The sequence below is a fragment of the Pempheris klunzingeri genome, chromosome 15 (genome assembly GCF_042242105.1).
Source record: "Pempheris klunzingeri isolate RE-2024b chromosome 15, fPemKlu1.hap1, whole genome shotgun sequence".
Taxonomy (NCBI): domain Eukaryota; kingdom Metazoa; phylum Chordata; class Actinopteri; order Acropomatiformes; family Pempheridae; genus Pempheris; species Pempheris klunzingeri.
In genome coordinates this window covers 23,649,073-23,789,730 of record NC_092026.1, presented here as the reverse complement: position 1 = coordinate 23,789,730, position 140,658 = coordinate 23,649,073, and the positions used below count along the sequence as shown (strand labels likewise).

At 41.3% G+C, this 140,658-nt stretch overlaps 2 protein-coding genes across 2 annotated transcripts; both read right to left on the bottom strand.

The window, feature by feature from the left end:
- Positions 1 to 67,606: 67,606 nt before the first annotated feature.
- Positions 67,607 to 68,642, bottom strand: ptf1a (pancreas associated transcription factor 1a). The gene is made up of 2 exons (XM_070845676.1): positions 67,979 to 68,642; positions 67,607 to 67,810 (listed from the first exon to the last, which is right to left on the bottom strand). The coding sequence occupies exons 1-2, from the start codon at positions 68,589 to 68,591 to the stop codon at positions 67,608 to 67,610; spliced, it is 816 nt and encodes a 271-aa protein (XP_070701777.1). The 5' UTR covers positions 68,592 to 68,642; the 3' UTR covers position 67,607.
- An 18,294-nt stretch (positions 68,643 to 86,936) lies between these two features.
- On the bottom strand, positions 86,937 to 131,054 carry LOC139213977 (disks large-associated protein 1-like). Its single transcript, XM_070844701.1, has 14 exons — positions 129,645 to 131,054; positions 121,608 to 121,822; positions 119,300 to 119,495; positions 111,463 to 111,745; positions 103,402 to 103,526; positions 102,754 to 102,879; positions 102,467 to 102,625; positions 102,078 to 102,160; positions 96,503 to 96,548; positions 95,771 to 96,052; positions 93,827 to 93,959; positions 93,075 to 93,166; positions 91,651 to 91,803; positions 86,937 to 87,161 (listed from the first exon to the last, which is right to left on the bottom strand). The coding sequence occupies exons 1-14, from the start codon at positions 131,052 to 131,054 to the stop codon at positions 86,937 to 86,939; spliced, it is 3,528 nt and encodes a 1,175-aa protein (XP_070700802.1).
- Between the last annotated feature and the right edge of the window lie 9,604 nt (positions 131,055 to 140,658).

The window sequence follows — 140,658 nt, the reverse complement described above, 5'->3', positions numbered from 1 at the left end:
AGCAGGGAAGATAATATCTAGGACATTTCTGCATTTGAATCTTTTGGTATCATCACCTGCCGTGTATCTAAATAACAAACCAAACCTTCACCTGTGTTCAGAGTGGTCTGGTTCTCTGTTTGTATCTTTTAAGTGGTTTCTAATGTTTGGACTGTTGTGCTGATGGGTTGTCCCCCATCACGACATAATAGGTTTCCACAGCAGTAAACAGGTGAAGGAAAAGGCAGACAGTGGTGTGCAGACTGCAGTGGCAGCTCAGATAATAGATAAAATCCTGTTTTTGAGACTGGCAGTAGTATTTCAAAGTCGCAGTTTCACATCAGTGTGCGATACTTTTAACGCTTCTCCTTTTGTGGTACCGACAAAAAATTAAGAAAATCTGTGTCTTGTATACTAACTACCAAAATACAGTCAACATCAGTGCATAGTTTTTATGATCTAATATTATGAGTTTACTGTGTGGACCTGGGCCACTGAGGCCATTTGACACAATAAGGGGCTCACACTCACTGTGGTTAAATCTAATCTTAAGACCCCCACGCTCCTCTGTCCTCCCCTAGGGTGTGGGGTGTGTTTTCTTTTTAAACTTGTACCTGTAATTTTACCCACCTTATTTGAACCTTTACTCTGGTTACTGCCTTTTTGTTTTTTCTGTGTTGATCCGTTTGAGCACTGATTGTTCTACCCTTTATGAAGCACCTTGAACATTTCACTGTATTTTAAAAAGTGCTGTATAAATGAAATTCATTATCATTATGATTGAGTAGTGGTTCATTGTTCAGGTGTGATGTTCAGTGTAAGAGTAACTTAACACCCCCTAAAAACCTTGTTTTCGCTCACTCACAGTGGTTTGATTTCTCACCTTGCGGCAGTGATGTGTAAGTGTACTCCAGGGTGCTGTGACATCACTGTTGGGTGATGTCACAGCACCCAACCAGAGAGTACATTTCTGACCCCACCCATCAGTGATGCCGACACTTGAAGCCAGAGATGGCGGTGAAACGCCGCTTTTAAGGAGCACCTTAAAGTAACTGATGAATGAAAACACTGGGCATGTTGCCATGGTGACAGTATAGATATGCACTCACTGTACAATGTGACTAATCTCTCTCTACAGCTCTCATCCAATTTAGACCTAAAACTACTACTTGATTAGATAATTGGAAAACCACAATAGCAGAGTATATCATTTATGTACATTTTATCTATGAGACACGGTCCACTTATACATGCGCCAGCACGAAGCTCAAATCAAAACAGGGGAGATTATTTTCATGGTGGTCAGACAGAATGGAAAGCTTAACGAAGACACTGAGAGGACACGGGAGTGTGTTGGCCACTGATATTATGGTTAGATAACGGAAATCGACCTTACGGTTGATTGACAAGCATCATCTGGGGTAAAAACACTAGGGAATATTTTTTTAGGCAAGTACACCCTCAAAGAAAGTTCATTCACATACAGCTTGTATAGATCAAAGCCACGAGCCAATCAGATTTCCTCAATGGTAATCATTACATCTTGTGGAGTAAGCTGGTCCCTTGGTACCTGCTAGTTTTACATCTTCTCATCTTTCCATTCTGACTTCAATCTTTTCCTTTGAAACCTCCAAACATAGAAAGGCCTGAAACTAGAATTATTGCCATAAATAACAAGAGAATGATCTCTCTCTCCTGTCTATTCCATTAGCCCTCCTTCATCCCATCCCATCCCATCCCATCCCCATTTCATCGACTGTCCTCTTACTTCTCTCCTCATCCTCATCATCTCTTGTGTTGCCATTGTCATGGGAACCCTGCTGACATGGTAACCCCCCACATGAGTATTGGCTGATGAGAGATCACTTCAGGTCAATGCCCTGAGTCTGGGACTGAGCCTTCTCTTTGGCCTATAACACACATGAAAGACAGCATGGTGAGAAATGTCATTTAAAAGCTATTAGAAATAACAAATATGAACTCATGCTATGAAAAATACATCTGTTAAGCTGTCTGCTGTTATATAGAAGTGTCTACACAAATGGATCTCTGTATGAACAACACAGCTGCAAAAAACACTGCCTGTTATGAAGGTCGATGAGGTCATACCCAAGTACACCTTTACATTACATTATATTCATTTAACTGGGATTATTTTCATTATACAGGATTTATATATGATCAGCAGCATTTTTACAGGCAAAATGCATCATATGCAAAATGGTATAGTAGAACATACATCACTTAGAAGGTGTGGTGACAATAATGATCTTTTCTAGTCATTATTCATAACTTAGCAACAGCCAGGCCAATCACAGTGATGTAGGACAAAACTGGCTTCTTCTATTTTTGAAAGGGATATAAACGTCAGTCTGCTCAGTGGTATTGTGCTTAAGGACAGCTGTGATAGGTTTAGCAGACACCATTACACTATTTTAAAATTACATTAGACTGTTTTTTCATCATTGTCATGGCAACTTAAGTCTATACATCAAGGGATAGAAGTTTAAAACATTCTATATGACTCTATTATGTTTTTCAACATAACATCAAGACACATTTTCATAGAGGTCTCTTCAATCTGATTACTAAAGAACTGTGATATATTTAGGACACAAGTAAAGTTTCTGCTGTGTTGGACAGACTAAGTAATTGAATTGGTTGAAAAATGCTTCATAATGTTTATGTGCTGTAAAACTAAGGACTGCAAAGGGTGTGGAAGAAGTGACAAGGATGAACCAACTCCTACACAACAATGACATTGTGCTGCCCAGTCATCTGTATATCATTATAACGCTCACATGTGAATGAAATTAATTCAGCATGATAAATCAACTGACTACAACTCCCATCGTGTTTTTAATTTAGGTTCGAGGTTAAAAAAATAAACAGATCAGGATCTTTATCAAATCGGACACACAGTCAGATGTAATCCAAATAGACTAAAGCATGATTTGAGTGAATGTAATGTTGACGTGGACCAACTACAGGGTCCAGAGTCATGGCTTGGATAGTGAGACCATAAACACCTGTACTCAGAGAATTACCATATGTGAGTTGCATATGTGTGGTTTCCAACTTACCCTGAGTGAGGGACGAGGAGGTCTAACTGGTCTGACTGGTCGTACTGGCTCAGCTACTGGGTTTTCCTGCCTTTTGTCCAGAGGTTCTAGGTCATCAGCTACGTCAGGACAACCGATGTATCCTCCAGCACCGAACACTGAACCCAGATCACCTTCTAACAAGTTGTGACTGGTGGGAGCAGTGGATGTAGCGATGGCCTGGTTGGCAGACATGCTGTTGAAAGCCGTGTTGAGGGCGTCAGCCGTGTTGGTGTTGGTTTTGTTGGTGTTACTGAGTTCCAGTCTCAGCAGGTCTTCTGATGCCCCATCACTGTCTGAGCTGTTACTGGTGGGAGTGACGTTGCGCTCTGGTTCCATAGTGCATTGGTTATTGTTCGCTTCAGAGAAAACTTCCTTACTCAACAAGTTCAGCACCTCCTGGTTGTCATGGCAACTTAAGTCTAGCAATTCCTGATTTTCATTGCTACCGAGGTCCAGGAGTTCCTGGTTGCTGTGGCTACCTGAAACTAGAACTTCCTGATTTTCTTTGTCACTTAGATCCAGTAGTTCTTGGTTGCCATGGTTACCTAAATCTAGCACTTCCTGATTTTCAGGACAAGAGAAATCCAGCACTTCCTGATTGCCATGGCTACACGGTTCCAGCACTTCTTGGTTATCATGGTTACAAGGTTCAAGGAGTTCCTCAACTGTGATATTGCAATAGGGTTCCACCAACTCCTGGTTGTCCTGACTACAGAGATCCAGGACTTCCTGGTTTTCATTGCTAACTAACTCCCTGTTGTCGAGGCTAGAAGGTTCCAGCACTTCTTGGTTTCCATTGTTGCACAAATCCAGCAGTTCCTGGTTACTGTGGCTACAATGTGTAAGCACTTCTTGGTTTTCATGGGTATGAGGTTCCAGTACTTCCTGGTTGCTATAGTTAAAGGGTTCCACTTGCTCGCTGTTGTCATTGGTGCAAAGATCCATTGCCTCCTGGTAATCGTGGCCACAAATGTCCAGTACCTCCTGGTTTTCTTCCTCAGGGCTTAGCTTAAAGCCATAAGGGTCAGAGCCCTGTGCCATCTGGGAGGAAGTTATGTCAAACCCATAGGGATCAAATTTCTGTTGTGTTGGTTGAGAAGAAGATGGCTCAGGGTCAAAGGTAAGGTTTTCAGTGGGCTCAGGGCTCAGTTCAGCTTCATCAGGGTCTAAGAGGGTGTGACTAGAATGTTCTGGACTGAGTTTAAACCCATATGGGTCAAAGGAAGACTGACTGGTTGGTTCACAGCTCAACTCAAAGCTCAGCTCTCTTTTCTGATCTGAGTCAGGTTGGATGATGAGGTCCTGGGAGTCTAGGGAGTTCCTCAGAGTTGCAGGCTCTGAGCCCTGACTGGAGGTAGCAGGCATAGCTTTCTCTTTGTCTCCTGTCCAATCCAGTTCAAACTGGACTTCTTCACCAAGCTCAGGGTCAGCCTGCACTGAACCAGAACTCAGACCTAGGAGAAGAAAACAAAAAGGGGTCAAGGCTTAAAGTACACACCATCTGGAGCAAGACTTTTAGGGAGCCTGCAAAGAAACAAAATACTGTTGATTAAAACTAACAATTAACTAAACAATTTGAAACACCATAGAAGTCTACAAAGCTGATCAAAACAGCTCAAAGCAGCTAGTAGATGTTTTTGTTACTAAGGCTTTTACACTGGAATCAACATGTCAGCCTAACACAATGGAGGCTTTAGTATTCAGAGTATTCATTCAATGCACAACTCTGGCATTAACATTTTACATTTTAATAAATAAAAACACAAAAACTCCACTGGAATAAACTGAGGCGTAGACGAGTTGGAAATGTTTCAACTTGACTGGATAATTTGCACTTATCCTGACTTCACTTCATGAATACACAGAGACAAAAGGAGAAGAAAACAAAAGGGACTGGATTTTCAATTAAACTGACTGTCTGGTGAGAATGGACATGTGAATGATGCATGGGTATGTTTGTATTATTATTTTTTGGTAACACACACAAGTTTTTAACCACTTGTGGGAAAATGGTATGGATCTTCAAAGAACAACTTTTTTTATGGTTCAGCTTTTCCTTGGCCCGTGGCCAACTTTGTGACCAATTTGGTAATTTTAGAGATTAGCATGCATTCTCATAATAATAGAGATGACCCTAATTATTTCTAACTGAAAGAAAACTGGCGCAGTGACAGCTGCAGGGACATATTCCTTCTGGATAAAATCCCCTCAGATCCAACATGCTTAATATTTACGATGTATCTCAGATCCTGTAATTGAGGACAATGGTATTTCAGTAACCATGAGTGTAACTCAGATTTTTATTATCTGTATTTGTTTCATTTTGAGTAACCACAATAACATACACACTAAGTAAAGTTATTCATGTTTCTCTTTAGTTTTGCTTGTAAGCTTGCCCCACTGTTTCTTTTGTTCTATCTTTTCTCTCCCTCTCCCTTCTCTTACTTATTTTCAGATTAGGTAGAGAGGCTTTTATTTGTGTGATTTCAGTTTGCCCTTAGCTATACAAGGCAATCGACAATGAGGAAAGCATGAAATATGAGTTGCAGCACCAACCCAAACACTGAAAAGAACTGTAAAAATTAAAAATTAGTCTAAAATTTGTATAAATTAGTTTATTATATAAATGAATGTTGCATATAAATTACCTTCCAGTCCTTCTGTTGGCTCCATGTGAGCGTGTCCACCTAGAGATCCCAGACTGAGTTCTTCTACGTCAGAGGGAGGGGAGACAGCGCCAAGGTCCAGCTCATACCCATTAGGGTCTGATTCTAGGGAATACTGACCCTGAGACCTCCAGCCCTGGATGAGCTCTGGACCCAGCTCTTCTGACGAGCTCTGAATGGGTTTAAATCCACAAGAATTATCGCCCACAGCGATGGCATCCAGGTCCTCTCGGCTGTAGCTGATCTCAATGTCACTGTCTTCATCTGGGAATTCAGACTCGAAACACTGAGTTCCTGTTGAGGCTTTGTTTTCAGCACAGGACAGACTGGTGTCTGCCTCATCAGCAACATTCCCTGCCCGTTCATCAGTGGCACCATTCACCTCTGGAAACAAAATATCTGATGCAAATGGGTCGCTGCCTTTGAAAGGGTCTGAGGCGAATCCATCTGTTAAAAAGGTTATATGAGTAAAGTTAAATGCCAGTTTAAATGACATACATCACAATTTATCCTGATGATCATTTGGATCACATTTCCCAGATGTTGACTTCTAATGTGAAGATAAAAACCACACTATCATCACTATCCTGTTGTTGCTGCTTACATCCATAAATGTTCAATACGTATGTGGGACCACAGCGTTCATTTCATTGTTCAACTGTGGACAAAAAATTACGAGTAAATGATCCTTGAACCTTGAATGAGACGAGGCAATGGCCATACAGCTTTGAGGACATAGCAAGTCACTACTACTAGGGGGCAGGAGGAGGAGGTGAAATGCTGTCCCCCATTTTGGAGTCACCCTTTTTTGGAGCAGTTGCCCAATTTCTGCATGTTGCACCTTTCAGGTGTTGGAATGGAATAATGCCTTTATTTGAATGAATTATTAAGTGCCTGCGGTCATGACACAGCAGCAGGAACAAAACTTGCAACTCCAAATTCAGAAAGGGCACTTTTACACATGGCGGCACACCAGTGGTAATTTGACCAATTATTGACTATTAATTATCCTGTCAGGGCAACAGGGTCAGTCAGGAGCTAATGGTGAATGACATTCTGTACTTTTCTACACATCAGATTAAAGCAGTAAAGTTTAATGCAGAGATCTGAGGTTTATCCGATCAAATCTTTTAGAATACAGCAACAGAGCCCTGGGCTTCATTTCAACTTTTGGTACTTTAAGTATATTCTGATGCTACTTGACAATTTTCCTCAACATTTTTAATACAGGAAGTACTTGTAACAAATAATTTCCAGAGAGTGGTTTTACTATTTATACATAAGTGTGTGTGGGCCATTGTGGTTGAAAGTGGTGCTTTTTCTTCTTCACTGGATAAGTTTGTCTCTGCTGCTCTGTCATCAGTGGTGCCCGAGTTGGAACGTCTTGCTTCCTCATTTCTTTTTAAAATAATCAGCTATAGACCACTTCATTTTTGGAACACAGTGAGAGCTAAATGGATTTCTTGTAAAGTTCTACACTACTATGTACACAAACATCACGTGCTGATAACTAATATCTTGACTTACATACTTGATCCTCACCAACAACATGTCCAGGACAAGACCTGTGACTCCTCTTAAAGTTTCTCTCAAAGTATAGTTTGGGCACTCTTACTCACCAGATGTGTCAGTTTTAGGGAACAGGTCTTCATTGAAGAGGTCATCTACAAATCAAGTGAGAAAGAAATTATAAAATTGCTCTAAACTTCATTTTGTTATCAGGTCATTCAGTGGTAGGTATTCTCAGCCTGACTGACTTCGGCTCCGTGTCTGATACATACGGTCACCATGACAGTGCACAAAGGGGTCTGCCTGGTAGAAGTCCAGTTGGTTGAGGTCACCAGTGGACTCTTCCTTCTCTTTTTCTCTTTCCCCTTCATTCTTAATGTCTGTCTCCTCTGGCTCATCCTCCGTGTCAGACCTGTCCATCTGTGAAACACGACAGCACAGTGTTTGCTTTCCACCCCTTGTTTGATTAAAAAATTCTAAATCATGTCATTAGCTGACAGTATTGATATTTCAGTATGCAAACTATCCAAAAATGTTTTGTCATGCACTTTGTTCCCTCAGTTAACTAGTGACTCACACAAATCTAATGGGGCTTTACAATCTGTACAGCATACAACACCCTCTATCCTTTGACTCTAGATTGTGAGGAAATCCTTTAACATATTGGCACATGATGAGAGGTGTTCTGTGGTTGATGAAGCTACCTTTGGTGAGCTGGTCCCACTGTCATCTACTTCTCTTGTATCTGGTAGATTATTGCAGAAAGACGAGTCACTGTCCCTCTGCTAGTCACCAACACAGACACAGAGAGACAAAGACAATGAGACAGAAAATGTTTTTTGACAATGTTCATTCACAGAAAAGCACAATGCTACTGGATAAAGGTAATAAATGACAGCTAAAATTTCAACTACAAATTTCTGCAAATAATCAGTTGCTGCTACACCTACTGAAACCTGGCTATTTGTTGGTGCAGGTAAACTAGTTTGGAAATTAACATGTTCTCAACATAGGTTAGGTTTTGGGGGGGGTATGTATGGTTAAACAGTGCAGTATGGACACAAGACTTTGATAATCCTGCTGCTCAGACTGTTGTCATGTTGGTGTTGATTATTGCATTGGAGTAATACTTCCACTTTAAGAGGTCACTTTGGTGTAGACCGGTCAGGCGTCTCAAGGATGTTACAGAGTAAGCCCATAATTTACAAGCAACACAGCAAACCAAAAATGAAAAGACATTCACAACTGATGCTGTGAATTAGTGTGGGATCGTGACAGCTGTCTCACTTTGCATTTTTTAAATAAATAAAGATAAACAATTAAATTTGATATTTTTGAAAGCATTTTTACTTTACAGCATTTCTTCACACCTGCCTAAGACCACACATATACACACACCCTGCTTTTACCAAGAATAAAATCAGAAGAAGACACGTCATGACAAGTACACGTGTGGATCCTCAGTTGGCCATGAAATTTTGAAATTCTGATTTTGTCTGGAGAGGTAACTGCATGGAACCAATCTACAGTCTTGTTTACTATCTTTTCCTCTCTGTCAGTAGTGATCAGAGTGATTACTGTGATTTACCATGATCAGGTCAGCATACGCGGGCAGTGACTGGCTCCTTCCCCATGGCCTCATAGGAAGAGGATCTTCTTCAGTGGTGTCTGCAGGAGATATTGACTCCTCCAGCTGGCTTTCTGGAGTGACTGCTCCACCTGACAGAGAACACAGAGTATGCTCCTCCTACAAGGAGGGGAGGAGTAAGGAGTCAGAGGAGACTGTGACAGTTAACAAAGACAACACTTCTAATGAAAAGTGGGAGAGAAGATGAGCGTCACTAACAAATTAATCTAACTTTTCACAGACAAGGATTTTGGTAATATTACTACACTGACTATGTTAGGTAATGCTGACTACAGCTCAACAGTTGGATCCTCCTGGCAGACTGACCCTACCTGTTTACTTCTCAATGATTTCGAGACCCTCTTGAACTCTCTCTTTCCAACTTTCTCTTAAGGTAGCTCTACTTGTTGATGAATGGTTTCGTGCCAGTATTTACGGTTTGGCTACATTGAACACGGAGCACCTGTACATACGGCATGGATCACAGGATAAAGAAACAGGAAACAATAAATAAAACTAGAAACTCTTGAAAACAAACAGCAACAAGCTCGCCGGTAGCCATGTTTATGTATATACCTGTATTTCATTGGCTTAGTTAAAAAGTGTACAAACATTTGAATAGAAGCCTGGCCTGTTTTTAATTTGTAGAGTGGATCTCTGTAGCATAGTGTTGGAACAGAGTTTCAAAGCATTACAGATGTTCAACAAATTCAAAATTATGCAAAAAAAAATGCCTTTGCACAAACGTAAAAAGTGGAAGTAGTTTAATCTTCTTGTCTGTATTTTAAAGTGAACTGTTGTGATTGTGCACTTTTTGGAATGTAAAAACCTCTCTATACTGTGCTTTTGGCAAAAGAAATGAAGAAAAAAACCTGCTCTCTGATGAGTCATGATCTGGAGCTATGAAACGGGGCGTGGCTAAAGTGTAAGGACAGAGGAAAAACCAGTGGTCATGTTCTGTGTCTGTTTAGAACTTATGCATCAGCGCCTCTTAGTGCCGCATCCTCTTGTCAGGGGACCTAAACACTTAATCAGCTGTGAATCCATTTGTTAAGTATGAGCCTTTTTGTGACAAGACACAAACACAAACCTTCTAACACACACTCAGCCTCCTTGGACGAATAACTGTGGCCGTCAAAGGATGGGAACATTTTTGTGGAGCGACCGACCAACCAGCCAGAGTAAGCAGTAGAGTTGCTGGTGGCAGCTAAAATGTATCACACCTGGGGATATTAATGTATCCTATGGTTTTCTCCCTGAACCTAACCTACTCGCTGGAGAAAGCTGAACCTGTCGGAAAGGTAGAAACACAGAACAGACTAAAGTGGAAGTTATCTTAAATGAGCAAACTCAAAATTGAGTATGAATATTCAGAAGTATGTTCAGTGTGTTTACATGACACAGTTTATTCTGTTCAATTAAGTATTTCAAACCATTCAAATGCAAAGAATTTCTGTCAGGTAAAGGTGTTGGCTGGGCTCTTATTTCAATGCCCTCAAGGATTCACACACACACACACACGTAACCATGCAAGTCCTATTGTACCTGCAGGATCTCTTCGTAGGACTGCCTGATGGAGTCTTGCAGAGGAGTGTTCCTCTCCCCAGCCTCCTCCACCTTCCTCTTGGCCTGCTTCACCTCCTCTCTGAGTTTCCTCAGCCTCCACCTGGCTCTGGCAAGTTCCCGCTCATACTCCTCCACCTGGCTCTCCTTCAGCACCTCCTCTGACTGCAGAGACAGGATCTGACAGGACACAGAGGCAGTCCAGGGTTATTCATTCTTTCTTTTCATTAAGCAATTTGTAAAATAACTGAAGAAAAAATGAAGAAACGAAAACAAAAAAAGTGATACTGACCATATGATTTCCTGAATCACATCATAACAAAACAGATCTCTAGCTAATCAAGCCACTTTTTAAGATTCTTTAATATGGAATTCTAGTCATGTTTTCACACACAGATGATGTTTTGTGTTTTACACTCCTTCTGACAGCTGGTGGCTAATGTGATATTATCAGTTAGATGGTTTCTGTCTGTCGCAGTATGCAGGAGGGAAATGTCATTTTATCAATTCATCATTCCAAAATCTTTTAATTGTGTAGACGGTTATTTTCTAGACTCAGTTATAATGGGGACACATTACTTTTAAGCCTATTTTAGCTACAGTGCAGCACTACGACTGATCTCATAGGTTGCAGTTTATAAATTCATAGCTCCAAACAGGGGATCATCTGTTAGATGGAATTAGATGGTGTTGGAAGTAGAACCTAATCGATACATTAGCGAGCTGACTTCATCGGTAGTAAACTGGTATCAGTGTTTATGAGTGTTTAACAAGTAACAAGAAATGTTGGCTGACAGGTTTTATTACCAGTGTTACTATTATGTAGTCTGTGACGGTCACAGCCACCTCTGATGCACTCAGCAGCACAACAGCAGCTCATCTGTTGCTAAATTAGTTCCTTAACTTGCATAAATCAAGCCCATGTCATGGCTTGTAGTCTGACAGAAAGCTAAGGAGTATCTCTGTGAGTATCTCTGTCCTCTTCCTGGTCTCCATGATGGGGAGGTCACATGACTCTAAACTAAATTTGCTCAAGGTCCTCTCCTAGATCCATTCTTCATATGTGTTCACAATCCATAACTTTGTCATCCCCACAGTGTAACTTTACCATGTTGGTCTGTTCTGTACACACACCATCTATTTCCTGTCTGTCCAAAGGATAGAGGGTGTTGTATGCTGTACAGATTGTAAAGCCCCATTAGATTTGTGATAATGAGTTATATACATAAAATTGATTTAACACATTATAAAAACAGCTGGTAACAATTATTAATATTACAGGGATAATTAGGACAGAAGAAAAACACTAGCAATAGATGTGTGCACACTGAGTCATGCTAATGAGATTGAAAGCTGTTTTAAACCCTCGCTTACTTGCCAATTGTAACAATGATAAAAATAACATCAATAGTTCAAGTGACATTTACTGTTGCTGTTAGGGTTAACGTTTAGACAACATAAAAATAAAATACACAGCATAATGACAGCATAATATCCAGATGAGTACATATCTTGGTCAAAAGTAATTGATAAAAAAATATAAGGGACCCTGCTGTTTGTAATTGTGAATTTACGTACTTATTTCACATATTTGTCAATTGTGTCTAAACAGAGAGTGAGAGAGATGTGCAGACACACAAACAAGAGACAGACAGACTTCACTGTGGGCTGGGCTGGTGGTTTGGCCACAGGGCCAGTGACAAGCTTGGTAAACATAATAATATAAAAAGATCAATTATGCTGTCATGTTCGGCTGCAGTGAGCCCAGAGCCCTGAATATATCTGAATTATCTCAAAACAGAAAGAAAGATTCTCTCACTCGTCTCACAAAAGCTCTGTGATGCATGTCAGGTGGCATAATATGTTGTAGAGTCTTAGTGTTGTTCACCCCCTGAAATCAGAATATTACTTTTTCGATGCCCAAAATAAGGGGCCAAGATTTTTTAAAGTTTCATACAAAGCTATTTCTAACATCGAGTTCACCTGTTTGACCAAACTCCTTTTTGTCATGTCACATGTTCTTGTGCACCACACACTGATTCAGCATAGTGGCCGGTGTGATCCATCACAAGATGGTCTTTAGTTTAGCAATATATCCATACTGTATTTAATCAACCTGACCCAGACGGTTTTTACACTCTTCCATTTTGGAAACTGTCAAGGGGCAGGACTGCTAACAAAATGGACGAACCATCTGTCTATCACCAACTAACACAGGCAACAAAGCCAGATGGGAGAAGTGCTCAGAGGTAGCATGGGTTGTCCATCGATTGGAAGGTCAGCACGTCGAAGTGTCCTTGGGCAAGAAATTGAACCCCAACTTGCTCCTGAAGCAGCTTCAGTGTGTGAATGAGTGTGAAAGAATAGTCTCCTCCAACTGAAGACTGCCCCTGAATGAATGATGTGTGAATGAGGACGTGATGTGGTTGCTTTGAGTGGTCGAAATGACAGAAGTGATGCTTTGGTAGCATCTGCAATAACCTCTTTGTTTTGAAAGGAACAAACCTAAACCCCGCCTGTAGCTTATGCTGATTGGTCTGAGCCACTGTGGTTCTGCCACAAGCACAAGTCTGGCATGGATTTTTGTGTGAAGGGGATCTTGCAAAACTAGCTGCTTGGCAAGGTAAATATTTCATCAATATCAGTAGTTGTTCATTTAACTTTTAAATACTTAAAATGAGACAGAACTAGCTGTCCGGCAGCAGTTCATCGTTACCTGTTGACTCTCTTCATAGCAGAGCTGTCTGGTTGACTTTATTTGCTGTATCAGCACCTCTTTGTGTTTTTCTAATTTAACCAGAGTCTCCTCTAGCTCCTTGCGATCTGACTGCTGCTCCTGAAGCTCCAAGTTCTCCACTGCCACTGCATTCTCCAGCTCCTACAATCACACACACACACACACACACACACACAGACACTCTGTTTAGAATTTAAGAATGATTCAGACTAATGTGTAGGTTGATAAAACATGCATGTAGAGGTAGACACACACACCCAGGCACAGGTGAGAATTGTGAAGTGAAAGGATTTGCCTCTTTTCTTCCAAATGATCCTATAATAATGATTTACCTAATGTTAGAACAGTGAACAGAGATATCACCCCCACCCCCCCCCCTTGATTGCTGATCACTGGTACCATGTTTGGCTCAACATGGGATCAACTGCAGCTTGAAATAAAATATGCAGCTTGTTGTTTCACCCAGAGTCTCTGTTGGGCCTGTGACCATATCACCTCAGCTCAAAGAGTAGAGGCAGTGAGACTCTTCTAGCTTGGCAAGGTTCAGCAACTACACTCCTGTCTTCTATCTTGTCAGTTAGCAAGCTAGTCACCAATCCATTCCACTCAGACATATTATGAAAGGACACATCAACGGTTCTATTCTGCTACAGTGGAACTTCATACAGAGCCAGGGCTACGATGAGCTGCTAGTGGCCCCCAGGTAACTGAGCTGTGGGCCCCCATTGATCCCCGATCCTCCCAATCTCTGTGCACTGGATATGTGTCCTGCTGTCTTGAGTGAGCGTCACCGCACACTGCAGACTACAAATGGCAGCTTTATTGTATTCTGAACCAACCAGTACCCTGTATGCTGGGATGCTGGCCCAGGCTTACTGTGGGTCAGACTAATAGCTCAGCCAAATAGGACCGCACAAACATTGTCCTAGTATCATGTATAGCATGTCCATCTAGGGTAGATAGATGTTGGTTAGTTTGCCAACAGAATTAACAAATTGTTCAACATATTTTAAGCAAAATGCCAAAAATGAACAGGTTCTGGCTTTTAGGTAAAATACAGAAGCTGCTTTTAGTCAGCTGCTCAGATTCAGTGATGGAGGAATCCCAAACTGGACACACAACACATATGATTTATGTCCTATCCACATTATCTAAATGAACATAGTCAATTAAATGTGATACCAACAAAAAACATGCTCACACAACATATTAAAATCCAACAAACACACACAAACACACCAGCGCGAGGTGCTGCGGTCTTCTTACTCTGATCTCAGTTGTCTTTGCCAGGACTCTCTCATCCGTTTCCACGACGTCGGTGTCCCTAGGAGATGACCAACAGAGAAGACAGGAGTGTTTAAGGAGGGAGGAGAGGGAACACTCATTCTTCCAGTCTGCCTTCCCTCCATCATGTCCTCCTTCCCATGATCCCTCTATTTTTTCCTGCTGCACTGCTGGCTCCTCCATTGCTGCCCTCGCTAGCTGTCGTTACACTGCAGAGGAGGCGGAGCTGCCTCCGTGAGTGTATGTGTGTGTGTGTGTGTGTGTGTGTGTGTGGTGATCAATGCACACAGGCAGAATGCACCACTGTGGGAATGGAAAGATAGAGGGGAATGAGTCAGAGCGAAAGCAGTAGAGTAGGCTTGTCCATTCATATTAGAATGTATTTCATCTCCTCCAGCCTCCTCCCTTCATGCCCTCCCCCCCTTCCTTTCTTCATTTCCACCACCATGATGCCTCTCTAGTGCTCACACATCTCGCACTTCCTCCTCCCCCTTCCTCACCATCCATGGCCACTGCAGTATGCATCAGTCCCAACACACACACACACAGAAAGATGCGACCACACCATTCATAAAAATCCCAGACAGCACAGAAGCAGCAGTCTGCACAGATAATAATCACAAATGCATTTTAAATAAACATGTTAAACATGTCTATCTCTTTCATGTTTCCATCATCAGCCACAGCCAGTAATTTATCAGTCACACTCTCCACACAACCCTTAATGTCATGAAGGCTGACAGACCTTCTTATTTCTCTTATCTAATACAGGTTTTCTACATGTATAAGGAAGACTTTTTAATACTGCCATTTGACTAAATTTAACACAATCTTGCAATAAAAAAATCTATTAAATGAAACAAAAACCGGTGTACTCTTCTAAATAAATATACATATTGTCAGTTCAAAATTAATAAAAAAATATAAAGGCAAAATTAGTTGAGTTAAAGAGCATTCCTCCAAACATTTTTACACTATTAGTGTAAAAATATATATGTGTGTGTGTATCGCCTCTTTTTTGGAGCTGGTGTACACGTTGTACCTTTAAGGTCTCCAGTGATTTTTATTGGCTGCAGGTGCTGGATATTGGTTTTATTTAATATTAGCACTGTTCACATTCTGATCCACAGGATACATCACTTGGTGGGCATTTCTGGGACTGCAGAGGAGCAGTTCTTTTCATATCTCACAGATAGGACATTAGCAACATCTCCCATCAACTGAATGTTGTTGTTGACACTGTTATGCAGATGATACCCAATTATACTTATCAATAAAGCCAGATGAACCTAATCAGTTGACTAAACTTCAAATCTGCCTTAAGGACATAAAGTCCTGGATGAGCAGCAACTTTCTGCTGCTAAACTGAAGTTATTCTGCTTGGCCCTAAACACCTTAGACACCTTTTCTAACAGCATAACTACTCTGGACGGCATTACTCTGACCTCCAGCTCCACTGTGAGGAATCTGGGAGTTATCTTTGATCAGGATTTGTCCTTTAACTCCCACATAAAATATATTTCCAGGACTGCCTTTTTCCATCTACGTAATATTGCTAAAGTCTTTGGACTCTGGACTCTTTTAAAAAGCAGCTCAGAGCCTGTTTGGGTCTGTTCGGGCAGGCATTTAGGTAGTAGTATTTTATGCTTTAACTAGTGTCTTATGTATGATTTCTCCTTGTATATTTTACCCAATGTTTGATCTTTGTTTTTATTTCAACTTGATTCAAACTGATTTATTAGTTTTTTAACTGGGAAGCACTTTGTGACATGTGTCTGTGAAAGGTGCTATATAAATAAACTTTGCTTTCTTGCCAACAGCTGGGTAGGCTGCACTATTTAGCTAAGCTAGTCTCAATATTCATACCGATACTCTTTGCAGAATTGACAGAGGACAGGGTAACCTACCTTTGCTGAATCGTGGCGTGCAAGTTAAACAGCAGACTCCAAATACTTTCCAAACAGCGCCTCAGATGTTGAGTAGCTCTAGCAGTAAGCACATAGCTAGCAACACTATCTATCAGAGGGGGTGTGCACCATAGTTGCAGACTGATGTTTGTGATACTGAATGAGAGGGGCCAGGGGTGCGTTCAAGTGAAGCAGTGTTTAAACGAGGAGTCGGTTAATCCCGCACATCCTTATAAAACACAGGTGATCTGCCTATTATGCTGTTCAAATTTCTTTTTCAGGTTAAATAAAAATTTGAATTTTGTATTATTATACAGTATGTGTTTGATTCAAATTCAGTTTCTAGTCTGTAGTCTGCCCAACTGGGTATTAGCTGACGCCCAATATTTAAGAAAAACTTGACTGGGACATGCCCAGTTATTTTCTTTTCTAAAGAATGTCAGATAACAGTGAAATATACTTGTTTACAGATCCCAGGTGATGTATCTATATTGCTTGCTGTCTGAATAATGGTGCTGATGTTAATCCACTTTCTGGGACCAAGGGGGTCTTCGTGTACACCAATACAACTATTCTGAGCAGTTAAAAGCAATAAATGGAGCTGAATCACTTCAGCCATAATTGATTTCAAAGGCTTTTATTTGAAATATGCATGACTATTTAAATCAGACATCAGGCTTTCATAATTAGTGAGTCTGGTTATCAGTTAACTCTGCAGACAGGACTGCTGCTACTGCCACTAGCACTGCTGCCTCTCAGGCCAAGTCGTTTTGGATAATACCATGTGATTATTGTCAGTAATCACATGGTATTACACTTGCTCACTGACACAATTTTAGGATCTTGATTCTCAGCCAAAATCAATCTGTTGAAAAAGGATGAGTTACCATCATATCATGAATTCATGTTTCTTTAAAAGTGCAATAATCAATATTGTTACATTAAAGTCCAACTGAAAGTCAAAGTGATGTCAGCATGCTTTTATAAAAGCATTTTTGGTATTTTTTTTTTTAAATTTGGGTTAGGGCCTTAGAGAGAAATGTATGTGCTGTGCAAGCCATGTTTAATCTTCATCATTTATATGTTTTGAATCTAAATTTGATCTGCAAAGTAACTTGTAAAATGTAGTAAATGTGGTGGAAGAAGTACTCAGTTCCTTTAAAGTAAAACTTGATATACTGCAGTCAGAATATACTCAGTTCCAGGTAGTAGTCCTCAATTCTAAATGCTGCTTAACATGAGTAAACTACAAAAGTGTCACTTGTGGTCATGATAGCGTACGGCTCATTTTAGTTTTGTATTGTTTAAGTACAGGATATTATTCTGTTTGTATCTAACTCATACATGAGAGTGGAGCCTGGTCCACAGCCCCTGTGCACTAATGGGTGGGTTAGTAGTTTAGTACTGCCTCATACAAGAAAACCATTTCTAGTTATTAGTAACTATGAATGTTGAATCAGTGCAGTAAAGAGTCCAGTGTTCCCCTCTGAGCAGTGACAGGAGGAAAGAACAGGCTAAAATGGAAACACTCAAGTGGAGAACAAGAACCTCAGGACTTGACTACAGTTTGAACTGAGTGAGCTAAGAGTGCTAAGTGTTCCGGACATACTACAGACCGTGTGGTCCAGTCCGCCCGTCGGGCCAGACCGTGCCAGACCGTGCCAGACTACTTTTACTTCAAGTCTAAATCTGAATAATGTCTGCTCTCAGTCTAGAGGGTAAACTCCAGTTAGTTCAAAGTTTTAAACCGCCTTAAAACGATGAAACAATTGGATTTGCTTCATCATTTGTGTCGGAGCAGTAGCGGTGCTGTTACCCATCATCCCTCTGGTCTCTGGCTCTCGCGGTCCTCAGACAGTCCAGTAGGAAACGCATCATTACTGCACTGCCCGCGCGCTCATTCTCCGCCGGTCGCCTCCGTCACCGACAGGACTCTCCTCGGTGCTACCGACCGTCTGTGAGCTCCCGGCCTCAGGGCTGAGCACGGACTGTAACAGGGGCTGTGGAGGGAGGACTCCCGGTTAGCACTGACAGACAGACAGACAGAGCGCAGAGAGAGAGACCGGCTTCTGTCGAGCAGTATATTATGAGAGCACAAAAGACTTCCGGTTCCACCTTTCAACATAAGAGCAGGTCGTATGACGAGGTCGTATTGAAAGAAATCACAAGTGACAGAAAGAAAATACCATACACCAATTGGTGAATTTTTTTCATCCGCTTAACATGAACCCTTGGAGGTCTGTCCATGTCCCCATTCCACCATGTCAATGGTGCTTTTATGCTTTTACGTTGAAGGAAAGTCCCAACAGTTTCCGGTATTCTATCGCTCTGCTTTTAGCTTGACGCACGTCTCTGCACTAACCTACGTAATCAGTTTTAAAAGGAGGGGAAGCTGCGTTCGCACCTTCAAGCAGCAATAAAAGTGGTGCATTCAAAACATCTTACGTCAGTAAAAGTACAGAAGTATCAGCACCAGAATATACTCAAAGAAACTAAAGTCACAGAACTCATGATGCACAATGGCCCGTTTCAGAGGCATAGGACTACACATGTTGTCTTATCATTATTGATGCATTCATGTTTTCATCAATTTAACGTTGCAGTTGGTAAAAGTGGATCTTATTTTAGTTAGCTCATTTTAGAGCTTAACCCATACGTCATTATTTATTGGCTGATTTATAAAAAAAGAGTAAAAGAGGTAAATATCTGTTTTTCATGTTGTTGATGCTCATCTTAGTGTGTTCAAGCAGTCCTGATAAACCATCCAACCATGTGTCAGTCATAAATCATCACACTAGCAGCCATATAGTAAATCCCTTTTTCATTCAATTACTGTCATCTATTTACCGGAAGCCTTCATCTCAGGATCAGAATCCTAAACAGACATCAATACGGCACGCCATTTGGCCCAAATTACAGCCATCTGTCACTCTATCGGATATTCTCCTCTGTCCACAGGCCATAAAAAATCTATGCTTATATTTTTATTTTATTTGAGACACAGTGTGGGAATAAAGAAACAAAATAACTTTCTATTCCTGCTCCTCTCACTCATGCACACGAAGGACCACACTGTGCATGAAACAAGGTGAGATATTACCTTCTTCCGTTAGCTGGCAAAATACTCAATTGTTCTGTACAGCCTATCTTGTGTCATGCAATGTAATGATGTTAAATACTACACACCAGCCCTGTACTCATCACAGAAGTGGTGGACAGTGAAAAGGGATTGAGTGCACTTTCCTGACTGATGACAGAAAAGCAAGGAATACAATGAATTTAAAACAAGGACAAAAGAACAAGACAAAAGCAGGAGAGAGAGGGTGGGAGGAGAAGATATTAGACCATTAAAACATGCAAATATAAATACACACAAGTAAAAAATATGAGCAATAACAAAAACAATAGAAAATAAAATAATGAAATAGATGAATTAATAAAAGAGACCAGCACAGAGTAAAAAGACATAAAGAGACATGAAAAAGTCAACATCTCAAAAATGCAAGTCTGTAAAAAATAAGTTTTAAGAAGTGATTTAAAAGAAGTCACTCACTCTGAGAGCGTCGTCTCCTCAGGCAGCTCGTCTCAGAGTCGAAGGGCCCTGATGGCAAAAGCACAGTCACCAAAAACATCGCTTCTGCTTTAGCCAGAAGATCCCCAGACAGGAAGGTGGGATCTCTACACTTCACCAGATACTAGAGGACAAGCAACTCTTTGACTCTTTGTTGGAGAGGCAGTGACATTGTCTGCAGCCGCAACTCCACCCGTTAATGACTGTGTTTCACCTGTTTGGTAGAACAAAAAACAAAATCCCTGACTTTGTGCAGGTGCACCTAGAAGAATTTATGCTGTTTTGAAGGGAAAGGATGGTCACACCTGATATTGATTTGATTTGATTTGTGTGTGTGTGTGTGTGTGTGTGTGTGTGTATGTGTGTGTTCAACTCTAACTTTGCCAGCAGAGGGCGCTCAAAGTGCAGGAAAGTGAATCAGCTTGTTCTTCAGCATGTCACTACTGGAGGAGTACTTCTCTGTAGTGAGACAGCAGAAACGGTGAACATCATATGACCATAACTGGACACTACTGTAAAATAAGGCCACAGACACTTAGAGGTGCAGTTCATCATTCAGATGTGAGAAAACTAAAAAGACTGGACTAGAACCTGTTGTCAGTCTCACATTGATTCAGTTAATCAATGTATTAATCAATTAACACTTGACTACAGGACAAAAGTAATTTGCACAGTTGGAAAAATTAATTGGCAACATTTTTGATAATCACTACGCCATCTTTTTTCTATTTTACATGACAACATTTAATAATTTAAAGATTAATTGACAATGACAATAATCATGAGTGCAGCCTTCTTTATTTTTTTATCTTCCAGTCTGAACTAACTACACTAACTAACTCACACACACACACACACACACACACACACACACACACACCACCCCCCCTCACAGCTCGGGGTAGTCTGTTGATATGTGTCATTGATCCTCCATTCATTCCTCAACCGGCCCAGCTGTCAGTCACTTCCACATCAGTGCATCTCCAACGGCTGCTCTGCTCTGCTCTGCTCTGCTCTGCTGTGTCTCAGCTCCAGACGCCTATCTGGGGCCAGTTATGCAATTTGCCTGCTCACTGCTACAAGCTATCACTTGACAAAAAAGACAGACCCTGAATCAGTTCCTGATGTGACACAGCGGGTGGGGGGGGGGCAAAGACATGGGAAAGAGGGAACAATGTATGGGTGGATGGAGGTGAAGGAGGAGAGGAGGGAAGAGAAAAATGAAGGGGAAATGGTCGCCAATCAACAGCGAAAAGCCCTCAGATCAACATCATCAGTCAGACAGAGCAAATTTGCTCTCTCAGACCCAGATTTAGGTTTTGATTAATTAAAAAAAATAGGAGCATATTGTTTAGCCCCCAGGGCAGACTCATACAGTAGAGAAGCTACGCCAGAGGAGATGGGGGTGGGGTCGCATCTCCAGCCACCAACAGAGATATCCAATAGAGACTGGAGGGGCGGGGGCTTTACATTTCCCCATCCAGGGATTATGCAGCTCAATCAGACTCTGGCAGATTATGTCTGACCAAAACAGACTCCATTGGGGAAGGAGATTAACAACTATTTCCAAATAGTTTTGTTTGGTGAAAACAATCAGCTTTGTGATTAAGGGGACAGTTACAGCCATCAAATGGCCCACAGATGTAAAAGCGATGGTTTTAGGAGACAAATCTTTCCTGCAAATCCCCTCAGCTCCACTGGTTTCAATATGTTTTCGAGGTAATTTGTAATTGGCTTGATTTTACTAATCCAAACACTATTGCTAGAAGGCTCCCAAGCCCATTTAGAAGCATTGAAAATATGTCTCTCTGGGTGTAATTAGAAATCCTCATAGTATCATGAACACTAATCCGGGTTAAATGGATGGAATACACATTTTAATTATCAATACCTCGCTCAAATATTGTATGGAATTAGTAATAAATTGGCTGGACTGTTGCAGCTGCCACTAACTCTGTAGCACAGCACTGAATGCCAGTTTTCTACTTCCTCTTTTTCTTCCAATCAGGTTTTAAACATTTTAATAACACAATATAATAATAATATAAATATAATAATAACACATCTGCTAATAATAATTCTATATAATAATTTTACATAATAATAATTACTTCTTTTTTATTAACTTAATGAGGAAATGTGGTCAATGAAAGTATCTGGCAAGTCACAAATACACTGCTGCCCATAAAGTTGGAATAATTGTTCAATATGTCGTTAAAGCCTGAATCCACAGTTTGCAAAGGTTCATTGTGGTTTAAGTTTCACTGTGACATGTTTGGAAGAGTTTGATCAATAAAGTTGAGAAGATATAAACTTTATTTATCAAGAATAAATCACATTGTCACAATCATTTCATGAGAAGAGGTAAGAAACATTTGATTCCAGCTTTATGGGCAGCAGTGTATATTGATATGGAATGTATCAGTCAAATGTTAACGTTTCTAATTTGTTTTCTGCCAAAATATCTGATCGTGCAATACAACATCCACTTCTGCTGACTACAGCATTATTAAACTTTCTGTGGTTATGTTTAGGCACCACCAAAAACAACCTTTTGTTATCCAGTTGCTGGAGATACTCAAGATTCACTTACATTAAAGGATCTTTCAAATGATTTAAAGTTGCAAAAGGAAAAAGGATTGTCAAAACTGATGCAGCAGAGGTCGGATCCTGACTTTCAGTCAAACGGCACTTCCCATTATATAACTCAGTGGTGCCTTTTACTAGAGGCTCTTTGGCTGGTGAATACCCACATCTTTTACCCCTGAGTGATTTAGTCTGTGATATGCATGCAGCGCTCCACTGTTCTATATAGCACTTCTATGTCTTCCTGTAAAACGTCAGTAGAAACTCCTGCACTGACTGAAAAAATTCAGTCTTCTAAAATGCAATTATTAAAATGGTTGTTAAAAACACAAAACGGTAAAATAAAGAGAACATTTAGTTTCATGCTGTAAAACATTCTGAAGGTTTTTAATGTTATAGACCACGCACACCTCTCTTACAAAAACTGGTCAGCAATGACCTTATCATTAGACTTTAATTCTAGTTAATATGCTGAAATGAAATTAACCCCCATGTTACTGAAAGTGTTCAGTGTTCGTCCTGTCAGCAGTGCAGTGTGGCTGTGGGGAGTGTGGAATGGAGGTACACGCTTGATGATGAGTGACACCCTGAATGTGCATTCCACTTGATTTGCTCAGTGCTCAATTCACTGATGGTAGTCCTTTCATCCTATTAGCTCCAAATTCCTATAACTGGGTCTCTAAATGCATGGGCCCCCATATCAGGGCCGGCCCCTGCTGGGAGGGCATATGGGCTCCTTTGTTGGCAGGAAGGGAGTGTGTGTGCAGGGTCCACCAATCACTGCCCTCGCCTGGGGAGTTAAACAAATTGATTGGCAGGCTAGTGGCGGCCAGTTCCAGACTCTGTGGTCCCTATTCATCTCAATACAGAGCACAGAAAGCTCTGCAGGGACACAGCTGAAAGGCCAGGCCTGAGGCAGTGGAAGAGAAGTCGTAAAAGGATTAGCTTATTCTTCAAACATACACTTCAACATTTTGTTACAATACACAACAGAGCCTCAAATCCTTGAATTTACTCAAAGCGGATGCTTGGAATTCAACTGTAAAGGTGACTTGAAGATGAGGCGGTACTGTGGGGTTTCTTCTTCTTAGCTTTGAAATGTTTTAGTTTTTGTTTCAGCCTTTATTTAGCCAGAGAACACTGACAGTGGCCCAACTTCCATCAGAAGAACACCTTTAGGTACACCTTCACATCTACTGGATTGTTTCACGCTACAACTTCTCTTTTTTGCTTGTATTTGTTTGTTTCCATCCAAATGTTGCAATGTTTTAAAGCATATTAAAAAAGTCATTAAAACATGCGAGTGAAGATGATGACATGATTGTTGTTAATGGTTGTTAAATAGTCCCTTGAAATGTTGCTCAAGCTTTGTCTTTTACTTTCACTTAACCTCACAGGGCGCTTCACATTAACAGCCAAATTAAAGAAGAAATCAAATGTTTGTAGATACACAACAGGTTTGTGTTTTGGAATGTTCTTAGCCACTGATGAATAAAAGAAGTGAACATGTTTGGTTTGGTTTTTTCTCTTGTGACCAAAGCTATAATTGTGGTTTTTAAAAATGAAAGTTTCTGGGCTGCAAATGCTTTTAGTTTTTTGTATCATTTAAACAAATGGTCTTGTTTACCACTAATCACCACTTTATTGAGGTCTCCGTACACTCCAGGCTGTCCCTAGGTAAACACATCTATCAGGAGCACCAGCTTCTAGCTTCTCCATAGTTTTGGCACCAATAATGGCACTATGACAATTTCAATCAGTAACATATTTTTATTGGCAACAATAAACTATGTACCACACACACAATTTGAAGGTTTCTCCTCCGAGAGAAAACTCATCCAAAAGTCTCAGTCAGTCTAATAGCTTTAGTTGTTGAAAGAAACATTTGTACTTTAGTTATTGCTAGGACACAGTATTTAGTAGTGTTACCCCTTGAAGTCAACTAACCATTGGTCAATGAAAAGAGTCTGAGTCAATCATGTTTTCATGGTTGGATGCAGGAAAAATAAACTCAAACTCCATTCGAGAGCTGCGTCTTGTCAAAATTAAGCCAAACTTATATGGCTGGACTGGACTGGAATGCTAGAGGACATTTGATTTGAAATGACGGACGACACACAGTTATATGTTGGGCAGGGGTTATATGCCGGAAGACCTGGAGAACGTGTCAGTCTCCTTGTTGGTATTTCCGACACATTCAGAATCATTTCTGCTTTTGCCTGTAAAATGTATATTTCAGAGGCTCAGAAGTTACTGTGTTGGTCACAAGTTCATAAGTTGTGTGATGTTCAGTCTCTTTGCTGCATTAACAGGCAGTTCACGTCATGCATTTGCTTGTAAAACCTATACTTTATCATAATTCATAATCCTCTTTTGGATGCTATAAAGGCAGATTTGGATCACTGGGTCCCCCATCTCTTTCCTGGATGGGTAGGATTGCTTTCATTTAAATGATATAATGGTGTGTGACACAATGCCCACTATTTTTTTTGGTTCTTATTTTTACCTACTCGTTGTATTTGTCATGGCATGTCTGTGTTTTTTATCTAATTGTTTTTTGCATTTGAAATGAAAAACATACTAGTCAAGTAAAATGTACCAGTCGACTAATGGTTTGAACTAACAGCTACTACTCTACTAGAAAAACCTTGGTGGTGTTTTGAATTGATCTATTATTTAATTAAAGCTATTACTAAGCCAACAGTAAAGGGTTCTTAATGTCTGCAGTTCTTAATGTCTGCAGTTGTAGTCTCACATCAGTTGGAGAGCTAAATAGACAAAGCAAGTATAAGGTGGAGAAGAATCAACAGCAGTCAAAGATATGCATCCCAGTAATCGTTAACACCCGTCGAAGATCTAAATAGCACTGATATTCCTCTGATGGCACTACAGTCATACCAGCTCCACTGTGGCTGAAGCCCAAACAGGCCTGATGAAAACACAGTCAGATAGGAGCGGTCATCTGGTGATGCCAAGGTGAATGGCTCAGTGCCCACACAGATTAAGCAGGCCAGCAATTAGCCAGGGCCAGTCAGCCAGCAAGACACCAACACATGGACAACAACTACAACTGGCCAACCAAGCAAAGCATACTGGACAATGCAACAACAACAACACACACATACACACACATACACACACTGAAGCCCAGATGCTAGGCACTAATCCTGGAGTTATTGTTGGGTTATTTCTTTTGTTGGGGCTGTTTATGACGCTCTGTCATGCTTCTGACTGCATGCAGTTACCATTCACACACTCAGCCTCATGAACCACGACTTCTGACACTCACTCAGTTGATTTTCCTTCACCTTTTAATTTCTTTTCTTTGCACTTCACTGTGCCATTTTGCCAACCTGAATAAAAGCTGCTGTTATGTGGGCCTTTGTTGCCTCTGCTGTATAGAAAATGTTCTGGACTCCTTCCAGTGAAGGGAGGAAAAAGCTCCCTTTCAGTTTATGAAAAAAAGTGAAGATTTCCTTCACTCAAATATGATCTGTGCTCACAAAACAGTTCTGACGTCTTTCAGACTGAATGCAGCAGGAACAGGGAGAATAGAAGGATGGATGGGAGAGAGAGAGAGAGAGAGAGAGTGCAGGAGGAGGCACATACACACACACCTACACACAAACACACAGACACACAATAATGCCTGCAATAATCCTTCCTCCTGTTCATACTGGTCATTAAGAGATCCCTCCTCACTTCCTCTGGGAGTGATGGGGGACAAATTCCGCATTCGTCATTCAATGTAAAAATACATTCCAAAGTTCATTGGAAGCTAGTGTGAGGCTTCAGCAGGCTGAGGTAGTCAAATCAAGTTACAGTCCCTTTAGTAAAAAGTTCTCTCTTTGTGTTACCGTCCATCCACAGAGTAACACATAAAGAGGGAGTCCCGTACTGAACAAACTTGATAGCTGCCTATTGCTTCACAATAGCTTCAACTACACAAACATTTTGAAATTTCCTTTTTGGTCTTGCAAGCACACTGGCACTTTTGCTCTTCAGAAATGGACTCCAGACTGGATAAATCTGGAAACAGCAGCTTTACATTTGCTGTATGATATTTGGAAAATAACGATCTAAAGCCTGGTTGGGGATATATAAGTATACACAATATGTTCTGGTCTTACTAGTGAAAAGCTGTGGACCAACTGAAGTGTTTGGTAAACAGATCTCACGTTAATATTACCTCCTCCAATAAACAGCAGTGTTAAGCTGCTCCTCCAATTTCAAAAAGTGGCACACAGTTAACATCCTCTCAGTCTCATGTGACATTTACTCTTCACTGCACACCACAGTGAGGTTAATGTTCCTGCTAGTTAGTGTCTGGTAGTGTTTCGCTCAGTATTATCAAACTGTTTTCATTGCAACTTTCCACCCAGCTGTTCAAATTCAATACACTATAATATCCAAATAAATAGAGCAAATGGAAACTCAGCTATTGCAACCACACTTTGCAGTAGTCTTCTTATCTGTCTCACACACATGCACACACACACACACAGAATCATACTGTGTGTGTGTGTGTGTGTGTGTGTGTGTGTGTGTGTGTGTGTGTGTGTGTGTGTGTGTGTGTGTGTGTGTGTGTGTGTGTGTGTGTGAGTGTGTGTGTGTGTGTGTGTGTGTGTGTGTGTGTGTGTGTGTGTGTGTGTGGTGGGTGGGTGGACAAGCCCAGCTGGCAATGTTGGCCCTCTACAAAGCACTGACCTGAGTGACATTGAGCACCAGTATGAGGCACATTATCCACCTCAACAAACAGACCCCCTGAATTATACTCTTTGTATCTAATGTACTGTGCTCATTTCAAAGGGAGAGAGAGGGAGAGATGGAGGGAGAGAGAAACAGCCTTTTATTATTCATTGGATGGAGTAGAAGGCAGAAAGTTGGTTTGTTGCTTTGTCCCAGAATGGAACTCATATTTGCTGCACAGCTGGAGCACTGTGCCTTTTGTGTTGCATATTAAAAGAAAAGCTGAAAAGACAGAGCGTGTGTCTTTGTGAGCGTATGAAGCGTATGTCAGCATGCAGCTCACAGCTCCAATCTTGAGTATGTGTTAACATGTGTATGGCACCAGATTTAGAAATGTGTCTACAAGTAGTTTGTAACAGGAAAAAGGAACAGCACTTACTATATGGTCAAATAGCAGCACTTGCAATTCTAGCCTCATTAATAGTGGTAGTACTAAACCCACTGTGTGCATCTGAATATCTTCTAAAATGTTCTGGACAACTTTCTGTCCGTCCATCCATCGAAGATATCCTGATGATCCGTAGCTCTCATGGGTATTTGAGGTCCACAGGGGATGAGCTGATGACTTTTTCTCTAGAAACATAATTATGTCAAATTCACTACGCATACACAAAAGCACACTCATGCTCCTCAGAGGATGAAATAGGGTCTGCATGCCAGCCTGCGGCCCAAATTTTCTGACCCTGCTGGCTACACATTTGTGAACATGTCCATAAACAGTATCCATACATCCAGTACAGTATAACCAGAGCTGTTCACATCCACATCTGTAAGAAACATCGCAGCATTCAGGAGTCAAATGACCCACTTTTATGTTTTAAAACCACGCTGACCCAAATTCATCTCACACAATTTGTTTTTTGTTTGATCTTGTTCTAGGTCTTCATCTGTGAAGAACTCTTTATTGTTGCCCTGTACTGACTTGTACTCCATAGCCCAAAGGATGAAGCTAAATCACATACACCCCCACCTTACCCTAAATTTACATCCTCCATGCCACTCACTGACATCCCTGCTCTGCCACTCTGCATTGTTTCTGCTTCGTCTGCTAAATTGTCGCTAAACTAGCATGTCAAACCAACACACAAACCAATAATATAATACTCTGAACCTTGTCTAATCTTGTCTTGTCCATCATCAAAGTTGTGTGGTGTGAATGTCAGATTGTGGTTTTTTGGAAATTTACTGACATTAGATTTACTTACAAAGTTGCAAACATTGGATTTGCAAAGCTGTTCGACACCAGGTTCTGACAGCGTTCCTGAAGAATCTGAGCCCATTCCTCAATGTTCTGGAGTTTGCGTGCTGCAACCACATTCTTCAAATCCCACCATAGATTTTCCATGGGATTCATTTCAGGTAACTGTGACAGCTGCTCTAGTATCTTCCAGGACTTTTTCTAAAGCCAAGCCTTGGTGGACTTTGAGTTGTGTTTGGAATCATTGTCCTGTTGGAAGGTCCAGTGACACCAAAGCTTCAGCTTCCTCACAGACAGCCTGACGTTTTCTCCTAGGATTTCCTGATACTTGATTGAATCCATCCTGCCCTCCAAACGCTGCAGGTTTTCCAGTGCCAGAAGAAGCAAAGCAGCCCCAGAGCATCACTGAGCCACCGCCATGCTTCACTGTAGGCAGTGTTCTTTTCATCGTGTGCCTCATTCTCTGATCCATAGACCAAAAGTTACAGTTTTGTTTCATCGTTCCACAAACAAGAATCCCAAAACTTCTGGAGCTCATTTATATGGTTTCAAATATATTGGAGTATATACTGTCTTGTGCTTTTGGCTCAGTAGTGGTGTAGGTCTTGGAGTTCAGGCATGGAGGACTTTTGTTTAGTATGTGTCTTACTGTAGAAACTGAAACCTCAGTGCCTGCTGCCACCAAGTCCTGCTGCAGGTCTTTTGCAGTCACTCAAGGGTTTTTGGCTTCCTGCCCCCTCAGAAATCTGCTGGCAGCTGTTGATAAAAGCTATCAACAGCTCTCTCTGCCACGTCCAGGTAGTGTAGCCAGTGTTCCTGTAGCTTTGAACTTCGAACCATGCTTCAAACAGTATCTCTAGGAACATTCAGCACCTTTGCTATCGTTTTGTATCCTTTTCCTTGTGCAAGGCAATGATCTCCTCTCTTGCAGTAGTCATTAAAAGTGGCATTTTGTGTTGCATTTGGAAAAACTACCTGTAATAGTAGTTGTGTCGAGTTATTTAAATTTGAGGGTTGAATAATTTTTGAGTGCAACTGTTAGCAGACAGGCCCCTGAATGTCACATCACACCCAACTGGAGCCACTGACTGCTTGTCTGCTTGTACACATACATTCACGTGTAAATACATAAAGAGAGAGGCTGTGCACTCTCCACAGTGCAGATTGCAAACACCCTGCAGTGTTTGACAACACTTGTATGTTTGACCACTGTCGGACAATGTGTGGGAGCTCCCTGAGAGAAGACAAACAGCATGCAGGTGGATTCACAGCTTTCAAGGGCTTCTTTATCTAGCACAAATGTTTGACTGCCGTTCAGTATGCTTATGTAACTTGGCCGGCTACCTCAAGGGTCCTGGTAGAAATGCTAACAAGACTAATATGCATCATATCTGTCAGTGATTGATGAGTTGTTCACACCAGGGACAGCCATCCCGCCTCCTGATGTTTGTCCATGCTGTAATCACACTGGACACTTTCGAGTTTGTCTTCAACCAATTTCAGTCATTTTGCAGTTTCGAAACTGAAAGGGAGACTTAAGTTAAATGAGTAACATTGCTATCTTAACCCAAAACATCACCTGTTCCTAAACACAACCAAATAATTTTAAACCTTAACAAAGTGGGATAGTTTCAGAATGTGTTGTTACCATGACAATGGAGGTCCATTATACAATTTTAGATGGTCACAGGAGTCAGTATTTGACTAATTGGGAATGAAAACTGATTTGGAATGAATGTCTCCACCAAAGGCAAATATTTGCGTTACTCACTTGAATTATCATTTGTGTTTTTTTCATGTTATACAAAAAGTAAAGACAATGACAGGAGAGCTGGGGATCATACTTGTGCTGCTTATCTTGACTGGGGCTGGTGCTTGTGCTAACTTGCCTCATAGTAAAATACAAACGGCAAGCTAGAATCAAGTATAACACACACATTTTCAGAATTTAACAAACAATCAATCTTTCTCACTGACTTCTTTTTAAGCCTTCTTCTATTTCTCTGTAGGGTCTCTGCAGCATGTAGAGTGGTATCATATTGATCCGGGTAACGGCAGACATCAGCTCAGCTTCTCCATGTGTGAGTCAGGATGTCAAAAAAGTCTATCAGTGTCGAATAACAGGGTTCAATAGGGTTCTGCCCCTGCAGAAGTTTGAACCCTAATCACATAACAACAACATTTGGAAAAAAATTCACATTTGCTGCACAAAGCTTCATGCCAGGTGTGTTTTACTTAATTTCAGATAGTTCCCAGTGACAGTTGAGGTTTTGACTCCTACAGTGCTTTTAAGATTCAAATATATTCATGTCATTCACTTGAAAAATGTATTATGCATTACATATGTATTATGTAAATGGACTAATAGCAGTAGTGATTCATAGTTCTGTGCGGTTCACTGGGTAATGGGTGGGTTTCCTGAGACCTAACATGGTCAGGGTAATTTTCATTCAATTTGCTGCTTATCGGCAGATTAGACTGCACAAAACCTTGTCACTGCCTCTGTTAGTATGTTTTCCCAGTGATCATCAATGGTCCAGAGCAGTATTAACCTCATATTACCAGCTCAGTGTGCTCTGTGTTAACCTAAGAAAATGTAGAGTGAAAAGGAAAGAAAACAGCCACCGTCTATAGGCTGCTCTCTACAGCAGTGTGACTAACTTAGGGAGCTGAAAGCAAACACGCACTAGAACTTTGAACTCAGTGGTTTGGAGGTCAGAACCTGGTCAGGGTGCTGTCAGGACGAAGTGCCCTCTGGGTTCGAGTGGATCAAAAACCAAATGACCAGGGACAATGGGGCTTGGACACACACACACACACACACAATTCAAATATTTCCACTGAGCTCTGACGTACCTCTTTTCTGTCTCAAAGCTGAGGATGGAGTGCCATTGCAGAGATTTAGTGTCTTGTCCAGCGACTCATGACAAGATCAAGGCAGGGAGTGAACCATTAATGCTCAGTCGTGTCCAGTCTTAGCTGTGTAAAAAATACATACAGTAAAAGAGCTGCTGCAAGTGGCCTAGAAGGTGGGATGAAAATACTGCTGTCATAGAGAGGAACACAAGCTTTTTCTGGTCTGCCAGTTAAGGAGAGATCTTGGACTAATAGAAACGACTAATGTTGACTTTTGGTAGAAGTGGCATGTGAATTCCTTCTAGCCGTTTTTTCAGGTTAAGCACTTCAAACATCGAAGCATTCATCTTGACCTCTTACAGCAGGCATTCAGACTTTAAACAGCTTTGCATTAAAATGATGCTGGGAAGGTGTGCTGGTGGAAGTGTTGTGGAATAGGGTGATAAAAACTAACCCTAACCTTGGACACTGCAGAGGAGAGGAATTTAAGAGGTTTTTGTTCGAAATTGTCTGTATAAAGTAAAGCAGCTGATAAAACCTGATGAATCCTGAACTCCAGGAGAGCTTTAGAAGCTTAAAGTATAATTCTGTTTCCCCTGGAGAATTTCCTCTTTACTGTCAAGCTGATAACTACAGTTTTTAGTTTTGCTGCTTAAATGTCCCGCGATGTTTGCTGAAGTGGCATTATTATTATTGCTATCTACCAAATCATGCAACAACTTTGCATCCTTTTTTACAGAGAAAATAGTTAAGATCAGACAGATAATCTGTAGCTGGATCTGCACAACGCCTAGCTGTTGGTGCACATTTGGGAGGGAGATGAGTGGAAGATGGCCTTCAACACCCCCACCAGACAGTATGACTATCTGGTCATGCCCTTCGGTCTCACCAGTGCCCCTGTCCTGCAGGCCCTCGTCAACAATGTGCTCTGGGACATGCTAAAAAAGCATGTGTTCATATACCTGGACAACATCCTGATCTTCGCGAAGACCAAAGCAGAAGACGTTCATCATGTCGAGGCAGTTCTGCAGTGGCTCCTGGAGAACTTTCTCTTCGTCAAAGTCCACAAGTGAAGTGTGAGTTCCACACCGCCTCAGTCTTCTTCTTGGGCTTCCTTGTCAGACAAGAGACGTGAAGTCAACAACGTGAAGTCCGATGCCCTGTACCGCCAGTTCCTGTGAGAGAAAGATTGATTCAGCCATCCTTCCCTCCTCTAACCTCATCACACTACTTACCTGGGACATTGAGGAGAGGGTCAAGGCTATGACTGAAGACCAGCCGGAGCCCAGCTCTTGTCCTCAGAATCTCCTGTTCGTTGCGCCACCTCTAAGGTCTGACGTCCTCCAATGGGCCCACAGTTCCCAACTCGCCTGCAACCCATCCAGCGGACCAGGGAGGTGGTACAGCAGAGATTCTGGTGGGGGACCATAGCTGAGGACACCTGAGAGTTTGTGAAAGCCTGCCCCATCTGCAATCAACGCAAGCCATCTCACCAAGCTCCTGCTTGGCTCCTGCACCCCTTGACTGGACATTGTCACTTAAATTTGTGACGTTGAGAGGGGGAAATATGTGCTCAATGTAAGATTTTAAGTTGTAAAGCTTTGGGATCATTTGAATTGGGTATAGCAGTCTGGGCAGGACATTCATCTTCAAGAGTGAAACACGGCCCAACCAGGAGAGAGGCAAAGTCTTCCACCTCTCCAAGTCCAATTTTATACGGTCAAAAAGTGGAATAAAATTACACTTGTACATCTTATCAAAATTAGGTATTACTTTTATTCCTAAATATATAAATCCCTCTGGTGACCCAGTGAAAGGGAATGGAGAGGGGGCTTCTGGTTTTTCTTTTAAAGTGCCCAAAGGCATCACCTCTGATTTGTTGAAATTGAGGTTAGGGTTCATATTAAGTAATGTATGATTTCAAACCTAAGTTCAAATGGAAATATTGTACATGTCTGTGAAAGTTGTGTCCATGTGAATACAAAAAATGCTTTTAGCAGCTATTGGATTTGGCTGAAAAAGAAAAAAAAAACCCCAGCAAAGTTGAGTACTGAAGCGGTGTCTGTTGATGCAGGCAATTGCACTTGATATGACTGTCTGTCAGTTATGTCATTTACAGTACATGCTGTGTTGGTTTAAGTGTCCTGCATGCTATATAATGAAAAACAAACAGTTTCAGAGCCCATGTTAGCAATTTAGAACAGTAACTAAACTTCATATCAGGGAAAGTTGCCTCACCTCATGTCCCACTCTGTATTTGTACAACCATTCATCAAATACAACAGATGCCATTAGATTTGGGTCTGTGTATCACTGTAACAACAGGCTAGGGATGGAGACACACTAAATGGCTTTATTGGATGTTATCAGCCTTTTCCAGGGCTACACAGAGCCAGTTAATGATTGACATGCTTGCACACCGTTATGACTGAAACACATGGTGAATGGGTGAAGGTGAATTGTAGCTTTGAACTTATATGATATGGTCTCGTAGGTTCCTGGCAAGCCAACATCAAATACTGATAAAGAGTTAGAAGTATACTGGCATTCTGCCACAGCTATTGTTTTTGTTGTGGATTTTCTTTTCTTTCGTTTTACAAAGAATAACTCATAGCAACAGGATAAAGAGAGCATTTGACTAGTCTGTGTTATAGTCAGGGTCTTTCAGCCATTTCTGGTCTGTCATCCTGCCCTTAGGACCAAATGTTCTAATGGTGGCAGCAATTAGGGAGCTGTTAAGTTGTGATCTGGCTATGACTGTGCTGTACCGTGGTACAGTTAGGACAAGTTCACCACAATTTTGTCATATGCCCTTAAACAGTTTTTGGTTATGTTCACACAGGTCATTAAAAGATCCCCTCGTAATGACTTTTTAATGTAAGTGGTGGAGTTATGCAATGATGAAAAATGAAAAAGACTGTGTTTCCCTCGAATGCATTAAAACTAGTGACAAACCTGTTTTGAAAATGTAAGGAGTGGAAAGTGCAGATATTAGTGTTAAAATGTAAGTAGTAAAAATAATAAAATGGTCAGAAAAATAATTACGCAAGTACGGATACCTGAAAAATTACAATAACCAAGTACCTGTACTTACTTTCCACCTCTGCCTTTTAGCTACAGCTCAAGGACATCTCCACCACCAGAGTTCAAACTTGTCATTACATTCCCCATTTGAAAGCACACAAAGGTTGTTAAAGGACTAAAAGAGGCCACTTCACCACACAAGTGTCCTGTCCTGACCCCTGTCTCTTGGGAGGAGACGATATAGCTCTATGGATGGATATCCCTTGCACCTTAGCCTTGTTTCACCATCGATTCTACTGGTTACAAAAAAGAAACACATTAATTTAGTATTTATTTTATTCAGAAATAAACTATCAATTTTGCATTGAATGTTAAAATTATGTGTGGTTCAATGCAACATTGGAAAAAATCTATATCAGTTTAATATCCAGTGCACAGGTCCAGGATGTGTAACCCTCCCAACAACTCTAAAGCTTTATCATGTACATCTTTGATCAGCGATTAGATGATGACTAAGAACTGTGACAAAGCTGTAACCCCACTCTATCAAGCTGTTGTTGGTCTAAACAGTATTCAGTGCTAACATCTTTCAAAAGCCACAATATCTAGTCTTCTCTTTCTGTTTATTATGGTAAACATATAAGGTGATACAAGGGGGAGTTTCCTTTTCTTTTTTGGGGGGGCTAGGCTAACAAGCCTCCAGTGTTTGTGCTACACAATGAGACCTCCTGTACCTACCTATTGAAATCAAAGAAATTTAAGTGCTTACTCAAGATAAGATCTTGAACAATTTCTCAAAATGATCTAATAATTGAAAACAAATTTAAGTATAAATCTGCACCAGTACGGTGATTTCTCCAAATTTAGATGCACTGTTGGACATTAGGGCAAAGTCAGACAGTGATCTTCAAAGCAAAAGTTCAACATTCAACACAAACACACTTATTCTCTGTCTGGCAGAGAGTTTGATACCAAAGTCACATCTGTCTGTTAATACAAAGCTACCGGTAGCTGGTTTGCTTATCTTAGCACAGATTGGAAAAAAAACCCAGCATACCAGCACCTCCACAGCTGACTAATTAAAGCATCATATCTCAATACCCTCTCTCTCCTACAGCATCTCACCGTACTTCACCACCTATTAGGCCAGTGGTCAATAGCCAGTGAAATGCGAGACATCAAAAATTAGACCACAAAGCCCAATGAAGTGAGATTTACTGCCACATAAGTAGATGGATTAATGATGCTGTTGATTTGTATTGAACTTTTAGATTAACCAGATCATGTCAGAAGTAGAACTTACACCTTTTCAGAGGCATCTGTCAGAAAACACAATCAAGGCAAAACCATTTGAGTGGTTAGTTTCAGGGACAATAATAGACCATCAAGGGAGATAGTCTGGTGACTGAGCAAAGAGACAGAGAGCACTTAATCATGATGGACAGAAGCTGTATTCAGCTAGTATGCGTTCAATCTACATGCTGTGGTGATGTGGGAGTTTTTCAGGGAGGAAGACACAGGGAGAAGTTCTCTCTCAAACACACTGGTGATGTGTTTGGTTTCACTCACTTAGCTCAACCCGACTCATGTCATGCACTCAGGGGGATATGATGAAATCGGTTGGCTGCCTCACCCATGGTGCTAAACGGTCCCACCACTACAAATAACTAGAACCATTATAAGTCTCTGCCCACTCATTCCCCAACACACCACAGTACTATCAATAGTCAATATAAAATAGGTAAGCAGTGAACATAAGACAAAATAAAATTTGAGATGAATTGTTCTTTTCTCACTCATAGAACTTCTCTACTTGTGACAAAGTGGTGGATGTATGGACAGTCACACAAATGGGTGGAAGGAGGGGTGGATGCATGAACGAATGAATAAATGGGAGGATGAATGTTGATGGAGTTAATGGTATAAAAGCAGATGCTGGCCAGCGCCTCTGTTGGTGGAGGCCCCCTCGCTGTTGACATTTTGCTGATAAAGACCTACTCCCTTCAGGTCACTTCAATTGCCTGCCATGTTTTGTCTCACAACCCACCCCCAATTCAACCATTCCAATTATAGTACTTCCACTTTTCACTTTTGTGTGTGTGCATTTCTGTGTGTGTGTTTAATCCTTTGACTGGAAAGCCAAAGGTCAGTGTCCAGGTCCCACTCTGCAGCACGGTGGCATGGCCCAGAGTGTGAAAGGTGGTTGTAAAGTGTGTTTTTGTCGTTATTTTAGTGACTTTGATCGGTGGTGTAAAAACCAGCTGGCTTGTAGAGTCTTGGGAGAAGAGAGGCCCCACAGTGTGAAGCCGAAGCCACAGCCACAGTCTCCCCTCATCTCTTAATCAATCTTTATAATATAGTGATAATTCATAATAAACTTTATCTCAACACTTCACATATAGAACAGGTCAAGACCAAACTCAAGACTGTTAACAGTCCCTTACATTTACTAAACTATTGTATCAAACACATCAATGAGTGGATGTTCCAGAATTTCCTACAACTAAACAAAGATACAACTGAAATTGTTTTTTTTCTGCCAATCAGGATATAGATACATTTGCCTTGCCTGGCCTTAAGTGGCCTGTTTAAGCAGCCGTGCCGATTAAGACATTCTTTTCTACTATTTCTTTTCTTTTAAACCTTCCGAGTTTCGAGATCAAATATGTTATTCCTCACAGTCTACAGTTGCATCTATTTTTGAAAATGAGTTAGCTTTGCAAATAATGTTGATAATCAAAAACCTGACAGTTGATGCCTCTCAGGGAAATTTAAATTCCTTTTGTAAAATGAGTGAAGGGGAACTCTGTAAAATGATTCTGCAGTTGAAGAAACACTGACTGTTGCTGTGATTGTTGTACTTTCATCATCCTACATGTTGTAATCATGTTGTTAGCTGTGCAGCCACTCTTCTGTTAATGTAGCATTAAGTTAGCCACCTAACTAATGTTGCTACGGAGCTAATGTTCACCCATACAAAGTCTGAGGGCTCATGAGCGCTCATGGTGAAAAAACAGTGTCAGACAAATAGATTGAGAAGGATTATAAAAACCAAAGGGGTGAGTCTATCACACAATGGTGGTCAAAGTGGTGGTCAACGTGCGGTGTGTTTTTATCCCAGCATCCTGGCAATGCTTTTCTGCCACAAAAACATGCTATATGGACCTGGCCCTTAACATTCAAACCCTCCATGAAGCAACAGCAGACCGTGACCTTTACTGTAACTCTTCAGCCTTTCACAGGCCAATCAGTTGACTGCTATAATATCTATAACATCAGTAATGTCAGTGTTTCTCCAACCAAACATAAAGAGGCCATAAAGGATTGTCGTGTTGTAGATAAATGCAGAAAATAAACATGACCTGTGAAGGAAAGATGATTGCATTGCACTTTTTGTAACAAAGATAAGATATTCATTATTATACATTATTATATATGATATTAAAAAAGTCACTAAGACATGATGAAAAAACACATAGTTGACTTGCTAATAACACTTTTCTTCATGAAAGGTTTCTGTTCTGCAAGGTGCAGAGATAGGCAGGTGCAATCTTTTAGCTCTGGTCTATCTATGGGCTATGTTTCCACACAATATTGTGGTGGACCTTTGTGTCCAGCCTTAATGATGGGCCTCTCAGCCCCTATGCACAAACAGATACATACGTCTTACTTTTACAACAATGGCATGACCTGTTCGATAATCACTGGCCTCTCTCCCTTGAGTTTAAATAGAAACCTGCTTTTTGAGGTGGCTCAAGTGGCTCTTTCTTAAGTGTTAAGAGTAAACATGCACATCCATCAAGGTCTCTATAATCACTAATCATTCTCTGGAGGACAATATAGGCTTTAGTAATAGGTGCTGTATTGAAAGTGGTCTTTCTCTGCTGGGCCTCAGCACAAGGCTTTGAGGCAACTAGAGCCTGTCACTGGATGTGAATACTTCCTTTATCATAACACAATTGCACTGGCTAAAGCTAAAACAGGTAATGATACATTGTAGCTCTTTATATATATATATATATCAGAGAATTTGCTCTGATAAAGCCATTGCATGTTACCTGCTCTGCACCAAACAACAGACAGACAAAAGTTGAGCTTTCATCCAGCTGTTTCTATGAGTATTTTCATTTTTCACTTAAAAACAGCAGAAATGGAAATGCTGAAAATGTTGAACCAATTTCAAAATATCTGAAAAAAGGTTCTTAGCTTCAGCTGAACGTGAAAAGTTGGTAAAAGCAAAGTACGACAAAGTATAATGGAAACAGACTTTGTGAATAAATGTTGATTCACATGAAATATCAAACAAACACAAATTACACAATGTATGATATCCCCACTGTGTTTTCTACTGTTTCATGTTTAACTGGTGCTCTTTTGTCAACATTATGTCATCTTGTTGTGCCTCTTTCTTTTACAATGGTATTTTGGCACCTGACCTGGTGCCACCAAAGAATGAACGGGGACAAAAATGAACATGAGGCAAGGCGAGGCAAGGAAAGTCAGTTCAAAGTGCTTTAAAGGGACTTAAAACACAATAAAAACAAGACATAGAAAAATTCAGTTGCATGTAAAAGATTCAATGATCTGAGCAAGGGGAAGTATATTAACCTTAAAAAGAAGTGGTCCGAGAATGGACCCTTGAGGTACCCCCCACCAATTGACGCAAAGCAGTCCCCATTTGGTAAGTAAGATCTGAACCAGCTTAACACGGTGCCAGACATCCCACCCACTTTTATAAATTGGCCAACAGTATTTCATGGTCAGCAGTATTAATTCCGCAGCACTGAGATCCAATAAAATTATAACTGAGATTTTCGATGTGTCACCACTCAGATGGATGTCATTTAAAAACTTGACATGTGCAGCCTAAAACTGAAAGAGAGTGAGATATTTTTTTGTTAGTCTGTCAACAACAGTAAAGAAAGTGGGTGCAATACTGTTATTTTTGTTAATGATCTCAGAGAATTCTTATTCAAAGTTGTAAATGTGAAGTCTCTCTTTAAAGATATCATAGAGCACCTGGAGTTTGGTTTTATCCCACCTGTGTTCTGCCTTTCTACACTCTCTTTGATGTGTTTTCACCAGTGTGGCATTCCTCCATGGTGCTTTCCTCTAACCAGAGACCACTTTAGTGTTCAGGGGGCAATGGCATCTAAACATTAGTGACATTAAAACTGAAACTGTCAACAAAGTGACTGACAGAAAATGAAGGTAGAGCATGTGTGGGTGTAAAGGCCTGGGTGAATCTCATACAGGTATTTTTGTCAATATAACGCTTTCTGATCATTTCAGCTGAACTTCTGCTGATGTCATCAGGAGTGGTCATTTTAAAGAAAACACAGTAGTGATCAGAGAGCGCACAGTTCAGTCACTACAACCTCTGTGATGAGTAGACCTTTGGACATGATTAGGTCTAAAGTATACCTAAATACTCCTCCTTCTTTCTTAAATATTCCAGCCTCACTGATAAAATGGAAGTTTTGAGGAGCTGATTCAATAAGACCTGCTGCACTGTTATTTTCATTTAGCTAAGAACATAAAATCAAGGATTTCCTTCATAACAAAATCATTGATGATCAGGGATTTGCCAGACAGAGACCTGATGTTTAGTAACTGTAACTTTAAAGTAGTAAAGTCATTGTCAGAGGCAGACTGTGGCTGGCATGTATCAGGAATCAGGTTGGAGATAGTAGCTGTGTGCTTTGGGTAAACTTTCCTTCTGACACTGATCAACACAAGAAAGGCAAACATTGTAGTTAGCACTCCTGACCACAATGGGGAGCTAGGGTGGTTTATGGGGGAGGTAGAGTTTTGCTGGTGATGGACGGTGGCAACCAGGTGTGGATGAGGAGTAGCGGTGGAGGTTAGTCAGCGTGAGCGAGAGTGCCAGATGGAGTAAAATAAGTTGTGTGCCAAGGCCATTTGGGTGGATGCTATTCTGACAGAAAAAGGCTGGACGTTTCCAGAAGAGGTTAAAATTGTCAATAAACGCTACGTTTCATGCAATACAGGTGGACTACAGCCATGTATGGAGGAGGAGCAGACTCAACCACAGGACAGAGATCACTGGCAGCAGTCTCTTGAGCGCTGGATAAATCAGTTGCCCTGCGATCAGTGAACGACCCGCTCTTCATTTGCATTTTCTAATGCCTATTCTCTCAGAATTCAGCAAAGATTTGCAATACATTTGGATGTAAAGCCTCCTTAAGTTGGAGACTTGCTGGTGAACATCATTTGGCAGTGAATATTTTTCTTAGGAGTTGGTGGAGGCCAAACCAGAGCTGAAAGGAGAGTGATTATTGGACATAAATATTCATCAGCTGCACATGGACACCATGATAACACTGCTCCACAACTGCTCGACACGCCCCTTTTTAATACAATCTACAAGGCTTTGATCGAACAGAAGACCACATCCATCTGAATCACTGAACTAGTCAGAGGTGGTTCTGTGATTTTTTCATGTAAACAATGACTGTCATGTATAGTTACTAACCACTGAGTGGTTTGCGTAACCTTATCCATACCTTCCTCATACTGTGGTTAAAGGCACTAAAGTAGTTTAAAGTAGTTCATGGAGCTAACAAGAATGCCACATATGTGTGTTTTACTTTTCATCTTACATAGATTATATACATTAAATCTTATACATTTCAATACACATACTATATATTCAATACATTTATTCTACCAAGCAGGTGTGATGATCAGATATGCATTCGGTTGGGGGACATTGCATTCATTTGAAATGTGTCTAAAGATTATACCTGACCAGTTCACTGGACAGCTGAGTTCAGGCTGAAGCAGAGGAACGTGCCAGAGTCCATTGTTAACATGCAATCTATGGCACCAGTGACAGGAGGGTCTGTCTGTCTCTTAATCAACACCTTACAGCCTCTGATCACTACATTAGTGCTATCAGACAAAGAGAAAACAGACATGGGCTGCACACACACAGGAGTCCCGCCACTATCGACTTTTAGTTAATTTACAACTGCTGGTTCAGGACAGAGTCAACAAAGAAGTGTATTCATCAGTGTCCAAAGCAACAATTATTACCAACATTAGGAATGTGGATGCACACTGGAGGATCTTAGGACATCAACACAAGGCTGTAGAGTGTCAGCAATGCAAAGTACATGGCAAAGTACATGGCATGTCATATTTAGCCTTCAATATGATACTCAAACCTTTTTAGAGTGCAGCTTCCTTTATTTTCTAGAGAGTAGTGTCATTATGTTGAAGCAGGAAAACAGTATCTTGACACTGGACAGGAAAAGGAAGTAAAAGCTGTCACCTAATTAGGGACTTTGGAAAACTGCACCTGGGAAGACTTTAAATCTGTCACAGGACACTTGTTAAATATGCTGCAGCTGTTCATCATGTTGGTCATGCATGATCATATGTTCCACAGAAATCAGGTGCTGAGCAGCTTCATGAGTCTGATCTCTTACTAAGAACTAGTTTAACCAGTTTATGTTTAGTCATCTGGCTAAAAAAGACTCATCTCACACCCTCACTTTTCACCTCGCTACTTAAAGAACATGCTATCTCCTGCACTTTCACTGACTGTTTGCACTAAATGTATATTTGTGACCTGCAAAATCAACCGATGTTTATGTCCTTGGGATACTAAGCTGAGGGTTGGTAAAAGGAGGAAAAATCAAAAAGTCAGCTGATGGATGGAAATGCTATTAATTACCCCTTTTAATTTCCTCTGTACAATTTGGATTGTTCAACTAATTTGCAAAACTTGTAAAACAGTTTTTCATTGATTCACATATATGAATTCAATCAACCAGACTCAATGTGTGCGGCTTCTGTAGGGGTCTGTGTTGGGTGAAGGTTGGACAGAGAGAGACTAAAAGATTAGCAGTATGATATTATTGGGGTCTTTAATGTTGTAAGTCATTATTTGTGCATCACTTTAATAACGTGATGGATTAATGATACATTTCAATAACCTCTGTTTCTGTTTCTATCAAATAAGTAACATTTTTGTGACCAATTATTAATCAATTTAGTACTTGTTCCAGTTTGTACAAATTAGTATTAAGTACTTCAATAAAAGAAAATCTGTTTCAATAACAAGAGAAATAAGTCATCGTAAAAAACCTGATAAAACTAAAAACATATGAATCAGTAAATACATTGGGTTACAAACAGCAGCCAAACACTGGTCAGTTAAAAATCTCATCTCGAAAAGAATTCTCTTCTTTGAACTGTTTTTCTGTGCCTGTGAAATACGTCCATTCTACCAGCCTGAAAGCTTCGTACAATGTGGAGGGCGAACATGAGTGAGCTGTACTTGAGATTCACTTGTCCTTTAAGTGATCAATCACTTGTATTGAGAGTAATTGCACACATCAGACATCTTTGTAGTGAGAATGGTAACCAACAGAAAAAGAGGATTCTAAGCATTCAGCACTTCTGCAACACACTGCACTTTAATAGCTGAGCGTCAGGCTTCAGGCCATCATTGGAACATAATGAACTTTATAACAAGCACACAGCAAGAAAAGCCAGTGATCCCCCACAGATCAGGACACGAAGATCATTAGTCCAGCCAATCAACCACAGCGTCTTACATATAACATATATATGAAATGAGTGACCAATCACAACACCGTCCATTAAGTTATCCAACTGAAAAAAACACCAGCGTAAGAAAAACTTCAGCAGTCTGGTTAAAGGAGCGTTAGCTAGCAACTATCCACAACAGAAACACAAGAATGAATTGTTTTTAATGAACAAACAGCAAGACAAAATGTCATCATCCTCACGGCTCTAACTCACCTCGCTCTCATTTACACAAGTAGTTCAGTGTTTGAACTGATCAGCTCTTCCTCGTTTACACTTAACTTTAAAATCAGATGTCTGATCTTGATGCATGAAGTGAACAAGAGTAAATGGGGTCACACACCTGCGAGCCGCTGGAAGATGGTGGAGATGATGATGTGGGATGTTTGTTTGACCATATAAATGATAAAGCCTGTTTGGGAGGAGCTGTGGCATGAAGCCAACTGGGACCACCAGTGTTCCCATACTACTAAAGGCTGCCTGCCTGAATAGCTGTGTATCAGTCACATCACCCTGCACCACCCGCCAGTTACTCTTTGCACTGCTGTCTTTTGTTTTTATACTAACAACATCACCACATCCACCTCTGCATTCACACACCCATACGCCACTGATACCGACTTACACGCCTCCTTGTACTTTTGGATTGTAGTTTACTTGAAGAAATGTACGATTATTATTGTCACATTTGCGTGCATCTCCCCCCTTTTGTTGTGGGTGCAGCCAGTCGTAACACAAGAAGTGTCAGTTGGCCAAAGCCAGGAGAGGCTTTTGTCAAAAGTCACTGTAAAGGATTAACTAATGCTTCAGAGAAAGATGTTGTCCAGCTTGACTCGCACCAAACTATCTGAAGACTGCTAACATTGGTTTGGGACTGATGTACCTGGTTCCTAGTCATTTTTGTCTGATGCTACCATCTCGACCCTCATGGCAGTTTTCTCATCTTGCCCTGCTGCCGTATTGTTGTGTGGCAAGTTGGCATGTTACCGATCAATGGAATAGTCTTTTATCATGAGCAGGAAGAATGTGTCACTCATATGTCCATGAACATGTGTGTGGTTTTATAACATGAGAGTGGGTGTAACACAGTGTACTTAGATGGACTTGGTCCTCGTGTTTACTACTAGTACTAAATGCTACGCAAACTGTTTTATTAATGTAGACGTCACTCTGTATTTAATGATAGATAGCATAGCACTTTCATTTACTGTCCCTCTGTTGGACTGACACTTGATTCATGCATGTTTTTAGTGGAATATAAACTGTAAACCAAAATATATGTGAAGAGATCCATGCTGCTTGCAGTGGCTAAAAACTGTTCTGTCTGACGATGCTGTCATTTACTGTTTGGACCACTAGTGTTTGTGTGGGGCACACTGGCTCGTTCCACATATACCAATAAGTCCTGGGAGTGAGTGATCAAGTATTCTTCTAATTCTTTCATAGAAGATACCTCAGAAAGTCCCAGACCCTCTGTCCAGCTCTTTGGGTGGAATGGTGGTTGTGCTTTTAATCTTTAGCAGTAAGATGCTCTTTCACCCAAACAGAGACAGTCAGTTAATGAAGGGCTCAGTGGCTGGTGTCAGCTAATGATTTGAATGTGAGGCAGCTGTAAGTTTGTAACTAAGCAGGCAGATGATGCTGTTTGCAGTCTATTGTCAGTGACAAACACCTACACATTTACTGTCTTGTCTGAATGCACAAAGCACATCAGGGACGGGATGAGCAGGAGGCCTGTCTCTTTTTCTTCCTCCATTTAGACTCCTCTCTTTCTTTTCTGTCCTAAAACTGAGAAAGAGAACTAAGGGTTTCACTCTGACAGGCTTGTCTCAGCCAGACCAAAACACACAGTGACAGAAAACGCCCACTAACACTCGCAACCATGGCTAATGTGACAGCCCAGGCTGCTATTCATTCACTCACTAACACGCACACACACACACACACACACACACACACACACATAAGCATACATAAATGGAGCCACACTCACACACTCATCACCGCGGTGGCACTCAAAGCCTTTTTAACACATGCTTTCACTCCAGTTGATAATGTGACATGAGAGGGTGATGGGAATCCCTCCCACACCACGGCCTTTTCCTGGGATTATTCTCATTGTTCACTGGATGTTTGAAAGCAAGTTAGCCTACAATACAAATATACTAGCTGTTTGTAGCTGTGATTCTTTGTCCAAAACATCTTAGATGTGAGCTTTATGTTGCTTGAAACAAACATATTTAGAGTTGCAGTCTATAAAATATAACTCAAAGATCAGATCACAAAGGCTCATTTCATAGAATTCATCTAATGTATTAGTTGAATTTACTAATATGCTCAGCCCTGCTAGCACATGCACAGCTGGGCTGGTCGTTCTGCCCCACTTGAATCCCCAGTAACAGCATCCCATACACATACATACATATTATTTTATATCCACTACTGGCACTACTAGATGTAACATCTTTCTTCCGTTTGGAGGGAGGTGCTCTGCCATCTTAAAACTTTAAGAATGAGTACATTCACTCAGTTGTCAGAACATAGAAATAAACATTAATCTTAAAACATATTGTCTCATATTTAGCCTTAATGACTCCTGTTGACTACATGGTGACTGATGTTGCACCACTTAGCAGGTGGTGCACCAGAAAGAGTGTCAGTGTTTTAAAAGGAAGCAACAACATGGAAAATAATAGTGTCCGCTTTCATTTTAAAAACTTCACAGATAGTCTGTAGTGATGTTTTTCCTGGGGGTCATTTCTTCGGTAGAAAGTAGCACACTTCTTCTTCTTCTTCTTCTTCTCCACTACTTCATTGTACAAAATTGCATGGTCTCTGAAAGCCCTACATTATGTCTGTGTGACAGTGCGCTGGCTGCCCTCGCAGACTGCTTCAGTACTAATGGTCATTACAGCTCAATCTATGTGACTGCAGGCATATTGAACTAAATCACATGTTCTGGGGTTGACCTCTGCTGCCCTGACCTTCACCTGCTTCTCTGACCACAAGCTTTAAATCAGCCACTGCACCCCATTCACAATAGTGGCTGTAGGTCCTGAAGAAAGGCCACCACACCCATTCACAAAGCAGGACCGTGGGCCATGAGAAAGGACAGCGCTAGCCAGGTCAACCCAGGCTCTTTGTAGAAGCTGGAGCTAATGGCACAGCAAGCACTAAAAGATCAAATACTGCCATTCACTGTTTGGAGCCTGAGAATGGCAGAAAAACACACAATGAATTTAAAGAAACCCACAAAGCAACGCCTCCTTGATCAGGATATAGACTTAACATGATGTGAATGACGTCTTCACTCACATGTGATCTACACAGGGATCACTGGGTTTGCCTTACATCAAATTTGTGCCCTGGGTTTTGGGTGAAAAACATAAAACCCAGTAATCTAAAAGGCCTGAAATGCAGCAGTGTTAGCTGACTGCATGTAAATTAAAAAGTTTAGAACACACTGGATAATGGCTGGTCAGGACTGCAAGTTAATGAAAAGGGAAAAAAAGGGAAAAACATTGTGCTGCCCTTAAAGTAAAGGAAACATTAACAGTGCAACTGACTATACAATTCTGAGTTGAAGCCAACCGCTCTGAAAAGCTAGCTGAATGGGGCAGGTCACAGCCGGAGAGCGATATGCTAACCACTGCTGTGATCATTGTTCCACAGTCATTTGTGTTTTGAACAAATTCTGTTTTGATGCTCTGTTCAATCTTAAGCAAACGAACACAAAGATCGGACATGCCATCACTGATTTCAAGTCAAGTCAGATTTCATTATACAGCCCAAAGAGCTTCACAGTCCGTACCTGGTGTACAGTACTGTGCAGACGTTTAGGCAGGTGTGAAGAAATGCTGTAAAGTAAGAATATAACATTTAATTGTTTCTCAATCAATTTACAAAATAAGTCAACAGTAGAAAAGTCTAAATCAAATCAATATTTGGTGTGACCAAATATGGAGTGAACATGTTGGAGAACTAACCACAGATCTTCTGTGGATGTCGGCAGCATCAGATCCTTCTGTCTCTTCATGTGATCCCAGACGGACTGGATGATGGTGAGATCAGGGATCTGTGGGGGGGTTCTTCTTTATGCTGAAGATAGCTCCTAATGACACTGGCTGTATGTTTGGGCTCGTTGTCCTGCTGCAGAATAAATTTGGGGCCAATCAGACGCCTCCCTGATGGTATTATGGTATGGCAATTCTTCCATTAAGACCACTTCCACAAAAAAAAACTTTTAATGAGGATAAAGGACGAAGAGCAACAGAGGAGGGGTTCCTCTCACAGGACAGACAGACAGCAAACAGATGCCACCCTGTGATGGACTAGAAACCTTTACGGGATGTACCCTGCCTCCCACTCATGGTGGGATAGATACCAGTTCCCACAATCCTACACAGGATGGAACATAATGAGAGCAGGTATGAGGGGACGAGTCAGTTTACAGTTTTGTAAGTGACCAGAGGCACCCTTAAAGTCTGATCTGCTATGGAAGCTAAGAATGACCAAACTTCCAGTCAAGTCAATCAAGTCTGGATAAAACAAAGGAAAGTATATTCTGTGCATCAGCCATGCACAGAATATACCTAATTTTAGCTATGTTGTTTTATTGTCAAAAAAGTATTTGAATAAAGTGATTCATTGGATTAAATGAGTGTATTTTTATTGAGTCAATTGTCTTTAGTAAATCTAACATTCAAGGCTGTCTTTAAACAATAGTCATGTACCCATATGTAGATGTATGACTTACTCACCCAGCAAATAAACAGAATATGTGGATACACCAGGAAAAGTGGAGTTTCAGCCAGAGGACATTATATCTAGGAACAGCCAAAGATCATTGACTTTGTCCAAAATCAGAACATTTCAAATGAAGTCTCAATAGTCTGATGTCCAGACACTCACTGTACACAGGACGGATAGAATAACACAGTAATATTAGTGTAGCCTAATCTTCATCTGCACATCTACAGTAAACATCATTGGTTTAAACAGAATAACTGATTGTGAAAAAAAGCTGTGCACAGTATTTGAATGTCAACGTTATGAATGAAACTTCCGACCTCAAAGGCATGAGCTATAAAAGATGTGAATGTCATGAGAAGTTAATAAAAGACAGACAGTGTCCAAACGTAGACTTTAATAAGATATCTTAAATAACATGATCTAAAATCAAATGAAACTGTACATACACACCAACACTCGTCTCCATGTAGAGCTCTTTGTGAACGCACAGCAAAATGAAACATTAATATTCATTAATCTCTTCATTGACCACGTGTTCATTCTACTTCACTACGCACACATACACACACACACACACATCATTGTGAATCGGTTTCTTCCACTTGTTTTTCACTGCAGGACATTTTGATACAGATCAAGGTTCACCAGGTGCAGGTCCCGTTAAGCCCTACTCGTCCCATCCAGCTTTTCAGTCAGCCAATGAATATTCATACTGCTGAGTCCACGTTGATTCACTGAGACTTTAATTTGTCTTCTCGGCCACAGGGAGAACAAATGCATGCGCTGCACCACACACATGCAGCCACATTAACACGCCAATACTGTTAGCAGGAGCTGCTGCAAACCATTTAGGTAGATAAAGCAGAGAAACTCACTCAATTTAAACTCACTCAATCCAGGTCTTACTGGCCTCCATCCATGCAGATATATGTACGCTGAAGTTTTGATATACCTGCTACTGTGTGTTCTGAAAGAATCCTCTTCACAGCTGACACCTTGTTACATAAACGTGGTGGTAACTTGACTCATGTCTGTATGAGGTCTTTGTGCCGCCTGCATGAATAACAATACCAATATCCAGTATGTACAAAGGCTTAATATGCATGTGGGCAAATAGAAAATAGAAATGAAAGAGAACGAGCAAATAGAAATTAAGAAGAGACCTAACTTGGACTATATAAAATGGGCAGCAGAGTTCTCCAATGCAGATATTATCCAGGTTTTGTAGCATTCCTTGGAGCTGTTCCTGTGCATTTAGCATGTGCATCTTAAGTGGGGTTTTCACCGCAGTTTGCAGGAAAAGTGCTCTTGCCTGTTCATGGTCAGCTCTGTGTGTTGTAAAAATGACCTGTGGCAGATGCATGTCTCAGAAGCAGAGGGGGAAATTATACAGCACACCTACTTTTAGGATGTCATGTTTACATGCCTTATTCCATAAGACGCACGCCATGGGGGCATTTTACATTTTACATTAGTCAGAGGCTGCATGGCTGCATGTAATTGGGAATATTAGTGGAGTATTAATTTTTAATCAGTCATGTAAACAGCTTTGTTGGAGCATTGTCTATTTTGGAATAGGGACAAAAGCCAGAAGATTTTGTCCATGAAATCGAAGTCATTGAGAAGCACGGCAAAAAACTAACTGCGTGTCTGCATGGCTGGTGCTATTTATACTATCTATACTACTATCTATACACAACTAATTAATGACATGTATTTGTAAAGGTCTGAAAGGTTTTCTGTGGAAAAAAGATTTTAGTCCCAGTCTAAATCTTAGCCTGGACTATTAAAGCTAAATAACTTGTACTGAGTGTTGTCCAAACACATCCAAAGACAAAATTACAACAGCTGTTCTGGGCACTTTACAGTAGGATGAAAAGTCTGCAGTCACAAAGGCAGAAATATAGGTTCACATGGTTTGTCTTACTCCTTACAAGCCCATATGAACGCTGGAACAATTTTAGCTTGCTGTAATAATTCCTCCTGTCAATGCCAGCCATTTAAAGATCCCTTCCTAACAAGCTTGGTGGGGGACAAAACCCACAGTCCTCATTGTCTGCAAATATCACAGTCAAGCCAAAGTTATCATGAGCGGTCTGAGTGATTGCCTCATGAATTTTCTATTAGGTAGGCCGTAACTTTGGAAGATACCCACTTGATTTGTCTACCACAGACTGCTGACACCTCAGTTTAGCTTCAGAGGAACTGAATTTTAGATTATGCCCCCCATTACTTATTTTGGAACTCATCTGTGAAGGAATTGCTTATTGGCCAGAAAAAACAGAAAGATTACAGCAAGCAAAAACTGTTTTGATCCACAAATGCAACCCTGTCTCCTAAAAATGACATTTAAATACACGACAATCAGAAAAACACTTACGCTCACTAAGATACTTAAAGTGAATGTAACATCATCTGTGTTATTATTTACATCTGTGCTTTCCTTTTAATAACAGGTCAGAAAGTCTATAGGCTTAGTCAGAACACCCTATATGCTTCTCCTATCCAAGCTGAGCACATCATGTTACAGTTCTAATTGAGCTTTTAGAGCTTGGTTTTAAGAAGCCAACTCTTAGTTTGCAGCCCATAATAAATCAATACTGACAGTCATGGAAAAAAAATCCATTTTCAAAAGTCAGTTGTGCTGCTGGTGGTTTCTGATGCTTCAGTGTAAAATACATCTCAGACTATATGTGTGTCCACTGCATGTCACCTCTGACACCTGGCTCTGCTTTCCTTGGGGGTTGTGATGAAGTGAGAAAAGAGCAAAGATCACGGCTGTGTTTCCTCCTGAAGCTCCTGATGAGGAAGCTGAGACTCTGGGCAGCTGAGTTAACTGCAATAATCTACAGGCCTGATATTGACTTAGTGATAATTGGTCTGTGGGCTTAATGAGCTTAGCTTACATGACTAGCACAGATAAATCTGAGGGGGGTGTTTAAGCCCCCCCCCCCCACTCTTGTCAATATGCTCACACCACTGACTGAGCTATCAGATGCACAGAAGCCAGTCTATTAATCTAAGAAGATTATGGACATATGAGTATTTTGTAACAAGAGCATCCGATGTGGTGATTAGGCCTCAGAGGAAGCTTAAGGGGAAAGCTTTAGTGAATCATAGGACAGGCTGTGAAGAGATTACACAGCAGCGGATGAAACTTGCAGTGTTAAATTGCTGAATAGTTTATGCAGCAGTGCAGAACTGCAAAAATGAGCATTTGTTTCTGATATATTTCATTATTAAAAATGTCTGTAGCGCTGCATCTTGTTGAAAGAAGAACTTCTTGTTTAAATTGTAATAAAACGTTGCCAATGCTCTGAACCAGCCGCTGCATGGCTTTTATCTTGGCTAATGTATGACTGCTGTGCATCCCTGTGAACCGTACTTCTGTCTTAGTGAGGAGGACATTACAGTGGCTCAGGTTATAGAAGAAGCCAGAAGGTGCCTATCATTAAGTAGTATTAAACACAAAACAACAGACATCTGACTGATGGAGAGTATCAGCTTCAGGTGTTCAGCCAGGTGTGATTAGGTTTAGGAAAAGGCTTCTGCAACTAATGCACTTCTATTAACCCAAACCATCTCTCTAAACCTAACCATGTATGGAAAAATGAACTCAACCTTTAATTTTGGTTTCACACAGGACTCAGACCACAGCCTCAGCATGAAAGTCCTGTTTGACCTAATCAGACCACCCTGGCCTCCTCCTTATGCATCTCATTGTTTCTACTGACTTCAGATTTGAGTGATGACAACCCCCTGAACCTACTAGCTAGTTTAGTAGGTCCCTACTAACCCATATAGTTCAGACAGATGTGTCTTGCTAATACCTATTCACAGTCTGACACTTTACTGCTGATGGAAACTCATTATTTCCTTATTTATGCAATATGATGAAATATTGTAGTTTTTTTTCCTCATTCTTATTCTTATTATTGTGTTCATCATGTTTACTTGTGTTGCAGTCAGGCAAACTTTTACGTATGAGTATGCACTGATTTCCTAGCCAGTGACCTCTGGGTCTTCTATTGGGTATCAAAGAGCACCTCATGCATAGGCATTGAAAAACTATCAATAACTCAGCATATGTCAAACCATCTATCACTGTGTCCATCTTGCCAGTGGACAGCGCTCTGTGTGCTTGGCCCACTCTGTGCTGAGTGCTGCCATCAAGTAGAAGTCAACAGGGCTGACAGGGAGTGTGCTGGAGGGCAAGCGCCCTTGAAAAAAAAAAAAAAAACCCTGAAAGATACAATTTGACCCAATGGGTCGGGCGGCCCACAACTTTACCCTCCTCCTCCCTCCTATACACACCACCAACACCACGCACAATCACACACTCACCCACCATGACCTGACCATGTGGTCCCAGGTCACCTCCAGCCAGGTCCTAACCTTTTCCTCCCCACCCCCACCCCTCTCAGCTCATAGATCACTGCTGACACATCAGTAATTGAGCTGGTATAGATAAGGGCCAATGGACGAGGCCCCGGGGCCCTGACACCACTGAAAAGCTGAGAACAAACATTGCTTGTCACCACGTAAGACCTGTGTGGCTCTGCTGCTGCTCGTTTCCCCTTTTTGTCACTCCATCAGTCTATCTGTCTAAAATCTGATAGGATTTGGTCTGAGCTGCAGTCAAGATCAGCTTTTCATTCCTGCAGTTGTGGTTTTCCAATGACACTTCACATCTGCAGTGAAGCACACGAGTGGAACAAGTAGGACAAAATACTTTAAACCTGATTAGACACTTCACCAGTCTCACCCCTAGAATATCTCTAGGCACTGGTGTGATGTCATTGTGTCTGTTTATCTCTACGCTACACGTTCCCACAGTTAAACTCCTCATTTGTGTGTAATTCTTTATGTTTATATGCTGAAGGAAATGTTACTTGTATTATTGGTTGAGTAGAATCAGTAAATCAATTGCAGTGTTTTAATATTGACTGTGATTTTGATTTTGTTCTGGTCTTAGTCACTTTAAAAAATGAACAGTAATTTCAGTGACATTTTTGCTATTTGATCATTGTTTGTTTTAGCAAATAAAAAGTAAAGACAGTCTACTTTTTGATACTAAAGTCGAACGGCATGCATTTTAAATGGTTATGTCTTCTTCTTTCATTGGTGTTGCATCAGAACAACAGGTGTTATTCTCATCCGCCACAAGATTAGTGGAAAAGACACAGTTAAACCCAGAATCTACTCAGTAAATCCAGTTATCGTTCCCCAAACTCTGGCTGTTTGAACAGAGCTGATCACTCACTGTCATTCATGCTCACTTGTCATTAGTGCAGCTTCTTGGATTCCCCACAGCAGAACAGAAGCTGGATTCAATCCACTGGTTTTCTCTAAAAACCGCTCACTGTCTGTGGAGACATATTAAAACATAAAATAGATCAAGACTGGGACAAATCACAAAAGCATTCACAAAGGGATACCAGTGTTAACCCTTAGGGAAGGACTCGGGTACGTTCACTGGGTATATTACCGTTGATACACTATAAACACAAAAGTTATCCAACTGAAACCTTGGTTAGCTCACTTTTTAACAAAAGCTGACATGTTGGCCTTTTCTCTATTTCAGAATCAGAATTCCTTTAATAATCCCCAGGGGGAAATTGCTTTTTGTTACTCACAGCTCCAAAAGAATAAGAATAAGAATAAACTTCAAACACAAAGTAAAATATAAATATATAAAAGTATGAATTAAAAAAAAAGATGTATTAAAAATTATTATTACAAATTATTACACAGAGGTAAATTACTGCACCAGGTGAGTCCAGAGTCTTATAATAATAATAATAATAATAACAATAATACCACTACTAATAAAAATATATAACAACATGCACAATCATAGTAAGGCGCTGTACTATATAATACCAATAATAATACTACCACTACTACTACTACCAACAATAATATATAACAACATGTACACTCAGAGTGAGGAGATGTATTATATAAATTATAATAATAATAATGATAATAATAATGATGATAATAATAATAATAATATAATATATACAACAACACTCAGAGTGAGGAGTTGTATAGATTAATGGCCACAGGCAGGAATGATTTCCTTTTGAACTTTAAACACTGATGAGAAAACACGCTAATACAGTGGCGATGTGTTGGTGAAAAGTAATGATTATTTTTCGTCCTATTTCACGACGATATACCATCAAAATGGTTCTGAAGCTGTCAAATGAAAATAGTTGCATTATCTTTCTTTATTCTATACATATATTATTATTTTACTGTGAAGAAGCAGTTACATTAGCAAACATTACAAGCAGAGTCATTACTGAATGCAACATAATGGTGCAATGCTTTTTTAATAGTTCACAAACATTTTAATACATGCTGTCATAGCTCCCATCTTCAAAGGTTACTTTTATCATTTAGTGTTTGCGGAAGAAAAAAATGTTGTCATCATTTTTGATCATATTTTTTAATGATGAAATGAACAGTGATCAGTTAACAGAAACTTCATGACTTAATTCTGATAATGTTGTAATAGCTCAAATATATGAAGTAAACACTCATATTTGCTGCTTCCGCCTTCTCAGATGTCTTTCTGTTTCACATAATTGTAAAATGGATATGTTTAGGATTTTGGATTATTCATCTGACCAGATAAGAAGGGTCAGACATTATGTTGTGACATTTTTCAGACTGAACAATTCATTGAAATATGAATCGATAGATCAGACAAGTATGATAATAATCATTACTTTTCACCAACACATCCCCACTGTATTAGCGTGTTTTCCCATCAGTGTTTAAAGTTCAAAAGCTAGTAACGCTCAAAGAGAATTTGTGTTCAAGCCTTCTTAATAAGAAGCAAGAGAACACGTTGTTAGCAGGACATACAAGCGTGATAAATTTCCGTTCGTCTTTTGTCAGTGAATACGTCTGGGCCCATATGCTGGACTACAAAGCTACGTGAAAGCAGCGTTTAAAAAGCCAGGCCTACCACATTAAAGCCTATAACAATCTCTGTTCATGGTAAGTTATCACTCTCAATTAATCACCTCCCACAATGGGATTTCTGATGTGTTCAAGCCCCCTGAAAGCTGCAGGTCAGGCCGAGGGCAGACTGACTCTCAGTTCCCCATTCTCCATCCCCTCACTCCCCTTTCACTTTATCACATCTCTCAGCTGCTGCCAACTGAAGCAGCTTTACATTTTTCTTAGTCCTCAAGCTCTCGGAGAGAATGAGTGAGTCAAGCATCACACACTCCAAAACAAACACAGAGAGATAGATGTAGGTGTGGAAATGTGGGGCTTTATGTGAAGCAAGCGCCTCTGTAGTCTGACTGACTGACTGACTGGCTGGCTGGCTGAGAGCCTTTCTGCTTGATTAAAACCCCTCCCTGGTCATTCCACTGGGGCTGTTAGCCTATGAATGGTATTGCATTGTTAGGGCTCTCCCCATTCCTGCACTGCTGAATGGGTTTAACCACTGGTTTAGATTCAGTTACACGGTTTTGGTTGAAAGTGTCCCCCTCCCACCGCTTTGGACTCCATGGTTCCCTTGGCTGACCTGTTTAGAAGATGCCGTGGAAATGTCATGTTGCCCCTCCCATGGGCCGGACCTGACATTCACTTTGATAGGTAACAAAAAAATGACTTGGGATGGGATTAAACCAATGGCTCTTTCTTCACCACAATGACTTGCCAGTCTATGGTGGAATGCTACACATGTGGTGATGGACGACTTTGAAGTGGAGGATGCGATGATTCACTTCTTCACCGTATGTGGGATGAGCATTGATGGAGATTGGTGGAAAGTTAAACATTCCCTTAACAAAAGAAAAGCTTTGCAGCACAAATAGAACATTCTGGAAATGTTTATAGAGACATATAGGAAGTTCACATTATACATATAGAGAGGGGGTATGATCTACAGCACACATAATACACACTGCCAGTCATTAAAGGGTCAAGCTAAAAAGTTCTTAAGCCAATTCATCTTTTTTTCTTAAAACAAGTGGAAAATGACATGCTGACTTTTGCAGTGTCAGTTAAAACAGTCTATAAATGGCTGCTGTGGCTCAGCGGTAGAGCGGCTCGTCCCACCACTCGATCCGACTCCTCTAGTCTGCATATTAGATACTGAACCCAAAATCGTCTCTTTGTAATTGCACGGTAGGCCCCCTGTGTGAATGGGTGAATGTAGAGTAAAAGCACTTTGGGTGGCACAGAACACAGTCCATTTACCACCCAGGGTCATGGATGATATGATTATCAAGAAGAAAGAAGAAATACATGGATAGAAAGCATGAAAATGTGTCATAGTAATTAAACAGTCAATAAAAAAATAATAATAGTAATATAAGATAAAATAAAGAAACAAAAGGATGTTTGGAAACATTTTTATTGGAGGTTAGGAGATGTGTGCTATTTGATAGGAGTACAGCAGAATGTAGTTTAACGTAGTCACTGTTTTAGATGGTTTTAGATGTGGAAAGATTAGATAAGATCAACTTTATTGATCCCGAAGGAAATTACTTTGTATTTTGTATTTCGTATTCAACTTTTGTATTGTTGCTTCAACTTTTGTATTCTGGCAAAGTACAAAGTGTAAAGTGTCTCTAAGTGTGTAAAGTGTCTTCAGTGAAAAAGCAGAGGAATAACAAATTAAATACATAAGTACAGAATGTAAACAAGAAGCGGATAAATAACAAAGTGAAATTGAGGGTAAACAGTAAACCTTTGACAACTATTGCACTTGATGATGTTGCACATGACTGATTGGGTCCTTTAAGCAGAAGGAGGAGGTGTTCTCCACTATAATGCTGATCAACCAGGAGCTCAGAGACCACAGTGGGCATGAGCCGCTGATCAGCATCACAGTGTAATGAACACTTGTACCACTCGCTGACAGTGAATTCATTTTGCTTTACTCTTACTTTCAGATGTCAAGCTCTTTGAAGATGTATGTGATGATGATGATGAAGATGATGATGCTGCCTGGATTGCCTGGATATAGACCAAAGTGTTTCCGAAAAACAGAAATCCAAGTGTACTCACACAGAGTCAGACACAAACGTTCCCTGTGTTCATTTCCCATCAGTCCCCCGGTGCGCTGCAGTAGGACAAGCCTATAATCAATTAACTGCTCTCTCTTCATGTGGCTGTCAATTACGCTGGCCTGTGATTGGGGATATGACTGCGTTATTAGCTGAGCTAGCTGCCCTCCTCCTCTGCTTACTACATCAGTTACAACTAATAACTTAATAACAACACTTTTACTTGACATTTATTAGACAGATGCCTCCTGTCTAACTCTCAGCACAACATGACGGTGCCTCAGTAAAACCACCACTGATTCCACTCTGGACGTACGGGTTCTAACGTGGAGAAGCACCGTCCATAAGCCTTTGACTTGTCAGTACTCACTACTACTACTACTACTACTACTTTGTCAGCTATCTACAAGTCTGTATTTGATCTCTTCCAGTGTGGAGCCTTCTGTAGCAGTAAAGGAAAGTGCTGCTGGAAAGTGTAGACTTCCTTTATTATAATATTCCTGTCCCATACACACTGCTGCCCATAAAGTTGGAATAATTGTTCAATACCCCCAATTTAGTTAAAGCCTGAATCCACAGTTTGCAAAGGTTCATTGTGGTTTAAGTTACACTGTGATCTGTTTGGAAGAGTTTGATCAGTGAAGTTGAGAAGATATAAACTTTATTTATCAAGAATAAATCACATTGTCACAATCATTTCATGAGAAGAGGTAAAAAAAACATTTGATTCCAGCTTTATGGGCTGCAGTGTTTATCAGTCGCTGCCTGAGATGTTTATCAGCCTCTAACTGTATAAGAGACTGATATGAGAGAAACATTCATGAGTCATGTGTACTTGGTTTAATGGGGCAGTCCCCCAGCTTTACACATAAGGTAAGTGTAGTTGTGTGATGAAGTACTGGATACCTCAGGCTCTGCTGCTTTATATTGTCATCATTCTTTTTTCTTTAAATATTCATGAAAGGTTTAACTTGCAGAGGAAATACACGAAGCAGAATGAAAGTTCTACATGAGGCGTTTGATCGTACCATCCCAGTGTTGATACAAACACCACTTATCATATGGCTTAACATTCTGAGGTACTGCATGTGTTTTAGTGCATGCAGACATCTGTTTCAATGTAGTTCTAGAACATGAAAATCAGCTTGCACAGCTGTTCAGTGTGCATGCAGGTAGGTTGGGGTGATGTATGGGAACATAATGCATCCTGCCTCTATGCAGAAAAGTCCATTCTGTTATAGAACAGCAGTTAACTACAGTTAGCTGCCAAGCACAGATATGATCATATTCCAAAAGAACTTACAATGAGGGTTTTTTTAACATCATCAGTGTTCTTGTAAGGTCTTACTGGCTTTCAGCCTTTCAGCTGTCAGAGCCACAGCATTATTACAATGTACAGATTTCTGTTTTCATTAAATGGATGGAGACCAAGTGATGCCTGGGAGATGGGAAACACATGAAAGTGTGAGTTACAGCATGCTTTGGAAAATGTTCAGGAATTTATGACTTGGATTAAATGAATTGAAATATGCAATAACACTGTTGAGGTGTATTAACTGAGTAAAAACATTCAAGGAGCCAAGATTCAGTAGACATGAGCTGTTTTAATGCTCTTCAGTCACAAACAAGCAGCACAATGGATTGTGTGACACAGTGGATTTACATTTACATTTAGTCCTGAGAAAAGTCAGTGACTTGCTTTGGTTGCAGTGATAACAAATAGTGGTAGTAAAGATATACTTCAGTTTTACAAAAGGCTTTGTGTGTCCTTCTGACTTCTCTGACACATCAGTGAGTCTCCATGGATACTGACTTTAGGTATATTTTACAGCCTGTTGAAGCAGCCCGGGAGGGTTTCCTACTTTACGTCTGCCTCTCCTTTCACAGCCATACTCCATTGGTCTGCAACAACAGCACATATAGTGTCGGCACCAAGGCTCGCTCTAAAGGTAATTGGTTTCATTGGAGAGTGGATAAATAGCAGTGGCTGGTTGTGGAGGGCTTCCTGCCGAGTTTGACCGCTCCTGGGTTAATCACGGTCCCTCTGAGGCTGGAAGCTTTCCCAGTCAGCACTGGCCACCAGCCACTGAAAGCTTTGACTTACAGCACAGCCGGCTGGCCCTCAGCTGCAGGGAGAGAAGAAGGAACTGTTAGATGGGTATTTTTTAAACTGACGATGAACTAATGACACAATATGTTACTCCTCCTATTGTGCCTACACAAACACCATCACCTCTCTACACATGTGGGAGGTATACGACAGGTATACTGTGTTCAAGTACACAAAATGTTTCACAAGAAAACGTTAGACTTTTTCATTTTCACTGGAAAACCATCAACAATGGCGTTCATGTCCATGTCTAAAATGATGTATTCATTAATATAGTTTGACCAAAAAAGTGAAGAATGAAATCTTCTTTAACGTCATCGGGATCAACCTTTTATCAGTTTGATGAATCTAAATTGTAGCATCACAAAATAGTCATGCAGGGAACCGTCAGTGTCTGTGTTCCAGTGTTTACAGTCATCTCTCTGTTCCCACACTGTGGACAGTCACTTATTGGCAACCAACACTGTAAGACTACAAGTGATGCTGGCTGCAAAACCGCCTGGGTTCTTCCCACTCTGAGTGCTGTTAGTGGTGTGGCCCAGGACTGTCTGCTATCCTAAGGGTCTCCCAGTCCACTGAGACTGCCTGTGAAGTTCAAGGTCCACAAGCTCCTCCGGTCAGCAGGGTCCTTAGGCAAGATGGTGAACCTCATATTGCAAGTGAAGCTGTGCAGCAGTGTGTGAGTGTGAGACAGGATGTCCATTTTCCATTTAAGAGTGAAATATAATTTACAGGAGGACCTGTTTCAGACGTGCTGCACTCCAACTTGATGACAAAAAAAGTGGTTTCAATTAACAAATGAATCAATCAGTGACTGTCTCACTCAGTCAGACATGACTCTGCCCTCTAGATACTAGAATTCAGTGACTGTTTCTAATTACTGTGCAGATTAATGATAAACATTACTGCTGATGTGACACTAATCATTTAATGCTCATCTCAGCATTGCTGCAGCTTTCAGTAAAAATGTCATTACAGGACATTTCTTTTCCCAACATGTTCATACTTCAACATCAAAATGACACTTTGACAGATTTAGGTGGAATCCAAACAACTGGTCTTCTCTGTTTTCTTGTTCTTTAGAAAACACACACACACACACACACACACACACACTGACTTGACACTGAGCATTACTTGTTCCATGACTTTTTCTTTTGCTACGATGTCAACATCAGCAGTACGTTTGCTTTGCAGTTCTTCCCAATTTGACCAAAAATTAGCTGCCATTCCAACACCATAAACTCAGTATTTCCAGCATGCAGGCTTTTGTTTTTGATTGATTTGACGTCCGCATAATGCTGACTTTCTCCATCCCATCGGCTGACTGAAACGGCCTTTTTGTGCCACTGACTCTCTCTCACACACACAGCTGCATTTGTCTTGCAAATCCATCCCCGCTGCGCCGCGTTCAGACGAGGAAAAGAGAGCAGTCGGACATCAGTGAAGTTCAAGCCAGCGAACAAGCGGAGAGGCTGTTCCATAGCAGCCGCTTTGTCGATATCAAAACGGAGAGCTGGTGAAAAATGATGCATGCTTTTACACCTCCGAAACCTGGCAACTGACAGAGCAAGGGGAGGGCTTGGGGGGGTGGGGGTACAAAAAGTAAAAAAAAAAAAAAAAAACAACTTTCCCTTCTCTGGAGGCTAAAGTCAGGGGAGGAGAACAAAAGAGCCCCGGTCCAAACGGGCTGAGTGTCCTCTCGCGCACGACGGGGATCAGGAGCGCAGAATGTAGGAGATGGATGGAGACGCACACGTACAAACGGCCGTGACTGAAATTAGCATATTTGTAATTTATCACGTTTGTTGAGTTATTCAGAGATTTTTTAAAGAGCTAAAAAAAGAAAAGAAAATGGATCATTTGTCAACAAGTGCTGGTTGTGCGCTGAGGTGGAGCTTTTATATTCTGACCATCCCACATGTGTCACAAGTCTAGTATCACTTCTGTTCCCCAGGAAACTGCATCAAGTGCTTATCTGCTTATTTATTATATGTATTTATTGCTTTTTGTCTTCGACCCCAAGTCTGCTTCATTTCCATATCGTCTCAAAGGAGCTCCTCGGGTGAATAGACTGTAATATTTCATGATGGGGCACGCAAAAGCTGTGCACAATGCCTCTCATATCCACCCTGCTTTCAGCCGCAACAAAGATCATAGCAAGACGTCTTTATGGCTAATTCAGTCAAAAGCGCATCTCCCGTCCTCTGGCGCGGAGGTCAGCCCGCCGTGTTCCCTCCACCAGGGGGGTTTTCAGAGGCCAGAAGCGGCCAACTGGCTCCGTCACACCACAGCACAGACACACGCAAACACACACACACACACACACATTTTACCGGTATGAGCATTCAAGCATTCAGTGATTAAGGTCAGAAAACTCTCAGTACGGTTTGTGCTGCGACTCTGTTTTGGGGTGAAGTTGAAAACAGCCAGGGTATTGATTTCACTTCAGATATGTCTACAGCTCATAAACCTCCCGTATCTCTAAGCAGACTAAATACAAGAATTCGCAAAATTATATCAAAAGATATGAAATTCATTTAGGCCTTTGGTTTCTGGGTGATATTTTCCGCAGAAGCAGCAGGCAGTGGCGTCATCAGCATAAAAACAAGCCTGGTTTTAACACATCGACGCAGATCCAGATGATTTAACTTCCAAAGCAACACACTCTAATAACACCCTGCAGCATTGTTCTATTTTAACATGTTGTGTTGAAGAAATAAAGAGCCTGGTGTCCCAGATTAGACACACAAGTGCTGAAAGTCACATCCCATTTTTTTTTCTCTCTCTGATGTTACTGTTGCTAAAATGATTGTGCTGGATTTACAAAGTCAATCTGTCAGAGGATGTGGGGCATCAGAACAACACCTGAAATCCCTTTCAGAGAAAACGTCTAGTCTGACTCACCACGGCCTCCTATTGAAGTCGTGCATGGGGCAAATAACTGGCCCTATCTGTTGATACTGCACGTCACATGTCTCTGGTGCCCCAGTGAGGCAGTGAGGTGCAAACAATCGCAGCGCATCACCGCAGCGCGCAGCAGAAGCCTGGTTAGGAGGAGGGCGAAACTGGAAACAGGCCTTCAGCTTTTACGCATGAACGCAGTGCACTCGAAATCAGTATTAATATGTTTCATGTCATCTTCATGTTACATTTTTAATATTAGACAAAAAAAATAATCATTGTTATTGTCATCATCATTTACTGAAGTCCACATATTATTTGTACACCACAGCACCAACTGACACATTTGATTAAACACAATTTATCCCGAGGGGAGCATCACAACCAGTATATCTGAGAGGCTGAGCTTGTTTTATGTGGGCTCTCTCGGAGAGGTTCAACTGGCTCCATGCGCACTCACTTCAGTCCCAGTCCAGTCCTTTGGAACAAATCCAAGGAAACGCATCTCCCTCCACGGTTAAAAATAGAAAGTAGTGCCCCTAAAGTGTACGACAGTGCACGTCATAAAGAAATACAATTCTCCTCTAATTATTTAGCCTCTAATTCTTCTGTCTTAGCCACCCTGATTTTCTCAATGGAGAAACCTGCTCGTGCGCCCCGGAGCCACTTGTTGCCGGCGCATAAAGTTGGAGCTTTTGAGAAGTTAAATATCCCGGAAAGAACACAAGTTAGTATCTCAAGGGTTTCACTGGGACAAAGGACCAGCGCCTTAGCACCATATGCTTAATGGCTACAGCAGTCCAGCCTTTATTAAAGGCAAAAAGTGGCTCTTTAAAAGTTGGAAAGGCTCCTTTATTTGAGTTAGATGGAGCACTTGCGCACAAAACCAGAAGCGCGCATTGCCATTGACTCGCCCCCTTTCTCTTTCTTTCAGGAGTCTGAAGCGGCCACCGTCATCGCCCGTTTCACTCCAACATAAGCTTTTCATCACCCGGCTTTGTTCTCGGTGAAAGTAATGCTGCGAATCAAAGAGATGACAATATTTTCCATCAGCTTGGAGACCCTGGACAAGAGCCCTCGAGCTTTGGCAAAAATCGGGGCCGGTTATTCATTCTGTCACTCCGCACCTGTGGTCCCGCATTCAAAGTATACAAACCTGTCCCTATTAACATTAATTATTCACAAACAACACAAAGGCTGAAATAGAGCAGGTTGAAGTCTGTTTATAGCTCCTAAATGTTTTATTCCTCTGAAGATGTGCCCAAAGCTTTTTTCTCTCCCTCGCTCGCAACCGAGTGCCCGTCTCTCTTTCAGCCTTGAGTAGCCCTACAGTTCGGATTTTACAATCGCAGCATCTGCTTAATCTTGCGGATGAAAATATGACACAAAACATAGCTAATAGAGGATTTGTTAAATCCCGATAATGAGTGATCAACGCGGGAAACAATGGTGCAGTATGGTGAGAGCCGTATGGTTCCGGGGGCACCGGGGACAGTTTGCTCTCTTGTGGGGAAAGCGCCAGGTGATGGCAAGAAAATCGCCGTTCCGAGGAGGAGAGCACATCAAATCCACCTCCTTTCTCTCTTATAAAAAAAACAGAAGACATAAATTTAATTGGCTTATCAAGGCGCGGCGAAAAGCCCTCGCTGTTAATTGGCTGGGGGCGCACAAAACAAACGCAGGGACGTGTTTGGCCTGTCTGGCCCGCGCGGTGCTTTCAGCCCGGTGTCACATCAATGAAAATGTGTTTTATTATTGCAAAACGTCATGCTTTACAGTTGCTATATTGTGTCCTGGACAAAGGCTGATGGAACATTAAAGACGTGGCGAACGGTGCCAACTCGTCTCGAAGACACTGCAAGGGCCTCTCTCTTTGCTTGCTTTTAGGCAGCTGCTGTCCAGGGACTCGGGCGCAAGGACAAGAAAAGAGGCAAAGTTTGAACTACCAGGTGCATCCCCGGAGAACGATCTGTTCCAGCGGGACAAGGAAGTGCTCATAAAGATGTAATTTAGATCGGAAGGTCTCATCTGAAAGAAACGTCCCAGCCACCTCCCCTCACCGCCTCGCGAGTCCTCCAGTTCTCCTCTTCCTCTGTCAGAGCGGAGCCAGCAGACACCTGTTGGTCACCGGCGGCTCACAGACTGGAGTGTCAGGTCGGCGCACTGATGCCATGTTGGACAGAAAGAGTGTTGGTAATGACTCCAGGGGACAGCGCGATAATCCGCAAATCAAGCCGATTTGTGGCTGTTGTAAAGCGGCTTTCCCAGCGCGCCAACATGCGGGCTTCAAGCGGATTTGACGGCATTAGAGGCTCTCCAACCTCTTACTTTCTTACCATGAGTGCATCAGTCAAAGCTGTTTAACAGAAGCTCCATACCTTCCCCGATGCCTTCTTTGGTTAGCGCAGAACTCCCAGTCCTTCGCCACCTTTCTCCATCACTGCTTGTTAATTCGTTTTTTCAGCCGTGGATGTAAACACACGCACACACGTCCACCGCCAGTGGTGCGTAAAAGTGCCCGTCGCTGCTTCTCCCTGTCAGTAAGCCGTCAGCAGACCTCCACCAGCACGCACGGCTCCGTCCTGACCAGCCAGCAAGCAACTAGTGTTTCTGCGTGCACAAGCAGGAAAATGATGACTGTGCTCTCTGGTACTGAGTCCAGCAACAGTCCCGAATGTCCTCACCGGTGATCCGAGAGGAAAAGTTCGGATTTCGACGGTGGCTGTTTATGTAATTAGAGATACTGATCATATGTAATACCTGAAACTAGACATTCATTATGTGAAACCCTGCAGACGTCTCATACTACAGTTCAGGTGAACTGGAGGCTGTTTTAAGGGTTAAAGCAGCGGAGTGTGAGCCTCAACAGACCGGGAACACACGTCCTAACATTTAATCTCTCATATATGTAAATAACCTTTGAGCTCTTTATGTGGTAGAATTGCACTATAATAGCAACATTAATAGATTAATAGGTCACATCATTTATACACTGCTGCCCATAAAGTTAGAATAATTGTTCAATACCCCCAATTTAGTTAAAGCCTGAATCCACAGTCTGTAAAGGTTCACTGTGATCTGTTTGGAAGAGTTTGATCAATAAAGTTTTGAGAAGATATAAACTTTATTTATCAAGAATAAATCACATTGTCAGGTAAAAAAAAACATTTGATTCCAGCTTTATGGGCAGCAGTGTGTGTTGGAGCATTTCTAAAGGAAATAGATGCAGCGTGCAGATTCTATACTTGGTGGAGTGAAAAGCCCCCAAAGCCTGAAGCCAAAGAATCAATACCACAACATCATCCTGCTTTAGAATGTCAGCAGTAAGTTAGTCTGTAAGTACAGTAAGGGCTCTGTGGGTTCGACTTTTATATCTGGTTGGGGGTTTTTAATCTAGTTCACTAATGAATCACTAGTTCGTGACGTGCATCATGACTTCTGTAAATTCACACACACCCTCCGTGAACTGGCTTTGTGTTCAGCAAAGACCAACGCGCACATTTAGAGCTTTTAATGAACTTCACAGCTGACCATGAAGCGGTGCCTCAGTGGAGCAGGCTATTAGTGGCTTCTCCTGAACACTGATAACCAGCCTAATTCACTGAATGGAATTTGAGTGATTTTTTTCCAGCAATGAAATCTAACAGCCTCCTCATGTTGCTTTCAGAGCTCAGGCTGGACTCAGGCTGGACTCAGGCTGGACTCCGGCTGGACTCAGGCTGGACTCCGGCCTTTTCTCTCGTGTTCACTACTTTTAGTGATCTTCGGGGATTCTTCTCCTAAGAATTCTGACACTAATGTCTAAAACAGCACTAGACGGTGTTCCGCACAGTGAGGTTAGTGCAGCTCTCTGCCTCTCTGTCTAACTATGAGAACGCGCCGCATGTGTATATGGTGAATCAGCGGCCTTTGAGCCGAGCGCACAGCTATTCTCAACCAAATGACCGCTAATGCCCAGGCCTTCTGAGAATTAAGGGAAATAAAACCTGTCAGACAGTAAAATGGTCGTTTCCTTTTAAGCCTTGCCAAATCCGTAGCCGGAGTGACAAGATAGCCGGGAGTATTTCAGCCTGTCCCTTCCGCTTGGCTGCGGCCTCTCCAAAGGATGTAGAGAGGCGCTCTGCGCTGCGCACACTGAAACCATCAGCGGCACAAAGGCGTGAAGGTGCGAGCGACCACAGTACTACCACTGTTTTAACCCTCTTTAGCTCTGGAGCTCTGCTGCACAGCCAGAGGGGAGCGGCCTCCTGCCAAAGAGATGGAGGTGCCCGGCTTTGACTCGCTAACATTTGACTTTCTAATGCCTGTAATGGGATTACATGCTCCTGTCGCGCTGGTAATGAGCAGTGGACGGATTCACAGAGGAGAGAGAGAGAGAGAGAGAGAGAGAGAGAGAGGAGCTCCCAGATCTTAAACAGCGGCATTAAAAAGAAAGCAGAAATATGTGGCTTCCCTCAGAAGTCCTGTGTTTCGGCTGTAAAGAGTCTGAAAACACACAATATTAGTGGTGAGGAATAGAAACATGAGCAGACCCACCTGTTCAGCTGCAGGCTTTTAAAATCCAAACGGCCACCGTCCTACCAGGGGCCCTGCAGCAGTGCTTTGCAGGCCGCCTCTGTCTTGTGTTTGCAGCTTTTGGGCCCACTTGGTTCATATATGTGGCGGGGTGTGCTGTGTGGTGGTGTGGGGGCGGCCACAGAGAGAAGAGTGGGACACATGTTGGAGGGATGCCGCTACCACGGGAAAAAGTGTCCGGGCAGCACCTGGCAGCACAGAGGAGCATTCAACAGCCTCCCAGCACACTGCTGCACGCCGCGTGCGCCTCAAACACCTTCAGCTGTTGGGCGAATACAGTGACTTCTCATTAGCATCTCATTTGCATATTTATGTCACAATATTGGGCTGTCTTAGTTTGGATTCATTGTCATGTCAGACTTTTAGTTTAAAGTTCATCTATTGTGTCTTTGTGTGGCACCATGCGGCTCCTCAACATCATAATAGTAATAATAGTAACAATCACGATAATAGTCACAATAGTAACAATAATAATTATTATGATGAGAATAATAACGATAATAATAATAATAATGACCATAATAATAATAATAATTATTATTATTATGGTCATTATTATTATTATGATAATATGTTATTTAATCTGATGCGTATTGACATGCTTCATTCACTCATCTCACCTCCTCTAAATAATAACAGCTAAATAAAAAGCGTTGACTGTAACCATAGTTACTGAATGAATCCCCCTTAATAGTAGTTACCATTAATTAAGTTATGCAAAATAAGGATGAGAACATATAGTTTAGTCTCCACAATACATTTTCACACAAATAAATCTAATTTTTTTTAATCAAAAAGGCCCAAAAGCTTTCAACCATATGGCGTGGATTTCAGGAGGGGGAGGGGGGGGTTCTGAACCTGATGCTGTTTTTAATGTCAGTAATGAACCCTCAAGCTTAACACTTGCTGTCAGAATGGTGGAGAAGGATTCCTCCACTAACATGATGGTGCTGAACATCAATAACAGCCTGTATATGATAGAGCAGAAACACACGTGCGTTCTCAGTAAGTGCTTTTATTTGCAGAGTGAATATAAATATAAACCATTTCTCTCATTCATCACAGTTAAATTAAAACATATATTATCACTTGTGAAAAAAATAAATACATGATTGCCAGTTGCCTGAATTACAAAAATAAAATTATCAACGTGATAAAACTATTTACAGCATTGGATCCAATACGTGGGGGGGGGGGACTGTACAATAAGCTCACACGGTGTTCACAGTATACAATGCGCCTTCGAGTGCGCATTAAGGCCACCAGCTCCACTCTGGGGGCTTGTTCAGGCCACAAGGCCGAAAGGAGGCTTGTTCTCAATATCTGTCAGGCCCGGTTTGTTGTGCAGTTTGCGGGGGTCTTCCGGGGTCCACACCTTGGCAGTGCGGATGATGTTCTGCTCCCGGAGTTGCTTTTCATCCGACCAGGACAGAGAGTGTCCGGCAAGTGGGGGCAGGCCGTAGTCCGGGTCGCTGGGGGAGGGAGACCCTGAGGACGGAGAGAGGAGAAAAGAATATTAACATCAGGTTGAACAGACCAGGACTACACAGGCTGCAGGACTCAGCTCAGCCTGCACCTGATCCTCCAGGACTCACTGACTACTGCAGCACTCCTTAGAGAACAAACACAGTGTGGTAGGATCTGAAATGGACCTACTTGTTCCTCTGTGGCAGATGATGACCTTCTTGGGTTGCGCGTGAGTCTCGCTGCTGGAGTTTCTAATGGGCAGGTCGGACTGCACGAGCTCGGCGAGGAAGTTGATGTATCCGATGGCGAGCCGCAGGGTGTCCACCTTGGAGAGCCTCTTCTCGTAGGGCAGGGTGGGGATGTGGGAGCGCAGCCCCTCGAACGCGTCATTGATGGACTGCATCCGGCGCCGCTCCCGGACGTTGGCCGCCTGCCTCAGCTGCTGCATCTCCATGTCAGACCTCATCCTCCTCCTGCGCTTCAGCAGCGGCCCGCCGTGGTGGCCCATCTGGGGGGACAGGTCCGGGGTGCTGTCGGCGCAGCCGTACGAGAAGGTGGAGGACGAGGAGGAGAAGGACAGGTTGCCGATGTCGTAGTCTCCATCGTGGGGGGCCGCCCTGCCGCCGCCCTCTTTGCTGTAATAGTCTTGGAAATGACTGGTGAGGAAGTCGACGTCATCATCCAAGAAGTCGTCAGTGTCCAAGTCTCTCGAGGACTGGTCGGTGAAGAACTCGTCGTCGTCGAAATAAGGAGGGGAGGAGAAGGAGTCCAGTCCGGAGAAGGGGTCCAGCACACTGTCCATCTTCTCCTGTGGTCGCCCTGACAATGACACGTCGTTCCTTCCTTTAAGAAGTCTCCGCTCCGTGTCTGCTGCTCACACTCAACAGTTAGTTTGGGTTGAAGAACCGGCACGCGAAGGTTCTTTATAGCGACAACCATAGTCGCGTGCCGTTCGCCAGGAGCGCCAGCCAATCACAGCTCGGTCCGCGAGGCGCACCTCGAGATAATCCGGCAGAACGCCACGCCCCCTGCCTCCACTGCCACCGGCTGTCCCGCTGCACCAGACTCCCTTCACAAATCAGTCAATTTAGACCTCTTTGTTTAACGTAGCCGAAATTGTTTGGAAGTAATCTTTCCCCCGATGATCGACCAGACTCTGTCCCCCAGGTTACACCGTCACTACACTGGATGTGTTTGGCTCAATAGTTAATAATGTATTTATATATTTAATGTATTGTTCAAGCTTTTAACGCCACTGTTTCATATTTGGCTTGTGGGTCAAAATTGTACAGGATGTTTAGTGACATATTTAAACACAACACAGCAGCACTTCAGTTTTTTTAATAATTCGAAAATAAGGTGTCTTTATTTTAGGTTTAGGTTATTAATGTCTAAATTATTTTTCTTTAGCATATGTTATTATGACAGGACCCATGAACCTTTGAATTACCAGCTTTAATAATAGTGGTATTTAAGACAGACACGGACGTCCCACAAATTCCCTGGGATGGAATGTAAGATTATTATTATTATTATCATTTTTATTCTTCTTATTATTTTTAAATGATTATCATTATTATTATTATTTTAATGTTTAACACACACGCACATAAATGCTTTATATCCCCTTGTATTTCCTCCCTATAGGCAAGTCAAATGTAGTCAAATATATTGAATCTAAACATAAATGAATAATATTTTGTGAGGAGCTGTTGACTGTTGCTGCTTTTGCAGTTTGGGATCTTTAGCTTTCCAGGGAATAAAAGCCCCAACAGGTAGATGGTGATGGACAGACAAACATTATCCCTCCAAGGAGAGAAATAGTAGCGCACATAAAGCGGAGCAGAACGTGTTTCTGAAGGACCTCTGATGTGCAGAAGAGCCTCTCAGCTCGGTCATTTATTTAGCAGTAAGTGGGCAGCGCTGCAGCCCTAAATACATGCACCAGTAGAGTGGTCGATGGGCCACTTGTGCCAGCCAGTGCGGTGTTGATTGGGAGAACTGGTGGAGGAATAAAAGCACAGTGGTAGGCCCCGGAGCTCGCGCCTCCCTGACACCTCACGCGACATATTAACGCTCGCTGGTAAACGGAAAAGAGACTGCCCACCGGCCTGGGGTCTGTAAGTGCGCATTCATTCAGTCCATTCAGTGAAAGGACTCACTTTGTTCTGCGGAGAAAATGGACTGCAGGGACAGGCTGGGTACGCGCGCACCGCGCGTGCACGGACAAGGCTGCTACACGGGCCGTGGCCGTGGGAAGAAGGCCATTTGCGTCCCTATCGCCACTCAATACAACATGTCGCGTTATAAATGGGGCTTGTGCTGCTGTCTACTTGATGAAGCTGTAGCTGGGAGCCCGCGTGTCTCAAAACAGACGCACAATACACGCACATCCCGGCACCAACCAGGTGCTGAACACAACACCAGACACGGACAGGGCCCTGCAGGACTGCACCCACAGTGTGACAGGACAGCACCCTCCACCAGCACACACTGCAGCCCCACGTCAGCTCACATACAACTGAGACAGTGGGCTAAATCTTTACACACTTTAGTTCAGCAATAGTCATTTTGGCAGTTTTCAGTAGCCAGTCACTCCTGATTTTCACCAAACCTATGAACATGATCTATTAGTATTAGATCCTTCAGTAATTAATAATTATAAATTAATAAAACAAGCAGCTTCTGTGCGGAGAAAGGGAGCCTTTAAGTCCAAGTCTGAACTGTGATAAAAGTGTGAAGACAAGGTCTTCCTCTTGAGTGCTCTAGTCCAGCACCTTTCTAGAAGAGCCTGCACATGCACCATGTGGCTGCTTCTGAGACACAGCAGGACATTTATTTTAAAGCCTAAATACAGGCTAGCACACGTGTTGTGCAGCATATATATATAATTCCTCTTAAGCCTCAGTGTGTCCATGTGAAGACATCTTTGTTTTTAATATCTCCACATCTGATCACACGATGCTCCACTCATGTCTGTGCAACAGGAGTTGTTCCTGTTGTTCCATGTTCTGCTCATCTCAAGTCCAAACATGGCCCACAGACACACACACTCCTATAAATAGACTGTCTGGATGAAGAGGGAGCCAAACATGTCCGGGCTGTGAAGCTCTTTTCTCAGATCACGTCACTGACTTTTCTTTACTGACATATTGTGGCTTTTATTAATCACCAAGGCAACTGTGTGTGTGTGTGTGTGTGTGTGTCTGCGCGCACTGACAAGTTAGAAAAGTGTGTGTGTCCCTCCCCTCCCTGTTGAAGCGCTCAGGTTTTTAACGCGCCGTGACCGCGCGCTCCACGCCGCCTCATTGATGAACGTGTTGTCATTCTGAACGGGCCGACCTGCGCGAGCGCACCAAGTGTTTGGGTTCCCATGCTGCCCCTCGGTCTGCAGCATGCAGCCGGCTGGACGGGGCATTAAAACCGGCCACACCGGTCACGGTGCACGGCGGGGGTGGTGGAGGCGGGTGTGTGGAGACGCACACACACACACACACACACACACACACACACACACACACACACACACACACACACACACACAGGCGCAAACAAAACAAAACAAAAAAAAGAATAAATTGCCACCGTCTGTCAAAGTTGCCTAAATAAGAACAACAACAATAATAATACTAATAATAAATAAAAAGTGAACAGGCATGAAAACACAACATGACGTTATATTGTGTTAATACATAGTATTGATCATTTCATTCATAATATAGTATACTCTAAATGATTTGTCCACACAGACATTTCGTTGAGTTCCTTTGAACAGTGTTTGCTGCTCTCCACAGTCATTAAAGCATTAAAGAAATAAAGCATCACTGCTCCTGCTCCTCTGATCTTAAACACAAGGCTGTGATAGGATATGAACACCTTGCCTTTCAGGAGCTGAAAAAGGAACTCCAGAAAGTGAAGTATAGCAGACAAATGTATGAAATTAGAGCTGGGGCTAATCCTCCCACACAGTGGTAATCCATGTAATCTCTGGCTACAGGGGATTATCCATCTGGAGGACTAAAACAAATTAAAGGGATTGACTGAACAGTAATTTAACAACATAACCTTTGCTTGTTGGCCACTTAAAGGTAACCAACTCTTGTCTTAGACGTTTTAGAAAACCTAAAAAAAAAATCCTACCAGCGTTGAGGTCATTTGTTTCAGATGTGGAGCCAAGTCTCTACCAGATTTACACATCCATTATTTTAGTGGCGTCTTTAAACAACATTTAGACGATATCCCGTGGACAACAGAGAACGTAATCAAACAGTTCGATTAATTCTCAGTCCCTGTCATTTACTTTACAAATATGTGTTTGTAACATTCGGTGGCTGGTTGAACATTTCTCAGGTGGGGGGGGTTTGCTTTGGGGAATTTGGACTCCTGAACTCAACATCTCGCAGTCCAGGACTTGTCTTTTTATTTGTAAAAGCATAACCATGATCTTAACCAACTGTAGCCATAGCACAGGTGGAATGAACAGATTTTGTGAAAAGACATCATTTAAAAAACATCTGTTGGCAGGAGACTGGACATGGACCCCATTCTCCAGTGTCAAAGACTGAGCCATCGTGCACCCTTTCACCTCTCTGACTTCTACAGTCTTAGTCTTTGCTGCACTGTAAGAATGTGAGCCACACTAGAGGACAGTCTCCTGTGAGGTTCTGTGTCCTCTGCAGCCTAATGACAGAGATTAACTGATAACTGCTAGAGTGTGACTGGAACAGCAAACTGCACTGAACCACAAAAACTGCCTGAAGCAGCCGCCACCGTCCACATTAGTCACCTGTTAATAGGTGCACTCGTGAACCTCTGCTTTCTCTCTGTGTCTGTGTCCTACAAACAGGCACACATGCTCGCAAACATTAACGAAAGCAGGTCACGGAGTGTCAGCGCGCAAGCTGCTGTGTTAGCACCAGGGAGGCCTGGGAATCCCACCACATGCAGGCAGGACTCTGACAGACAGACGTCAGGAGGGAGCTCCCTCTGCAGACTGACAAATTAAAGAGCTCTCCGTGGAGGATGCACTGCTCGTTTATTAAGGCAGCTCAGCTTGACTTAGAAGGTTTTATGCAAAAGCAGATCATTTCTAAAAAATGAATAAACCATCATCAGTTTAATTGACAAATGGATATGATTCATTGTGAAAATTAGAAATAAATTAAAAACAACCGAACACCAGTTTGGTTGATATGAAAAGGAAAATAAATAAAAACTTTTACTTCAGGAATAAAATCACAACTTTTTGTTGCAGGATGGTTAATATCCATAGAACACAGAACTCCTGTCAAACAAAGACCCCGAGTTAAAGGAACTAATCCTTCATCAAGGAAAAAAAGTTGACAAACTCAGGAAGAGCAAGAAAGGAGGCAGTCACATACAGCTGGTTGTTACTCAAAAAGAAAGGTACACCAACATACACTCAGCGTCCAGTTTATCAGGTCCACCTGAGGTTAAACCTCCACAGCTTCCAGTGTTCAGTGTTTGTTTCAGAGAAGTGTTAGAATCAAAGGACATGAAACATAATGAGGGAAGTTAAACTACAAGCAGCCAATGGATGAGGGGGAAGCAAAGAAAACGACACCCTGCCAAACCTGCTGAAATGTTGTCTAGGTGAGAATGAATCACACTGCACTGACCTCCAGTCTGAACAGGAACACAAAGTCAACTCATGAGCGATGTTACTTAAACTTCAGCTGCACTAGACTGAGATCAAGTGTAAAAATGCTGAAGCAACATTTTTGCTTGATCTGACATTTCTAAAACAGATATGGTGGAGGTCCACTGCCTTGTTCAAGGACACCTTGACACCTTCCCCACCCAGACACCCCCAGTCAATACTCCAAACACCACACTGATAAAGAGACCCCTCCCATTTCCTTTCCCCTACAAGATGTCAAGCAGAAACACCCCTGAAGTCTATATTATAATCCTCAAAAGTCCTTGAGGGTGCTAGCAGGGTGGGGGGGGTGGGGGGGTCATTGCGGGGGTTGAGGGGGTAATTGACTCATCTGTTGCTGGCTCTAATTGATTTGGGCATTAATCTGGTGGTCCCAGACTAAGAGCCAGGCTAATATGTGAGGAGGCTGGAGAGAGTCCTGCTCTGCCCGGGGGCTGTTGATGGCTGTGGGGAGGATTGGAGAAGATTAACGGAGATTTCTCAGCGTCCTGCAGGAACAACTGAGCTGAGCTGTTTGTCTGCTTCTCCGTTGAAGCAACAAGACAGGGTCAGGGTCGAGGGAAAGTCCTACATGCAAATGTGAACACAATTCCATTATTGATACACTATTTCTCACAGTCTTTTGGAAAAACTGGGGGCTTCCAGGGAGCTTGTGGGCCCTCGGGGGCCCCCCAGGTGTCAGTGAGGAGGTTTGGGTGGCTGCAGCTCAGAGGTAAAGCAGATCGTCCACCTCTTCTTCCATCAGAAGATCGGCTGTTTGATCCACACGTCAAAATGTCCATGGTTCAAGACCCTGACCCCCCCAGTAGTGTCTGGAGCTGTGGTCAGTGTGTCTGCTGTACCATTTACCATTCAGGGGGCTTGATAAGGATCATTTACTGATTTCTGAGTGTCTAGGAGTGGGTACTACAGATCTTATACAAAGAGGACTTAAAATTGATCATTGATCAAAAATCATTGATTGGGATCTATGGTCCTTGACTGGGTTCTAATAGTTCTTCACTGGGTTATGAAATCTTGTCCTGTAGTCTTTTCTGTGACTATGTTCTGGGATTGATCATGTTCTGCCTGGTCTTTGAGTTGACAGAGATGTCTGACAGTCTGGGCCTCTGCCTGTGGTGACTTATGTGATTGCCACATCTTTTAGATTGTGCCTGATGTCGTGACGTCCTGTTTGTAGAAAAATGCACCAGTGAGACATTGTTATGCCGCAGGAGAACAATGCTAAATGTGTGAAGCACCATTGACAATCTAATGAGTCTTTTTTATTACAAAACAGATGAATAGTTCTAAACGCAGGGAGTCTTTGTCACGGAGCACCAACGCAGACTGGGACTGTGAACGAGGACCTGATGACGAGGACAGCTCAGAATATGTTTGTGGCAAGAGAAAGTGAAAAGGAAAATGTGATAAAAAGCATAATTACAGCAGTAAATACAAATCAATTCCTAGTTTAAAAAGCCAAAAGTAATCCAAAAACACTCCCCATTTGACCATGAGAGTGAATCACTCACAGGAGGCACTACAGACAAAAGGGAATCCACACAGTACCATTGTACTTCGTATATTGTACGACTCTTGAAGAGACACGGGATCAGGTCTTCACAGAGGCAGGCAGATCTGTACTGCTAATTACCAATACAAAATCTACATGCCTTAAAAGCACCCACAGCAGGAGGGAGCATGAACAGTTCTGAGCGTAGAAAGACACTACGTTGGCAGCAGAACCTCACTGAAGGGCACACTGTGGCTCAGAGGCAGAGTAGGTCCTTCCATCAATCGTCAGAGATTTGATCCCCAGCTTCTCCAGTCTGCATGTCAAAGTGTCCTCGGGCAACACACTGAACCCCAACGTCCTCCTGAAACACAGCTTCAGTGTGTGACTGAACAGTCTCTTCCACTTTATAGATTCCTCCGACATGAATGATGTGTGAGTGTGAATGTGTGTAAAAAGCACTGGCCAGAATGACTAGAAAGGTGCCGTGCAAGTGTGGACCATTTGCTGAGAGGGAGTTCAGATGCACGGCCAATTTTACAATGTTTGGCCCCGAAGAGTTCCTCAAGGATCAGTTCCTCAGCTTCAAGACCAAGAGTGTACCGTGGTTAATGGATAACTACGAATTACTTTGATTGTGCTCTCTGACTGCCATCAGAAAACTGTTTGTACACTCATCATGTTGCTGCCATGCACTAAGAATAATGAGCTTGATGAGGTAATGCTGGTGTTTGGGTGATCTGAGCTTCACACACAGGCTGCCTTCTTTCTTAGTGAAGGCTGTTTGCAGCCTGAAAAGAATTCACAGACACGACTCACAGCTGAAAAAAGGAACTGCACACAACATTTTTAAGGGTTAAAAGTATTTATTCTGTTTGTAGATTAACAGTTGATGAAGACAAAAGATGCGTTACATTGATTTATTTCTTTTTTTTAGTTCATTCATTCAAACCAAACCTGAACACTGTGTGGTCAGTAGTTTGCTGTCCTCCCATACTGTGTGGATACATTAAAGGATGACCAGAATTAAGAGATCCATCTGCACCCAGGGAACAAGATAAAAAGGGACTAAATGATATTTTATCTGAAGCTTTTGTGAGGCTTCAGCAGTCTGAATCCACTTACAGTTTTTTAAATATAAAATTCTCCCTCAGTGTCTCCTAAGGCAGTGTTTCCATACTAAGCTGTTTAGAGTTACTTAACACAATGACTGAATGGAATTGGAGTGAGTGTATTTTTGCACAGTTGATCTTGTCCCACATCCACTGGGATCATGTAGGGAGGGGGATCTCTTATTGGACAGTATGAACAGGAGGAATAACTACAGCAAGTAGAGCAAAACGAGTCAAATGATCGTCAAAACGATCATTTTCTTTTTGGCAGCTGGATTATTGTGACATGTCGTGTTCAGATACATCTGATCTGATACGTCCCCAAATTGCTACTGCTTTATAATGTACAACACCTGTTTAAAGAAACACACACTATACTGTACAATATGCAAACACAGAATACAGAAATTCTTCCAACTCATCACTTACATCCTCCCAGAAATACATGATCAATAATTAATAAAAGGTCATTAAACAAACAAAAAATGTTACATTAGAACTAGATCTCTGACATGGCTGAGAAAGATAAGAGACTGGCATCAGAGAAAAGGATCATTATGACTACATATGTATAAATGTATAGCTTTTCCTACCACATACTGTCCCTGTGTCTTTTCTCACTCTGGGGGACCATCAGTAGATCCAGCAGCACACACACTCTTTCAGTGCACTACCGCCCCCCTGTGGTTACAGAGGGGAACACACCCAGACTCCAGATCCAGGTTCCCACGAGGCTTTCACACTAGTGCACTGACATGTCTGCCTATTTCTAGCTACTTGTTTTCACAGTAATCATTTATACAAAAGCAAAGTTACCACGATATCCTCCCGAAAGACTACGTACATTACATAATTACATTCTTATGCAGCACTGCTACATTACTGCAATTTTGTACTGAAATTGGTAACAGAAACATTGATTGCATGACTTTTTTCAGTAAAATGGGCAATCAGACAATGAAATCATGCTATATTATGTGTCAACATTGATCTTTTGGACTGAGGGGGAGAGCAGAGGATATGGAAATCATGGGTTACCAATATCCAAATTATTTTATTTAATTTTTACATACAAAATGTATATCTTTTGTTTTAAAGGTAAAAACTAATATGAATATTACACTGACTTATACTGACCTATTGTGGTAACTGTGATCAGAAACACTGGAGCACTGGAGCACCTGGACTTTATTTCCAACCTAATGGTTTTGGTACGTGACCTTTAAAGTTGGAACAATGCCTCGTGCTCATGTCCAGAGCAATTTGGAAGACAAACTGTTGAGATATCTTGCTCTGGACCAGAGTTTTGGATGGATGGGATTGGATCAGCCTCTGTAACATCCTCTCCCCAGCAATGAACACCCTCGCTTTTGTCTGGGCTGAAAAGAAGCCAACAGCAGCTGCCAGGAACATCTTCTCTGGGCTCCCAGAAAACACTGCAACAACACTAGCAACACGTAGTACTACTCCTGGTAGCCTCCTAGTCAGCCCTCCTCTTAATACTCACTGTCCCATGGGATGATTGCCTTGAAGAGGCCAACAAGAGGAGGAAGGCAACATGTGCCTAGCTGATGGAGCCATGTCAGTGGAGAGCAATGCACTACTTGTTTGTCAGGAGAAGCAACCCCAGATCCCCCTTAGACTGTCCCACCGACATTTTCAATGCTTCTTACGCCCATGGACGATTCCTTAATGGGACCTAGGCTCCCTGGGTTCCCTAGTCTCCCTAGTCTCCCTAGCACTTGCTGGCTTACAAAAGTCAAGGCTTGATCAAGCCTGGATAAGTGCCTGACCCCCGATTACCCCAGGTGCACCACAAGATGTACTCTACCACAGGAATAATCACTGCACAGCATTATCGGTACATCCAGCTACCATGTGATCTTTTACTAGAGGCTCATATCTTTGTAATATATGAACACACATATGTGAACATTTCTTTGATATACTGATACCATTGAATTTGCCTATGTAAAGCATGATGAATCTGTATTTGAAAGGTATTATACAAATAAGCCTTCCTTGCTTTAATGTTCCAATCCACTTGATTCCTACAGGAGCATCTACTCCACCATAGAAACCACAGAAAACCTAACCACACAATTCACTTAACATGACATGTTGCAATGTATAAACATCAGTCATAGACGAAGACTTGATAGTTAATTTTATTATGGGTTCTTCAATAGTCATGGACATATAATAATCTCTTTACAATACAACAAAAGATCAGAAGAGCATGACAGACCACTTCAACAGAATCTCATAGTTTAAAAAATCAATAAATAAGAGCATAAATAAACCAAATACATGTTTTCAACTGAGATATAGATTCGTAAGTACTAATATTGTGTCTGCATGCGTCATGAAACACCCTCAACCATCTTCTGTACAAACAAAAAAGATAGGTGTGAGTGAGAGTTAATATACAGAATGACTCTATGAGGCTACTAGACCGTACTGAGGAAGGGCCCGACATAGAAAACAAGGGACTCAGGAAGCACTTTATAGAGACCTCACACACCACAGTCTTCCATTATGTTAATATCTACATATGAAACGCATACAAACTTTATAACACATAACATAGACTGTTGCGCGCACACACACACACACACACACACACACACACACTCACACAGTTTGAGTAACAGACCACCATGTCTGGGAGACCCTGATTTTATAGACTACATTTACCATCTTTTCCTGAGGAAAAAAAGCACTCAGAGCCAGCTCAAGCACACCATCGGTTGGAATTGTATGAATTTTCAGCAGCATTACATCCACGACTGCCCGTTTTAAAATATCAAAACATTGTGTAAAATTCAAATTATTTCTTTGAGTTGAAATTAAAATGTCATTCTCCAGTGACATGTGCATCATGTATGACTACATGGAAACTGCCTAAACTGTTTCATTTTCATGTTTTAAATGTAAAACTAGTGCCGACATGAAACAGTTCCATTGACAAAACATGTTCTAGCAGAAATGCTAACACTGTGATGATACATTTGAATGCAAAATAAATTGCCCTTTTGGCTAATGACCACAAAAGGCAATTTTTATTTCATGTTCACTGTAAATGAACTTCATTCAGGTCCAATTTCAAATTAAACATTAAATATGACTACGTTTGGTTTTCTGATGTTACCAATATGCTTGTATCACATCCAGACCTTTAATTCTAATAATACCAATACAAACTAAACACCACTGAAGAAATAGTAGATGTTACAAGACGGCTTCATCATATGATAGAGGGTCAGAATTTTATTCTGATTCATACACATTTTCACTCTATATTGATTAATGATCAACTGAAAAACATTGATTCATACCTTTTAATATCTGCTGATCGGTGCTGCACTGCTCTGTATATTGTGTGATCTTTTCTTTACTGTTTCTGTGTGTACAAATAAATCTTAACTAAAGTCAACTTGCAATTTCATTTTGAAGTTTTGGTTGAGCACTTTCCACCTGTGGAGTATTTATAGTATTTATCAAGAAAGGACATGCTTTAAGGGTTAGGGTTAGGGTTAGGGTTAGGGTTAGGGTTACCAGACCACATACACACAAATAGAAAATGAAATTTCAATTTGATGGCAAGATTTAGTTTAAATATTGGCAGCCCTTTCACCTTTTTGGTTTTCTTTCTCACATTTGTCACCTTTGACACCACAGCTTTAAGTTTGACCATCCTCTGGCAGCCATTTTGCATCACCAACTAGGAAGCCAGTGGTGCTATTCTGATGTGAGTCATCATGTCTGAAGAGTCACCTTGGTTTTCGATTGAGAAACTTCCAAAGCCTAATATAGAAGACTAAAGACTCCCCATGTGTTAATCTTCCTGTTTCCCCCTGTTCACATTTGCGTCATGTTGTTCCTGCTCTACTGTTCCTCCCAAACACACAGACATAAAGCTTGCTACTGGAACACTAAAGAAATGATTCAGTTAATAGTGAAAGAAAAAAACAAAACAACCTTTCAGCATTTGTATGGCCCTTTCCTCTTGATAAGAAGGATATTTCACATTAAATATGGCTCACTGTCATTGTCACTGTCGTCATCATTTAAACACAGAGGTAATCAGCTCCTGTACAAAATTACACTTCCTTCCCACACTCACACACACCTACTCTTTACAAAAGAATAAAATAAATGCAGACTACTTTTGTCAGCAACACATCATCATCATCGTCATCAGCATCCTTTCTACTTTTGATTTGCAGATTGTTGGTCTGGAGAAATGAATGGCAGTTATATAAGAGGTCGTCACAATATAAGTTGGCATACGAAATAGCCGTATGAATGGCTTTATCACAGACAAACGACATGAAGTGGCTGTAAAAAATAGATAGAAGAACAGATATTTTCTTTGTTACTGTTGAAACCAGGTCTGGTCTAGCTATGGAATATGAAATGGATGTGGAATGTCTTCTTATGGCACTTTAGTACTGTGGTTAGAACGTCCCCAAAAGTGTAGAAGTCTTATCTTTACTAACTGAGTGTTGATTCACCACTGGGACCAAATTCAATCCTTTTCTGAGACAAAGCTTCACCAGAGACACAAAAGATATCGTTTCTACAGGCTGAGTGGGGTCTCAAAGGATGAGTAAACTGACTTCAATGGTGTAAAGCTGCTGGAGTGCCCCTTTAAAGTGACAGGATCAGAAATGATGATGAGGCTGGATTTTCTAAAAACACAACACAGAATATGATTTATAATTTGGTTTGATTTATAGTGACAAAAGCATGGCTATGGTATAAAGCTACGTTAAGCGAGCTAAGCTGGCCGTGGTAATATAAAAACAACATGTCTGGCTTGGTTCTTTAACCACCAAAATAGAAAATAGAAGTTTAAAGTGTGCTCAGTTCATGCCTGCTGTTCGACTGCAATCCCCAACATGGAGAGAAGTTTGCAGATGACACCACCATCTTCTGTCCAGGTTACAAACAACAATGACAATTTATATTGCAAATAAATGTAAAATCTTGTAGAATGGTGCACAGAGAGCAACCTACGTCTCAGTGTCAGCAAAACCAATAAGCTGATCATTGATTTTAGGAAAAGAGGCAAAGACTTTTTACATCAGTGGAGCTGAGGTGAAGCAGGTGAACCTGTCATGGACATCTCACATATCAACGCTCGTACTTCTTAGGGAAACATAAAGAGGCAAGTTCTGTTTTTTAAAATAAGCAGCATGGAATGTGCACAGGACTGCAGTTTGTTAGTTAACTGTACATACAGTACTCATTGAGAATATAATTTAGATTTCCTTTTTAGGTATTCCTTTAATGGTACTTTTCTACACTATGTTCTCTTTTATTGCCTGTTTTGGTGGTTTTAGTCTAATTTTAATATTTGAATCTTAGTTCATGCATTTCTGTGTGCATAGCATGGTGTATGTGATTGTATAATGACAATAATAAAGCCTTGAATCGTGGCATATCTTACAGATCTGTGTAGTCGAGGAATAGCCGAGGTTAATTAATACAGTACATACCACATTTCTACATGATTCTAAAGTTAACAGATTGAGCAGCGGTATCTTAGCTTTACAAAATGTTCACATTTCATTAATAAGCTCAAAGAGCGTTTTGATGCTAAATGTATCGCCAACCTGCTGCTTATGATAGTTTGAATATTTGTAACATCAAAATATTTGTCATTTGTTAATTAGAAACAAAACAAGAATATTTCACATTGTATTTTTGTCATCCAGCCACATTGTCATTTCTGTTCCTGTCACTCTAATGTACGAGGCCTTTAGATAGTACATGGGCCCTTTTGTAGAATGAACTATTCTTCCTACTTAGCCCGAGTCACACAAACACTTTGATACATGAAAACTATTCTCTTGCCAACTGAAACTTAATCTTCAATTGCTACTCAATTCTACACTTAACCTACCTTCTCTGGGCAACTGCTGATTGTGCCTGTATATTTCTATCATTTCAAATAAGCAGCAGTTCCCATTCTTCTAAGTACCATGCACAGGAAAAAGGGACTCTGGGTAAATAGAAAAATAGGACAACTCTCCATGGCTACTATTCCATCAACGATCAACACACTGACAAGTTATCTCACATCACCCTTCCAAGGATTTCTTTGTAACTGAGAACCTGGTCACTCAGGTTCTAACACTTTTAACAGTGATAGTTTCAACTAAATTTGATTCTACTGAAAGGAAGCAGCGGGTGTAGTCATGGCCACAAAATATACATGTTCACTGTTTCCACTTGAAATCCTTTGTTGAATTTGGATATGTGAAACAGTTCTGTAAACCACTGGCAGAGATGCATTGACTGTTCTGAGTTATTAGGAGGATTCTGCAGAGTCCAAAATGAGGGAGGTCTTCTATCCAGGTCATGGTTGACATTGTAATTGGTATTTAACTTGATAGTGAACTTGTGCCGCTGCCAGGGATCACAATGACATGAATGTTTGATGCGACAAGGACCTAAGGACCTCTATCAATATAGACTTCAGTTTCTTCTCAGTGACATCTGGAGCTTGATATTATTCTTAAAAACTGCCTCCCAAAGCTAAAACTATTACAGCAATGTAAAAAAAGTGATATAATATACAGCAGGTAACAATGTTAGATCATCTCAGACATCATCATATCACCCTGTAATGACTTTCTATAACATTTCAACATTGGTCAAATATACAGTGTAAATTAAATTGGTCCCATCTCTGTACAGCTCACTGGATGACAGAAAGCTATGAATGAATGAATGAATGTCTAATTGGGGAAGTAAGATGAGTTGAACTACCTCTGGATTACCTTCAGGTCCCTGCAAGCTCTTGTTTGGAGCTAACTGAAGATCCTGTCAGTGTGAACATTTCAAAAATATAAATAGTAATTAATGTTAGCTACTTAAGATATGACATGAGATTAATACTACACTGTATATTTCATTCAGTCAATCTATCTTATTAAATATAGGGTGTTGTGTCACATAGTAAATCTCTGAGCACTTCCATAAAAGTCATAAACTCCACTAAGTATTGCTTAAGTATAAATGTACCCTGTAAAGGACATATCACTTTGAAATACAAGGAGAAGCGCCTTTAAAATCAAACCAAAGAGGGAGAAAGTGTGTGGCCTATGCACAGGTAGTGATCATAGACCCAAATCAATGCATTCCCCAACATTATTAGGACTTGTTTCCCCTATAATGTGGTGTCTCAGACAGTATCTTCACTTTATAATCATTTGATGGCTTTCTCTGTTATACAAGTGTGGTTCAAATAAAATTCTGTTATTTACAACTTGATTTTTATAGTTTTGGACACAAACACTGGATCGCTAAAATACACATGGGGCAACCACACGAGCCGTTGGATAGTTTTTGAACAAATCCCCATTTTCTAAGACAAAATGGTTAACACCTGTCTGATTGTCCCTGTGACCCAACAGTACAGCTGTGGAACTGTTGAGTAAAAAATGACCATTACCAAAAATAATGATGTCCAAAACTGTGGAAATATATCCAAGTTTGAGAAATAACAGAATTTTCCTTAAGCTGCTCTCAGTAGGCCTACATGAAGTCCTTAAGTTCAAAAAAGAACGGACCTAGTGTGGTGATGGAGAGGAAGATGAAAGATAAACAGTGATATTGGCGTTCTCTTCTCAAGAGGGAAGAGAGAGAAAGAGAGAGAGAGAGAGAGAGAGAGAGAGAGACACTGTTTTTATATTACAACAGCCTGCAGTGTTCATACAGCCACAAGACCTGATAAAATTACTTGTGAGTGCTGATGTGTTCAATATGTGTGATGTAAACCACTGTGTATGTGAAGTGCTTCCATATCACACAAGTAAATAAATGTGTGCCTACTGGTGTGTGTGTGTGTGTGTGTGTGTGTGTGTGTGTGTGTGTGTGACTCTCACACAAAACCTTCATTATCTGACCAAACCTCTAAGCAGAAAACTTGTAAACCACCAGCACTCTGCAGCATATCACATATAACATGTATAGGTGGGTTGTATAATGTGTGAAACTGTCTTGTCTCATCTTGTCTCCAACCAACAGACCAGGCAGGCAGGCAGTGTTTCATCAAGTGCCAAAGCTGCCATCCTCTTTAGCTCAAAGAAAGTACTCTGAAAGTCCAGATTAGGTGATGTTTTTATGATTAAAATCTTTCACAGTGAGATTTGAGGCATATAAGGTCCATGAATAATCACTGTAAGTGTGGCAAAGAGCTAAATGATGCCTGGTAACAGTTACATCTGATGGATAGCTAGCTGCTGGAGTTCAGGCATATTGGACAGCAACCCCCCCATCTGTATATCACCGTCAGGCTAACATCAACCACTGAGATCAAATTCTTTCTGAAGCCAGTCGGGAGTGGAGTGAAAACACCTTTTCCATCCAGACAAGCCTTCGATAAGATGCTCTGTAAGCATGTGTGCCTCTTTAGTAGCCACCATTGTTGTTCTGAACAAACACTTGGAGGTAGCTTCTTGCTATCATGGCAAGATGGATCATTGTGCGATCGTGATCTTGTGAATCCGGCTGCCTGGCAAGATAAACTGTGTTGGGTCTGATCCATTAGGATGGAGAGAGACTGAAGGGGCAAGACAGTTGTGATCAACCTTCATTTATCAAGGTCTCACTAATATTCAGGTTCAAGCTAGGTTGCAAAATAATAATAATTATAACAATTATTACAATGAAACAATGGCTTCTTTAAACAATAGGGATGCAGACAAACTTATCTAAATTGTAATCCAAACACACAAATTGCAATGACATCTATAGAGTCTATGGTTTTGTATCCTCTGAGAACCCTACTGCTGTGTTCACAGTACAATACAAACTTGTCCTTAGGTGACAGGCATGAAGTGTCAACCGATCATATGTTTTTGTGTCACCATTGCTGTTAGCCAGCTCCCCGTGCTATTTAACCCCTCAGTTTTATTGCAGGAGTACCATTTAAGTAACATACATTTTTAAAATCACAACGGTTGTGGTAGTGTGTTATTCACCTAGCCCAGCCTGTGCTAGCTAATGCTAGCTTCTGTGTATTGTACTAAATCAGTTTTACATTAAAGATGATTGTAAATTAATAGAAACACAAGTCCATTATGACTTGTTAATATGTCAACGAGCATGTGAGCAACACCTCAGTGGTGATGTAACGTCATTGTAGCTGGCCACGCGTCATTTTGTAGCTAGTACTGTGAAGACAGCATAAGAGTTAACTATGCTTCAAACAGCTTGTCCAACCATGTCTAACACTGAAGAAGCCCATCATCGCTGCCTCCTCGATCTTGGTTTCAGACACCGTTAGATGTTAGACACCACCAAGCACCTTTCAGTCTGACTCCTAAACCCTAACCAATGACCTCAATCTGTTTTAGGAGGATGAAAAAGAGATCATTTGTGTTGTCATTCAGCACAATTTAGAGGGTGATTTATTCTGATGATGGAGTTCACACTCTGAGGAGAACTATAACATAGCTGTAGTTGTGGCTTTATTAATAGTGATAATTGGCCCCAGTTACCGGAAGTTGGACACATGTATATTCAAAGCAGTGTTTCAACACTGCAGGTATGCTGTATGTGTCTAAATTATGGGTCTAGACTATAAAATCTTGGTGTATTAGAGCTCTCACAGCTCATGGTCAACTGATGCTACCCACCAAATGGTACAGTATCTAGGATCTTGTGGATCTTGGAAACAATATCACATTATCACTGATGTTGTGATATTCTCTGAACTCAGCACCGGAGGAGAGAGTCCGAGCCAACAGATAACGTGTCACTTGAAGTTAGGTCATTCAAGGAGGTTTGATCTGTTTTCTGTTATCTGGTGTCTGTAGATATCTGTTTAGTGTGCACACTTCGGGAATAAATTGTTTTCTATTGATATTTATACACCCCATACATCTATCTTTAAAGAGTCTCAAAAGCCCCTGAAAACTATTGCTGAGCTATAGTGGTTTAATTTCTCATCTTGCTGCAAGTACAGGTGTAAGGCCCTTTAACATTTGTGCTTCCAGGGGCAACATTTATGACCAACACACCTATTACTGATGCTTGGTGTGGTCTCACACCAGGCCGGAAACTTTAGCTGTTCTAGCTAATAATAGAATATTTCAACCATGTACCTGAATTAATCAAATAATAAACCATGATTTATGTTTGATTTCCATCTTCAAAAAGAGTAGAAATGTCCAAAAGTCTAAACTGAGTTTTAGATGAGATTTTTAGACTCAATTGATTTAGAAGGAGAATATTGTGCATGTAATGAGAAGGGTCCAAATAAAATACATTTTCATTTTAAATGTCTTTTCCCTTCAGCATGCACTTATAAGATAGTCCCTAACTTCAGCTCTTTCAGTTTCCTGTCTTCTGACAAGTTGCACCCAGTGTCCGGCTTCAACTTCTGATTATAAGGTAAGAACAACACCTGTGGAACATCAGTCAGACCTTTTTCTACACTGTACAACTAGTCTGGTGAAAACTTGTGAAGGAAAACTGAAGAAAAAGTCTGAATTCGATAGATCATAACACAAGATGTGATGTATGAAGTTATAAAGAGCACTTTAGTAAGTATGATTTCTAAGCACGTTTATGGACATCCATCCTGGGTGGACGTCGGAGATACTGAGGTGTGTATGTCTGTTTCACTGTTTGTTTATGATTCATGATGCAGAAGAATATTACTGCAGTTTTTGCTGTCTGTTCAGAGCGCATGACCTGTGCATATCCAAATAGTGTATACATCCTCATACCTTGGTGTGTCTTGTGTATGATGTATGTTTGTATGTGTGTGTGTGTGTGTGTGTGTGTGGGTGAGTTTGTGTGTGTACTGCACATCAATCCTGTGCGTCCCTGGTAATGTCCTCATAGCCTTGTCTGAGCTTCAGGGATGTAGATCTCAATGCTGTCAGCACTCTCTGTAGCTGAGTTCTGCCGTACGGATGCAGCTCTCTTGGCAGCCATCAGGCGCTTCCTGGCCTCCTGCCGCTGCTTCTCTGAGCTTTCCAGTGAGCGGTCTCTAGCCAGAGGGGGGTGGTGGTGGGGGCCCTTGGGTGGCTTTTTTGGCACCGGAGGTGGGAGCCGTCTCTCCTGGTGGGAGAGGACGGTAGGGAGGGAGGGAAGAACATTTCAGGAAAAAGACAGATATGTATTTGTGTGTGTGTGTGTGTGTGTGTGTGCCTGTGAGGCTCATCGTAACTGCCAACTTTAATGCAGAAAGCCTTTGGTTATTATATTTCTGTGCACTTGCATATGTGTGTAAAAGTGTAAGTAAAGATGAGGTAAAATGATTTAGACATTCTCTGGAAGTCTTTTTCTGATCATCCTCCACATTTTTTCACGAACTGCATCACACACTGTTTCAGTACTACTGCAGCTACTTAAGATGGTGTTATTTTGGAGACTTAACTTGTTCCCATGTGAATTCATACATTTATTGTTTAACTAACTAACTCCATTTTTGCTGTCCAACATTCTGTCTGCATGGGGGCAGCTAATCATACCCATTGCACAGTACTGTCAAATGTGTGTGACACAGCCCTCTAAGGTTTTCATATGCATGCAAGGTAGGTACATTAGCACTACAGTAGGTACATTTAGTTGTTGTGTGCAAGTCAATCTTGTGGCATGGTCTGGTCCTGCATCTATTCTATTTTTTTTTCATTAACTGTACATATATGAACATGGCACTAGCTTCACTATTATGCCGGAAGATATCACCCTGACAACACAGATGTCCTTAAAGAATCATTCTGGTTGTTGGTTCTCGGTACGTCCATTATTTCTATCAGTTATTACAAATATAGATTGTCCTCGGTACAATTTTGTACACAACTCACCAGCAAAGTCTAACAGGTAACAAGAACTGTTTACTCAGATTATCAATCAACCTTATTTGGAGGTCAAAATCCTTGTTTCTCTTCCAAATAGATTTGACCAACCCAGGGATGCTGTTTCCACCTGTCTGATAGTTTGACGCCGATATTTCATTTTAGCAACTGCTGCTGTGTTCCCAGATCTCAGCAATTAATTTGTTGTTTTAACTGATAGAAATGATGGGTTGTGAATAAGAGCCTATAAAACTATGAGTATAAGGTCCAGGTTGTAATAAATATATTACTGATAAATACTTTAACCTGGTGACCACACTCCATTTCCAGGACCTAAAAAACTACATGACAAAAATTAGTATTGGTCCTGAATAACCAAACCAAAATGTATATTGTCCAGCAATGACACCCTTTTTGTTGTTGTGTTAGCTACGCTTTGATCGGCATATTATGCCTGTTTTTCTCTGTTTTTCATGGGTGGCTTTCTCCTGAATCACTGTAGTATCTGTTTACCAGTTTACACCAGCAGAGGATCACCATTCCAAATGCAGCAGTAAAGTTCCTCATGAGAGCAAGCTGCTCTGATTTAGCTTCCCTTTCCTCGCTCCCTGTGTCATTTTGCAATCACTTGTGTATTTTATTCAATGAAATCTGAGATTACTTTGAGATGGAACTGGAAAGACTATTTCATCATTTACAGACTAGCCTGACGACTAATGCTGCATTTCCATAGTGCAGTACTGGACTGGACTGCAGGCAATAACCATCCTGACATGGACAGACAAAGGTATCCAAAACATATGGAAATGCAGGATAGGATGAACAGGTTAACTCTTCCCTGTCTTGTAATAAATTGCTTGAAATATTGTAATATTGTTTCTTGGGAGCTCGCCTATCTTTTAACTGCCGTTTAAACATGTTCGGTTTTATTTGAATCCTAATTCCCTTTTGAGGTTTTACATTTGAGGTTTACGTCCGTCTTTACTATTCTATTTCCTGTGAAATAGCTGTGTAAACATTGTGCTCCATACTGTAAAATGCATTTGTGGAGAGGAAACATTAGCCACACTCTCTCCTGTCCATCTATCAGCTACAATACAGACAACAAAAAGCCACACATGGTAAAGGTCACTGCTAAAGGTAGCAGGAGGACGGAAAGAAGGGCAGAAGGACGCATGGAGAATGGATGGAAAGACAGAAATGATGGATCTACGGAGGCCCAGAGGTGTCAAGGCCCTGTGGTGTTGTTGGCATTGCAGTTATGCTGATTGATGCGTGGTTGTTTGCAAGCGCCTTCACTGTTAAAACAAAAAAGCACAAGAAAGAAAAAGACAACAATGAGAGCAAATGAAGAAGCCAGAAGTGTCAACATTCACAATGATGCAAAGCCACAACAGACACTCCTGAAAGACAGCAAGAGACCAGGCAGAGGACATCTGAAAAAGATTTACAGATAGTGCAGGGGGCGTCTATTGGCAGAAATGGAACGTAATATTCATAATGATGGTTTCATAGTGTAGACCCAATTGAGGCTAAGAAAATATTTGTGTTTTTGTTAGCTTTGATTGAGCCCTGTACATCTACATAAGGAGAATGTTGTCTTCCAGTGAGTCCACCATGTTGCCCTTCCATGTGTCTACAGTAGCCCAGAACGGACAAACAGGGTCTCTCCCATTTTTACGTCAAAATGGCAGCTTGAATTTGATGACACAAATGTAGTGGTTGAAAGGAAAAGAAGAAGAAAGAAGAGGAAGACTGATATTTGAGGACTCATTTTGACAAATGTAGAATCATACTTATTAGTTAGCACAAGAAAAAAGCAAGGAAGAGTGAAGCCACCGCAGCGTCTCCTAAACAGTTGAAAAGAGAGAGGGTGAGCTGAGGGGGATTCAGCTGGTTGCAGCCTGCACCCTCAATGCTACATGCCACTATACACTACACACTGCAACTTTGAAGATATGCAGAGGGGAGAGTATCTCTACCACCATAGAGACCAAGTCAGACAACCATGCGCTCACTCCACAAAGGCTGAATGATCAGTTAAATCGTCAATATGACTAGATAAGAGGTATTTTAGTTCATTTGTGGCAAGAATTCACCTACAAATCCCCATTTAAAGGTAGAATAAGGATTATAATTGTGCAAAAATCACATCATTCAGAACATCACTACTGTAACACTGGGCATTATCACTTGCATGTTAAACAAGCATGGAAGGCTTCAGCCCAGGAACCTAAGATGTGATTACACTCTTTAAGGTACAAAGGATGAGTCTTAAAGCTAAAACTGTTGGAGCACTTCCCTTCACATGAGTACTTCAGCAACAACTTGGTCTGCAATTAAAGACCTTTCCATGTCATGTTGCACTATGAGAGATGGTAATAATATATTCTCAATTCATGTCAGACTATTATCTTTATTAGAGGCATGTTAGATGGTGCAACAAATGTCTGGTCATTAATCATCAACGGAAATCTAAAAAAAACATCAGGAAAGCATCAACTTGCATCATCCATCTGCATCACTCTCAGGTTTTGAGTTCTAAAGAAGAGCAAGCTATGGCCATAGAGTGTGTTTTTGTACATATAGATACCAGTGTTGTATTTACATGGACATGCACAAGATATGTCTTTGAGTGGTTGGTTTATTCTGATGGGTGGTTTGTAGATGTAGCAGCTGTCACAGCATACTGTGAGAACTTATTCCTGAGGTGGTGGGGCAACGTTCTGATTGATTTATATCACCAAGCAGTCTGACATCCTCACAATGACAGCTATCAATAACATAAAAAAGTGTCATTTAGTGCCCCTTTTAAGCCAATCAGTATGTTGCTTCAAATATAGAATTATCAAACACATTTGCTGTGATCTCAGCCAATGATATAAAAATACATTGGTAGATAATAATAGTAATAACAGAAATAGAAAGGGACAGCTGTGGTATTATTGGCTTCATTTGGGGTGTTTTGGAAACCAGCAGAGTAGATATGACACACAAAGTGACAGAATCACATATGACTCAAAGAGACTACTGGCAACGTGACATGGTTTGTGCAAATTGTATGATTTTGGATGTAACATTTGATTGCCAGCGATGACCCTGTTTCTGTTAGAACTGACGGATGGAAAGTTCCTTCTGAAAAATCACAGAACATTTGTGGAAGGTCTTTTATAAGGTGTTGTGGGCTTGATTATTTTTTCTGCCAGTGGTGATATTTAAATATTGGTTTGTCTTAAGTGATGTGTCATGTCTGATTCCAGTTGTAGATACTGAAGAGATGATTTGCAGCCTATTCTGTACTTGTGAACCAATTCTTCTAAAGGAGAAAGCAAAATGAAACAGCCACAACTGAAAAACAATATCTTCTGTACGAATCCCAATACACAGAATCCACATGTGTAGATTATGTTGAACTGTATCAACCCTGAGGACAGCTGAGGACCTCAAGGGATCTTTTTTTTGCTTTTGTTTTAAGGACATCTGAAAAAGATGGCTGTAAACACATAAACTCATTTTTAGCTAAAAGTCTAATCATGAATAGTTGATTTCGGTCTCTAACAAAATGTGTGTTTCCATTGGGTGTTTGTCTTGCTTGTATGGAACCTTACCTGACTAGAAAGTGAATTTAGTGAATTACATTCATAATTGTCATTGTTGTAAAAGAACTAACAAACTAAACCTTCCATTCAGATTAGTATTATCTCTGGTTAACCAGGCAGCCTGTTGACATACTGGAAGTCTGTGCGTACCTTTCTCTCAGGGGGATCCAGGGGTCTCCAGTTGTTGGCTCTGAGTTGGTGAAGCTCATCAAACTTGAGGCTTATGTTCTCGATCGATAGCTGAAGCATATCCCAAAAACCAGCCAGGTCTGAGGCCACAGGGCGAGGGTGGGCATTGGGGTTCTGTGACAGTAGAACAGGAGGAGAAGGTGGAGAAGGAATAACATCAAAGCTTTAGCCAGGAGAATGAATAATAATATTTTCACACATGGTCATTTTTTGTAGAGCAGCTCAAAGTAAACAAGTAAAAAAGATCAATATATACATTCAATCAACCATCATATTAACTTGCTGGTGAGCTAGGTTACATCAAATGTGTCTTACCTCCTCGTATTCTGAAGGTGTCGTTGATATTGTTACTCAGTATGTTTAAATATCTTTAGATAGCACATCAGCTTTGAAAACACCTTATATATGGTAATATATAATATATATAATTACTGCTATTTGACATTGTTAATGTGTAATACTCTAATAGTGGCAAACTTTTATACTTTTTAAAAAGACATTTGGAATTTGGAGGCCAAGTCAACACCTCAAACTCGTTGTTGTGCTCCTCAAACCATTCCTGAACCACTTTTGCTTTGTGGCAGGGCGCATTATCCTGCTGAAAGAGGCCACAGCCATCAGGGAATACCGTTTCCATGAAAAGGTGTACATGGTCTGCAACAATGCTTAGATAGGTGGTCCGTGTCAAAGTAACATCCACATGGATGGCAGGACCCAAGGTTTCCCAGCAGAACATTGCCCAAAGCCTCACACTGCCTCCGTCGGCTTGCCTTCTTCCCATAGTGCATCCTGGTGCCATGTGTTCCCCAGGAAAGTGACGTACATCCACATGATGTAAAAAAAAGACCATCAGACCAGGCCACCTTCTTCCATTGCTCCGTGGTCCAGTTCTGATGCCCATTGTTGGTGCTTCCAGCAGTGGACAGGGGTCAGCATGGGCACCCTGACTGGTCTGTGGCTATGTAGCCCATACGCAACAAACTGCGATGAACCGTTTATTCTGACACTTTCAATCAATTTTTCCAGCTTCTAACATCAACTTTGCGGACAAAATGTTCACTTGTTGCCTAATATATCCCACCCACTAACAGGTGCCATGATGAAGAGATAATCAGTGTTATTCACCTGTTAGTGGTCATAATGTTATGTCTGATCGGTGTATATACACACCAGTCCCACTAAACACTAAAAGTGGTATGTCAGAAATATGAGTACAAATGGTGGGACTAATAGTATAATTTTTGATAGGTATAAAGGGTACAGTAAGAAATCATTAACAGAATATGTTTGTAAATGAAATCGTAGTTTGTTCAAAAGTCTCCAAGAAAAAAAGTGAAAGTTCTAAATGGCTGTTCTCAGTGTGAGTGCCAGTGTTTCAGACTCACCAGATTCTCCTCACATAGCTCCCTGAACTGTTGGAACTTCTGTGACATCAGAAGCTGAGCACTTCCTACAGCACTCCTCATCTTTCCAAGGACTACGAGCATAGACACAGAATTTAGAAAGAGATTAACCAACAGCACAATGTGTTCTTGAGATCATGTACAACATACTCTTCTTTTTCCTGCTTACACATCTTCTACATTTCAATCACTTGTTTTTAACACATGACTACACATTATTAAAGTAATTCTGATTCTGATTCTGATTCTGATGACGACTGAGCTTGTTTAGGAGCTCTGGAACATTTTGAGATACTCAACTACACTTTATCTGAATGCGGATACACAACTGCTCTGCTACTGAAGTGGAATTTTCTAGTTTCTATATTTGTGGACTGCAGTACAAGCTGTCAGAGCCTGGCCACACATGAACCTAACAAAACCTTACATCAGTTAGCAACCCTCGGGGCTGGCACCCCACAGGTAGACATTTCTTCATAATAGGGTGTCACAAGCAAAAAAAGGTTGGTGCTCTGATTGTGATCACCTTTTCACAATGAAGTATTTCAGTGTTATGTTTTTACAGAATAGAAGTTGAAACCAATTATGTTACTACACAAAGCATACTAAAGCATCTACTATAAAAGATTTTACAGTAGATGAAATGATGCCTTTCGCCTTTCCTACCTCGTAACATACATACTTGGAACCTAGACCTAATGAAGATACACACAAACACATACAAAAAGCCATACTATCTTCAGGCAGGTCATTCTCCCTCTGGTCCAGCTCCATCTGTCGACACCAGCCCTCCATGCGGTCAGTCTCAGCTTGAAGCAGCTTCAGAAACCAACGTCCATCTCTGTGACACACAGACCGCTGCACCACCTACCATTCAAATATTCAGAGTTTCAGTTCCAGAACACGGAAATACATCTCCACCTCTAGAGCCGATATGTATATTCACTAACAAAGCCAATAATGTGGAAAAATCTTTAAGGGCATGTATGTGTTGAGAGGTAATATTATATAATTATTGACTTTACATTAATTAGCAAGATCAAAATCCGGGAGAGGCTGTTGAATTATGTATTATAAGATAGAATTTCATGACAAAAATATTATACATTTGTAACCTTCAACAAATCCTCACATTTATTACATAGCATGCTTTATATCAAGATACTACTGCTGTACTGTTATGGTAAAGGGAAGAAAACTGTTTAAAGCAACATGTCAAATGTTGCAAGGTCTTTTCTTACAAGCAAGTATGCATGCTTTACATTGTTAGTGATCATATCCAAATATAGTCTTATAGCATATAAGACGACATTTTGTTCTATGTTTAACTGGTGTTCCATGCCTCCATTGGAAAGGTATGAAAATCAACTCATGAAACTATTTAAAACTTGTGCACGTTTCCAGAGTCTGCTAAAAGTACCCTGTGGAGTTATAGACCATTAGTAGTGCTATGGAGCACCACTAATGACAGTCATTAGTAGTTAGTTGTCATTAGTAGGCCACAACAGAATGTTTAGTTCTAATATGATACCAAACTAAACTAAAATAGAATACATAATATTAATCATTTGTCATCATTTATCACATTTTCTGGAAGGTCTGAGACCTGAGAGGTTATTTTATGATAACTTCCAGACTTTAGCAGATGAAGTTCTCTTTCTTTCTGCAGGTCTCCGTCCAGGTGAACAGCCTCCGTTGCAACTGACAGTGTAACATTACTGTCTGTAGGCACACTCCCTTGACTTATTCCCATATTAGGAATGGACATCTATGCTTTAGAAAGATCTACATCTACCTCTTTCTGTCATAGTAATACTCCCGCTGGTGTTATCAACAACTGTATCAATACTCCCTAATGTGACCACTGACGCTGCTAAATGTGTTATGTTTTTGTTCTGTAGATTTGCAGCAGTGGGCCTTTGAGCTCTATGGTTTCAAATTCTTCTTACTCTTACAGTAAGAGTTTAAAGAGTTTGATTGTACGTGTTGAAATTGCTGGAATCATCTTTTCTTTAATGAAAAAGGGTTAATGACGCCAATATTCAATCTTTAAATCTTTTTACATTTCTGTGCATCTTTTCAACATCTACCTAGGATGCATCTCAAACCTCTGGAGGTGGTTTGAACAATCAGATTTCAGGTCATTTTGAATGCATTTACACGTAGCTTTTTCAAATTAGGATAAATATCTGATCCACCCAAGATGCATGAGGTGACTAAAGTCTAAATATTCAAAACTATAAATAATGTTGAAATGTCCAAATAAAAGGTGCAAATATTGATTTCATCTTTTAAGCCAAGTCCAGTGTTTGAAATTTCATCAAGTTAATAACAGTTTTAAAGCTACGGTACAGCAACCAAACACTTGTGACACATTTCGAGCAGATGTGGAGTAACATTAACATTCATTTTCTGAAACGTATCAGGACACGTGCTGAATGCAAATATTCACTCCTCTTTTTGCTCTGGTTTGTTCTTTACCAACTCCTGAGAAATTACAAGTTACTCTCTAACTTGCTTTTACACTGGAAACAGCAGCCTCCTAGTTTGATTGAGTTGAAAGGGGTTAGCTCCAAAAGCTCCATGGAAATTAGGGGAACTTCAGAGTTGGAGATCATCATCTTCATCTTGTCTTAAATGTCCCTGGATCTGTTCCGATTGAATGGACTCTGACATACCTCCAGAATAGCAGAGCTGTTGAAGCTGACATCAAGTGGGTCATCTGTTACACTGTCTATCCAGGGGTCTGGAGGGGGGAGGATAGACGGGTCAAAGCCCACATCCTCAAAGTCATCAGAGGCACAGGCGTGGTAGTGGTTCCCTGAGCCCTGGATGCTGACGGTGGAAGTGGCGGCATCACGAGAGTATTGTCGAGAGAGGGCACCAGATGACAGGACTTCCATGTCAGTGTCCGGGGAGTCTAGAGGGGTGTCCAGCAGGTCTGGCAAGTCTAGATCTGCCTGGATGGAATAATGATTACATCTCAACAGCTGCAGCATTCATGAAACTGCATATTGTTCAGGAAAGTTAGTTTTACACTAGAGGGTAATCAGGGAGTGATCAAAACACAAATAGTGACAGAGAATCATGGGAGACAGGTGCTCTAGTTTTGTTTGTTTTTTTCAAAATAAATGATGTACTTCCTGAGAAAATAGCAAAATTGATGTAAAATACCCAATCTCCTCATTTTAATAAATCCTTTAAAAAGACAGATCTTGGATCCAGATTCCCAACAAAAACTCACCCCATTCCTTCACCCATGGCCTAATTTCCACGGAATTTCATTCAAAATTTATTTTGAGATGTCTTGTAAATTATAAACATGGGACAGACAGGAAAAAAACTTTAGAGGAATTATTATGATTTCAGCCAAGCAGCTAAAAACCAAAACAGCAGTAATAGAAGCTTACCTGTACAGCTGCTGTCACACTGTTGGAGCGCTGGAACCGACGATACCTGACCACAAGAGGGAGACAAACAGCAAATACTAAACACCACGACTTTTCCATCTCTGTTCCCAGGCAACAAAAGTTTCAAGTTTCAAGATCCAGCGATGTATTTGTCACTCACTCATATTTTATAACAATGAATATTGCCACTAGATTGTTGTCTTGCTCTCCAAGTATTACCACCTTATCGTGGTGGAGAGGTTTGTGAACCCAGACTGTACCGCAGGCACAGGCAATGGATTGGGTACATTGTCAGCTGAGTGGCAGTTAAAGTATATGACCGACTGTTTCTAGGAACATGGAACATCACCTCTCTGGCAAGGAAGGAAGGAACCAGAGTGGAGGAGCATATATAGCATAGCATAACTGTATACATGGCTAACCTTGTTAATGTATTGGTTTTGATTTGCTTTAATGTTCATTGAGTTTGATTATTGTGATGTGTTGTAGTTTACTGTGCAGCCATAAAGTTAAATTGAGGTTAGTTTGCTCACACAGACACAGGGTCTACATGCTACTAACCATCCTCTCCTAACCTGTACCTTTATCCTACACACTCACACATACAGTGTTACAAATAGGCCTCGACCGAGAGATGAAGCTAAGCTAACAGCTACAGCACTTAGCTTTCCTTTGTCTGCCTCTGACCCACACACTGACTGAATTAGTTAAATTGGTTATTTTTTTCCTCGTTTATTGAGGTGGTGCCCCAATCGAGGTGGACTTCACACAAAGTCCCATTAATCTAAATAATTATTAATTATCTTTGATAGTTATTAATTATTTCTGATAGCCAAATTGCCCCATACAAGGTACCAAACCCCAACATTTTGGTGCCACTGTATGAGGCAGAGTATTAATTGTCCACACATAATTGGAACCCCTACATTTATTGGTTCCCTAGTACCACTGAGCACAACACAGGGAAACAAAAACGGGGACAAAAACAGTGAGTGTGGGGGTTGGCCGTTACTTAGGTTTTACGGGTATGGACGTTTGATCAGTGCATCCTGCAGAAGCAACTTGCGTCGCAGTGGAAAGGGGGTGTGGCTTCGGTGTTTGCTAGTTTTATGTTTTTGGTGACATCAAGGCCATACCGTGGGCTCTTCCTGGAGTCTGGTGGTTTTCCCCCAATGAGAACCCATGGTTTGGATCCTGGCCAAGCCTCCTACCTAGTTTAGGGGTTAACTATCCAAGGGAGTGTTGGCGCCCGTTTCTTTGTTTCAGCCTGTTCCTTTGTTTCAGGCTTTGGAATTAACATGTAGGCCTCTCTCTGTTCTCCCACGTGGTGAAGGCCCAACAACACTTTCCATATTACTGTATCAGCTGTCCGCCTCACAACACCATATAATGCACTGTTTCTTTCTGTTTCTTACTTCATATAAAAATTATTTTGGAATGAATTGAATTACAGTTGTGCTTTTTACCAATTGTTTCTGTCATTACAGTACACTAATACTCATACAGAAATTATAATTATTAATTTTCAAATTAAAGTGGACTGAAACGCATATACATTGCTGTTCCACATCTCAGAGACGACTATGCTGCACAGAGGTAAGTGATACACTTAAATGATGCACAGGGAAGACCAATCACTACAAGACTTCCCAGTTCATCTCTGTTGTCAATAAACATAAAGACATGAAAGAAACTGACTTATAAAGATGTAGCATGAGTGACAATCTAGTTTTCACCAGCATTCCCAAACACACAACAGGCGACCCCTAAAAAGCAGGCCCACATACCCCAACAACTCAAACTGCCTGTAGAGACCATCACACTCCTGCAGTCTGAACAGGCTGGTGTGTGAAAAGGGGTGGGGCAGCAAATAAATGGATGTTGGGGTAGTAGTACCCCAAACACAGGTTTAAAACATGAGCGTATCCTCTGAAAATGTTGCACTAAATATGTTGAATAGGTGCACATAGACCCGTGCAACTCCAAAATCAAATCAAAATCAGGTCAAAACATTTTGTCTGACCTTAAAAAAAAGTTCCATTAAATCCATGAAGGTATATACCTTCATGGATTTAATGGAACTTTAGGAGTTTGTGAAAAACTATGAAACATTTACAATGTAATTTCACATGGGTTTAGCCCCTTTTTGAATTAGATTGACTGGACTGCAACAGCCCTGCAATAAATTTTTGACTTTATTAAGTTTATAAGAGACCTCAGAGAGGCGTAGATTAAACTGTGGGGTCATTTTGGAGAATTGAGTTTGTGGTGCTATTGAACTGTATTGCATTCTACAGAGAGATGTTATTTAACCTACTCTCGTTAATATCAATAAGGTGATATGTTATAATAAGATGTGTCTATATTCGATCTACCTTCATTGATATGAACTGGCTGGACAAAGCATTGCACCTTATACCTCTCTAAAACAGTTTCAACAAAAACTGAATGTGACAGCCTTCATAAAGGTTGCTGAACACACTCCCAATCACTCATGAGCTGTGATAAATAATAAATGAGGACAGAATGATGAGACTAAAAGTAATGCATCTCCAAGTTGTCGATAACCTGTTTTAGCCAGTTCAGGCATGTGTTCATATTCTGGATACATCTAACTGGCAGCAGCCCTAATAGCACACCCTGAACATGCTGGAGGGATTACATATCTCATTTAGCCTGGGAATCTTTTATGACATAACGACATGATCAGGGAAAAGGATGTCTGTGCTGCTACCATTGTGACCGAAATTTAACTAAGGGAAAGAAGATCAATGAATGGATGGTTTTACATACACTATGCCAAAGTTTAGCTTCAAGGTTATGCTTTTAGAAATACTGGTGCTGTCACGCCTTTTCTTTTCTTACTCACAGTGAAGTTAATAATATTGGTAAATGTAGTTGAGAGTCAGTATATTTCATCAACAAGACAGATATTACTGCAAATCACGGACACGATTCCATCAATCTTATTATCTTTGTAATGTGTTTTCATTACATCCTTTAACGCTATAGAAAAAATAGAACAGACAGAGGTCTCAAGACAGTCAAACCAGTCCTCATCCACAGTTATTAGCGCCTATAGCAGAAAATAACTTTGGCAGATGAGTGCGTGGGTGTTTGTTTGTGACCAGAGAGAGAAATAATTACATGACAGCCGGAAATGACTCAGCAACACTTCCTAATCTGCTCAAATTAAATCTGACGGAAAATACATGACAAGTGACAGCACTGTAATGACTTAATATATCATATAATTAGATTACAGTACAAAAACCATATCAATATAAGTCAGTGACATTGATGCTTTACTTTGATCTGATCATTTACACTGTGTGCTTACTAGTGCAAAATATTTTTTAAATTATATAAAAATAAATGATTTTGCAATGCCCCATCCACCTTCGAGCGCCTTATGGAGAGGGTCTTAGCCGACATACCCCGCAGCCGCTGTGTCGTCTACTTGTTGATGACCTCCTAGCCCATGCTTCAGACTTTGAGAGTGCGTTGGGTAACCTGAGGGATGTTTTCCATGCTATCCACCAGGCCGGTCTGCGTCTGTGCCATCTGTTCCGGCGAGAAACGACTTTTTTGGGACACATCGCCAGCGCAGCAGGAGTGTCCATTGACCCAGCAAAGGTGGCGGTAATGAGGACCTGGCCTGGTTGTAGAGCTGCAGAGCTTCCTGGGCCTGGCTTCCTACTACCGACCCAGAAGGGACAGGTATTCAACTGGAGTGAGAACTGTGCCAATGCTTTCTCGCAGCTCCAGTCAGCACTTATTGAAGCCCCTGTGCTGGCCTACCCAGACCCCCAGTGACCTTACATTGTGGACTCAGACGCCAGCAACGTGGGCCTTGGTGCAGTGCTGTCCCAGGATGGAGAACCCGTGAGGAGGAAGAATGCTGGTACTGTCAGCAGGTCAAGGGACGGAACACGGCAGCCTCAGTGGTGACGGCACCAAAACCAAGGCCCTCTTCTCCCTATGGTCCAGCTTGTCCATGGCTCGGTGGGGACAAGCCACTTCGGAAGTCACCAAGACCCTTCACCGTCCGAGGTCCCGTTACTACTGGCGTGGGTGTCGTCAACATATGGAACTGTAAGTGCATCGGTGTGAATATCTGTACATCCCAGAAGGGGCTGACCCGGCGTTCGCATGTCCCTTTGCAGCAGTACCTGGGGCGTGTAGCTGTAGACATTTTGGGCATTTTCCTACTACCGAACTGGGTAACCGCTACATCCTTGAGCGTTTCAACCAGACCCTGGCCACCCAACTAGCTATCCTGACCAGCCACCAGCAGCGAGAGTGGGACCTGCATCTGCCCTGTGGACTTTGTGTTCGGTCCTCCTCTCGAGCCAGATGTGGTGGGCAAGCCTGGTTTGGACCACCTGTACCACCTCCATGAGGGGCTGCGGAAGGTGCACGAACTGACCAGGCAAGCCCTCTCACAACGCCAGATCCCGACAGAAACGGGCCTATGCAGAGGACTAGCCCCAAGCCTGTGCCACACCACCAGAAACCCAAGGACCACTGGAACGTTCTCGGAGACCACATTGGCTTCCCCAACACCTCAGGGGCACGTTTGGCCTGTAGCTAGCTAGCTCTCACTAGCCTGGAGGAGACCAGACTGACTATGCTGACTATGTCTTGCACCAGGATTCTGAGTGAGTATGGCCCCGGAGAACTGTTACTATAGCTATATAGTAAGCTAACCAGGCCTCTCTTCACCCTTGTCAGAGTCATATGCTTAAAGACATTAGCTATTGTTTGTCAGATCCCAGTTTTCACCAGTTCACCTTCCACGCTAAAGTATCATCAGATGTAGAGAGAGTGAGTGAGCTACATAAATTTATCACAAAAGTTTTGTGAAGTGTGTAAGATTCAATGCTGTCCCTGGAAGTTGCAGCCAAACAACCACCCTGGCCCACTAGGAATCTTCCTGCGGATACTGATAAGCCACTCCATGCCTGAATATAGCACCCTTCTGTCTGTCTGTTTGAGTGTGTGTCTGGGCATCTCTCTGGCTCTATGTTTGGACACAACTGACAAAAATATGTGGTATAAGCATATAAATTAAAAATCACAGTCACTAACAGCAGAATATTATTTGTAGCACAATACAATTTGGAGACAAGCAGATCGGCTGTAGAGCTCCATGACTCCTGTGTGAGCTCCCAAATTGTTTGACATCGGTGGTGAAAGGAAGTGAGTAGTGTTTTGGGGCACTCTGAGGCACTTCCAACTCCTCTATGTTGCCTGTATGTGTATATGTGTATGTGTCATGTGATCCGCCACTTAAAACCAGTGTGGTTCTGGGGCTTAATTTGGAAAGCAAATGGACCCTTCCCAACTTCCTTCTCCCCTACGGCACCCTTGCTTGGACTACACCCATTTTTGAACTCTGCTTTCACTTTGATCTTAACTACACACTACACACAGTTTTTGCTACTATTGCAGTCACAAAATCTGTCCACATACAGACATAGGAAACACACACACGGACTCACAATGTGAAAACAATACCAGCCAACGCCGTCATGGCTGGTAACAGAAAAGTACAGACAAATGTGTGTCCTACCCTCTATCATCCTCCACTTGAACCCCTACAGAGGTGAACTTGGATGGGTCCTCTAGGTCTGGAACCTCCTCTGGTCCATCCACCTACAGGAAACAGACAGGAATAATCTGTAATTATCATGATTAATACTGAAATTAAAGCATTACATTAATTCAAAAACTGGTTCAGTTTTTTTGGCTTCATTTTGTGTAAAAGGGGCCCAAGAGCACCAATTACAACTATTTAACTAGAGTTTATTTAGCCAGACAGCAGCTCACAGGCAATTTTTATGGAATTTATGTGCTGGATAAATGACTTTCAGTGAGATGAAATGAATGCAGAGAAGTGCAGATATACAGACTGTCTTCCTCCTCTTTGTCTCTCCACCTCCACTGCTGTCTCATAAATACCTGGATGCCTATGGAGAGACATTTGCCCTTCCTGAGTGCTTCTTTCCTGTATTGATCCCGGTGGTCTTCAACAACTGGCCCCCTGTACAGGATTGAAGGGATGGGGGTGCTGACCGTCATGGTGCTGTTACTGACATGCTGACTGGCTGGTCCATGGACCTACATAGGAATAATGAGAACAGACAACATTCAGAAAAGCAATACAATTGTGTTTTTTTACAATATTGCTTTTCAAAATTGGGAAACATTTTTGGATGGCTATTACAAATTAATTCAAAAGCACTAACCTGTGCATTAGCAGCTTCTATGGCAGCTGTCAAGGCCTTCATGCTGTCAATGCTTTCTGTTGAGTTACTGAGCCCTGATTGGATGGTCATATCACCTCTTGGTCCCTCCTCTTCCATGTATGCATCCTAGTCAGTTTTAGAAAACATGGCACATGCTTTCAAGAGGAGGTGTTAAAACACCACGTAGTGATATGAAACATATTGGGAAGATATCAGCAGCAGACGGAAACTCAACAATAACAAACAGTCGATTTTCTTTGAAAATGTTAATCTCATTTACACAGCAGTGTATGTGAAGTAAGTAAATAAAGATGCATGAGACCTGAGGTACTTTAAAGTTGTATATAATGTTGTACAGAGATACTCAGTCACTTTATTACTTTATCAATTGATCCTTGTTACATTTTGTGAATCTGTGAAAAATTGATGGGACAGTATTGCATGTGGTTGGTGGTGTTTGTTGGTGCAGGTGGTGTTTGAAGTGATGTTCTTTCCTGTCCAAACAACCTGGACTACAAAAGGAAACTCCACATTTCTAAGTGTGTGCTTCCATATGTGCAAAGAGTGAATAAGTCCTCAGGATAGTTTCACCCTGACCCATAAGGTACGTTATTTCACAGGCATTCCTGTAAAGTCCTTGTGCAGTACCTGTGCAGACTCTGTGCTGCTCTGGGCTGTGATAGAGATGTAGGGCTTGGAGGCTGTGGAGCAGGTGGAGGTTCGGGGTGGCACTGGTGGAGGGGTTTTCTTATAGGTGGTGATGCAAGATGAAACTACAAAGAGAAAGAAGGAGAGGAAATAAGATATGTTAAATTCCATACTTGATGATTTAAGATATTGCACCCAACTGTTAAACAAACAGCTCCAGGGTTTTAAGCAAAAAAAGCCATTCAAATGAAACATTCTTTTCTTTTTATGGCACAAAATCATTTGTGGTTTCAGTAGTTACCACTTGAATCACTATGCAGATACTGTATGAATGTAGTGGCATTACCAGCAAGTTACTACAAAATGTATTTTAATGACTAGTTTAATTACATGTAGATGTTATTGTACATGTTATCTTGGAGGACACATACCTGTATAGCATCACAGTAGTGAGATTGATTAAAATTCCATTGGTATTTTCCTCTAATACAGTATGTTATACATTGTAGTCTTTCATTTCATTTCGTTCATACACTCTCGTCATGTCATAACTGTTTGTTGCAGCACATGGCTGCTGCTATTCCATGCCTGCTTAACTACTGCAAAGCTCCACAGCAGTGACAGAAGACCAACCAGAGCAATCATTCCACTGCAGCTCAATTCATTTGCATTGTTCCAGACCATCTATCCACAATTAAAAACATGATAGTGATTACAGATACATGGTGTTAATATACCACCTAAAACATGCACAGCACAATAACAAATAGCACAATTTAAATATTTTCGGCTTTATCCATCAGATAATGTACTGATGTACAAACCACAACAATACCCTACCTCTTGCCTAAAGTCAGCTGGGAGTGGCTCCAGCCCCCCCCGCAACCCTGATGGATAAGTGGAATAATAATTAATAGATGGATGGATGGATGGATCAGATAATGGTTGTGTTCAGCAGATTGGGAATCATGCTCAACTTATCTTAATATAGTGTACGAAGATATGAGAAACCAAGTCATCCAGCTGCAGAGAATGTAGTATACCAAATAGTATATAGCAGCATCCATCCATCCATCCATCCATCCATTATCTTCCGCTTATGCAAGGTCGGGTCATGGTGGCAGCAGGTCAAGCAGGGTACTCCAAACCTCTAAGGGGAGGCGCCCAGGAGGCATCCTGACCAAATGCCCAACCACCTCAACTGGTTCCTTTTGATGTGAAGGAGAAGCGGCTCTACTCCGAGCTCCTCCCGGTTGTCCAAGCTCCTCACCCTATCTCGAAGGCTGAGCCCAGACACCCTATGGAGGAAACTCATTTCAGCTGCTTGTATCCACGATCTTTTTCTTTCGGCCATTACCGAGAGCTAATGACCATAGGTGAGGGTTGGAACATAGATTGACTGGTAAATCAAGAGCTTCGCCTTCCGGCTCTTGTGCGCCCCTGTGAACCTGGGACCTGTGTTGTCGGGGGCTATAGCCCCTGGGAGGGTCTCCCAAGGCAAAGTGGTTCCAGGGGAGGGGCCAGAATAAGAGCGGTTCAAAAAATCCTATGTGAAGAACCCAAAGAGCAACGTTCCCTCGCCTGGGTTAGGGAATCTGGGGCCTCCTTCTGGAGCCAGACCTGGGAGGGAAGAGCATCTGGTGGCGTCTGGTCCACGGGGCCCTGCCGGGCCAAGCCCGAAGGAACAACATAGAACCGCAACCCTGTGGGCTCACCACCTGCTGGGGCCGCTACAGGGGTTGGGTGCGTGGAGAGCCGGGTGACAGGCCAAGGCGTGCGGACCCCCGGCATCGTAGACTGGCTCTATACAGCAACAGTTGAGTCAAATCCACTTCCAGAGGGGAGATACAGGGATTTTTTTTTAACAAACAGTATTGTGGAGACAGCAGAAAAATGACAACACTGGTTTACAGTTTGCTTCTAGGTGTTTTGGGAGTACAAGTGCACATGTAAAAATAGGTTGTATGTTGCCAGAGAGAGCTGTGGGGGCTGAAAGCTTCAAGTTTGAAAGGGAGAAAATCTGGGGGTGTGGAGTAAGAAAGAGGTGACCTTACAAGACCTCTGTAGCCTGCTTTCCACTCCTCATTACTGAGATGAGGACACTGACCTGTATTCTTGAACATCTGCAGGCCAGCTAAATATTGTGCAACCTTTTCCAATTAATCAATCAACCAATCAATCTTTATTTATATAGCGGCAAACGTTCATAAATGTAATCTCAAGACATTTTGACCTGTGTAACTGGTTAATTCATATTGACAACCTCCAGGAAGCAGCAATAAATAATTGGCACACCCCAGTCTGCCACTCCCTTGGTACTGCACCCGACATCCACGCAAGGAAATGCTGTAAAGTAATAATGCTTTAAAAAATATTAAATGTAATTGTTTTGTTTGTATTGATTTACGAAATGCAAAGTGAGTGAAACGGAAGAAAAATCTAAATCAAATCAATATTTGGTGTGATCACGTTTTGCCTTCAAAACAGCATCAATTCTACTAGGCACACTTGCACAAAGTCAGGGATTAGGATATTAGTGAAGTGTATAATTAACCAGTTGTACCAAACAGGTGCTAATGATCATCAGTTTTCATATGTAGGTTGAAACACAGTCATTAACTGAAACAGAAACAGCTGCAGGAGGTTTAAAATTGGATGAGGAACAGATACTTATCCATCAAGCAATACCATCAGGGAGGCGTCTGACCGGCCCCAAATTTATTCTGCAGCAGGACAACGACATTGGAACTTGGAACTTGGAACTAGTGACATTGGAACTTGTTCTAAAGAAGAATAAGGAGTGCTGGAAGTGATGGTGTGGCCCCCACAGAGCGCCACACGTACCATAGGACATGTGATGACAACTGAGGAAACTTCACCTGATAACAATAAAGACCTTGAAATGTGATTGGAAGCTCTGGACTAAGGTAGTAATTGGACCTTGAGTTAAGATATTTAGGTGAAACACAATCAAGAATAGTTTACAACTATTGCTCTGAGGTGTTTGGTGCAAACAAATCTCAGTTCACACACGGTTCATTTCCTGCCCAGTTAACTGTAACTGATGTCACGCCAGTATTTTCACACAACTACATTTGAATTTGGAGTAACATACTTGAATGATCACATTATTCAATCAGCAGCACATCTTTCAAAATATATTTGTTGTTGCAAACTAATAAGTGTGATGTAGGAGGGAGGTTTATAGTACTGTAATTCCTGGAAACAGACAAACCACAGTTTTCATTGCCCACATTTGTCTTCAGCCTCCTCTAGCTCCTCTTTCTGTACAACTTAGGCTTAAAAACAAACTTTGAGTGTTGGCTGTGTTGGCGTGCCTACGGGATAAACATGGAAAATGAGGGTAATCCTCATAGAGGGAGGTTTTTACCCTTTGCAAGGAGAAAAACCCTCCTACTCTTCTCTGTCTCTGTTGAATCAGTATTCCAAAGTGATGGATGCATCTCCTAGCCAGCTCTGTCTCCTCTGGCTTGTCCTAAATCTAGTGTTTCAACAAAATTTCCAGGTTGCTTTAGAACAGGGTCAGGGCAGTTCATCACTTGGTTTTTGATGCATCAGCAGAATGTTAAAGGTTCACTGGGGCAAGACTCTTGCTTTTGAATGTCAGCTCCTTTGACAGGCATGTAATGTGTTGAGAAACTGTTGGCTGCTTGACTGCATGTTAATGGACAGGCTCAGATTATTTTTCTAGCTAGTCTTGAAGGAAAACTCAGCTGACTCAAGTGTATGTTGGGGAGTACTAGTGCATACTGGCATATGAAAAAGTAGTAAAATGCCTTTAATGTCTCCGGAGGGAGCTGTGTGAAATCTAATAAATGTCCTCAAGTGATGTTACTTGAGTCAGCATCTCCATCACACACCAACGTCTTACCAAACTGCTGGTGGTTGAGTTGCATTGTGGGTAATGTTGGCAATTATCTGAAAAGAGAATATGTTTAAATTTGGCATCATAAAATTGACAACTGTGTTGCCAAAACTAACTGTGTATAACCTGGGGTATCATTTAGAAACAGAGCACAGGATCTGTCCTAAAAGTCTCCATGCGTACAAAAGCTCAAAATGTCATGCACCAGAAATCCTAATCAGATTTATAAGACCGTACCAACACATGAATGGTGATGCATAGAAATTAGCTACTGTGAATCATGGCCACAATGGCACTCTGTTCTGCAATTCTTAATGCTATTTGATGTTATCTTGGATATCTAAAATAGATGATAATTGATTCATTATTTCATCAGTGTAATTGACGTGGTTGAGGTGAAAAGGATTCAGTATATTCATGCTTATTCATTCCTGCTATATCCTGCTGGCATCATCAGTATTTCTACAGCTGCAGTGCGCTCCAGAACTGACCATGAGAACATAAGTCTGATTTAAACTCCTCATTTTTTTCTTTTGAACATACCATGGCGCTGAAACTGCTCTCAATAAAATAATTAGCAAGGTCTCAATTCCTGTCCTCCTTGACCTAAGAGCAACCTTTGATACAATTTTGATCCATGACCAAAACCTAGAAACACCCGTCAGTAAAACACACTTCCAAGCAGCATAAAATACAGCCTCCAAAACGAATTAACACCTCTTTAAAACTGTTTCGACAAAAACTGGACATTAGAACCTTAATGAAAGTCGGATTCATTGCATATCTGTTAGATTACAGTGTGTTGGCTTTAATTTGGTGTAAAAATGTTCACTAAAACTATACAGTAGTTACTTGTGGCCTTTTTGTCTTTATCTGAAGATCACAATGGAGACTGGAAGGGCTGAGTGTAATACATGAAGACTGATATCTAAATCTTATCTTTATGTGAAAATGGAAAAAGTTATATGGTTGGTGGGAAAGTTGGATCATTGGGGAACCACAAAGAGAGGAGGTGATTAACTAGGCTTACACAGCTTATCAGCCTGCTTTGCTTCTTAACTCAGACTGACCTCATTTAAGTTGCATTTTACTATTGAAACCTCTGACTCTTTCAGTCACGTTTGCATTCAGTATATCCTCTGTGGTGGACTCTCATCATAGTGTCTATGATTTGTCTGTCTTGTCCTGTATTTCTGTATCTTACGCTGATGGATGAGCCTTTTTCTGCATACACTCTATCTGTCTTTCTCTTAAAGGTTTCTCTTTGTTCTTTCATTCAGCTGTTACATTGCTCTTCCCTATCAAGGACAACAGCAGAGAACTACAGCTGGAGACCTTTCTTTAAAACGCATGATGGAACAGGCCTTACTGATTTACCCAGGTCAATTCATCCAATTCAAAAATCACAATTTGCTACAATCTTGCCCTTTTTTTTGCTTTCTTCCACTTACTACTGTTTACGCCATTCTGACTAGGTAGTGCTTTTTGAGGATAAACTATATAGAGTGTTGTTCAAAGGTTTAGGCAGGTGTGAAGAAATGCTGTAAAGCAAGAATGCTTTCAAAAACATAAAATGTAATTGTTTCTTTTTTATCAATTTACAAAATGCAGAGTGAGCGAACAGAAGAAAAATCAAATCAATATTAGGTGAGACCACCCTTTGCCTCCAAAGCAGCATCAATTCGATTCACTTCAATTCAATGATGGTATTGCATGATGAAGTATTTGCCTGTATTTCTCAGCTTTGAGGACACCACTAATCCTGACCAAACCCCCAACTTCACTTGTTTATCCCTTATTGTGGAGCTGAGCTGAAGCTTAAAACACATGGTTGTGGTTTTACAATATATGGCCTTATGTGCCAGACTGGCACTTGGTTGGTGGCAGTAGCCAGGCATGTAGAGACTCCAAAAGTTTGGCACTGGAAACACCAAACTGTTCTTTAAGCTACCCTGCTGCTGGCTGTGGCTTCAGTTTGGTGTCCAAACAGGAGAGTGTTATCAGTCTGAACAGTAGCTCTCAGTGAGGAAGCAAGTAGGAATATTTCCAAAAATGTCAAAACATCCCTTTGATAATTCTCATATTTGAAAATTAGTACAGGCGTAGTCATAGGGAGGTAGTCAGGATGGATGACAGGTGTAAGAGACTAGGGTGCACGTCCTGTACGTTTAATTTAGACAAAAAAAAACTCACCATGGTTAAGATTTGGGAAAGATTATGGTAATAAATAAACACGTCCCATCTCTGGTCACTGGTACACCTTTGCTTTATTCCTTATCCACAAAACCTATTCAGGTGACTACATGTTAATATCAGGTGGAAATGTGAATGTCCTAATTGAGTTTCCAAAGCTTTGTCTTGCAACAAAAAAAATCTCTTTAACTGACTACAAGCAGTCAAAAGAAGTATTTACAACATATCAGGTTGATGATGTTGATGCACCGTATATGAATTTGCAGCAGGCTAAATGCTGCTTGGTCCATGATATTTTCTCTCTAACAAGAAGCTTAACCAAATGTACAAATGCCACTGGATGGTCTCTTATCTGCAGTGTTATCTTTTCAGGGAGACAGCGTTTTCTTGCCTTGTGGGTTAGAACCCATGTTTGATCAGCGAAACCACACTGTCCATAAGTTAAACAAATGAAAAGGCCAAATTAAGCTGTCAAAGTCCTGTGGTGATAATTCAGTTACACAATAAGCCTGAGTGGGTAATTCAGTTCAGCGGCCATTGGACCAATATTTATCAGCACAGTCTCCAGTCATGTGGAAGTGGAGCTGACCAACTACTGTGCTGTGTGGCAGCAGAAGAATGTGTAAGAGTGTGCATGACTGAATAATATATACGTACAGATTTGTGCTTTTCTGCATGTGTGTGTGTGTCCATGTATCCTCTTGGTTAACTATGTAAGAATTCCCAGAGGAGCAGCAAATGTAGGTCATCTCCAGTTGAGCACTTTGAAAATAAAGACAATCCTAATACCGAACAGCCGACACTACAGCAAGTCCCCTTTGGCATCCTCTCTGGCATGTTCTCATCTGAATACCATGCATGAAGACAGCCTTTTTTCACTCTTACAAGATTATCTTTGTGAGATATCTGGCTCATTGTTACAGTGCACGGTAGAGCGCAGAGCGCAGTTAGGCACATAACTGTAACCGGAAGGGTTTTATAATTATTTCTGCTGTTATGTGTTTAACTGCATGATGTTGTATTGGACTTTGAGTTCTTTCACATTGCCTCTGAGCACACAGCAGAACAGTGCTAATCCAGCATACACACTAGACATGGAGTTAGCCACTTAACTAGACATTTATAAATCAGTATGTTTGCACTGTCTTGCAACATATATATATATATATACAGTATATATGTGTGTGTCATGGCTGGAGGCAAAGAAACTGCATCGTATCATACATCAGAAAGCACTCTGCACAAGAGCCGCCCAGCTGGGTGATGTGATACGTACCATGATGAAAAATATTATCTCATTTGGTCAAGAAAGCCTAAACACACGTTCCAGCTGGATTTATGCACAATAAAAGGGTGTAAGCTAACACTCAGATGCGCACTGGCTAAATTGTGGGACAGTTCTGGACTGGCCCTGTTTTCTGCGATCTGAAAGGATTTTTTCAAAGATAAAGGTAACAGTCTTGTTGAACTGAGCAACCTTGAGTGGTTAGCAGATCTCACTTTTTAATTAATCTCATCGGGCACTTTGAACAAAAGCTTGCAAGGAAAAAAGATGGGCTTGTGCCTCAAATGTATGCACACATGAAACCATTTGTTGTGAAGCTTCGACCTTTTGAGGGGTGATGGAAATGCTGCACACTTCCCAAATCTGTAAGAATTTAGCTTCAGTTTCATAACATGACCACATCTGTGAAAATCTGCAAACATGACTGAGCTCAAACTGAGGTCCTAGATGATTGACAGTCATCTCCCTGACCTGACAGCAGTTCTTCACTCCAAGGTCCAAGTATATAGCACAAAGTGCTTAAAACTCGCTGATAGTTGCATCGTCAATTAAATTAAAAGGTTCATGGCCCAGGACTATACTGTTTTTCTCCATGTGGTCCCTGGCATGAAAAGTTTGGATGCACCCATATTGAAGGGACAAAAAGACACATACAAACAGTCAGACTGAACATCCTTCCCTGCTCTGTAGTGCCCACCTGTGCTGCTTTGGATGGTCCTTACAGTGGTGGCGGATGTGCGTGGTGGGGAGGATGGCAGCAGCAGCAGCGGCCTCCCTCCTTCTCCTTCCTCCTCTGAAGCGCAGCCCTGGTCGATCGCCCTGACATAGCTGTGGCTTCGCATCCGGAAGCATCCGGGCATAGGCAGGGTGTCCATGGTGTCCATGCTGTCCATGGCCGCCTCCATGGCCTGGGCCTGCATCGCACTGTAGACCTGCTCACATACCTGCTCAATCTGCCCGTTTACCTCCACCTCACTTAGCTGAAGGAGAGGACGTGAGAGGAGGAGCAGGCATAAAGAGTGGAGAAGAGAAACAGAGGGAACAATGAAGAGGATGGACTTTGGGTATCTTTCCAGTGACACTGTCTATTGTTATCTAAAACATTATACATTTAAAAAACTTTTTAAAAAAGCACACTATTGTCGCACAAATTTTAAGCAGCAAGAGATTATTTGGGCATGCCACTCACAAGGCATTAATGAGGACTACCCACGGCAGTAATAGAGAACTCCATCACAGGTTAGGGATAGTTAATGGCCAGAGACAAACTCACAGCAGCTGCAGATGAGACTATGTTAGTGGTAAAGGGCCTGCTAACAAGCCTGTGACTAAACCTGTCTGGAGTGCCTGTGATATCTAATGTAGTGCTAACGCTGACAGAAAGAAGCTGCTCTAACACATGGTCTGCATCAGCAGAGAAGACAACACAAGCCACTGAAACACTGGTTACTGAGTTTGGGTTGACTTCTGAGAAAATGGCTAAAGAACTGATAACGCTGGGCTTGGTTAAACTAGCTACCCCTAAAAACAAGTTAGATTTGATAAATTTCAAATAAACATTTCAAATAATCAAGCCAAAAGTGATCTAGATTAAGTAAAACAAGGAGGGAGACAGTAAACGGTAGCCTCCTCGTTAATAGCAGATTTTTCTGTGGCTTGTGTTTATCATGGCTTTACACGGCCTTTAAAAAGCTGAATAAGCAGCATCAGGGGACCTCAGTACTGACTCATCCTGATAATGAGAAGTCCTACTGCATTCTCCTCAGACTGAAACACAACATCCTTCCAAACTTTTCAGTTGGTTTGTTTTAGAGCCTGTGATTAATAGTGGGGCAGAAAGGCAAAGCAATTGTGCAATTTGTGACAAAAGCGTTCACGTTTCAGCATGTAATCTACATATCTAAACGTTCTAGTTCTACACTCCATTTGTTTTCCAGATTTTGCCCCATCACTGTGCATTGTAATCATGTATAGGCCTCTGTTTGCCAACATTCCTTATTTCAGATTCTTGTTTTAACTGAACTCTGCTTAGGGCACCAATCTGGGGAGGGCGGCTCCTGACTGTACTGTGTATATTGTTTGTTCCCAGTGAAAAGGTAGCTATAGCCTAGCAAACAGCCGGCGATGGCTTCTCTCTCTCCCTCTCACTCTCCTGCTCTGTGTGTCATATGTTCAGTTATTCTTCTGCCTCCTTTAGCGTGGTAACTGTAATAAATGTAGTTTCTTTGCTGTACTGGAGGTGAGGCTTAATGAGTTGGAAACGCAGCTCCGCACCGTGGAACACAAATCAGTAGCTGCTGTAGCTAGCCAACCCCCAGTAGTTGGTGTGGGCCGACTTTTTCGTGAAGACCTGGTCTGATTAGAAGAGACGGCATCCATCCCACTTTGGAAGGAGCTGCTCTCTGATCTAGAAATATGGCGAAGTTTATTAGTCCTAAAACCTGACAATCCAGAGTTGAGACCAGGAGGCAGAGCTGCAGTCTTACAGGCTTCTCTGCTCCTCCATTAGAACAGTCACCCACCCAACATCCCATAGAGACTGTGTCCGTCCCCCTAACACTCAGATCATTTATTACGTCGAACAGGAGAGGAGTTCTGCATAAAAACCTAATCAACCTTCAACAACCTAATCAGAGTTAATACCACCACTGGCAATGTCAAACAGGACAGGAGAGTTAACTGTGGACTTTTAAACATCAGATCTCTGCCATCCAAAGCTGTTTTACTAAATGATCTGATATCAGAGCATCATATTGATTTATTGTGTCTGACTGAAACCTGGCTGCACCATGAAGAGTATGTTAGCCTTAATGAGGCCACTCCTCCCAGTCATACTAATACTCACATTCCTCCAGACTCTGGACGAGGAGGTGGAGCTGCAGCCATCATTAACTCTAGTTTAATAGTCCAACCTTGACCTAAACTTAACTATAATTCATTTAAAAGCCTTGTTCTTAGTCTCTCACATCCAACCTGGAAAACACTAAAACCAGTCTTAGATGTTACAGTGTACTGCCCTCCTTTAGTCCTTAGTGCAGATAAAGTGATTATAGTAGGTGACTTTAATATTCATGTGGACAATGATAATGACGATCTGAGCACTGCTTTCATATCACTATTGGACTCAATTGACTTCTCCCAGAGTGTAAATTAACCCACTCACTGTTTTAACCACACTCTTGACCTTGTTCTGGCTTATGGTGTTGAAATTGAACAGTTAACAGTCTTCCCACAAAACTCTACTCTATCAGACCATTACCTGATTTCTTTGGCCCAAGTTTGGGGGTCTCCTTTCCCTCACCCAACATCAACATTAGTCATGCTATTATTATTCATATATCAACTATTGTCATGTTTTTCAGTGGTACAATATTGCTATTGTCAGTGCTATAGTTGCTGTTAGTATTTTGGTTGCTGTTTGTTTTTTCGCTCTCTCTGTCCAACCTCCACCCAATGAAAGAAAGCAGGTTTCTTGGGATGCTCAGTGAATGTATCAGTGTGATGAAATGTCTGTATGTAAAGCTTAGTTGAGTATGTTCCAGAATGAGTAAATGCTAAAACCCATTGGGGGTGTCTGCAGCTGCCGGAGCATATGGCGCCCACTCTTGTCAATGCTTTATAAACCCATTGGGAGAGCAGCGGCGTGTCCCAGAAGCTCTGCGTTCTGCTCCGCTAAAGATACGCACTAGGCCTATTTTCACCCTGTGACACTGTGCAGCCTGAGTGCGTCAACCAGCACAGAGCAGATGAGGAGGGCCAGAAGTCAGACAAAGCCCCCATCATATATTCCACCATCACATCAATATCATTTTATAATCAGTGGCACCAGGCCAGACATTAACCAGTCAGCAGGTTTTTCAACACCATGTTCGATGAGAGGTTCGTGTTGGATGTGGAAAAAACTATTTCACCTTCACTTTAGTGTCTGTGTGTAGGCTACAGCAGTGGTTCTCAACAGGGGGGGCACGGCCCACTAGGGGGCCACAGAGAGCTGCCAGGGGGGCCTTGAGATGGCTGTGAACGTTATTAAGAAAAATACCAAAAAATATTCTAATGACAAAATAAAGAGATAAACTTATATCAGCGGTCCAGAGGGTCCACTGCTGGTTAGAAGTGTGTTTCAGTCAACAACACAAGTGGTTTATGGTCATCCATTGTATTCATTTCTCCTTCCATCCTGAATAATCATGTTGTTAATAGCGAAAGCGGCTTGACTGTTTCAATGGAGGCAAAGATGCTCTAGTTTTCCTCACTGTTGCAGCTTCCTGTTAAACATCTCGCTACATAAAAACACGACAGTCACCAATACATGGGACCTTTGTTAAGACCATCTTGCGGAAGAAACTCAATTCGGCCACTTGTACCCGCAATCTCATTCTTTTGGGTACTACCCAACGCTCATAGCTGAGGACTGGAACTTAGCTCAACTAGAACATTTTGCCACAATGATCCACAGCACTGCCATTACTGCTGATATTATCTCCTGCCTTATGTAATTCATACATTCATATGTCAGTTTCTCACAACGACTGGTAGAATTCCAGATCTTTTCTGTGCAGTTTTAAACACGTAAAGTCGTCACATCGCAGCAGGAATGCTGCATGTTTCATCTGAAGTTTCTGACATGAGAGGAGCTGAGAGCAATTCTATGTACAGATAGCACAGCAGCTGTAACTTCATTAATTATTCAAATCTCCTGACAGCGTCCACAGGATTGGTCAGGATCTAAAGCCCATTTCAGACCATACATACAACATAAACGCTGCAGGAACAAGTTGCAGTGGTATAAACTGGTCTTAGCTCGACTGAAGCCAGCTGATGGCACTGCCTGCACCCCAGCTTGTCAAGTCGTCTCTTATTTCAACAGCTCATAGTAAAGTCAGCTGCCAGGTCAGCACACTGTGAGCTGGTCAAAATGGCAGTTTTAGATGGAGGAATAAGAGGATCAACTCATCAATTTGTTTCAGGAGCAGCCATGTCTGTATGACACAAGCCTTAATATTTCCTCCAATATTTACCAATGAGGACTGACAAGCTCCCTGAGTCCTGAGTCCAAATCCATTTAAGCACCCATGGGCAGTTCCAAATTCTCATTTTTTATGTTTTCTTTGTTTCATCAACACTAGAAATGCAGTTGTAGGAAGTAATTCACTACCACTATTCTCATTCAAAATTTAAGATGCTACAAATTGTATCCATCCACAAAAAAGACCAAAAAGCAGGGCAGTTAGTTTGCTGTCAGTTTCAGAACATTTCACACTGATGCATTGGAAATAGTTGCAAGTTTCAACTAGTCTTGTGGAAACTCTTTGGTCTGAACTGGGCTTAAAGGTCAAAACTGCATAAAAACTGCATTTGTCCTAACACTGGCTTGTGGCCACACGAGCTTATAACCCTGTACTATAACCACCATCCAGCCTGGATCTTCAACTCAAGGTAACGTTTCTGCTTCAAGGTCTTTCTGCTGTGGTGTCAAATTCACTCTCTCTTTTAAATTTCAAATAAAGTAGATGTGTTGTTGCTTTGCTCTCTCATTATCACATAAACAACCAGCATTCCTACTGCAACACCCCATTATTGTTATCAATTCTTATTGAAATTAATTTTCACATTGACTTCAAAGGAAAACAAATTGTAATGGAATTAATCGCAACTGTAAGACATAACCATATTGTGGCAAGTTGTTTAAGGGATAGTGTACGGGGAGGGTTGGGGGGGGCGTAGGGATGGCTGGATCCATGCAGAGTGGAGTGGAGATGAAAACAGAACGAGTGATACCAGTGGGGGCTCGACTTAAGGTGGAGCAAATGAAGGCTTACTGAGCAAAACTTCACTTCATGTGCTGAGATCTGAAGAAAAACTGCAAAAGTAGCCTGTCAGGAGTGTGGAGTGAAATTCATGAAAGATACAGCAGGAGGAGCCATTTATAACTGCTGCAATGGCGTTATTCAGTAAAGTTATATTTATTAAAAGATTACCAAAAATGGTGACAATTCAAAGAGCATATTACCTGAAAATATATTTGAACAAAATACAATTTTATCATGGGCTAGTGGTCATGACCTAAGACGCTCTGCTTTTCCTCACTGTTACCGCTTCCCGTAAAACATTTCTCAACATAAAAAAACGTTTTTCATAAATGAAGTGACGTGATTATCCATGAGCCTCATCGACTGTTGCTATGAAGACAAACACATCAGCACTGCAGAACATTTTTATTTTATATTATATTATATTTTTTTGTTATATATCTTCTTCTTTTATCTTATAGATGATGTATATGCAGCGTTTTTACTAATTTGGCTGTATTAGATATTTAATTTATTCCATAGTTTGAGTATTGTTTTGGGCTCTGCGTCGTCAGTTGGCTTAATTCCATTTTGAATTGCCACCAGTTGGCCTAAGGCCAAATCCAAATCCTCATCACTCATTTATAGGATAGGACATAGGATTTATGAGAATTTTTGAAACGAAACTAACCTTCTTAAAACAATTAAGCACTGAAATGTGCTATATAAACAGAATGAAGATGAGTTTATCAAGCTGGATTCTAAACTTCACATCCTTCATTCAATCCCTGCACTTGTCACTTTTGTCATGTCTCGTCGTGTCTGTTAAGTTGGTTTTGTTCACTTATGTTTTGTCTCGTCTCTCACTTCCTGTTTTATTTTGAAAACTAAACTCTCCTCTCGTCGTGTGTTTTCCCGCCTTGGTGATTGTCTGCCCCGCCCTGATTGTCTCCACCTGTTCCCCATCACCTTGTGTGTATATATAGTCTGCGTCTCCCTTTGTCTTGTGCCAGATTGTCTTGTTCTGTCCAAGCGTCAAAGGTCTATATTATTCAGAACCAAGCCATAGTTTTGTCATGCCATGTTGTAGTAAGTATATTGTCTGTTGTAGTAAGTATCCTGTCCTTGTAAGTATCGTGTTAAATTAAAAGCCGTTAAAACTGTCTGTGAGTTCTAGCTCTGTCTCTGAGCCCCGTGCTTAACAACTTTCATATATTTCATCAAACTGGACATCAGACTGTGAAATGCATCCACCCTCCACTGTTATACAATTTGATTATTTATCTACATGTTACATTTAATTTCTGCTTTTTCATATAATTCATAGACCCACACTTCATTTGTTTATCCAAAGTACAGTCCATATTTTCTTTGTACGGTCAATATTTCATTTCAAGTGTCTTCATTTTTTAACTATAATAATCAGGTTTTGGATTGGCAGTTCTTACAGTTTACAAAGTGGGGTTGTAAAAACATATATCTATCAAATATATCAAGTATCTAGTATAGCTGAATTATTAATAACACCGCATCTAGATGCTCTTTGTTAAGAAAAATTAAAGATGTTGGTTTATCTCAGATATTTAAGCTAGTATTCTACAAAATGAGGTTTTGGATTGGCAGTTCTTACAGTTTACAGAGTAGGGTTGTAAAAAAAAATATGTATCATGGAATATATCAAATATCTAGTAAATGATATAATTGTATAGTAATAATAAAAAGGTCTTGTAATGCTATGAAAAACAGACAGAAAAACTTGATTGTTTTTAGAATTGAGGAAGAAATAATTCAGACTGATGGCCTTAACGGTAGTCTGCTGTATTGTTGAGCTATCAAAGACACTGTTGTGTTTTTATTTTGAGAAATGTTTAACATGAAGCGGAGACAGAGAGGAAACAGAAACAGTCAAACGACTTTTGCGATTAAAAACAGAAAAGATGATTCATGTCACCAACATGTGAGAGTACATTTTTCTGTTGTTTACACAGAATGCTTATTGAGAAATGACTCTTACTGGAACTGTCATTCATATGTTGGGCAGTCTAAAGGCTCATTCAATGTTTGCTAATTGTTAGCTGCCATATTTAAACGCCTTTAGCTCTTTATGTTAGCTGTTATCTGTGTAGATAACAGCTAACATACAACATGTAGAGTGCGGCTTTTGATAAGTCTTGTTTTTGTCATTTTTGAGCTGTCTGTTGCCAACAGTAACTGCTAATGCCAAGAGAGCAGAGTGGAGAGAATTTGGTGGAAGCTTGAGTGCAATGCATCCTGGTACATGTAAGCACAGTGCAGTCAGTGATCTTTGTCAGTATAGCACACAATGAGGTTATTATTGCTTCAGTGGAGCTCATTTATCATCAACACTGATTGGATATCCACAAAAATGAAGGCAAACTTTGTCTTAAAGGTGAAGTTGGTGAAGTTGTGTCATGTCTAAAATTATGGTATATAAGACAGTGGAAAAGACAGAAACACAACTGGTCATACTGTATACCATGCCCAGGCTATCAATACGTCGCATGCATGTAATCATCTCCCAGATAAAATAATCAAAAAACTGTGGAGAAAATGTTTGTTTTTGTTTTTCTGTTATGGAACACTCCCCATATGCTTGATTTTACAGCAGAGTGCATGAAAATGCATTCACACACTAGCAGGTTCAACCAAGCCTTTGTATTTCTATGGTCAAATGATTGGGTGAGGCTTACTGTAAGTATAAAGGCAACACTGTTGGCAACCAACCTGACTGATGGTGCTCATGGCCCTCATGTAGCTTTCATTGCGTGAGCGGTATTGGGGAGAGGACAGCAGCGATTTGGGGTCGAGGAGGGTTTTGGGGTCCAGGGTATCCAGGCTTCTATTGATTGAAACCTCACTCACCGCACGCAGGTAACTGTGGCTCCGGATCTGCAGTTTGGGGGAGTGCTCCGTTGAAATCCTGACATAAAGATGACAGGGGCGTAGAATTATACACAAGGTTATCTCTGAACATGTCAACACTGTACAGTGAAACTCTTTCTGTCAGAGCAGTGGTCACCATCCACAGATAAATGGTGCAGTGATTCAGCAGCTGATTCCATTCAACATTATCATGTCTCAGCCACAGCAACCAGACTCTCTGCTGTGTTATTTGAATATCTAGCACCCTAAACAATTCTGAAATGATGTTTTTGCCGAATAACTGTGAAGACCTGTGTCCTGGCCAGTAACAGCTGAGCTTGTACTAATGCTAACAATGCTAGCCATACTACTTAAACACTGGAGTAGAACTCAGTTGTTTTAAATGAACATTGATCTAAGCATTTAATTCCTAATGCCACCGATGGCTCACACTTTATATCTCCATGTGCATTATGATCTCAGAGCCACTGTGAGTCATACTTGGTAAATCAGACATTTCAATACATATGAGAGTGAGTAGGAATACAGGCTTTCTTCTACTGTATCAGCTGCTTGTCATGATATTCTTCTCAGACATCAATAACTATTTTGAGTCTACCAGGGTCTTTTTTAAAGGGCGGCTGGTTTCCTCATATGACTAATGTAAGACCTGAAAATGACCATGGACCATGGTACTCATGTAGCATGTACTGGATTTAATGATTGTTTATGTGTAGATGCAACGTATGATGAATACACACAGGAGGATTCTACAAGCTGTGCCGAGTGATTTCAGTGTCATTACGACCATTATAATATACTTTAAATACAAAAGCACACACAGTGCCACCTGAGTTGTTCATAGAAAAGTAGACCTGCTTCAAGCAAGTGTCCATCTCTAGCTATAGGTGTGCTGATTTTAAGACAATGAAGGCCAGTCCATGCAACAGACAGGAGAGAGGGTGTGCCCGTGACACAGAGAGGAGACAGAAGCAAACAGAACAAGCAGAGCAGCAGCCTCAGTCCCTCGGCTCCTCGCTGCAATAACTCTCACTATTTAGAGAGCTGTGAAAGCTTCATTAGACAAAGGTGATATTTCTGGCTTCCTGCTGTAGATCTGACTGAAGATTACACCTCTCTGGGGCAGACTTACTGAGCCTAACTTTAATGCTACGATGTTTCATCAGAACGTTTCTACTGAATTTTACTTAAGGCTAAGATTTGGGTTAACCCTTTCAGAGCCCAAATGCACTGTAATGGACATCAAGTAAATATTAATTTCAGTCAATGAAAATACATTTGTTTGTGTAAATATACACCTCACAGAAATCTTCTCTGCACAAAGCCGAACACGTAGTGATACAATATTCTAAATGTGAAATGTAGATATACTAGCATGTATCAGCATGTTTCAAGTAGTTAGATTTAGCAACCTGGTAAACAGGCTGCTAAGTCTGTTTCAAGGCTGCTGTGGTAATTAAAAAAAAGGGGGGGGAAACTGGTAAGTAAGTCATAAGTATAATGTGCAGTTACGGCTGGTTCTTCCCACACAATGAGCCCCATCTGTTTCTTAATTAGCTAATGAGACTAATGCTAAGGCAAACACCTCAAACTGCTGCAGGCATCATATGATTGTAACGTGGCTTCAGTAACAAAGATGCTGAATGCACCGTTCATCATAATAACACTTGAATAAGGATCACAGTATGAAATAAATTTAAACTGATCCTTAATTCATGTGATCTAGTTCTCTGTGATGTTTTGGCTATAGAGAGTAACAGAATGAAAAGTAACTCTTGGAAGAAACTTGTGTTTCTTCAGGTTTTTATTTTTTTTATTGTGGAGAGTTTCTTTGATAAAACTGTCTCATGTGAACCTCAGCAGTTAGTTTGAACCTGATACCTGTTGGCAATATTATATCTGAACCAAATTGGTCTTGAATTGGCTACAAACTTAAATACAAATGCAAAGAGAAAAACTGCTAATAGCTTTATCCACTTTATCATTTTCATGACATTTTACATTGTTTCAATTATCAGGTTAATACCTTTAAACAATTAAAGATTTATACAAGTAGAAATGGTAAGAACAAACTGACAAAGGTTCAGGTCTGAGATTCATGGTAAATATTTAATGTTGGGAAAAGTAGGACAGAGACACTGAATCTTACTGTAGAGTGGTCATCTCAGTCAGTGATGGTTGTGTGGCTTTTAGGTAGCTGGCCCGGCGAGCCTGGATCTTGGGGGAGGGCTTGGGGCTCCCGTCAGAGTCCCCACTGTCGTCCTCAGCCATGGCTTTGACATAGCTGCCGCTCCTCATCCTCCGACAGGGGATGTCCTCCTCCTTCCCCAGAGGAGAGAAGCCGCTCCACTCATCCTGAGGTACCTGATGACCAGGCGGAGAGGACAGAGAGGCAGTGTCACGATCCACTTCACTGATCTCCCAGGTCGAGCCACCAAACTGGCTTACTACATGGAACCTAGAAAACTGAGCTAACATGCAGGACGACAATAATCACAACACACAGCAAGCTTTAGCATCCAAAAGACGGACTGGACTAGACAGGCAGGCATGTTACACACATGCGTCCACACACAGCTCCCACACTCCTGTGGTACCGTTTGTTGCTAATTAGCATGGAACAGTATGTGCATGGGTCCGCTTAGGTCTCTCTAAACTTTCTCTCTGGCTAACTCATACATCTGCTTTACAGGAGTCAGCTCAGTTCACCAACACAAAACTGTGTCCATACATGAGCACAGGAGAGTGTGTAATGTGTGTGTGTGTGTGTGTGTGTGTGTGTGTGTCTGCACTGAGCTGACCCATGAGTCTGTCTGATCATTGACTAACTTACTTACTATATGGGGTGAAATACCTTTCAATAACAGTAATGTTTTTTCTCACCTCCCTCTAGTGGTATTGATTATGCAAGAGTATTAAGGAACCTTCAGTGTTAGTACCAGGCATAAAAATAAATAAAAAAGGAGAAGGCTGATTTTTATTTATTTGACATGTCTATTTATTCTCAGCATTTTGATTTTATTCTCAAAATGCCAAAAATCATTTATTTCCTTATTCCTCTTCCATGTATCTATCCCTTCAGATAGCTTTTTCTGAGTTTCAGTTTCAAAATATAGAAATTACAGAAAGTAAAAGGAATCAATTCAGAGAAAAGGCACAGGCCTGCAGTTAACTGGAGAAATTAGCTAATAACTTCCACTATAATAACTATGCTACCATACACGTTGCATTAGAAGTCCCTACTCTATAAGAACAGTCAAGGTGAATTATACAGGAGAAGAAAATAATGGAACAATATGCTAAAGGTATATATATATATGTATATATATATATATAGGTATGGGTGCAACCCCGACATCTCTCCTGTAACACACAAGTGAAGACGAAGGATTTATTATGAGCTTCTGTGTTTTCTTTTTTTCTTCCAGCGTTAGGGCTGATAATGACGTCCATATAACAGAGTTGGCTAAAAAAAAACTACAGGTTATATAGCCCTCTCTCACAGTGGACATGTTGACTCATAGAAAAGGAGGCAAAGTGGGGCTAATAACAGTAATGAGGCTCTGCTACATTTAGCTGTGCCGCCAAGCCGTGACAGAGAGCCAGCAGGCACCTACAGCACCAGGAGCCTGGAACTGAACACATGCTGTAGTTACACCTGGAGTTACACAAAAACTCTTTGATGCTGTCTTTCACCCTGTGCCCTGCACCGTACAAGGTGACGTCCCGTTCACGGTTAAGTCAGGGGTAAGATGAAGGGATGCTGGAACCATCTGTCACAGTGATGGTCCATGCTAAAATAGAGTGTTAAGATGCTCAATAGGCTAAAAACCCTGATAGCTAGAGTTTTTCAGGAACTTCCAGAAGTATTTACATGGCTTGAGTACATGTGCTTCCTTTAGTCCTGAGACAACTGGTTCTCAACACTGAACTGAAACTTTACTTATAATAACATCATGGTAAGCTGTGATGAAGCTCCATGATATCTGTATTTGGAGCTTATAACCTATGGTGTGTGTATGTAAAATCCACCACAATACTTTTAATTAGCCACACCTTTTAGTGTGTTTGTGCCAGCTGGAGGGATTCCAGCTCTGTGTGTCAAACTTGTGAGCAATTAACGCCTTCAGACTAAAGGCCAGAATGTGAGAATTTGAGAGACAATAACAGAGACAGACAGCAGGAGAATTGCAACGCAACTCTGACTAATTATATATGAATCACAGAGGGAAAGAGGCTGAATAGATCTGCTGGGCTCAATGTCTATCTCGTTCTCTCTCACTGTGTGTGTGTGTGTGTGTGTGTGTGTGTGTGTGTGTGTGTGTGACGTCAAAGAGACACAAATGAGCAGTGTGGCTATAAAAAGAGAATGCGGGGAAAGGACCAGCTGCAGTAGCATCAGCAGCATCTCACCCACGCACAGGCCTCACTTCCACTGCAGCTCAATACTCATTCTACTGAAAAAGCTGAGGAACAGTGGAACACTGCTTTCCATGGCTCACACTGTCATTAGATGCAGATGCTGTCTGAGATTTTTGAGGTTTAATGCAACCAATACTCTATCTGTCCACGATTTAAGAAAGAAGACACTGTGCATGTGGCGTTCACAGCGAACACACACAGCCAAGGGGAAGGGAGACAGTTAATGTGGTCTCTAACAAGATGGATAAGACAGCTCTTTTTTTTCTATTTAACACAATGCACACTATTTTATGTCCTTTGAAATGCTGGAAGGCTTTTTATGTGGAACACCTGTACAAGATGTGTTGAAATGTATTGACAGGAACTTAAGAGCATTTAAGGAACAACGTAGATGGGAAGTGACTAAGAACTGCAGAGTGGTTGTACTGATTATACAGTGTGCAGAACTGACAAGCACATTAGGTGAGCATGATGGAGAAAAGGGTTGAGTGTGCACTGATAGCAAACAACATCAAACCCATGTTAAAAAAGGAACATATCGGGAAAGCACCGAAGAAATCTGGGATTAATAGCTTGTCTCTGATTAAAAATAAAGGCCTGATTCTTTCTGCAGCTTGGATTAATAAAAGCTCCAGTCAGTATTTCAGAAGTCATGCTCTACTTTATCATTTCAATATTAAGTCTTGTGTTGGTATTTCTGATGTACTGTATGTCATACATGTGTACTGTACAATGCAATCATGCACATTAATCCTTAACCATAGACAAACACACACACACACACACGTTCACAGACGAGATTATCAAACACAACTTCATGCAAGTAAGAAATAAATAACAGCAGCAGGTGCTGGGGAGGCCATTTAACTTTTACAGCTACAAGTTACTACAAATTGGAACAAAGTGAACTACAGCCATCATTTGACTTGCAGTATCTTATTTAGAATTAGACTTCTGATTAATCTGTGGATCATCTGCCAGAAAACTACATTTAAGTGCAGACCTGCAGATTTGACTTTCACTGGTTGCTGTTCACCAGCATTTTGTCAAATCTTAACCCAGTATTGACTCTATTTATTCAGTCTAAATCTGTTCAAAGCCTTGAGTGATCCAGTTTGGTGTATATGTATGTTTAGTTCAAAATAACTGAAAGTTAAAGACTCAGTGGAAACTTGTCATAGCGTCTTGTTGCATGTGAAGACAGAAACACTCCTTTTTGGGGGAGCAGTCAAATATGAGATGCATACAACTGAAATAAAAGCTGTACTTTACTTACTTTAACAGACTATATTTTTCACAAGCTATTTGATCTGTGTCATTCAGAGCTATGAAGATAATTAGATTCAATTATTTCTATAATACTGTATGGATGTAAATTTAACTGGGAGGTTGCTGGTCCATGATACTTTATGGTGAATCATGGCAACAACTGATAGGAAAACTTGCACATACAGTTTGATGGCTGTGAAGATATGACAATGAGGTGACTGGAGAAGCAGAGTGTGAGTAAATTATTAACGCTCTTTAATGATATTTGATGTTAAGGAAGGACTGATAGTGACTGATGCCTGTGTTGTTCTTAAGTATTTCAGGAATATGGTTTATTTTGTTGATATTTTAGATTTGAGATATTATTGAGTTTATTTAGTGACGTTGCTGTTTTAAAGTGTTGCACCTCTAGAAACAACATTTAAGATATGAGATATAAGATATAAGATTTAAGATATTCAATTCTAATTCTGTTTTGAAATTTTTAGAAAAGGTAATTATTTAGTAATGGTAATAGTAACTGGTGAGAGTCTGGATAAAGAAATGACCCGATAAGGATTATCAATAAGAGTAGAGTAGTGGGCGATACCCGGCCCTACTCATACTAATTAGAGAACAAAAAGTGGTTAGAAAAGAAGCAACTCTGCAACAAAAAGACAATTAGACTTTCTACAGAGTGGCTGTTGTAGCGCATCAGTTTGAGTGTACAGAGGAGGAAATGGTGCTGAGCAGGTAGAGCGAGACAGACGGCCGCTTGGTAAGAATGTGTTTTGCATCACTCATGTATGTGTGTGTGCATCCCTGTGTGTGTGCACAAGGTAAACAACAGAGACCCACTCATAGGAAAACAGCTCCATAGCTCTACTAGAGGTCAATGACTCCACAGGGAAGCTCTAAGCATGCAAAACCACCGGTATGGCCCTTCATCATTTTGTTGGAAGTTATGTAATCACTGTTCAGGTTTACCCTGTCTGAAAGCTTACACACAATCTGGGCTTGTCAACTAAAGGGAATGCAAAAAAGCCAAAGCAAAAGTCAATAAACTCAAACTCTTTTCAAATTTTGATTCGGTTTGATTATCACTGGGTAGTTCTTAACATATTTAAACTCATCTACTTGTTGTTAAACACCTCCCCAACACAGCACTTCAAAGAACAGCACAGCACAGCACAACAACAAGCCATCAAGATAAAAAACAGTGAGGAAAGATAACTGGTAGAGAGGCAGGAGGGGAAGAACTACTAAATTAAAAATGAGGTCTACAAACAGGAAAAGATGTTGTTCTTCATGAGTTCATGTCATTACCTAGCATTCAGAGAGTAAGGCTGCTACTGGCTCTGCACTTACTTCTCTCTTCAACTCAAAAGGAGGAAAGAGGAGGAAGAGGAGAAGGAAGAGGGAGGCTCTCCAAACCAAGAGGAAGTAAAGGAGGTGGAGGTGGGTTGGAGGGTGGCAGGGGGTTGGGTGGATAACAAGCGTGGGGGTGAGTTGGGTGAGTGGAGGAAGGCAGGAGGGGAGGAGTGGTGGAGAGGAGGGAGGAGGTGGCAGTAAAGGTCTTGGGAGATCAGAATAATAGACTGGTGGTAGGGAGCAATGTTCCCTCTAAGGCTGTGGACGCACTACACAACGTCGTTTACATGGCACTCAACACATATGGGACAGGTAATCTATTATCTGTTAACATTAGACTGGCGCAGGCGATGAATTAGCAGGTAGCTATTAGTATAGTAGATACATGGAGATCTTTAACTCCACATAATACTGACTATCATCAGTATTATGTGCAATAGTAAACAAATCCCAAATCCAAATCTGTGTGAAATCTAATGAGCGGTGGTGAACACTTCCCTGGTTATCTGCTCTGGACAGGTCTTTGGTCCCACATGAGGGTGGCCAGGACTTTTTCTTTGATGTGATGAAACTCTTTGATTTGTCAGTTATTTCTTTCACTACATTTACCAAACTGTCCATCTGCTGACCCCGTCTATGAACAGTTTCTGGATGGATTCACAGCGCTCACTCCTTTACTTCCAGGTGATGACAGGATGGTAAATGACACCAAAGACCAGCCAATAGCAGAGGGTCCAAACAGTGCGCAGAGACTTCACCATTTGTTGTATGCTGTTTGATTTGGTTCTGTTTATGATCATGATATTATATCCATGATATTACAAATGTTTCTTAAGTAAACATCCATCTATCCATCCTTTATCTCTACTGCTTATCCTTAAGGGCCGCAGGGAGCTTGGTCTAGATCTGCTCTCTGGTGCTATGAATAAAGACTGATTGATTGATTGGTTGGTTGGTTGATTGATAATCCCAGCTGACATTGGGTTAGAGGTGGGGTACACTGTGGACTGGTCTTTTAAGTAAGCATCTGTCACACAAATTTTGCTATCTGAGGATTAGTGGGAACTGTAACTGAGAAAGCACAGCAGCATTCTGTATGTACACAAGTAAGAAGCCAACTAGCCAGCAGGCTACTTATATGAAGCCTAACAACATGTTTTCATTAGCGTGTTTCCCTTCCCTTTCTCTATGTACTTTGGGAGTTATTGAAATGCTGCAGAGTTCTTCCAGGTGATGTGAACCTCTGCTATTGACCTACTGCTTTTCAGAAACAAGGAACTGCTGCAACTCTGTTTTGTCATTTGACTTCATGTCTGCACAAGAATTGGGAATTTTTGCTGCTTGTGCTCACTGTACAATATATGACCAGTTTTCTGATCACCATACAGCGTGAGGGATGTAGAGCTGGAAACATAGGAGGCTTTCTCATAAACAACACTGATTAGATCTGCACAGCCTGGGATCAGCTGCTCATGCTACTATTATAGTAGTCACAGCAACTCACTGTTTTAGTATTTGTGTTTTATTATGTGTTTATAATAATATCCTATTGTAACATAAGATGAGCCAGCAGAGGAGGTTCAGTTCAATATATAGACGCCACACAGTTTTGGGTTTGGTTACTCTTTAAATGAAATGATCAAAATAGATTAAATATTTTAAACAGATGCTATGAATATATTATTATAAATATATTATTATATGTACATATATGTTACATTATCAGAATGGCTCGAACTTGATGTCTGAAACTGACACATGCCAAAAGACATATTGCCTAGTGCTCTAGTGTGTCCCCAGCTTTAACCAGTGATATTCAGTCATGGCTTTCCATCCAGTTGTCATTCCAAACAAACACTAAAGCACTACAGGGACTTTGGTTGTCTGCCCTGGGTCAGGGTTCAGGGTCTTTTCTAACAAACTGGGATGCAGAGCCACTGATCCCTGTCAGGGTTGTCATGCAAAGCTGCATTTGCTAAAATTGCTGATGTAGAAAAGCATGAAATACATGCGACATGCCATAGGCAGCCTTAACCATAGCAACCCCTGCAAACCTATTTTAAGTAAGACAGTCTTAGTCAGGCTTATCCTTTTCCCAGGAACAGGAAGGTCCACAACTGTGTCATAACATCTGTCTTACAGAAATACAAATGAATTACGATTCATTGTTATTCTGCTTTACTCCATGTATACAGCTCGCTACAAGCCAACTATATAAACCTTTAAACGAGACAAAAAACAACAATGTTCTTATTCTGGTTTGTTTGCCCAAGGCGTCTTGTTGGTGTATTTAGTGCCTTCAGCTTTTAGCTCTTAGCATAACTTGATGGGCATTATCCCTAAATTAAGAGCTTTTGAGCATTCCCAGAGTGAATCAGTGCCTGAATTGTTACAGTACTCTGGGTGTTCAGCTGTCTAGAAAATTCCCAAAATGCAATTTAACTGTGAACATCTGTGCTCACTCTCCTCACTTAATGGAGGGGATGTCACTACATCTCCAAGAGCCCCTTCTTATACAGAGACGTTGTCATGGCCTGTTTGCGTGTGTGAATCCACAAATATGGGAGTGACAGTGTGACTACTGTGTACACTATATTATTCATTCAGCAGGCAGTTATTAGTTATTAGTTATTAGTTATTACTAACACTAGCAAGTAGTTTAAGTACTAACCATGGAAATCTTCCATTGGCAATAGAGGGCAAGGATTCTCGCTGTATTTTACAGGGCACTCTGGGAATCTTTAAAGAACCTAAATTCTAGTGCCTTGAAATGATTTTGGCACCGGGATAACCTTGGAGGTCACTCCTGCTACGTTACTACTTCATGACCTCAAAATAATAATTGAATGTGCCAGGACAGCAGCTGTGCATGCCCTACAACCTGTACCTAAATTCTCCAAAACTTGAAAATGGCCACCTGTCCACTTCAGGAATGAATTCCACTAATTTGTCTGCCCTTCTCTTACTGAAACTGAGAAAATTTAGTGTCTGATGTGACTGAAAACCCGAAGTGCCACAGGACTGGACACCACTGGATTAGAGGAAACATTGGTGTGGAAAGTAAGTTGTGGAGAAAAGGGAGGCAACAGAGGGAGGAAAGGTGAATCGACTGGTTTTGGATGGGAGTCGGGGAGAAGGTATTTACCTGTAAGAAATGGCAAGAGCGCTCCTGCTGCTGACTGCCCTTAGATTTGACTAGAGCTCTATCTAGGTTTAGGTTACCGGATCCTGCGCTGGCTCGTAGCTGGTTGTGGCTGCTGTTGTTGGTGTAGACCTCTCGGGCCCTGCTCACCGTTAGGCTCGATGACCATGCCCCTTTCTTCACAAGGGGCCCGTCCACAAGACCCAGTGGCAGCAAGGGGCCACTTCCTCCACCGATACCGCCACCGCTGTTATTGCTGCTACCACTAATTGGCACACATGCCGACGATGCTGCAAACTTCACATCGTTGTTGCTCCGGGATGCTTTGAGTGCAGAGTGGTGGTGTGGGTGGCCATGGTGTGCATGGGTGTGTGTGTGTTCGCTGAGTGTGCCGTAAGGGTCCATCATGAAGTACTGCTGGGACTGTGAGGAGGAGAGACTGGGGAGGGGAGTCTGGGGGAACTTGTCGGGGTTGTTGCCAGGGTACCGGCCCATTGTCATGGCAATGGGCGAGGGGGAAATGGAGGGTGAGGGTGAGGGTGGAGGTTGGTGGTGGTGAGGGTGGTAGAGACACAGCTCCCGTTCCAGATTGTCATCTGAGCTCCAATATCCGGAGCCTGGAGCAGATGCTGAGCCGTGGAGCTGGTGGTGGTGATGGTGGTGGCTTCGATGCTTGGGCTCCGCTGATCGACAGCGCTCACGGCTCTTGCTGCGCTTCCGGTGGCGTACTCCCACTGGTGGAGTTTCACCTTCTGGGCTGGCCCTTGAACCACCACCACCTCCTCCACCACCACCACCACCACCATTAACACTCCCATTATTGGCCCCCTTGGTGGACTGTATGTGGTGTGGCCCCTCCAATGAATGTGACTTGGTGAAGAGTTTCTGGACTGAGTGGACCAGGTGGCGAATTCTCCCTGGGCTGTCATTGTTGTTGTTGTTTGCCCCCATCCCCCCACTGTGGGCGAGCACTCCTCGTTTGTACTGCAGTGTATGGTAGCCATCCCTGGAAAATGACGGCTGACGCTCAAACGGGTCCGCAAAGTTTGCTGGTACCCGGATGGGCGTTTTACCTCCATAGCCTCCTCCACCTCCTCCTCCCCCTCCTCCTCCTACATATGGTACCATGGCCATACACTCATCCTTTACCTCAGGATGGTGAGATGAGGAGGTGGAGTGGCACCTCCTTGGGAAGGTTCCATAAGGGACGATGCTGTTGCTGTCAGAAGGGTACGAGGTACGCTGAGCATTGTAGTATGACAGCTCAGCTGGATGTGGCATGGGAATGGGCACAGGCATGTCATTCTGACTAATCAAATATGGCTTGCGGTCCACATGGTGACCCAGTGGATCATATGATGGTTCATAGGAGACCACGTGATGGTGACTCCGACTACTGGACAGGCCTTTCATGACAGGGAAGGATGGGTGGATGGAAAGAGGAATGATATGGATGAGAGATGCCAGGCAGGCCCGTGACCGGAGAGGGGCTGCAGAAGACTGTCCCTGAGAGGAGACCTGCAGACTCTGGAAGACAGGAACAGAGAGGAATAATAAGATAAATATTTAATGCAAGGCAAGTGTAAGTCCAACAAAAACTTAAGGCATACTATGGAAAATGATATAGGGCTCACTTGAATGTATCAAGACGGAACCTTCTGGGTTTAATTAAATTATATTAGTGTTGTAGATGTTAAGACCTGTCAGTTTTAAACTTTTGACCTTAATTACAGCATCTTAATGTGCCCCACGGTCCTGTGTTCATAGGGCCAAGGTTTGGTCCGTTGCTTTCCTTCAGAGTTTGATGATTCTCAAAGAATGAAAAATCATCACAATGCACAAAAGATGCGTGGAGCTTTGGGAAACTGGAAAAAAACTGGGAGATCATATGCACTTCCAAAAAAGAAAACCAGCGAGGAGGAACAAAGATGTTTGTATTTCAAGCAGTAAATCAGTTTTGATTTATTTTTTGAACTTATCTCTGTAACATTTATTTCAGTTTATGAGAGATGCAGGCGGACACTAAACAGGTTGCCGTTTTATCACATTGTCAGACTAACATAATGACACTCACTTTCACACTTCCTGGTAATCAGAGCACGAAGAGCAAACCCACAAAGACACATGGAGAACAAGCAAACTCCTCAAAGAACTTCTAACCCAGCATTTGTTTGCTATGCATCAGTGCTAAACCCTAAGCTCACCACTTTTATTGTTAGTGAAAACTAAATTGTTGTGCTGCATGATGTTACATGATGCATGATGATGAGTGGTTATAATTACTGTCAAAGCTAAGACTGCTTTTTGAAATGGACACAGCTGTATGCAGATGGCTTGCAGCAGCCTGGTCTGTTTAAGAACTTAGCTGATGTTTGGCAAATGCTGACGAGTGGCTTGAATTTCCATGTGCTATATTCTTTTGAGCTTTCGTTTGCAAAGTCACACAATAGCAACATCTGAAAGCAATTTAATACGTTTTTCTTCACTTTGTTATGCTACATTGCATGTTTATGTGAGCTCTTGGTTCTCTTGGCTCTGTTCCTAAAGGAACAAGCTGTTGCCTGTAACAGACCATTAGTCCCACTCACAGTGGCCATGTTTTTCTCAGTTGTTAACCATAAAAAAGTTGTTGCGAAATGTTATTCAATTTTAGTCCTACTCATAAAGGGATTTGTTAGCTTAATTGTTAAGAAGCGATAAGTGGTTACTTACTTTGGTAAGTTACTGTAAAATCACCCTTCCATTCAATGAAACAGAGCCATTCAACAGAGCAATCACAGACTTTAAACAGCCGATAGTAACAATGCTGTAGAATACAGTGTAGTAGTGTAATGTGCTTAAAAGGGGTATGATAGATCAGAATAATAACGTTTTTCAAATATGGAATGTGGGGCATCAGTGTTTCTATTGGTTAATTGTGGACATCCATGGTGGTCAAAGTTGAATAAAGGTGAAGTCTGACCTGAAAGGCCACTCATGATCAACTTTAGCCACTCAATGGCCCAGAGTGGCTCAGCCGGTAACCAAGAACAAGGTTTCTTTGGGCAACACCACACCACTAAATCACTGGACCTAACTGAAAAAGTGGGTGGCTGATTTGGATATTGGAAACAGGCAATTGAAGCAGTTCCATCGAAACAGATTTGGTTTCAGTCCAATAAATCTAAACGTTGACACAGGCAGTAGTGGCATCATAAGAATTTAAAGTGGATTTCCAGTTCAAGGTCTGTCTTTTTCATTTCTACTCAGTGTACTGGGCAAACACATCCATTCAGCTTGCACTTATTAGTGCAAGTAACAGTGCTGGAAGAAGAAGCCCCCTCTCTCTCTCTGACCTTATATTACAGTGACTTCCTATCTAAGGCAGCTATGGTAAAAGGCCCCAGGAATCAGACTGCTTGCAAGGCAGTTTTATTACAGATGAACAGCCATGCAGGGCCACAGTGTCAGTGTGTATGCTACATGCGTGGATGTGTGTGTACTTGTGGGATAGGTATGCGTATGTGTGTATATGTGTAATATTTTCCTCCGTCCTACTTGGCCCATGACACAACTGCTTAACTCAATCTGACAGCTCCACTGGTAGAGGGGCTGCTAACAAGCTACAGTAACTCCCAGTGAGCTGGGTTAAGCCACACACATGAAATCAGTAGAACCCCCACTCTGTCTCTGGAGTTCCATCAGGATAAACCTTACAGATATCACTGTCTGTCAACTGTGGGTTGGAGTTCCTTTCAAAATGAAACCATTATTATTACTGATGATGTGCAGCAAAATAAACTGATATATATCTGCAAAAATGTCTTTAACACATACACCATTCATATTAAATAGTCATATTACTAGGTTGCAATGCAGTACATGGTTTGACAACTTGTGCACTTTAAACATAATGTTGAAGTGCATTAATACTGCAGTAATGGCTTTCATTCACAAATGTTTTGGAATTTGTAGCCATGCAAACGGTGTTGGAAAACTGACTTGCTTGGCTGCCTGGCAACCTCACAGTGTCTATCGTCCAGCACATAATATCTCCTAAAATCTTTCTTGTCTTAGTTTTCTTCATCTTGAACTTTTTTTTTCCTTCTTCTTCTTCTTCTTTTTTTCTTATTCTGTTTAGTTTTGGCCTTCAAAATGCCTAACTGCCATCTCCTGGCTGGAGATGGTCATTTTTCCTTCTACTATGGGCAAGTAGTCTCTGGTTACTAAGTTATTACAATTAGAAACAATGTGGATCAGAAATGTGGCTGTGTTTTAATTGTTAAACATACAGAATCTTCATAATTATTTCCTATACATGTTTCACGTTGACCCCAGCCAAAATAACATCATCATTTTCATATTTTTTCAAATTACCATCTTCCTTTTTTGCAGCTCTATTTCCTATCATCAAAATCTGTCCGAAGGTCCAAGAACACATCATTCTCTGCACTGCACATTAGCTGTTTCTACAGCTGACACTGGATTGTAGCTTTGGGTGACAGGTGAAAAAAGAGAAATTGTGTTAGAAACAGAGGTTTGGACCGGCCAGAAACAAATCCTACAAGATAATCCAAAAAAGATAAGAAACAGATGATTGACAGGTAAACATCCCCCTTACCACCACCATCACCGCCATCTTTTACCACCACCTCCTGCTGCATTTTTCAAACAGCCATATGTGCCAAGCAGGCTGGGTTGATGCTGTGTGTGTAGGCGGAAAGAGAAATGAAAATAGGGCTGAGATCAAGTTATTTTGGGCTAAATGGAAGCAGGCAAACAAAAAGCCTTTGAGTCACCCTCTGAGGGTGGATACCAGCACCAGAGGCAGACAGGATATTCATTTAATGTAACCTGATGGGCTTTTTCTCCCATACTGGGGCACACACAGTCAGACACTCACGGGATATTCCTTGGTATCAAATTCAGAAATTCTGAATGTATTGTTGGGCGCTGGATGGAGCAAGTTTAGTTATTGGCAATGATTAAAAGTAATCATCAATAAGATTTAACACTTATCAGTGTACTTATCAATATCAGTAAAAATTATTCATTAATAAAATCACTATCTTACATTTATAAAGTGAGTGAAAAGGCATGAATCCGAGCACTGACTATCTTAACCAGCTATTACCACAACATATATGCATGTGAGTGTGTGAGAAGGAAAAGGGGGGCGAGGAGGAGGCCGTGGTGACGTAATCACGTAAGTGATGGCGGACGAGCTCGCGAGAGGTGACTAGAGAGAACGAGAGTACAGTGGAGGCTGAAGTCCCTTCCCTGAGCACTAGAGGCAGGACACTACTGAGTGTGTAATAGCGACTGTAATTACCGGTCTTAACACTAGGGGCAGGATGCTGCCGGGTGTTGTAACGGCGGTAATTACGACCAACAGTATTCATTTATTATTTATATTATTATTTTTTTATTATTTCTAGGAATATTCCCCCTGATGAAGTCTAGACACTAGCGGCGGAGATGAAGGGGTGAAGAGAACTGAGTGATGTGGAGCAGACTTCTGGTGACACGATGGAAGGACCCATAGTCAGTGGATGTGATGAGGACCGGAGGTGCGTGGGCTGGAGGAGCGTCGCATCAGTTTGACTGTAATGAAAATGAATGCTGATAGCACACAGAGAGGTTTTGTCAGCTAAGAAAACATTGGTTCATGAGAGTTTGGGTGAGAACTTGTTTAGTTAAGTGCAAAAGTATAAATGCCCACAGTTAGCTGACGAGTTGGGAGTTTGAGTGAGAGAGGGTGACAATAATGAGTGATTATGACCTGACAATCTTCCTGGGTGAACTTTGTACTCAGAGAGCTTTGATATTTTCTTCTAGCTCCACTGACCAGCTCAGCATTTTCTATGTCAAAAATTAATGACTGCGTATAAAGAAAAAAGGGGCTGGGTGATGTGGAGCTTCTTACCATGACAACCATAAGGTCAACCGTCAGAAATTTAGCAAACTGATTTACACAGAAGTCAAGTCAATCCAGTTCAGGATCATGGTTAGTCAGTCAATCTGTGAAATACCTCCTCAGTTTGTCTGTTATTTCATTTCAATCTCACAACATATCACAATATATAATGTACACATATAGTAATGGAGGATTTTATCCATATCACTCACTCCTGGTTACTCAGTAACTACCACTGATGGTGTGATCATTGTATAGTCATGCATTTAAAAGTAATTTACCACCCATTTGAAAGTCTCCCACTGATAGTGTGTTAACGTGCTGGTGAGACGCTGTGGAATCAGAGTTGGCTACAACGCAGTAGTTCTGCTGTCATAAAATCAAACCCTAAAGCCGAGAAGAAATTTAGCAGAGAACGGACTTCAACTTTTGTATTCAACACCATCTGCATATATACTGTTATAGTTCAGTACATCAGTGTATAACATACTGTTTATTATGGCGGACTGTTCAATGCATCCTCAATACAATAATAGGAGTTTCAATAACCTTAAAAAAAAAAACAAACGCACGTGTGTGTGAGCCCCAATCAGAGCATATCTCACTGTGATTCAGGCTGTAATTGGGCAGCATGAGGCTTAATTGCAGGTACATTGATCTGTAGTCATGAACTACACTTAGAGGACTGCTGTTGTCTCCCAGTCACTGTTCAGACATCACTGTGCAGGCAGAGGACAATCAATACAAAATGGGACCCCTGGCAAAGCCACTGAAAAGACCCTGATATAATATATTGAATTTCTCTCTGCCCTTCTGATCTCTCTCTTCTGGCTTAATACTCTTTTCCCAAAACCCTAACTTGATGTCTTTTGTCTTATGTTGTCTCATTGTGTTGTGTATCAGTTTGCCCCCCTGGTGGAGGGAGAGTTTTGCTGTTATAGCAGACTTTTGATGTCATCAACAAGGATGGCGAAGCAAATGCAAACAGAGCCTACTAAGACTGAGGGCTCTAGTTTTGACAAGTTCACTGGCACAATGCCACATGTATTGTCACTCTGGGCGTCACAAAATCTTCTGTTTGCAGTGGTCCACACCACCATTCTTGGTGTAGTGATCTTGATGGGGTGGGTTTGTTATGAATATCCTGCTTACAGGATCAGTTGTGGTGCTTTACCACATGTGACAGACAGCTGGCAAGTTGAATGTTTAATGCAGTCCCTAATGAATAATATAACACATGACTGAGAATCAATGACAATAAAAGAATCAACTATAAAATTCGACATTTAGGCTAATTGTTATGGATGGTTCTCAAACTGAAATGTTACTAAATAACTCTGAGGTTTATGAAATTAGTAACTGAGATGGCTGCTAGAGGGACGACCCACACAGCTGGTAGCTGTGGCTCAGAGGTAGAGTGGGTCCAGCAATCAGAAGGTCGCTGGTTCGATATTCTTATGAGTCAGCGTGTCAAAATGTGGGCAAGACACTGAACCACCAACTCCCTCCTGAAGAAGCTTCAGTGTGTGAAAGAACAGTCTCCTCCAGCTGACATTCCTCCTGAATGAATGATGTGTGAATGGCTGAATGAGGATGTGATGGAAAAGCACTCTGAGTGGTTGAACTGACCAGAAAGGCTCTATACAAACACAGACCATAAGGTCCACCTTCACAGTGTCATTACCGCTGACTTTTCACATACTGCCACTCAGTTGTAACACCAGCTGTAATATACTGTAGGTTTGTAGTATTTGTTTTGTTGTATGGTAAAATGTTGTGTTTTGTTGGGTATGTGAAACAGTGTACATCCGGGGACACAACCTAAATAAGAATAAGAAGAAGAAATCTGAAAGCCTTATCAGTAGTTGGCCCCAGTGTTTCAAAAGGTTCGTGCTCTCGAGAGCATTAACACCCTCAGAGCTTTAATGACCAGCCCTGTAGATGCTGATTTTCTTTATCTAATAACTGACATTTTGTTCTGATGACAGCACTAGAGGAAAGGTCACAGGTCACCAGAAGAGTCCTGCTGTTTTGGACAGAACATCTTTAGCTGAATTGTTGGTCATGGATAAATTCTTGCATCCCAGTGTTTGATGAGTGGGCGGACGAACAGATCAACACCAGTATGCTGTAAATTATCCTACAATTTCTGGAGTGTCCATATGTCCAGTCTGTCTGAGAATGATTTTATTGTGAATACAAAATCATTAAAATATGTGTGTGTGTGTGTGTGTGTGTGTGTCTTTTCTTTCCCTTACACTTGCCTCTCTCTCCATCTCTCCTTGCCTTACACATGAGCAGAAAGAGAAAGGATATGTTACCATGGTAACCACAGCAGTATGTGAAATAGACATGGTTGAAAAGAAATTTAAAATGGAAAATACTCATTATACTTCCTGCATTCCACATCATTTAGCACTGTCTACACACATGTACTGTATATGTATGTGTGTGTGTGTGTGTGTGTGTGTGTCAGTACCATAGAAACTACTTTACACAGACTATTTAAAAATGACCTCTGATCCTGGTGCAGACTTGTTTTGTGTTGTGTCATAAAGCCTACAGATACTGTAGATAGATATACATCTTACTTTCTTCACTCATATATGCTATATACTAATACTCTACAGTATATTCTACTTCCTCAGGACCCCAGCACAATACTGTATACAGTGCTGTGATACAAACAGCTGCCCTCTAAGACCCATTACTGAGCCTCTACAGAAGTTTGCAGACTTTTCTTTCTGGAAAACTTGGTAATATCCAGGCCTTCTTCTTTTGAAATACACAAAAGATGTGCTCAGTTGTCTTGATAACTACACTCCAGATAACTTTACAATACTTTTATATGTGTATGTAGAGAGTTCACGTACTTGCATCCCGAACGATGAAGGCTTAACCTCGGTCTCCAATTATCTTTCTTAAAGAGATCCCCAAAACCTACCCAATGAGCTGTTACTTGAAATGTTTAACCTGGTTTTTTACTTCAGATTTTAGGACTGCTACCACCTACAGACTAGGGGGGACTGCTATGGGCGTGGTGGCTGCTCCAGAACACGAGAAAGAGCTAAGCTCCAATGCAACACAATGCAACTCCATTCAGAGCACTGTGGAAAACTGTGGCAAAGGTTTTTCGATGATGTTTTGACTTTTTGGAATGCCACAGTGGAAGAACTTACACGTGTGCCTTTTTACTAAAATGTACACTTGAATATAAGCACAACACTGTTAACTCTCTGGACCTTAGCATTTCTTAGCATCTCAGAGGACTCTAAGAAAGAAATGACCTTGAATTAATAACAGACAAAGCATACAACCATTCTTAAACACCCTCATTCCAGTTAATTAAGCCTAAAGTCATATCTGAAAAACTGAATAGAATAACCTTCAGTCAACAATACTGCTGATGTCAAGTATTTCACCAAACACTTGGAAGAAGTTTCCTCTTATACAATTCATAAAATGTTAAGTCATGGGATTTATCATTTAGCTGTTTTCCCTATATCTACTTGTTTTTATTTCAAGTTTATTGCCATATGACCAAGAAAAGAGAAGAAGACCGTAGGAAGCTAATTACCAAGTGATCCATTAAACCAATCACCTGCCAGTCCCTGTATATAAAATGACAGACTTCCATTTTCCTCCATGCTCTGATGAAGGCTGAAATGTTGTTGACATGGTCACAATAAATTGGTGACACTGAAGTCAGCTTTGTCCTGAGGGTCTCTGTGTGTGCTACCTTTTTCTTCTGGGTATTTGTCAATGGAACGTATGACTTCAGTTAAGCACCAAAACAAAAATACTTCAGTGTTTTGAAGTATTCAGAAGTGACTTTTTACCAAACCAAATTTTGGAATTTCCTGAATGAGTTACTCCTGACATCTAGTAATCCTAAATGTGCCTATATCGAAGAAGAACATATAGCATGCAAAATAAATGGGCTGTTTTCTTGGAGTGCAGCACTTTGTTGCACTAGCTATAGTAAGTTCAAACATAGGATAGTTTGAGCATCATTTCTTACTCAGGTCTGACTTAATGTTCCCGTTTTTAATTGTAGCACTTTGAGATCTGTCAAATATAAAGTGCATTATAAATAAAATGTATTATTATTATTATTATTATTATTATTAATGTGCAACTACCATTTTAAAGGTTGCACCACCTAAAAATAGTAGCAGGCATAGTTGCCATAAGTTACAGCTTAAGTCTTACACCTAGTCCTTAGTAGGTGCAAAGTCCTCTGGAACGTAGCAGTTAGCATGGTGCACAACGGGGGGATAACTCGAGGGGAGGAGGGATTTATACCAGCCGTTTTGTGCTGGCAATGCTCTCTCTGTGATAGATTACATTCTGGACATGTACTCTGATTTATACTCGTGCTTTCACTTTTAACGTGCGTAGAAAGTGAACATGTAGAAATGACAATATTTCAATTTGGTTGGTGTGAACTTGATGCCAGAGTAGCTCAGATGAATCTTATGTCTCTATGGAGCAACCAAACACTGTACAAGCTAGTATAGATTAATAAACCTGATTTCCGATTGGTCTCCATTCATTTCGGTGTGAATATCTACTTGCAAAGACTTACAGAGGGTTAATGATGTCTTGAGGAAAACTCTGAGGCTGGTCTGTCAAAATAGGTGCAGCACATTAAAAACCTGCGATGTTCAGCGACATGTATTTTCTGGGCCTTTCTGTGAACTTCAATCATTTAGATTCACAGGATCTTTTAGACTCGATGCCACAACATTCTGATTACAAGAAAAGCTTTTTTGCAATTTTTACAAATGTGTGCACAACAGTTTGTCAGAGAGGCACTGATGGAAGAAATTTGCTTCTTTGACGCTCCAAATCTTCAAAGAGGAAACTCAAGGTCACCATTCACAGAGGCAGAAGACATCGCCACATTCTTTGACTTTTTTCCCTGTTTAATAACAAGCCAGACTGGAAGTCGGGAGCTGTCCATAAGCTCAGCTTGGATATATAATAAAAATGTTATATCTGGACGTGGACATATTTCTGTTTGCCTTTCATTTGTCATTTACAAATAATAATAATCCCATTATAGTTTGTCTTTGTGGGAAATAACTGTGGAACTTAACTACATAAATATAGAATTGT

What these genes read in the sequence shown, in the direction of transcription:
- LOC139213977 (XM_070844701.1), bottom strand. Translation starts at nt 131,054, where the DNA reads ATGAAAGGCCTGTCCAGTAGTCGGAGTCACCATCACGTGGTCTCCTAT. An exon ending in GCTCTTGCCATTTCTTACAG is followed by an intron (nt 121,823 to 129,644) that starts GTAAATACCTTC and finishes CCTGGTCATCAG; the next exon opens with GTACCTCAGGATGAGTGGAG. An exon ending in CAAGTGGAGGATGATAGAGG is followed by an intron (nt 96,549 to 102,077) that starts GTAGGACACACA and finishes TCTTGTGGTCAG; the next exon opens with GTATCGTCGGTTCCAGCGCT.
- ptf1a (XM_070845676.1), bottom strand. Translation starts at nt 68,591, where the DNA reads ATGGACAGTGTGCTGGACCCCTTCTCCGGACTGGACTCCTTCTCCTCC. An exon ending in CATCTGCCACAGAGGAACAA is followed by an intron (nt 67,811 to 67,978) that starts GTAGGTCCATTT and finishes CTCCGTCCTCAG; the next exon opens with GGTCTCCCTCCCCCAGCGAC.